The sequence below is a fragment of the Halichoerus grypus genome, chromosome 2 (assembly GCF_964656455.1).
Source record: "Halichoerus grypus chromosome 2, mHalGry1.hap1.1, whole genome shotgun sequence".
Classification (NCBI taxonomy): Eukaryota; Metazoa; Chordata; class Mammalia; order Carnivora; family Phocidae; genus Halichoerus; species Halichoerus grypus.
In genome coordinates, this window is record NC_135713.1 from 145,627,291 (window position 1) to 145,771,469 (window position 144,179).

At 43.6% G+C, this 144,179-nt stretch overlaps 2 protein-coding genes, 4 long non-coding RNA genes and 1 pseudogene across 28 annotated transcripts; 2 read left to right on the forward strand and 5 right to left on the reverse strand.

The window, feature by feature from the left end:
- Nucleotides 1–16,519: 16,519 nt before the first annotated feature.
- LOC118538475 (uncharacterized) lies at nt 16,520–21,009 on the reverse strand. Of its 2 annotated transcripts, none has more exons than XR_013445893.1 (2): nt 20,913–21,009; nt 16,520–17,712 (listed from the first exon to the last, which is right to left on the reverse strand). It is a non-coding gene; the product is annotated as an uncharacterized LOC118538475 (long non-coding RNA). The 2 variants fall into 2 exon arrangements; XR_013445894.1 differs by lacking the exon at nt 20,913–21,009 and adding an exon at nt 19,709–20,249.
- On the forward strand, nt 20,266–60,078 carry ZFP62 (ZFP62 zinc finger protein). 14 transcript variants are annotated; one of them, XR_013445884.1, is made up of 6 exons: nt 20,384–20,404; nt 50,222–50,303; nt 52,291–52,524; nt 55,514–55,633; nt 56,882–57,157; nt 57,993–60,078. XR_013445884.1 is itself a non-coding variant. In XM_078067673.1 (3 exons), the coding sequence occupies exon 3, from the start codon at nt 30,691–30,693 to the stop codon at nt 33,391–33,393; it is 2,703 nt and encodes a 900-aa protein (XP_077923799.1). In that variant the 5' UTR covers nt 20,379–20,404; nt 21,825–21,854; nt 30,614–30,690; the 3' UTR covers nt 33,394–34,480. The 14 variants fall into 14 exon arrangements, 4 of the variants coding, with proteins under 4 accessions (XP_035952336.1, XP_077923799.1, XP_077923800.1 ...); XR_004918619.2 differs by lacking the exon at nt 52,291–52,524 and having other exon boundaries at nt 20,383–20,404; XR_004918620.2 differs by lacking the exons at nt 50,222–50,303; nt 52,291–52,524 and having other exon boundaries at nt 20,266–20,404.
- On the reverse strand, nt 59,802–70,558 carry LOC118538473 (uncharacterized). Its single transcript, XR_004918630.2, has 2 exons — nt 70,012–70,558; nt 59,802–62,021 (listed from the first exon to the last, which is right to left on the reverse strand). It is a non-coding gene; the product is annotated as an uncharacterized LOC118538473 (long non-coding RNA).
- MGAT1 (alpha-1,3-mannosyl-glycoprotein 2-beta-N-acetylglucosaminyltransferase) lies at nt 69,944–97,178 on the forward strand. Of its 8 annotated transcripts, XM_078067678.1 has the most exons (4): nt 70,644–70,788; nt 71,566–71,992; nt 93,942–94,246; nt 94,550–97,178. In XM_078067678.1, exon 4 carries the CDS (start codon nt 94,672–94,674, stop codon nt 96,013–96,015), a length of 1,344 nt encoding a protein of 447 aa, XP_077923804.1. In that variant the 5' UTR covers nt 70,644–70,788; nt 71,566–71,992; nt 93,942–94,246; nt 94,550–94,671; the 3' UTR covers nt 96,016–97,178. The 8 variants fall into 8 exon arrangements, 6 of the variants coding, with proteins under 6 accessions (XP_035952346.2, XP_077923804.1, XP_035952340.2 ...); XM_036096453.2 differs by lacking the exons at nt 70,644–70,788; nt 93,942–94,246 and adding an exon at nt 69,944–70,075; XR_004918627.2 differs by lacking the exons at nt 93,942–94,246; nt 94,550–97,178 and adding an exon at nt 72,647–72,860 and having other exon boundaries at nt 70,645–70,788.
- Nucleotides 74,184–76,808, reverse strand: LOC118538474 (uncharacterized). 2 transcript variants are annotated; one of them, XR_004918633.2, is made up of 3 exons: nt 76,510–76,808; nt 76,192–76,250; nt 74,184–75,392 (listed from the first exon to the last, which is right to left on the reverse strand). It is a non-coding gene; the product is annotated as an uncharacterized LOC118538474 (long non-coding RNA). The 2 variants fall into 2 exon arrangements; XR_013445888.1 differs by having other exon boundaries at nt 76,491–76,808.
- Nucleotides 96,220–98,707, reverse strand: LOC144381161 (uncharacterized). The gene is made up of 2 exons (XR_013445892.1): nt 98,538–98,707; nt 96,220–98,009 (listed from the first exon to the last, which is right to left on the reverse strand). It is a non-coding gene; the product is annotated as an uncharacterized LOC144381161 (long non-coding RNA).
- A 12,954-nt stretch (nt 98,708–111,661) lies between these two features.
- LOC118538472 (U6 snRNA-associated Sm-like protein LSm3 pseudogene) lies at nt 111,662–111,959 on the reverse strand (annotated as a pseudogene).
- Nucleotides 111,960–144,179: the final 32,220 nt, after the last annotated feature.

Below are 144,179 nucleotides of genomic sequence, written 5' to 3' on the forward strand. Positions count from 1 at the left end.
GTATGAAAGAAAGAAAGGAGTTCATGTTTGGTACCTGAGCAACTGGTTCAACAGTAATAGTGCTGTTTACTGAAGACTAGGGGAAAACAAATAGGCAAATATCTAACATGATTTCGGGAGTTGATGTGTGCTAAAGAGACACTAAAGCAGAGTCCCAGGCTGGATTGCGGCAGAGCAGGACTGGGGAGGTGATTTAGATAAGATGCCCATATGGGTAAAGAGATATGAGTAGGTGCCCTATGCAAAAGAGGTTTCCATGGGGAAAAAATGGGAAAATCGTTAAATAAAATTACAGTTACTGCAGGATTCTCAGACTCATGACTAGTCTAATGGCATCATGAATCCGAGAGCAGGTACAAGGCCGCACTTCGTGGCTGTATGTCCCTTCTGGGAACAGGAAGGCTGGTGTAGATTGAAGAATGTTGTTGTTGTGAGGTAGGGAGACTGCAGGGACTCCATTTTTAGAAAGGCTCCCTCTCTGCTGTTTCTATAATAGACCCTATTTACTCATGTTCTGTATTTCACCTTGCATCTGAATTAAACCAAAGAAGCTATGTTCCTACTCCAAAGGGAAAGCAAGAAAGTTAAATCATTCTGAGTTCATCCTAGGCCCCCAAACACCTGATAACATCTGAGAACTGGATCCCAAACATGTTCCCGGACACTAGCTTCGAACAAACCTCAGCTGACAATGGCATCAATACCCACTACCTTCTAGGATTTATAAAATAACACCTGTTGGTTACCTGTCATTTGCCCTTGATCAGAACCTACCCTGGACTCCTGAATGAACATGCACCCTGGACCTCTTTCCAATATAAACTCCTAGCCCCAGGCAACAGAGAGACTTACTCTCCTTTCCTTTCCAAGTCTCCCAAACAGTCCACCTGATATACTCTATCATTTACGCTATTTAATAAACTCTGCTTTTACTTCCTCCTGGTTTGAGTTTGACGTCTCTCCTGAGCAAACCCAAGGACCCTCTTCGCTGGTCCTGTGTGTCCCCCTCTGGGTCCTACGTCAGTTGTTCTAAGGTCCTTGCACCAGGGGCACGGGACTCTGCTCTGGGGACCCCTGTGGCCCCTCAAGCCATCCACCATCTCTCGGTGTCTCTCCTGCGGCAGAGATGTGGCCCCATCTGCCAGCTGGAACCCTGAGCCTGATAAAGGAAAATTTCAAGTTTTAATATTTGTAGTCCCTGCGCCTGGTCTCCCAAGGAAGCTAACACTTTTACCAAGGTCAGAATGTCTTCATCAAACTTCAAAGTACGGGCTCTCTTTCTGCCCTGAGCACACATTGTACCTCTGCTTCGTTAGCCAATGACCTAAAAGAAACATTTCAAACTAAAGATAAGAGTAAAAATCTCCCTATGTTCTGTTCCCATGTCTCCAAAGCCTGCAACCTCGCACCGACTAAAAGCAAAAGATAAAGTTTATATTTTTCTGAAATGTCTTTCATCATGATGATTTGTAACTCTTGATGTAACAAAAAAACATATATAACCCAGGATTAAACATTCCCTCTCTGGAGCACTCTCTTCTTTGTGTATCCGAGCAGCTGTCCTCACTTGCACTTGTGATCACATAAAACTCTCTTCCTTTCTTTTCAGAAATTCTAAAAGGTTTGTTCCTTTTGCATCGACAAGAGCACCCCTTGCTGTGGATTTGAAAAGGACTGTGAGAGCAGAGACCCAGAGGCCTACCCTGGAGGGTGAAGGTGCAGAGTCTGTCTGTGTATCCACCAAATACTTTCACTTCTGTCTTCCTCTTTCCAAAATGTGATTGAGGCTTTTCTCATTTAACACACCCTCTGAAGCTCTTGAACTTGGGAAAGGCCTTCGCCTTCATCCTTCCCTGCTCAGAGTTGAACTGTGTGCAGGGTCCCTTAGCTGAAGAGCAGGGATTGCTGTGACAAGGTTCCTTCCCCTAACCACACCTTCCCTGAGCTGCTTTTTAACTTTTAATTCGGATTGTTTGGATATATAGAAAGGAAAATATAATGAACCCCGATATTCCTATCCATCACTAGCTTCAAAAATCACCAATTCCAAGGGTGCTTGGGGGGCTCAGTCGGTTAAGTGTCTGCCTTCGGCTCAGGTCATGATCCTGGAGTCCTGGGATCGAGCCCCGCATTGACTCTCCCTGCTTGTGCTCTCTCTCTCTCCCTCTCAAATGAATAAATAAAATATATATATTTTTTTTTTTAAATCACCAATTCCTGGTCATCTCCCGTCATCTAAATGCTCGTCTAACCCCTCAACCCTCCACATAATTTTGAAGCAAATTTCAGACATTATTTCACCCATAAATATTTCAGTGTATATCTCTAAAAGTATCACCTTTTGGGGCGCCTGGGTGGCTCAGTTGGTTAAGCGACTGCCTTCGGCTCAGGTCATGATCCTGGAGTCCCTGGATCGAGTCCCGCATCGGGCTCCCTGCTCGGCAGGGAGCCTGCTTCTCCCTCTGACCCTCCCCCCCTCATGTGCTGTCTCTCTTTCTCTCATTCTGTCTCAAGTAAATAAATAAAATCTTTAAAAAAAAAATAAAAAATAAAAATAAATAAAAGTATCACCTTTTAGGGGCGCCTGGGTGGCTCAGTTGTTAAGCGTCCGCCTTTGGCTCAGGTCATGATCCCAGGGTCCTGGGATCGAGCCCCACATCGGGCTCCCTGTTCTGCGGGAAGCCTGCTTCTCCCTCTCCCACTCCCCCTGCTTGTGTTCCCTCTCGCTGTGTCTCTCTCTGTCAAATAAATAAATAAATAAAATCTTAAAAAATAAAAGTATCACCTTTTAGAGATATTACGTGATAGTAGCCATAACTTATCTTTAACAAAGTAATAATACCTCTTTTCTATCATCAAATATCCAGTTATTATTCTCATTTCCCCCACTTTCTTCCACAGACAATATATAGGTATATTTGGTCTGTATGTTTAATTGGCATGCAAATAAATTCCAAATTTATAATAAATTATAATTAGTTGCTACATCTCTTAAGTATCTTGTAATCTGTTAGTTCTCTCTCCTTTTATTTTTCCTTGCAATTTTTTGTGAAAGAAAATGAAATTTTTCTGGTAGTCTGGATGTTGCCGTAGGTCACTGGCTTGATCGCTTTTAACATGTTTCTCTGTCCCTGTATTTCCTGAAAATTGGTAACTGGATCTAGAGGCTTGATAAGATTCAGGGTTTTTCTGTTTGGTTGGTTGTTTTTTGTTGTTTTATCTTGTCTTTTTGTTTTTGTTTGCCCTACATCCATCCATTTTTTAGCAGTGGCAAGGACATCCTGTTAGCTAGGATGCAGTGGGGGGTTACTCAGATCAGAAGGCTATCTGCACAGGGGAGGAGGGAGAAGGGACAGAAACAGAGAAAGAATGTCTCTGTTTTGCAGAACAAGCAGCTCCCGCCAAGGAGACATATGGCTAGGAGTTCTAACGGATACAGCCTTGCATGAGCCTGTTTGGAGCTGAGGACCTGTGCAGAAGACCCTTTTAGCTCCTAATACTAAGATCTCCTATGCGCAGGGTTTTCTGCTATTTATTGAACATCGTGTATGCACTAGCATGTTGACATGCTAAGTTTGCAGAGGTGAACCAAAGTGCCTAACTAACAAAATATTGAGAAGTTCCCTATTGTATCAAGCACCCTGTCCCTGCCCCCTAGCGCAGTGAATAAAATTTTCCTGCACTAACCCCAAAGGGAAACAGTGCTTTCAGAACTATTTCCCTGTCTCCTTACTTGTTGCAAGTAGTAAAAAAGTTTTTTTCTCAAACCGAGAGACTTGGGCTGGTCCACTGGCTGATGTCCTGCAAACAGCGTGCACTTTTTGTTCAGTGACAATCCTAACCTCATCCTTCCCCCACTGATTATCAGGGAAGCGTTTAGAGAAGAAACTTCTGGTTAAGTATTTGGTTATACTCATGTACAGGATAAATGCTTGACTTTTCCTCCCTTTATTTACCAGTTTTCTAAATAATGACGTGGTTCCCTAGCACCAAATGAGGTTTTAGGTATTTTTTTTTAGTGCCATTATGAGGTGGTAGATTTAAACATACTAGATGGGTTTCAGTCCACTGCACTTATAATTCTCGCTGAAGCTCAGATCCGTTCGCCCGAAGGGAGCCGCTTCAGGCCGACCCCAATTCCTCTTGCCTGCAGCAGGGATGTCAGGCTCGCCCCCTCCCCAGTCAGCCATTACTCCTGGAGACCCCTAGTTCCTTTGTGTGCAAAACGGGATTTACATAGTCCTTCTTATCCACAAACCTTTCACTTCTCCACCCCTAGTTACGATACCATTCCTAACAGTATGACAGCCACCCTCCATTTTAGGTTTAACTCTAAGACATCCTAAACTAGACCTCGGACCAGGAACCCTACGCTCTCTGCGTCAGAAGGCAGCAGGGCGGCCAGAACCAGCGAGATGCGGTCCGCCCACCCTCCTAGAGCGGCACCGGAACTGCGCCGGCGGGCCTCGCGAGCGCTGCGCCGCAGCAGCCCCTCTGCCTTGGTTCCGCGTGCGCAAGGCGGGAGCCGGGGCGCCGCGGGTCGTCTGAGGCGCCGGAGGGGCGTCGGGGCTGCGGAGGCCGGGCGCGGGCACACATCTCCCAGGGCGGCTGCACGCTCTGACTGCGCCGAGCGGCGCGCAGGGCTGGGGGAGGCCGGCGCCCCCAACCCCAGCGCGGGGCGGCGGGGAAGCGGCGGGGAAGGGGCGGGGCCTGGCCCGGAAGCTGCCTCTGCCCCGCCCCCGCCTCGTCCCTCCGGGGGGTCCGCAGAGTCGCCTGCGCTGGGGCCGCGCGGGGCGGCCTCGGCGGGGAAAGCGTCCCGCGCGGCGGAGTAGAATTGTGGGCAGAGTTTGAATAAAATTCTATGCCGTTTTCCTCCTGTTTGTCTGTCTTCTGTGAGTTCACGTGCTACTGGCCGCCACGTCTAAGCACAGAGGGAAAGTTTTTGTCCCCTTGACACGTGTGACGCGTAGTCACCAGTCCACAAATTCCTTTTAAGCTCGCGGGCCAAATCCGTCCTTGAGGGTGCTGGAGAGTGCTCTAGTATCTGCAAAGTCTGCGGTGGTTTCCACGGAAAACCTCAGTCTGTTCTCCCAACACTTCGTATTTCGGTAGCTTCCGCATTTCCTCGTGCGTTTTTATCTTTGCACCAATGGAGAATCAGGCTTGCCCCGTGCATTAGAGTTCTCCAGAGAGCCAGGAACAATAGGGGACAGAGACAGAGGCTCAGGCGATTATGGAGGCCAGGAAGTCCCAAAATCTGCAGCCAGCCCCGGTCAGCATCCTTAAGACCCAGAAAAAGCCACCATTTCAGTTCCAAGGCAAAGGCATGGAAAAGGCCAGTGTCCCAGTTTGAAGGCCACCAGGCAGGAAGAATTCTCTCTTACTTGCAGAAGGGTCGGCCTTTTTGTTCAATGTAGGCCTTCAACCGATTGGATGAAATCAGGAAGGGTAATCTGCTTTGCTCAGTCTACCCATTCAAATGTGAATTTCATCCAGAAACACCCTCACAGACATGTGAGTAACGTTTGACCAAATATCTGGGCATCCTGTGGCCTGGTCAGGTGGACACAAAACTAACCATCACACCCCATCCCCAGCGAGTTGCCTTCAGATCGTGCTGTGCTGCCTTATGCTTACAGGGAGGCAGGAGGAGCTCTAGGCATCATTCGGACCCTGAAGCAGGAAGAAGAGGGAATAGGCAGTACCAGCCGGCTCTCTCCTGCGCTGCTTTTCTTTTTTTTCTTTTGTTTTTGTTTTTGTTTTAAGAAAAACCATTCCTGAGGTCCACAGCAGACTTCCTCACACACCCCAATGGCCCCAAATGGTCACCTGGCCTTTGGTTGCAAAAAGGTGGGGTGGGGGGTGGGAAATTGAGTATCAGTTAAAGGAGAGTAAGAATCATTGTATTTGGTCATCTTACACTAATCATGATTGGCTTGGGAGTATTGCTACCCTTTATAATCTGGGGGCTCCATTAGCTGAGAAGGGAGATGGAATGGCTAAGGGAGGGGTGGGGCATACAACAGTATCAGACATAGTTCACAAACAGAAATCCCAGTCTAGCCCTGCGTCTCTGAGACTGCATTCTTAGCATCTTTAGGGTTTGAGATGTTTATAAACTCAATCACATTTGTATAGACAATTTCTTGGCTTATTTCTAAAACTTAATTCTCTTTATTATGTCTGAACTTCAATAGTTTCATTCCCAGATGGCAGCCTTCTTTCTCCTGTTTCTGTGTCTCTTGGGGTTGGGGGAGGGTGTCCTTCTCAAAGGGGAAGATGGGGGTCCTGGCACTGACCATCTGTCTTGGTGGCTCTGTGGATCTGCCCAGATCCCGGGGCAAACCACTCATTTCCAGAGCAGGTCCCTCCCTGTTGCAGTCAGAAGACTCCCACCTTACCCTCCCACGCTGGTCCTGGCAAATGGCCTGGATGTGCTCACAGGTGAAGCCTGAGTCACCTCTCTCCCCCTACCATCCCATCTTCTGACCCGGTGCCCCACGCAGTACCTCGTCTTAGACTGGACCAGGGGCCATTTCTGCGGGATGCAGATGAGATGTTGCTGCTTTCATGATTCAGATCTTTTATGGTGCCCCACACCTGAAGAATGAAGTCCCAGGACCTAAAGTTCAGAATTTCTAACAAAAGATGGAGTCCAACTGCAATTCTTCCTGCCACCTCCCCCATAGTCTGTCTGATCTATCACCAAGTCCTGTATGTGGAGCTTTCCTTCAAAACACACACACACACACACACACACACACACACACACACACCTGGTTTACCTCACCCTGGGCATGATCGCTGCCAGGCCTACTCTAGTTGCTACGCCCTCAAGGATAGTTGGCGTTAACTTTCTCTCTTGGGGAGCCTTTACATTCCACCTCTCCCAATTCCCATCCTACCACTTTATTGTTGCACTCAGTACTGTATATTGCAATAACTTATATGTCTAAAGCCTAGAATACTTGGAATTTGTGGTCTGGGTTAGTTTTAGGACTGCTGCACTAAATAATGCTACTTAAACATGAGACTAGCTAACAGGTCAATGCCTATAGCAGACCCTTTTCTAAATAAGAATTTTTTTAAAAGATTCATTCATTCATTCATTCATTTAAGACAGAGAGAGAGGAAGAGAGCAGGGGAGGGACGGAGGGAGAGAGAGGATCTCCAGCAGACTTGCCACTGACCGTGGCACCCGACAAGGCTTAATCTCATGGCCCTAAGACTATGACCTGAGCCGAAACCAAGAGTCCAATGCTTAACCAACTGAGCCACCCAGGCGCCCCTCTAAATAATAATTTATATGATGAAATAAAGTATTTCAAATCAATAGGGGATACAAAAATGCGGCAATCAGCTCTTCGAAAGGGAAAGAGATTCATATTCTAAAATGAATTCTAGGAAGACTGTTGTGGTTTTGAAATATGTTCACAAGTTCTTTTACATTCTTCCTTTCAAGCAATGGAGCTTAATTCCCTTCTCCTTGAGGGTGGGCTGGACTTAGTGATTTGCTTCTAACAAAGAGCATAGTGCAACTTCAGAAACTAGAGCATAAAAAGCACTATGACTTCTGCCTTGCTCTCTCTCTGATCACATGCTGCCGTTCCAGGGGGACACTCTAGCAGGCCCACGGAGAGACCCAGGGTGAGGAGCGGAGGCTGCCTGCAAACAGCCATGTGAGGAGCCATCCTGGAAGCAGATTCTCCACCCCCAGGCGCACCTCCGAGGGGATGCATCCCCAGTCAACATCTTGACGACAGTCTCATGCGATAACTTGAGTCAGAACCACTCGGTTAAGATGCTTTCAAATCCTGACCCAAAGAGACTGTGAGTTAACAAATGTTAGTGGTTTTAAGCTACCAAGTAGTCTGTTACACAGCCACACACAGCTAATACAAAGAACAAACAGCAAGATATAAAAAAAATAAATGAAAATATAACATAAGTGGGCCTTGGAGGGGAAAGAACCCTCCAAAGTTTAATGAAAGATTCCTGAGTACCTGAATGTAAGTGTCACCATCCCATGTAATGGATGAGGCCTCCTGACCACCTCGTTGGGTGATGCCAGGTCAGGGTGCAAGAGTTCAGTGTGGCCGTAGGGCCTCTCTCTTTCCCCCTTTTTGAGATTCCCTGACCGTGGCAAGATTATTAGTGTTCACCAAACATCCACAAGCTCCGTACCCCCAGCCGCCTTTGCAGTTAGAAGGGAGCTTTATGACTTGGTTCCGGCCCAAGAGACGTGGGCCTCAGGGATATAAGGCACTTCTAGGCCTGTCCCTTAAAAATATCCCAGAGGATCTTCCAGCTTTCTGTCCCCCTACCGTGACAACACTGAAGTTCACATGTTCCAGATTTCATGGCTGCAAGATGGAGAAGGACAGTCTGGTCTGCACAGAACTTTACATTTGTAACAGATAAACCTTGTGTTCAGCCACTGAGATAGAGGGTTTATTTGTTACTGCCACTTAGTCTAGCCCATCCTGATGGAACCATTGCCCCTTTCTAGTACCTGTAACAAGTAGTAGCTGTGGTACTTCTAGGACTAGTACTTTCTAGAGCTTGTCTCTGGGTCACTGGGGTATTCCATATATTCCCCAGGTTGTGCGTGTGTCTACACTGCTGTTCGCTCCAGCTTAGTTACGGTTCTTTGTATAGACAGATTATCACCAGGGTTGTAGGGACCATGCCCATCATGCAGGTACAAATATGGACCTGAGCCTTGACCATGATTGTCCATAGCCCAGGCAAGACCAGGCTATCATGTTTCACAAGACTCAACACCTACAGACCCTGGGCAGTCTTAAGGGCCCCTACAGGGCACCCCCTGCTAGCTCCTGGCCTGCTCCCCTACATGCTTCTCTGGACTCTGAAAGAGCCAGATCCAAGGAGAAGAAGGAGTCAAATTATGACCCAGCATAAAGTCTCTCTTCCAAGTCCTTGGGTCCTATCTCTTCCCCAGTGGATAAAGGGGGATGATCCACTCCCTTCAAGACCCAGTGTCTGTAGGAATGTGACCACAGCAACAATGATAGTTAATACTGATGTAATGCTTATTGTATGGTAGGCCTGTTGTAAGTGCTTTACATATACTAATTTCATTTTCACAACAACCCTACAGAGTAGGTATTGTTCCTACCTATTATCCTCGTGAGGAAGCTGAGACCCAGGGAAGTGAAGTACCAGTATAGGTTTACACAGCTACCTAGCCCCATAAGAAACCCAGAACCCAAACGGAAAGAGCCAAGATGTCCACTGACAGATGAAATGGATAAAGTGGTATATATATATACACACACATACATACACAATGGAATCTTACTCAGCCATCAAAAAGAATGAAATCTTGCCATTTGCAACAACATGGATGGAACTAGAAGGTATTGTGCTAAGTGAAATAAGTCAGAGAAAGACAAATAGCATATGTTTTCACTCATATGTGGAATTTAAGAAACAAAACAGGTGAACATGGGGGAAGGGAAGGAAAAATAAAATAAGATAAAGATAGAGACGGAGACAAGCTATAAGAGACACTGAACTCTAGGAAACAGACCACAGGTTGCTGGAGGGTGGGGGGGGGAGGGATAATTGGGCGATGGGCATTAAGGAGGGCACGTGATGAATGAGCACTGGGTGTTATATGCAACTGATGAATCACTAAATTCTATCTCTGAGACTAATAATATATTATATGTTAGCTAAATTGAATTTAAATAAAGAACTAAAAAAAAAAAAGAAACCCAGAGCCCAACACTGACTCAAGACAAATGCCTTAGAGCAGGATGTCATTTTCCAAGAGCTCACCCTCCGAATTAGGGGAATGAAGTACAATTCCTCTGATTTTCAACTTCTCCAAAGCCTTATATAACTGTGAGTTGGCCCATGTATACAACAGGAAGTTCAATTCTGCCTCTTTTTAAAAAACATTTCCTTCCTCCTGCCAAGTGGCATCTCCATGGCCTCTTGGTATTGGTGCCCTGTGGTCTGTGAGTGACGAATGGAGAAGAATGGCATCTCCAGGAGGAGACCAGGCAGCTGGGCTTGGACCAGCAGGTGCCAAAGATGTTCTCAGGACAGAGCATTTGAAAGATGTTAAAGATTGATTGATTGATTGATTTGAGAGAGAGAGAGAGAAGGGGAGGGGCACAGGGAGAAGGAGAGAATCTCAAGCAGACTGCGCTGAGCGCGGAGCCCGATGTGGGGCTGGATCTCAGAACCCTGAGATCATGACCTGAACCGAAACCGACTCCGACACTTAACCGACTGAGCCACCCAGGTGTCCCCGAAAGATGTTAAAGATCCCAGTGTCAAAACTGCCCAGCTGTGTGTCCTTGGGCAATTGCTTACCTTCTCTGTTTCCTCACCTGTAGAATAGGATTATATAGACAGTACCTTCATCGTAGGGTTGTTAAGAAGTAGTTTACCCATATATGCAGACCACTTAGAACAGAACCTTGCACCAAATAAGCACCCAAAAGTGCTCACTATTGTTAATTATCATTGTAGATGCAGTTTCAGTCAGGACTTCTGCAAAAAAGACACATCCCCTTTTGCACAGGGCCCACAAATGAGAATGGTAGTTGGGCTGCTCTTCCTTCTAGATCTTTTTCCAGGGATTGTGAGTAATCCTTAAGAACCGCTGATAATTCAAGTAACTCCAGGTTCATTCCTATCTCTCTGGCAGCTCAACGGTGTACCTGCCACACACAGATTTTACATATCCCTTTAAATCTTCCATATGTGAAAGGAACTCACTGACATTAAAAACATTAGCAACATTTATGGCAAATTCAAAAGGTGAATTTCTTTGATAACAGAATGTGTTCTTATGTCAGACAAAAAGACTATACTTGATCTAAGGAGGGAAGGTGGTCCCTGGAGGATATCACTGTAAGGGTAAGTAAATTAAACAATCATATATGATTTTTTTTTTTTTTTTTTTGCCTGCAGATTTAGGAAAAAACAAACCTGCTAAAACCCAATCCTGGAGAGTCGAGCATATAAAACACTCTGTACTCATGGTTGGGGGCTTCATAAATTGGTATAATTCTTCTTGAGAATAGTTTAGCAATCTGATTAAATTTATTTTATTATGCATAAATGTATTTTTTAATAAATAGTACATTCTCATGGTCCAAAATGCAAGGAGTATAAAAAAGATATGCACTAAAAATTCTGCTTCATCCTTCTACTCCAGCAACCCGGGTACCTCCCCGCAGACACCCATGTTAGTGATTTCTGGTGCAAACTTTCAGGGATATTTTTATGAACACATACAAATATGTACATGTCCTTTTCATCCTTTCTTACACAAAGTATAGCATAGTGTAATTTGGAATTGATTTCTTTGCATCTTACAGACTTTCCCACCATCTCATAAAGAGCCTCCTGGTTCTTTTTATGGCTGAATATTAGCCCTTTGCATGGTGTTATGGGTTGTATCACGTCCCCCCGAAATTTCACATTTTGAAGTCCTGAGTATCTCAGAGTGTGACCTCATTGGGAAATAGTGTCACTGTAGGCGTCATTATTTAAGATGAGGTCATTTGGGAGTAGTTGGGATCCTAACCCAGTATGATTGGAAACCTGGGCACAGACATGCACACAGGGAGAATTCTGTACGGTGATGAAGGCAAAGATGGGTTGTTACGAACCCGAGCCGAGGAACGCCAAAGATTGCCAGCAACCCACCACGGGCGAGACGCATGGAACAGGTGCTCCCTCCCAGCTCTCAGGAGGAACCAACCCTCTTGACCCCTTGCTTTTGGTCTTCTAGCCTCCAAAATTTTGAGTCAGTATGTTTCTCTTGTTTAAGCCGCCCAGTCTGTGGTGCTCTGTTATGGCAGCCCGAGCAAACTAATACACACAGAACTATAATAATTTCTTTTATCACTTCCTTACCTTGGATGTTCAGAGTTTTTTTCAATCTTTACTTTTAAAAATGCTTCGGTGACAAAAATTTCCACACACGATTTCACAGGTGTATAACTACACCAGCACTGGTGGATTTCTAGAGCAGAACTGATGCAGCAAAAGGTGTGTGTGTGTGTGTGTGTGTGTGTGTGTGTGTGTGGTGACCCATTCTGCCCAGTACCTCCTTGGAGGTTGAGACAGTCTGCACTCCCACCAGCAGGGCAGGGAGAGGGCTTTCCCTCTGTTCTCACGACCACAGTTTGTTATCAAACTTTTGGATATTTGCCATTCTGATAAGAGAAAAAAATGGTATCTCTGTGCTTTTTTGGGTTTGCATTTTTTATTATGAGTCATTTGAATACTTTTCTGTGAATGTATTTTTCTATTGGGTTGTTGGTCTTGCTTATCAGTTTTGGAGGAACTCTTTGTGTATCGGGGACACTTACCCTTTTTTTAAAAGTTTTTATTTTAATTCCAGTTAACATACAGTGTTATATTAGTTTCAGGTGTGTAATTTAGTGATGCAACAATTCCATACACACTTGGTGCTCATCATGACAAGTGCCGTCTTTAATCCCCACCCCCTATCTCCCCCATCCCCCCACCCACCTCCCCTCTGGTGACCATCAGTTTGTTTTCTTTAGTTAAGAGTCTGTTTCTTGATTTATCTCTCTGTCTCTTCCCCCACCCTTTTTCCCTTTGCTTGTTTGCTTTGTTTCTTAAATTCTACATATGAGTGAAATTATATGGCATTTGTCTTTCTCGGACTGACTTATGTCACTTAGCACAGTACTCTCTAGCTTCATCCATGTCATTGCAAATGGCAGGATTTCATTCCTTTTTTATGGCTGAAGAAAATTGCATTCCATATATACATACATATATATGTATATATATACACGCCACTTTTTTTTATCTATTCATCAGTGGGTGGACACTTGGGCTGCCTCCATATCTTGGCTATTGTAAATAATACTGGTATAAACTCAGGGGTGCATGTATCCCTCTGAATTAGTGTTCTTGCACTCTTTGGGTAAATAGACAGCAGTGCGATTATTGGGTCATAAGGTAGTTCTATTTTTTTTTTTTTTTTGAGAGAGAGAACAAGTGGGGGAAGGGCAAAGGGAGAGGGGGAGAGAAAATCCCAAGCAGGTCCCACGCTCAGCAAGGAGCCCAATGCAGGGCTTGATCTCATGACCCTGAGACCATGACCTGAGCTGAAAACAAGAGTCAGACAGCCAACCGAGTCACCCAGGTGCCCCAAGGTAGTTCTATTTTTAATTTTTTGAGGAACCTCCACACTGTTTTCCACAGTGGCTGCACCAGCTTGCATTCCCCCCAACAGTGTGAGAGGGTTCCTCTTTCTCCACATCCTCACCAACACCTGTTCTTTCTTGTGTTATGAACTTTAGCCATTCTGACAAGTGTTAGGTGGTATTGTAGTTTTGATTTGCATCTCCCTGATGAGGAGTGATGCTGAGCATCTTTTCATGTGTGTGTTGGCCATCTGTATGTCTTCTCTTGAAAAAATGTCTATTCATGTTTTCTGCCCATTTTTTTAAAAGATTTTATTTATTTATTAGAGAGAGAGAGCAAGAGAGAGAGCACAAGCAGGGGGAGTGGCAGGCAGAGGGGGAAGCAGGCTCCCTGCTAAGCAGGAGCCCAATGCAGGACTCCATCCCAGGACCCTGGGATCATGACCCGAGCCAAAGGCAGACGCTTAACCATCTGAGCCACCCAGGCGCCCCTTTCTGCCCATTTTTAAAAAAAGATTTATTTATTTAGAGAGAGAGAGCAGGAGTGGGAGGGGCAGCGGGAGAAAGAGAATCCTCAGGCAGACTCCCTGCTGAGCATGAAGCCCCACAGGGGCCTCCATCTCACGACCCTGAGATCACGACCTGAGCTGAAATCAAGTCAGATGCTTAACCAACTTGGCCACCAGGTTCCCCTCTTCCTTCTTCTTTGGGACTCCTATAATACAAATGTTACTATGGTTGATGCAGTCCCTGAGTTCCCTGGGTCTCTTCTCATTTTGCATAACTCTTTTCTCTCTCTCTCGTTCAGCTTCCTTTCTTTCCGTTATTCCGTCTTCTAGATCATTAATTCATTCCTCTGCTTCTTCCAGCCTGCTGTTCATTCCATCAACTGGGTTTTCATTTCGTTTATTGTGCTCTTTATCTCTGCTATGTTTTTTCCTTTTATCTGTGTTAAAGGTCTCTCTCACATCTTCCACTTTTTTTCTCAAGTCCAGTGAGTTCCTTATGCTTTAAATTATCTATCAGGCATGTTATTTATATTTGTTTCACTTAGATTTCTGGCTGTGGCCTTGTCCTATTCTTTCATATGAGATAAATTTCTTTGTCTGCTCATTTTGTCTGCCTCTCTGTTTATGTACGTTAAGAAAGTCAGCTCTATGGGATGCCTGGGGGGCTCAGTCGTTAGGCGTCTGCCTTCGGCTCAGGTCATGATCCCGGGGTCCTGGGATGGAGCCCCGCATCGGGGAGCCTGCTCCACGGGGAGTCTGCTTCTCCCTCTGCCTGTCGCTCCAGCTCCACCTGCTTGTGCTCGCTCTCTTTCTCTCTGTCTCTCTCTCTCTCTGACAAATAAATAAATAAAATCTTAAGAAAAAAAGAAAGAAAGAAAGAAAGTCAGCTGTGTCTTCCACTCTTGAAAGTAATGACTTTATGAAGAAGAGATCCTGGAGTGCCCTGGCATTCGGTGCCCCCTGTTCCCCAGAACCTGGCATTTCAGGAGAGTATCCTGTGTGTGTTGCTTACACTCTGCTGTTGTGTCTGAGACACTTTTCTTTTCAGTGCCCTTGTTGTCTGTGCTGACTGTCTTCCTGTTGTGGGTCGTGCTTGCTCTCTGTGGTGTTAGGAGGACCCAAGCAGGCCAGCTCCGAGGGGGCATGGCTGCTGGGGAATTTGGGAGTGGGGCCGCAGTGTTAGTAAAATTTGAGTTGGGCCACTGGTCCTATGTCAGCTCCCCCAAAGCCCTACAGTGGATGGAGCTGTGTGCCAGGTGACTGGTCTGGATGTTGGCATGGCTTTAAAAAAAAATTCACCCAGAGCTCGGGGCTGAGGCTAGCAGGCTTGGAGCGGGTGAGTCTTTAGGAGAACGGGTGGGGCTTGGTGCACTGCTAGCAAGTTAGGTAGCAGGTGTCTTCAGACTCCCTTAGATGGCTCTGTGTTTATTCTGGGGTTGGAGGGAGGAGAATGGCACCTGCCAGCTCCCTTGTGTTTGGAGAAGGCTCCCAGCACTCTCTGAAATCAGTGTGAACAGATCTGTCTCCTGTTTGCCCCTCGAATTGTGCAAACTGCCATTTTTAGGTTGCCTCTCCACACAGGCTGCTATCTCTTTAAGGGTGGTGACCCCACGGTCACTTACCCTCCCCGCCTGTCCAGTGCGGGGTGAGCTGACTTTCAAAGTTCCAGGTTTTAACTGACTTTTCAAGTCCCACTGTTTTACAAACTCATGGAATTCAGTCCCTCTGGATTTTACAGCCAAACATTATGGGGATTAGTCTAACCCATGTGAGCTCTCTGGTGCCAGGGCCTGTTTCTCTGCCCTCTCCATGTATCCAGCTCCCTCCCCCCTGCAGACAGTCTCCTTCTACCTCACTGACCTTCCCAAACTTTCAACTGCAGCATCTTCTTTGTATTTAGTTGTGGAGTTTGTTCTGCTAGTCTTCAGATTGCTTTCCTGTTTATTGACTTGGATGTGGATGATCTCTAGTTGTAAATGTGGGAGGGGGTGAGCTTAGGGTCCTCCTAGTCTGACATCTTCCCAAGCTCCTTCAATTTATCTTTTTTGATATAAGACCCCAATATTTTTTTTACTTATGGTGGTTTTGTCATACAAAAATATTTTGTTTTTATGTATATGAATTAATTAGTTTTTACTTTTATGATTTCTGGATTTTGTGTTATAGCAGAGAAGAGAACAAAACAAAACCTTCCCCACTCTAAAATGATCAAAGAAATCTCCTGTGTATGTGTGTCTGTGGTTCTTTTTTTCCCTAATACTTTTATGGAGGCGGTAGAAGCAGCAGTATGTTTTTACTTTTATGGATCATTAATGTGGGCACATTTTTTAAAAAAAAAATTTGCTTATTCATTCATGAGAGATTACATGAGCATGTGAGCAGAGGGGAGGAGAAGAGGGAGAGGGAGAAGCAGGCTTCCCTCTGAGCAGGGAGCCCAATGCAGGGCTCGATCCCAGGACCCTGGGATCATGACCTGAGCCAAAGGCAGACGCTTAACGACTGAGCCACCCAGGCGCCCCATAATGTGGGCACATTTTATGTCTTTGATACATCTGGAGTTTATCCTGATATAAAGACTGAGGTTTAAATCCAACCTCATTTTTCCTTAATGCTTCATAGTTGTCCTTACACCATCTATTCCCCACTGATTTGAAATGCTACCTTTATCAAACACTAAAGACCTGACTGGATTTATTTTTAGACTTTGTGTCTTTGAATTACACCAGCTTGTTCATATGCTATAATAACGCCCCATCCTCATCACGTGTATTATTTTTTCAGGCACTTTCTAGATAGAAACAAATGATCTTTTTTTCCACATGAACTTTAGAATCAACTGTGTGTTGCTGAAGATTTCATTGCTATTGTTTATTGGGATCGTTACAGTTATAGATTAACTTAGAAAGAGATGACATCATTCTGATAACAAGTCTTTCCATTCATGCAAATAGTGCATCCAGAATGTTTCCATAAATTTATTTCATCTTTTGTGACTCCTAGAGCATTGCAACTTTTCTTTGCGTAGGTCTTGGATGTGTCTTCTTAATTCTTGGGTATTTGGTCTTTTGCTTGTTGGCTTCTGTTGTTAATGTAATCTTTCCTTCCATTACTTTAATTGTAGTTTGTACATAAAGAAAATATTGATTTCTTCATGTTAATTTTGAAACCACACCCCTTACAGAATTCTTTTATTGTTTATTCTAGAGGTTTTTTGGTTTGTGTTTTTTTGATGAGTCTCATGGGCTTTCCACAAATAAAATCCTCTTATCTACAAATAGGATAATTATACTCCTGCTTTCCATTATTTATATTCTACTTTTTTCCCCCTTATCCATCTGTAGTAGGAAATAATGGTAGTGATGGGTTTCATCCTTGTCTGATTCTCTAATCTTCTTGACAACTGTTCCAAGGAAAGCATGGTAAAAGCTTTTGTATACTATTTATTACAGCACAGATTGATTGATTGATTGATTGATTGAGACCCCGTTGGAAAGCATCTCAAAGATCAACAACAGAAGAGTTAAGGAGATCATAGTTCAATGGAGCATCACAAAGAGTTGTTACATGAAAATGATACTGTATAATATTTGTAAAAACAGTACCTAAAAACTGCAGATGTAGTGCTCTTACAACCATCTGAAAAACATCTGCAAATTGATAGTAGAAAAGGAAGTTTCTTAAGATGTTAACAGTAGTCACTAGGTAACAGGATTAAAAGTGGTGAATGTTTCTAATTTTTCTTTCTTTTCCAAATTTTATATAATGAGCTTGATACATGTTATAGTGGGAGGGGGACTTTTATTTTAATAATTCGTGACCACATTCAATGACTAAAAGTGGAGTTGGTATTAAGTTCCTTTGGGACTTAACATTCATCTGTACTTGAACTACTTCAAAGGAGGTAGATGGGCTCCAGAGCAAGAGCAAACTCAGGACGATGTCATCGCTGTACCTACTGGGCTCCTAGAGCTGCACCATCTAATAGAATGTAATGTGAGCCTTATAAATGACTTCCGATTTTTTGGTAAACACACCTAAAATAAAAAGAAATAGGTGAAATTCATTTGAATGATTTATCATAAAATGATATCATTTTAATGATATGTATTTTTTATATATTTATCAAACCCTATAAAACCAAAATATTATTTCAGCATGTAATCAACATTTAAAAATATTATTTTACATTCTCTTTTTCTACGAAGTCTTACATATCAGATGTGGATTTTATATTTACAGCGCATCTCAATTTAGACTGGACACATTTCAATGTGCTTATTTTTTTTTCATTTCATGTGCTTAGTAGCCATATATAAAAAATGGCTTGCATACTGATCTGGGCAGGGTAGACGTTCTGCTCTGATTTGTAGATATCCAGAAAAGACACGTACTGGAAAAGGCTAGCATGTGTGTGTGTAGACACAAGGCCAAACAAAGGGTGCCTGAAGTATGACAAAGCTCATGGAGGAAAAACTATCACCTAAAATAATATAAATAAATAAAATAATATCACTTTAATTAAGATGACTTATTCAGCTTCCCAGTGATTCCTCCCACACGCATACAATCTTTCATTGAGCAAAACCTCCCAACCTGGGCATAAATATTAGGCACCTTGCTGCCTAAAGAGAAAAACCCAGTCTTCCCTGCCATAGGTGACAGGCCGACTAACACCAGAAGCTTTCATCGTGTGAATTCTTCGGGCAGCATTTCCTGAGGACCGCCTGAAGCAACTTCTAGGGCCGCGCTCTCCAGTATGGAGAACATTAGCTACATGTGCCAATTTATTTATTTATTTATTTAAGATTGATTGATTAAGATTTATTTTAGAGAGAGAGAGAGAGAGAATGCCCCAATGGGGGGGGGGGAGGGAGAAGGAGAGGGGAAGCAGACTCCCTGATGAGCAGGGAGCCCCAGGCAGGGCTTGATCTCACAACCCTGAGATCATGACCCCAACCGAAACCAAGTCCCACGCTTAAGGGACTGAGCCACCCAGGCACCCCTACATGTGCATATTGGAATAAAAGATAATTAAAAACAGATCCTCAGGGGCACCCGGGTGGCTCAGCTGGTTAATCACATGCCTTCTGCTCAGCTCATGACCCCAGTGTCCTGGGATCCAGCTCCACCTCGGGTTGCCTGCTCAGCAGGGAGCCTGCGTCTCCCTCTCCTCCCTGCTCATGCTCTATCTCTGTCCTTCTCTCTTAAATAAAAATAAATAAATAAATAAAATCTAAAAAAAAAAAAACACAAAAAAACAGATCCTCAGCTACACGAGTCCCATGTGAAGGGCTGTGTATGGCTACATACTGGCCAGGGTACCTGTTGGGGTAGCTCTAGGGGAATCCACTCCCAAGCTTCAATCCCTGCATGTGCTTTTGCCTAAAACTGCACGGCTTGAGAAAGGGCCGGGTCTCCGCTCCTTCTTAGGGTCTCCCAGCTGTCTTGGTCTCCTCTAACACAGCACACATCACATTGGCTCAGACTCACTCTGAGAGGCGTGGAGTTCTGGCATGGAGCCAAATGTGATCAAGCACCCATTGCTACAAGGAAACCCCCTCTATTCCCTCTATTTACCTTGCACCTACGTGTATAAAAATTGAAAATTAGACAGAATTGATGCTGAACATGAGCTCACTCCAGCTAGAAGTGACCTTCATCCAAGCACTTTGCCTAACTTGTTTTTTAAAATGTTCCTTATTAAAAGTTTGCTTCCAAACATTTCAACTTTTGTCTAAGAACTGATATTAAAATTTAGCAATATACATAATTTTGCTAATAATCCAGAAAACAATTAACATTTGAGTGAGAAGAAAAAAAGTAAACTTCTAATTTCATTACAGAGATGTATGCTAAACAATAAAATTTAAGGCATTAAACTATTTTACATTAGGTTAACGTTCAGTGAGAATGAAAATATTTCAGGTTAAGACAGAAATCCTGTGAGGGACATAAAATAAAAAAGATAGGTTCAAGGAAAAATCTGAAACGATGTAAAATTTTTCTGTTAAAAGCGAATGAGAGTATTACATCGCCGTGGATTCAGAGTCCGTTGCATACGTCCGAAATCAGCGGTTTTGTTTTTTTAAACGGCAGCATTCCCAGCGAGCCAAAGTACGTCCCTTGCAATTACTCAGACTTCAGAGGAAAAACATCTAGATGTTACTTCATGTAAAGAGGATCAGTTTTAAAGTCCTCCCGGCCGGGGGGTGCAGCCCGGTCCCGGGGCGCTCCCGCCCGCGCGGCGCCCCTGCAGCCCGGGCTCCTCTCCGGCCGCCGCGCCTGCCCCGGGCCGAGCTGTCGGAGGGCCCCCCCCCCGCTCCGCCTCCTCCCGGGGCGCCCCCGCGGCCTCACTCTGTAAGGGGCTCTGTGTTCAGGTACGTAGGTCGTCCGCCGTTTACCCAGCCACTCATTTGCCTTACTCTCAGCCCCACCCCGAATAAACTCCCCGAAAACCTACAGCCTCGCCGCACTCCCCGGCGGCGCCCCACGGCCGACACGAGGCACGGACGGGGCACGCCACACACAAACCAGCCTCGCTGCCCGCCCACGCCCTCCGAGCGCAGCACGGGTCACGTGCCCGGACGGGGAGGGACCAGCGAGTCCGTCCTCCGGCGTCCCAGAGAGGACTCGGAAGTACCCCGGAGCCGGCGCGGGCCCTTCCGGCCGGGCCGTCCGCGCTTTTGTCCGTCCGGCGGCCGGGCTCCCGCGGCGCCGCCACAGCCAGTACGTGAGTCCGCGGCTGCCCGCGCTCCCGCCCCCGGCCCTCGCCTGCCACGCCCTTCCCTAAGCGGCGGGGTCGCGGCTGCCCCTCGGGTCTCGGGCGGGATAAGTGGGGGAAGCGTTCCCGCTGCCCTGCGCCCCCCAGGAGGCACGTCCCCGGGAGTGGAGCGGCGGGAGGACGTCAGGCCGGCCTGGGGGTGCGGGGCGTGCCCCTGCGGCACAGCGGCGTCTCTGGGGCCCGGCTCCGGCCGTCCGAGCGGCCCGGAGGGGAGCCCCGGACCAGAGCGCGCTGCAGGAACGCCGTCGGGGTGCCGCCCGCAGTGCAGTGCGGCCCTAGGCCCTGAGAGTGATTGGGGGCGTCAGAGGGACCCCGGGGTGACCGGTTCGATCCCCCAGCCCCCGCGCCCCTCCCTTCCCCCCACGGGTGGCGGAGGGTGCTGAGAGGCTCCTGCCGCAGGTGCGGGGTAGCCCCGGGCGGCCGCTTCCAGGCCCCCGCCCTGGGGAAGCTCACCCGTGTGCGGACGGGGCGGGAGCGGCGTGCCCGGCTCCCAAAGTCGAGGTGACCGGCCGGGGGTGTCCGCGAGCCCCGGACGCGGGGACGGGGGGGACGCGAAGGGTGGCGGGCGGGGCCGGCGCTCGGTGCGCAGCCTGCTCCCGACGTGTGACCGGGCGGCCACCGGGCTGTTGTCCCTCCGAAGGCGCGAGGGTTTGGTTTTGTTCGTAAGTTTTTAAGCGTGCTCGCTGGCAGTTTAGCGTTCGTGTGGTTCGGGGGTCTAGACTACGAGCGGACGCCGGTGCGCAGGTTGCTCCCCGCCCGGGCCCCTTCCCACGCCCGGAGCGCTGGCGCTCACGTTGGGGGGGGGGGGTGGCCGTCGGCCTCGTGCGGACGCCGGCAGGCGGGGGCGGGCCTGGTTCCCCTTCCCGGGCCGCGAGGCGCGTCCTCCTGCCGGGTGTCGGGGAGCGTCCGCGCACGAGAGCGCCAACAGACGACCGCGCTGTGGCGTCGGCTTGGCTGCCGCTTGGGCGCTTTGAGTGCTCCGTAATTTTTTAGGTCTGTTCAGAGCCGTTTGGGTTGTTTCCCGTCTTCTGTTGCGCAGCAGGGTGCACTCTGACTCTTCTCCCGGGGCGTACGTTAGCGAGTGTCTCTACAGGACCGATCCACCAAAATAATTCTGTCTTACCTTAACTCAGCCGGCGTGTGGTAAATGTTAAATGTGCCAGATCATTGTAACGGCCCCTGCAGCGTGTTTGAAGGACACGTAAAACCAAGTAGTTTTCCCTCCTGGGTTTGCGCCACGATGCCGGCCGGGTGCTAGCCCAATGACCTGATGTTGCCGACGCCCCTCCGGCCGTTGTCTGCCCCTAGCGTCAGAACGCCTCTCGGCCTCCCTTTCAGAGTCTCCTTTGCTTACCTTTCCCCCAGGATGGCTAGCAATCTCTTCACCGCTACCAGGTACGAGAATGTTCCGTTTCATTTTTTACTTTAAGGAAAAACCACCTTTAATCCTTACTTCCGCTTTTAAGGAATAGGACCAACTCATGTTAACCATTTGTAGTTTGTTCATAACTAAACGCAGTAGTAACTAAAGCACACGCCATATTCCCTCTTCTCGCCTGTGTACTCTCTCACTTCTTGGTCCCATCTTTCGTCCGTCTCATTCTCCAACTTCCTGGGTATTCTTTCTTCTGAATTGGTCAGCGTTTTGTGCTCACATGCCTTGTTTCTTCCTCTTTCTCTGGTCATTTCCAGTTAAATACAGTATCCAAGAACTTAGGTACAGAATCCAGGTGTCCCACTCGACGGCCGGTTGACTTGTGGGACGTTGGGTTACGTAAGCTGGAGATCGGAGCAGCTGCAGATGTGTTGCTTGTTGCAGCCTGTTAATGGGCAGGACTCTGGCCGGAGCGAGCCACAGTTCTCTTGTGAGTTGTCCAGGCTCTTGAGAAGTGGCTCCTGACTCCGGGGGCAGGGACAGCAAGAATTAGGGGCAGGTTCTCACTCTGTACACGGGCTTTTTGGGGCATTGGTAGTAGAATATGAGCAACAAGTACAGAGGTGTCCAGAGGTTGTGGGACATGCGTAATTTGGAAGGAGTGGGTCTAAACTTGGCTGTTGGGTCGTGCTTCCTGCTGACAACTAGAGAGGAGTTAGAGGGCAGTTTCCCATCCAGGTTGTAGAACTTTTAAGAGATTAAACCTTTCCAGCCTGCTCTATGCAGGGGTTGTGCTTTTAGAGTGATTATTCTCTTGTGTCGTGGGGGATATATGACTTAGCCAACACATCAGTCTTTTTTTTTTTTTAAGTTATTTGAATTCCAGTTAGTTAACATACAGTGTAATACTAGTTTCAGGTGCGCAATACAGTGATTCAGCGCTTCCGTACAACACCCGGTGCTCATCACGACCAGGGCCCTCCTTAATCTCCATCATCTGTTTCCTCTGTCCCCCGGCCACTTCCCCTCTGGTAGCATCAGTTTGTCCTCTGGAGTTAAGAGTCTGTTTTTTGGTTTGCGTCTCTCTCTCTTTTTTATCCCCTTTACTCATTTGTTTCTTAAATTCCACTTATGAGTGAAATCATACGGCTATTTGTCTTTCTCTGACTTATTTCGCTTAGCATGATACTTTAGCTCTATGTCCTTGCAAATGGCAAGATTTCATTCTTTTTTATGGCTGAGTAATATTTTATTGTACATACATCTACACCACTTCTTTATCTGTTCATCAGTCAACAGACACTTGAGCTGTTTCTATATCTTAGCTGTGGTAAATGATGCTACTATAAACATTGGAGTGCATGTGCCCCTTCAAATCACTGTGCTTTGGTTAAATACCCAGTAGTGCAATTGCTGGGTCGTACGGTAGCTCTATTTTTCACTTTTTGAGGAACCTCCACACTTTTCCAGAGTGGCTGGACCAGCTTGCATTCCCACCAACAGTGCAAGAGGGATCCCCTTTCTCTGCATCCTCACCGACACCTGTTGTTTCTTGTATTGTTAATTTTAGCCATTCTTTTTTTTTTTTTTTTAAGATTTTATTTATTTATTTGATAGAGACACAGCGAGAGAGGGAACACAAGCAGGGGGAGTGGGAGAGGGAGAAGCGGGCTTCCCGCTGAGTAGGGGGGAGCCCGATGCGGGGCTCGATCCCAGGACCCTGGGATCATGACCTGAGCCGAAGGCAGACGCTTAACGACTGAGCCACCCAGGCGCCCCAATTTTAGCCATTCTGACAGGTATGAGGTGGTATCTCCTTGTACTGTTGACTTGTGTTTCCCTGATAATGGGTGATGTTGAGCATTTTTTCATGTGTCTGTTGGACATCTGTATGTCTCCTTTGGAAAAATGTCTGTTTATCTCTTTCCATTTTTTAATTGGATTATTTGTTTTTTGGGTGTTGAGTTTTATAAGTTCTTTATATATTTTGGATACTAACTCTTTATCAAATATGCATTTGCAAACATTTTTCATTCTGTAGGTTGCTTTTTAGTTTTGTTGATTATTTCCGTCCCTGTGCAGAAGCTTTTTATTTTGATGAAGTCCCAATAGTTTCTTTTTGCTTTTGTTTCCCTTGCCTCAGGAGACTATTGAGAGAGAAGTTGCTCTGGCCCATGTCAAAGAAGTTACTTTGTTTGTTCTCATCTAGGACTTTTATGGTTTCGTGTCTCATGTTTAGGTCTTTTATCCATTTTTTAAAAAGATTTATTTATTTTAGAGATCAAGAAAGAGTGCGCATGCAAGTGCAGGGAGGGGCAGAGGGAGAGAGAATCTCAAGCAGACTCCCCGCTGAGTGGGGAGCCTGACACGGGGCTCCATCTCATGACCCTGAGATCATGACCTGAGCCAAAATCAAGAGTCAGATGCTTAACCACCTGAGCCACCCAGGCGCCCCATCCATTTTTAATTTATTTTTGTGTATGGTGTAAGAAAGTGGTCCAGTTTCATTCTTTTGCTTGTTGCTGGCTAGTTTTCCCAGTACCATTTGTTGAAGAGACTGTCTTTTTTCCATTGGATATTCTTTCCTGCTTTGTCAAAGATTAATTGACCATATAATTGTGGGTTCATTTCTGAGTTTTGTATTGTGTTCCCTTGGTCTATGTGTCTGTTTTTGTGCCAATACCATACTGTTTTGTTCATCAGAGCTTTTTAATGTACCTTGAAGTCCGGAACTGTGATGCCTCCAGCTTTGCTTTTCTTTTTCAAGGTTGCTTTGTTTTTTCAGGGTCTTTTCTGGTTCCATACGAATTTTAGGATTGTTTGTTCTAGATCTCTGAAAAATGCTGTTGGTATTTTTGTAGGGCACATCAGTCTTCTTGATTGGCTTATAATAATCTCCTCCAGACTCTGTGACTGAGTTCTCTTCTCCATTCATTAATCCACTGCAACTAGTATGAGTGATCCTTTTTTCTTTTATTTTTTATTATGAAAAAATTTAAACACACGGGAAAGTAAAATAGTACAGTGAACTCCATACGCCCATAGCTCAGGTTCAGTAATTATCATGGTTCTGCTACATTTGTCTCACCTTTCCCTTTTTATTTTTTCTTTATTAAAGTATTTAAAATTTTTTTTAAAGATGTTATTTATTTATTTATTTGACAGAGAGCGTGCCAGGGAACATGAGCCAGGGGGAGAGGCAGAGGGAGAGGGAGAAGAAGACTCCTCGCTGAGCAGGGAGCCTGATGCGGGGTTCGATCCAGGACCCCTGTGATCATGACCCGAGCCGAAGGCAGATGCTTAACTAAGCCACCCAGGCCCCCCTTTATTAAAGTATTTTGAAGGAAATTTCAGACATCATGCCATTTCATCCTAGCATACTTTTGTCTGCCAAAAAAAAAAAAAGACACTTCTAACATAACCATAGTGCCATTATCACACCATCCTAAATTAATTCTGACTCTTGGATATTATCTCTCAAAGGTTGGCAAACTACTGGGCCTGCAGTCTGTTTTTGTATGACCTGCAAGCTAAGAATTGTTTTTACATTTTTAAAAGGACGTTTAGGGGGCCCTGGGTAGCTCAGTTGACTGAGTGACCAACTCTTGATTTCCGCTCAGGTCATGATCTCAGGGTTGTGAGATCGAGCCCCATGTCGGGCTCATGCTGGGAGTGGAGCCTGCTTAAGATTCTCTCCCTCTCCCTCTGCCCCTTGTACTCGCTGTCTCTAAAAAAATAAAAAAAAATAAAAGTAAAAGGATATTTAAAAGCAAACAAAAATTAGTGACAGAGTCATATATGGCCCACAAAGCCTAAAATATTTTGTTTCGCCCTTTGCAGAAAAGGTTACCAACTCCTGATTTAAAAGAATATGTGATCTTCCAAAATGCATATCTGAGTTTGCTATTCCTTTGCCTAAAATGCAGGATCAAGTCTGGACTCCTTAGTGTGAAGGGCAAACCCTGGTGCAGCCCTTACCTTTGCCCACCTGTCCAGCTGGGCCCACCGCCCTCTGCTGCAGAGGGCAGTGCAGACTAGTTCCTTTGCACCTGTTCTTCCCTCTGCTGAAACTACTCTTGTTTCTGAAGCTTCCCTAATCCTTCAAAGCAGAGTCAGTCCCTTCCCTCTCCTCTCTCATCTGTGTCCTGTGTCTGCTATTTTTATCATGTGTTATTTATTTTCTTTTTTTGCCAGATTTTTATTTCCTGCAGATCTATTAGTCTGCCAGCTCCTTGATGACAAGATCTTACCTGTCTCTACATCCGCAGGACCAGCCCAGTGCCTGGGGAAAAAAAAGCAGGATATGGATCATAATCTAAATTCTTTGGGCAACATTAAACCTCAAAGATAACAGATACTAGAATACATGTTATTGTTTGTAAAGATAACTTAATATTTTGTCAGAAACTCTTGGTTGTCTTTATATTTTAGCAGATGTCTTAGTCCATCTGGACTACTATAACAAAATACACACTAGATGGTATATAAATAGCAGAAATTTGTTTCTTATAGTTCTAGAGGCTGGGAAGTCCAAGATCAAGGCACCAAAGAATCTCTGTGATGACTTTTTTATAAGAACACTAATCCCATTCTCGAAGATTCTGCTTTCATGACCTAAGCACCTCTCATAGCCCCACCCCCGCCCCAATACCATAATCTTTGAGGGTTAGGATTGTAACATGACTTTGGGAGGAGGGGACACAAACATTCAGACCATAGCAGCAGCATTTATCCTATTGCTGGCTTTTTATGTCTTGGCACTTCCCTGCCTGTGTTTTGACTGACCTTTTCTTAGACTCAGCATTGATTAATGTGAATCTCATCGCAAACCGTCAATTTTCAGTGAAGAAGCACGTTTATAGTTGCTTTGAGTTCAGTCATTAAGAGGTTGGGTGAGCTACATCGGGTCATAGTACACTGTGCCTCCATCCAAACAAGAAGTTAATTTAAGCACGCCTGAAACAGGGAGACTCCTGGTGTCTGCCTAGGTCAGAGGGGTAAGCAGTGAAATATTTGTGATTTCATGCAGACCAGACCAGTCCGGAGCCACACAAGGAATCCCAGAGAGTGTGAAGTGGATGAAGCATTAGCCTATCAAAGTCAGGGGAAGGGTCCAGCCGGGCCAAGGATCAGTGAATGCAGTAGCAGTGAGGGGTGGGTTAGCATGGCCCATTTGGTGTCCAGCAAGTCACTTGAGGTGGCCAGATGCAGAAGGCTCCAAGTGCCACACTAAGTAGCCTGGGAAGACGATATTGGGGAGTGACCAGGTGTGCATTTTTCAAAACTTAAGGTAGGGAGACTATGGCAGAAGTTCAGAAGGATACTTTAGGAAGGCTTAAACTAAGGCCTTTAGCAGTGGGAATAGAATTAGGGGTAGGGACTTGAGAACTGTTGAGGTAATAGAATCAGCTGGTCTTAGGGCTCTTGTGGATGTGGAAGGGTAAGGAAAGAGAAGAACTCATCTTGTGTGTATCCTGCCACAGCCTAGAATCTGCCATTTCTCTGAGGAGCTCTGTTTCCTTTTAGTAGGCAATGGGAGACCAAGAACAGGGTGCTGGATGTGCTTATTACTACTTAGGTGTTTTTTGCTTCTTAGCTTTTCAGCAGAGAGCTAGGGAATACGTGTACATATACACACATATGAATATACATACATGTGAATGCATAGACATGTGCACGCACACACGTAATTTAGAAATCATGCGATAACCTCTGATTAATTCGCACAGGGTTCTCTCTTGCCTTCCCCTATTCCATATTTATGTTTCTTTCTCCAGGAGAGCCCTGGCTTGCAACTAAATCAACACATTTACTCAGTCCCTCAACACATCTAAAATTCTTTCAAATTACTTTGTCCATACCTCTGCAGAAAACAAAGCTGCTTAAAAATTCTGTTGTTTTCAGGGCTTCCCTACCACCCCTCCAGCCTTGCCAAGACAGAGAATATAGTATATGGTTACATACTCTGTGATATTATATGCCTAAATTACGGGTTAGTTCTTTGTTTCTTTTTGTTCCCTTCCTATGAGTTCATTTGTTTCTGTTTGCTTTGTGGTTTAGCTGCTTTTCCTTTTTCCAATTCTCATTGATTTAATTTTATTCTTCGAATATGCAGAACATTATGCTTCCATAGTAAAAACAATGCAAAAATATATACTTAGAGTGTCTCTCTTCCCTATCCCTTTGCTCTGTTCTCCCCACTCCACCACTTACAGGTAATGGGGCTTTATTGATTTCGGTTTCTCTCATTACTGTAAAGATAAGCAGTTATATGTTTGTTTTCTTATTTTTCTTTCGTACATAAAGCATAGCATATATGCTCTTTTTCTGTTTACATGGTATCCTGGAAATTGCTCCGTCTCAATCAATTGATAGAGATGTTCCTCATTCTTGCTTAGTACTCCATTGCATATATGTGCCGTAGTTTATTTAACCAGTCTTCTATGCTGAGACACTCAGGTAGTTTCCTAGATTCTCTAGTTAGAATGAATGCCACCATGCATAGCTTTGTGCACATATACTTTTTTGTATTGTTGGAAATAGATCTTCAGTATAAATTCCTAGATGGGATTTCTGGATTGAAGTGTAAATGCATACAGTTCACTTAGATATTGGCAGATGCCCCTTAACAGGAGTCACGCCACTCTGCAGTCCCGTTAATGCATGAGAGTGCCTGTTTCTGCCACAGCCTCCCCAACAGAGTGTGTTGTCATTCTTTTAATATGACAGATGAGAAGTGGTATCTTAGTGTAGTTCTTATTTGCATTTCTCTTATGGGTGGAATTGAAAATATGTTTAAGGGACATTTTAATATTTCTTTTTGTGAATTGTCTGTCTCTTGCACATTTTTCTATAGGAGTTTCAGTCTATTTTTTTCAACTTTTGAAAAATGTTTATATAAGGGATATTAGCTCTTATATATGATTCACGTTGCAAATATTTTCTTTCATTTGTCATTTCTCAATTTTGCTTATAGCGTTTTTGCCATGTAATTTATATTTATGCAGTCAAATTTATCCATCCTCTTTTATTGCATGTGTGTCATAGTTTGAAAACTTTTTCTGTACTCAGGAGGCATTCACTCATGTTTTCTTCTAGTATTTGTATGGCAGCACGTTTTTATATTTAGAGCTCTGCTCCATTGGAGTTATATTCTTGAGTGTGGTGTAAAGAATGGCTTTATAGTTGTTTCCGACACTATTCTAAAGACCATCTTTGCCCCAATAATTTGATCTAGCATCTTTATCATATGCTTGATTTCTGTGTGTCATTAGTATTATTTCTGGACTTTCTATTCTGTTCCTTTTGTCTGTACACTGGTACCGTGCTGCTTTAGTTATAGAGGCCTTGTGGTGTATTTCAGTACCCCAATGTGGCTAGTCGCCACTCACAGCCCTTTTATGTTTCTCTCTCTCAATTTTTGTGTTTATTTATTTATTTTTTTAATTTTAAGTTGGCTTCAGGCCCAACATAGGGCTTGAACTCACGACCCTGAGACCGAGAGTCGCATGCTCTACCGACAGCCAGCCAGGTGTCCCTTGTATGTTTATTTTGGAGGATTTGGTTTTATGGCTGTAGAAACTTGAACATCTTTCTCTCCTGAGGGCTGAGGATGAATAGAGGTGGAGGGGCCAAGGCCGAAGGGAATGAATAGAGCATGGGCCCTGATGTGCAGGATTCAGAGCACAGACAAAAGGCGTGTTGCTGTTGATGGTGATGGAATTCTACTGCCTGCCCAGTAGAGCCCTCACATTTAAGCAACATGGACTGCTGTGCCCAGAGTAGTAGAGACAAGTGGATGCTTTCAGGGGGAACAAAGAATCCCCGCCTGAGCCCTAAAATCTGTTTTAGGAAGGAGTTTACCTTTCCTGAGTCCTGTGCTTTATACCTAGGTTCCAACCCTGATCAAATAACCCAGCCTCAAATAATAAACAGTAATTATTATGCATATAGAACTCACCAAGTAGTAGGTGTTATTCATAACACTTTAAATAACTCAGGGTCATGCAGCTGGGTACTTGAACCCTGTCGTAGTATTTCCTTTGCTTGGTGGTTTGTATCTTAGCTTCTTATCTTCAATATGCTCTGACTGCAGTTAGCTTGTTCCTGAAGTGGGAATGGAAGCCTCTTTGCCTGGCATGCTGGGGCATGCTCTTCCATATGGATTACCTCCCTGACTGCCCGCTTCCCAGGAGCAGGTTTTCCTTGGAGGGAACGTCCAGGAGGCCAGACCAACTCCAGGAAGCTGCAGTCTGCTTTCCTTCTCATGTCTGTCATGACTTTCTTCATGCTTTCATTACCATCGCCCCGCTACCACCACTTAGGTACTGATTTCTTCCCTTTTTTAGCTTTGCCTCTTTAGTTCTGCTGATTATGTCTCTTTTGTCTTATTAATTTTTCTGTTTCCTCTTATTCAGAGATTTCTTCTCTTTGTTTTTTCATGACCAGGTGATCGTTTCCAAAAACTGATCAGTGTTGTCCTTGGTTCCGTGCATCATTTCAACCCATTTCAACTTGCCCTCACGCTAAACCGTTATACAAGAGTAGAAAAACTCTTTGTTCCATTGAAAATCCAGGGCTCTAACATTTTAACATTAGCTCCACAGGGGCAGAAATTTTGGCATGTCCCCTCTTGTATCCCCTGCAGTTAAAAATGATACTTAATCACACAGCATGCAGTCAATAAACATTTGTCAAGTGAATGAGTAAATTTGGATGTAATTCTTCCAGTTTCCTCTATTCAAAGTGAACAGGTATCATTTTCATTTTCTTGGTTTAGTGTCACATTTGAAGACGAGGGGCACTGAGGATGAGAAATCAACTGAAAAGTATGAAAATGTTGGAAATGCAGAATCTATGTGGCCAAAAGTGGAAGGTCTTCACAAGGATCGTATACAGGAATATAAGGTTGGTGAAACTTGTGATTGGAATAGCAAGGTAGAGAAGCAACTGGAAAATCCTGAGGGAAAAAGAATGAAGGAAGACAAAAGTGGCATCAGGGAAAAGATTGGCAAAGCCAAGAACACAGCAAATATAAAGACAGAACAGGAAGACGAGGCATCTGAGAAAAGCTTATGTCCAAGTTCAAAACATGTTATACACCAGACTGTCCCTGTAAAACAGATAAGCAGTGAACAAGACAAATGTGTGGAGAACACTAATGGAACCTCTCACCCTGGTCTACAGCAGAAAACCATTGCTGTTAAGAAATCACACAAATGTGATGAGTGTGGGAAATCGTTCAAATATAATTCCCGCCTTGTTCAACATAAAATTATGCACACGGGGGAAAAACGCTATGAGTGTGATGACTGCGGAGGGACTTTCCGGAGCAGCTCGAGCCTTCGAGTCCACAAACGGATCCATACTGGGGAGAAGCCCTATAAGTGTGAGGAATGTGGGAAAGCCTACATGTCCTACTCCAGCCTTATAAACCACAAAAGCACCCATTCTGGGGAGAAGAACTGTAAGTGTGATGAGTGTGGGAAATCCTTCAATTATAGCTCTGTTTTGGACCAGCATAAGAGGATCCACACAGGAGAAAAGCCCTATGAATGTGGTGAGTGTGGGAAGGCTTTCAGGAACAGCTCTGGTCTCAGAGTCCACAAAAGGATTCACACAGGGGAGAAGCCCTACGAATGTGACATCTGTGGGAAAACGTTCAGTAATAGCTCCGGCCTTAGGGTCCATAAGAGGATCCACACAGGCGAGAAACCTTATGAATGCGATGAGTGTGGGAAGGCCTTCATTACTTGCAGAACACTTCTAAACCATAAAAGCATCCACTTTGGGGATAAACCTTACAAGTGTGATGAGTGTGAGAAATCGTTTAATTATAGCTCTCTCCTCATTCAGCATAAAGTGATCCACACTGGAGAGAAACCTTATGAATGTGATGAATGTGGGAAGGCCTTCAGGAACAGCTCAGGCCTTATAGTGCACAAAAGGATCCACACGGGAGAGAAACCTTACAAGTGTGAGGTTTGTGGCAAAGCGTTCAGCTATAGCTCGGGCCTCGCAGTTCATAAAAGCATTCACCCCGGGAAGAAAGCTCATGAGTGTAAGGAGTGTGGAAAATCCTTCAGCTATAACTCACTCCTTCTTCAGCATAAAACCATTCATACTGGAGAGAGACCTTATGTGTGTGATTTGTGTGGGAAAACTTTTAGGAACAATTCAGGCCTAAAGGTCCACAGGAGGCTCCATACTGGGGAAAAACCATATAAGTGTGACGTGTGTGGGAAAGCCTATATCTCACGCTCTAGCCTTAAAAACCACAAAGGAATCCATCTTGGGGAAAAGCCCTATAAATGTACCTATTGTGAGAAATCTTTCAATTACAGCTCTGCCCTTGAACAACATAAAAGGATTCATACAAGGGAGAAACCTTTTGGGTGTGATGAGTGTGGAAAAGCCTTCAGAAATAATTCAGGCCTTAAAGTGCACAAACGGATCCACACTGGGGAGAGACCTTACAAATGTGAAGAATGTGGGAAAGCCTACATCTCACTCTCAAGCCTTATAAATCATAAAAGTGTACACCCTGGGGAAAAGCCCTATAAGTGTGACGAGTGTGAAAAAGCCTTCATCACATATCGAACCCTTATAAACCACAAAAAAATTCATCTTGGGGAGAAGCCCTACAAATGTGATGTATGTGAGAAATCTTTTAATTACACCTCACTCCTTTCTCAACACAAAAGGGTCCACACTAGAGAGAAACCTTATGAATGCGACAGGTGTGAGAAGGTCTTCAGAAACAACTCAAGCCTTAAAGTGCATAAAAGAATCCATACTGGGGAGAAGCCCTACGAATGTGATGTGTGTGGAAAAGCCTACATCTCACACTCAAGCCTTATTAACCATAAAAGTACCCACCCTGGCAAGACACCCTACACATGTGATGAATGTGGAAAAGCTTTTTTCTCAAGCAGAACTCTTATAAGCCATAAGAGAGTCCATCTTGGGGAGAAACCTTTCAAATGTATTGAGTGTGGGAAATCTTTCAATTACAGTTCACTCCTTTCTCAACACAAGAGGATCCACACAGGGGAAAAACCTTATATATGTGATAGGTGTGGAAAGGCTTTCAGGAACAGCTCAGGCCTCACAGTGCATAAAAGGATTCACACAGGCGAGAAACCCTATGAATGTGATGAGTGTGGGAAGGCGTACATCTCCCACTCAAGTCTTATTAACCATAAAAGCGTCCACCGTGGGCAGCAGCCCTATAATTGCGAGTGTGGGAAATCCTTCAATTACAGATCAGTTCTTGACCAACACAAAAGGATCCACACTGGAAAGAAGCCATACCGATGTAATGAGTGTGGGAAGGCTTTTAATATCAGATCAAATCTCACCAAGCATAAAAGAACCCATACTGGAGAGGAATCTTTAAATGTGACAAGTATGGGAAGTCACAGCGACATATCACAGAAGAGAACTCACGAGGGAGGGAATGCTCGGGATGGGACCAAGATGAGCATATCTGTAGGAGGCAGAGCTTACCAAGTCTCAACTCAAATGGAAGAAAAACCTTATGAATGTATGAATATCTGAGCTCTTTGTTCATGGCTTGTAATTGACATAAAGGAAACTATGAGTACTCTTTGGTGTGATCTTCATTATAGCCAGCAAGGAAGCCTCCAATGTCAAGGTAGTTGAGCCTTTATGGAACACAAAATAGTTTATACTGGGGGTAAAACCTATCAAAGTGACAAAGTGATTTAAAAACCTTCAAAATAAGCAGAACTTTCTGGACATAAAACACATGGATGAGGAAGGGATTTCACTTAGAAGTCATGTAGTTACCAACAGAAAGTTCATTACTTGGGTAAATTCTGTGAATAGAAATGGGGGAAATTCAGGTATAGCTTTGAATCCTAATTATACATTGGTCAGTGGGAAAAAATACAAGGAGAGCCTCCCAACAGGCACATTCAGGGAGAGATAGGCTTCAGGGAACATAAATTTATTTAATAGTAGTGATGATGAAGTATAAATTTGATATAATTGAATAATTTGTGAGGGTTGATGATAAATTTTGAAACAAAATTGGATTTTGTTGTAGGAAGAGTAAAAAGTGTAGACATGAATCTAGCAGGAAATGGTCATTTAAAAAAATAAATTGATTGGACTATACGGTTGTAATGTTGTAATACACTGGTTGAATGGGCAAAACTTAAAAAATTTCAAATGAACCTCCTCAATGAATGAAGTGTGATGAGTGAAGACCTCACACATTATGCTACAAATACAAGGTTCTACCGTAGACAGACATTCAGCACATTAAATAACTAATGGAACACATCTTTGACATGAATTTGCACCTACACAAAAATAATTGATTCAGGGATTCCTGTGAATAGGAATGCTAAGAAAGTGATTTTATTGGAAGAGCTAGAAAGCTAAGTAGCTATTGATAATTGAGGGATTGGAGGAAATTCATGCTTCTTAATAGTCTGTTAAATGTTTGATTGTTTTGGAATGTGTTACTGTAAAGATTTCATGCACTACATGTGTGTATTGTCTGTTGTAAAATGTTATGAATACTTTGTTCAGGGCCCACTCTGTCTTGGCCATGAAGAGCCAGATAGTCATGGTGAGGTAAGGCGGAACTCCAATAAAGAAATTCCTCAAAAGTAAACAGGCTCTGACTGACTTTAGATGGAGCAGTACACAGAGAAAACAATTTGCCGTATCTTTGTTGGGTAAGTGAGACCAAAGGCAAAGCAGGGAGTGCAGCAGGGGACTTTCCCGTAGGGCTAGTAGCTCAGGTTTCACAAGAAATTAGGTGGCGTCTCCACCGGGAGAAGTGCGGAATGGATTGATCCTCATACTGGGCCTGGATCATAGCTCCTGGAAGTGGGCAGGCTGTGGGACTGATGTGTCACCTCACGGAAATCGTTCTTTTGGGAACAGAATTTAAGAAAATGTTGTTTATGTGTTAAAGCTGTTAGCTAGGTGACTCACAGGGTAAAAGGAGTCTTCTGAGAGTCAAGTAAGCTGTCCAAGAATACTCCGGATGGCGCCTGTCCTGTCTCTCTGGCTCCAAAATCCACTCTCCTTCCCAGAGAGCAGTCTCTACCTAGATAGTTTCCTGGCTTTCTAGGGTTTGTCTCTAGCCCCGTTCTAGCCTCCCATAGTTTCCATGCCTCTCTCTAGGGGTATAATTCTTCCACTTTGTCTCCAAGCCTCCACCAGTAAGTTTTGATGGAAAGGGAGAGGGAAAGAGCATTTCTGCCACTCAGCTCCCCTTTGGAACGCCACAGCCACGCCTGTTCTGTCCTTCTCGGAACACTGGCCCTCTCCACAGACTTGGATTGATGGATTCAGCAAATACTTGTTGAGGATCTGCTAGGCACGATCCCCTGTGCTAGGAGCTAGGCAGCAGGAGTAAAGGCTAGGTAAGGGAGAAGGTCCACAAGGAAAACCACACTAATGGGTGCTGAACCAAACACTGCAGTGGTGAGAGGACAGTGACCACCACCAATGGGGAAGAGGGAGGCAGCGGTGATATCTGGGTGGGACAGTTGGGTTTTTAAAGAGGGAGGAGTGGGAAATAGGATGGTCTGATGAAAAGCCTCATCAAAAAAGCTCACACGTCCTCAAAAGGGGCTGGTCGTTCCAGGGTTGGTGCATAGTGGGCAGAAAGGAAGGCCATAGAATATCAATTCCAAGGAGTCACCAGGTATTATCCATCTTTCATTTCCTTGAGGCCACCAGTGGCTGGAGCACCACTCCTCCATGCACACACACCCATGTACGTGAGCTCCACCTGGACCTAACGTACCACCTACAATTGGGAGAGAAACCGATGAAATAACGAGAGAGGGTGGCTACCGCTCAAGTGGGGATTCCAAGTGCTCCAGCCTGCTGAGCAGTAGGACACGCTCCTACTGAGGCCTCCCCTGACTGGCCCACAGGAAATGGGCCTCCAGTCCACTAGGGCCAGTAACATGCCACTTAAGCTGCTCTCAGATGGTTTCCACCTGTGCCAGGTGGAGTTTGTGGTACAGATTCAATGAGCTGTCCAGGCTTGCCTCAGGCCTGGAGCGTGTTTCAGGAGCACCATCCCCCACCTCTTCCCAGAGAAAATGCCTGATGCGCAAGAAGAGAATTAAACTTGCCAACGTGTAGGTAAATCAAAACACTTTTTTTAAAAAGGCAGAGTCTAATTCAAAGGACTAAAGGTAGAATTGAAATGTTAGACCATAGTAGGTTAAATTGGAGGCTGGAAGATCTGCATGGAAGTGGCCTAAAGTGCTTGGTATTATTTCTGAGGAGGTCAGGATGCTCTTAGCTCTGGATTTTGTTAACTATGTATGGTAAAATGTCATGGGCAGACCAGAAGGATAGAAGTCAAGCACATAAAGATCTGGACTGGAAAACCTCGAAGTCTGGAAAGGAGAAAAAACAACATTGAAAAGGCAGGACAGTACCTTCTGGTAAAGGTAGGTAGGTTACTTGGGTCAATATCATACCAACAACAATGGAAGACTTCATTTTTAAAAAATGTAGATAGCATTCCACCCCTTCCTCTCAAGAGAGCATTGAAGATAAAAAGACTGTAGTTTAAACAGGACAGTTTAAAAATGAGATGCTGTCATCAGAGAAGGGAACACTAAAGCACCTTCTGTCCTGACCTGTCAGCTGGTGCTGCAGAGCTGGTCCCACTTAACCAGCCACAGGGAGTGACAGAGACAGTCAGGGCCAGGCCCCCTGAGGTGGTGAGTCTTACACGAGAACTTCCCAAAGTGCTACAACCTCAAGAGAAAGCATCCCTCAGTCCCAGGGGGCTGTACAGACCGCGGCCTTGTCACCGAGCAGAGCAGCAGAGAAGGAGAAGAAAATGTCCCTGACACCTCGTGGCCCTTGTGACCCGGGTAAACACAACCTGGGCCCTGGCCAAAGCAACACAAGGCCTCTTGGGAAGAGGCCTTCTTCAATCTAGACCTCAGGGAACTTTAAAGGTAATTTTTCAGGAGCAGCTAGTTAGTAAGACACAAGGGGGAAAAGGCAACGTGACAAAACTAGAACAGAACAGATTGACATAGACGTCACATATTATCAGATACGGGTTTTTTATAATTTTATTTAAAAGTTTTAAACTTTTTAAAATATTTAAAGATGCATTTGGCTACAGATTGTGACAAAATTAAAAATAGAATTGGTGAACTGGAAGATAAAGGTGAAAAAATTATCCAGAATGCAGCATGGGGTTAGAAAAATACGGGAAAATAGAGAAGGGAAGATTTCATTGGGAAGTTTTACATATAAATATATGTGAAGTCACAGTCTCAGAAGGCGAGGACAGAAGAAAAGGGCCAAAGGGACTGGGGCTGAGAATTTTCCAGAGCTGATGAAAAACACAAGTCTACACGTTTTTTTTTTTTTTAAGATTTTATTTATTTATTTGACAGACACAGCGAGAGAGGGAACACAAGCAGGGGAAGTGGGAGAGGGAGAAGCAGGCTTCCCGCTGAGCAGGGAGCCCGATGCAGGGCTCGATCCCAGAACTCTGGGATCATGACCTGAGCCGAAGGCAGATGCTTAACGACTGAGCCACCCAGGCGCCCCAAGTCTACACATTTATTTATTTATTTATTTTTAATTTTATTTATTTGACAGCGAGAGAGGGAACACAAGCAGGGGGAGTGGCAGGCAGAGGGAGAGGGAGAAGCAGACTCCCCGCTGAGCAGGGAGCCCGATGTGGGACTCAATCCCAGGACCCCGGGATCATGACCTGAGCCGAAGGCAGCTGCTTAACCAACTGAGCCACCCAGGCACCCCAAGGCTACACATTTAAAAGCCCAAAGAATGCATTTACAAAAATCACATCTACACACATCATAGTGTAACCGCAGTAACAGCTAAAGACAAATTACCTTCAAAGAACAATAGACTTCTCAGCAACAACAGATGAAAGAGTGGAATGAAAACATGAGTATAAAGATAGAAAATAACTGTCAGCCTGAACATTTATACCCAGTGAAAATAGCTTTCAAGAGTGAGGACAAAATAAATACATTTTAGGACAAAACTTGTTTCGTTTTCCTGTGCTGACCCTCACTAAAGGCAATTCTAAAGAATGCATTTTAATACAGAAAGAGAGTGATCCCAGATGATGTTCTGAGATGCAAGAAGGAAGAGCAAAGAGTTAAGAGATATGTAGGCACATGCAAATGAACATTTTTATACAAAACAATAAGGATTTAGAGTTAAGATAGACTCAAAATATCAGACAACAATAATATCTGTCCAGAGAGTAAAAAAGAATTTAAGTATTATATGAGGTAAAGCTTTGGTTAATCTCATACACATTGTAAAATCTAGGGGAATCATAAAATACAATGTATATTTTTAATACTAGTAGAGGAAAAGTGAATTTTTAAAAATCAAAAAACAAGAAAAAAACGGAGAAGGAAAAACAGTGGTAGATCTTAAGCCAAAAATATCAGTATTTCTTTTTAAATCACAAAGATTGTCAAACGATGTCTTAGTTCAGGCTACAATAACAAAATACGATAGACTGGGTGGCTTATCAACAACAGACCTGTATTTCTCATAGTTCTGGAGGCTGGAAGTTCAAGATCAGAGTGGTTGGAGATCAGCATGTTTGGGTGAGGGCTCTCTTCCAGGTTGCAGATTTCTTTTTTTTTTTTAAAGATTTTATTTATTTATTAGAGAGCGAGAGAGGGAACACAAGCAGGGGGAGTGGGAGAGGGAGAGGCAGGCTTCCCGCGGAGCAGGGAGCCCGATGTGGGGCTCAATCCCAGGACCCTGGGATCATGACCTGAGCTGAAGGCAGATGCTTAACGACTGAGCCACCCAGGGGCCCCCAGGTTGCAGATTTCTAATCGTACCTTTATGTGGTGGAAAGGGCTGGGAAGTTCTTTGGGGTCTCATATAATAGCACTGATCCCATTTATCAGGGCTCCATTCGCATGACTTAATCACTTCCCAAATCCCAACCTCCTAACACTACCACACTGGGCATTAGGATTCCAACATGTGAATTTGTGGGGAATACGAACATTCACACTGTAGCAGACAAAAATATAAAACTCCATTGTATACTGTGTACAAGAGACTCACTTTAAATATGAGAAGACTCAAGATTTGGAAGTGAAAGAATAGAAAAGTTATTTGAAGCAAATAGTAATCAATAGAAACTGGTGTAGCTCTACTAATATTAGATGAAATAGATACTTTAAGTCATAAACTATTCCTACAGATAAAGGGAATCATTTATTACATTAAGACAAAATGTCCAGGGAAGAGAACATACTGGAAAGATATAACAGTTTTGAGTTAGTATCTACCTTATAACATAGCTGAGTTGGCAAATACATGCAGAACTCAAAGAAGAAATATAAAATCCACAATCATGATGGGAGATTTTTTGATACCTCTCAGTAATTAATAGGACAAGAATATTAAAAATTAGTAAAGTTACAGATTTGAACACTGATTTAGTAAGCAATCTAATACATGGAACCCTGCACCATTGTGTTAAGGATACACATTTTTTTTCAAGCACACATGAAACATTTTAAAAAATTGACCTACACAATGTTACATGTCAATTATATCTCAAGTTGGGGCAGAAATTGATCATATGCTGGATCATGAAGTAAACCTTAACAAATTTTAAAGAATTAAAATCATACAGAGTATGTTAGCTTGACTATGCAATTTAGTTAGAAATTAATAATAAAAAGATACTTAGGCCATCCCCATTATATTCAGAAATTTACAAATACTTTTCTTAATCATGGCTCAAGGAAGAAAATATTTTGATCTGACCACTGTAATCAAGACCAGTGGGATATTGCTTAAGCAGTGCTTAGAGAGACATTTATAGTCTAAAAAGATATTTTAGAAAATCAGAAAATCTAGTAATTAATCACCTAAGTACCATCTCCAAAAGTTAGAACAATCAAAATAAATCCCCAAAAAGTTAAAATAAGAAAGTAATAAAAGGTAGACCTTTATGAAATAGGAAAACAAACACAATCTAGAGGATCAACAAAACCAAATGCATGTGTGTGTGTTGGAAAAGACTAATAAAACTGACAGCCCCCTGGTGAGATTGATCAAAGAAAAAAGAAAACCAAAGTCAGGAATAAAAAGGGGGAATAAGGAGAACTGTAAAATTTTCTACTCTCTGAACATGCACTGACCTCTTCACTCCCTGCTACTGAGAGAATAACCCACTCCCTCTAAATTCCTTGAGTCAACAATTCTGAGAACAGGATGTAACATGAGTGAGCCAAATCACAAAGAAACACAATCCGTTTCTGAAAGATTGCCACCTACATAACGAAAGCCCACCCAAACTGCAGTGAACACTGTTGCTTTAGTTTATTTCCCCTATAAAACCCATCTCATTCCTCATGTTTGGAGAGACAGTTCCTTTGAGAACTTTCCTTGTTGCAACCATTTGAATAAATACCCAGGCCCTTGGAGTTGAAGTCTCAGAGAATTTCTAAAGTTTGATGTTACAAATGCTACAGGTATTAAAACACTAAGATTAATTATATTATAATTTTATTACAATAAGTTAGAAATATTGTATGAAATTTTTAAAAAATTCCTAGGAAAATGTAACTTACCAAAACTTACTAAGGGTCTCACATCTTATAGATGTGGAGTGTATGGGAAGGACTATGGAGTGAGTTCAGTCCTTAGGGAACTCGAAGAAGAAGCAAGAGGAGAGAGGAGGGAGAGGGAAAAAAGCAGAAAGGAGAAACCTTAATCAATAGTAAGTATGGAAAAGCCTTCCATAGGCATGCACTCTCTATTAGTGAATTTGAAAGTGAAAACCTGAAAAATAATTTCATCTGTGTTTATGTATGGACACTCTAGGGGTGAAGTGGTACTGAGTACCAGTCATGCAATGCAAGGGAACTTTTCCCTCATGGGATTAAAAAACGAGAGAGGGTCACCTGAGGACCAGTTAGCTGAGGTCAGACGGTGGGGACCTGAAGTCTGCCTCAGGACCTAGAAAAATTGGGCATAACCTCTTCCAGGGGATTACTCGGGCTGGTAGGTTTCTCCATGTCTCTTCTCCAGCCTCAGCTGAGTGCCTCAGCCTGGAGACGTGGAGAAAGAAGTCACAAATTTTAACACAATTCTTTCTACAGGGTGTTCCCATTTAGACCTGGCAGTTCTCTCAGGCTGTGGAGAGTATCGCTTATACTCAGGAAGGAGTTTGTGTGAGTCCCATGTGGAGAGACTACAAAGTATTGTGGCCAGAATGTGGTCTTTCCACCACAAAGCCCAGATGCAAACAAGGGCTCTTTCACTTACCCCAGATGGCTTTAGGCAAGTAAGTCTTCTGTTTTATGTTGTGTGTCCTCAGCTGTCTCTTACTGGAATAATAACAGTAGCGAGTTGGAGAAGTTAGTGTTATTAGAGGCCTTAGAAGTGAGCCTGGAATGAGAAGCTTTAGCATAAAGGTGTGTGAAGTCAGTCTCGCCATGTGGTGGCCCCTGTCCCAGGACTAGCGACCGGACAGTCAGGTAGTGGAAGGCAGCCCCATCTGAAAGCCAGGAAAATATCCCAAGGACCACCCCACACACAGATACAACCTAAGATGAGATTCGAGAAAAATGATTGTTTAGATCTGTTACTCAGCTGTATCTTGCTTCTAAGCAAGCAATCCATTGTTTCTAAGCAATGATGCTTTGCTTTTTCAGGCTGGAAAAGGTCAGCAGAAGAAGCCGCCAGCTCCTCCAGTGACCGAGAGTGTTGGATGGGACCAGGGCTCATTCACACTTGCTTCTCCAGCTTAGGCATCCTGCCCACTCATACTATGTGCATTTTGCTTCTCCCCCGGCCCCCTGTTTTCCTGGCAATAGATGGGCTGGAAATTAATACAGAAAGGGTTGGTGGGAGTCAAGCCTCCACCATCTTAACCATGGCTGTTTGGGGGTGAGTGTCCCTTAAGATCTCAAAGAATAAGAAGAGGTCCAGGGGTTGGCAGGGCAAAGCCCTAGAGGAGAGCAGAAGTTCCTCTGGTCTTGGATATAAACTTTAGGGCCAGCATTCCAGTGAATGCAACAACTATGAATCTCTTTTCCTGTCTATAATTTCCCCATCTGTAAAATGAGGGAAATGATCCAACTCACAAGGTTGCTTTAAGGATTCATGAAAAAGCATTTTGTATTTTGCAAATCTCTATACGAACATCCTTGTTAAATTGACTAGTGATCTGTCTTGTTTTTTAAAGTTAAGGAGATAAAAATAAGAGCAAAGATTAATGAAACAAAACGACACAATAGAAAGGATCAAAAGTTAGGTTGGTGTTTTGGAAAGAGTATTAAAATTGATAAACCTCTGGTGTAATAAAGAAAGAATAAAAATCACAAATAATCACAACAGATCCCATAGAGTAAATGTTTAAAATGTACGTGGCCTTCCTAGTTCTATTCTATTATCACATTGTGGTCAGAAAACATATCTGCACAATTGCTACCCTTTGACATTTGCTGGAATCTGCTTATGGCCCAACACGTGTTTGATCTCAGTGAAGCTTCCATGGTCACTGGAAAAGAATGTGTGTTCTGCGGATGCTGGGTGCACTCGTCTAGATAAAGCATTAGATCAAGTTTGTAATGCATTGTTCAGATCTTCTCTATCCTTAATGGATTTTTATCTGCTTTCTGTCAATTAATGACGCAATTAATTTAATTTAATAATTTGCACTTACAGATCTGTGAAGTTTGCTTTATGTATCTGAGGCCATGTTATTAGATGCATGTAAGTATAGAATTGTCGCATCTTCCTGGTGAATTGAAATTGTAAGAAGAAAGCCTCTCTCTGTAGTAATGCCTTTTCTTATTTAAAGTCTATTTTTTTCTGATATTAATAACATCAAAAAAAATTACTGTTACGTGGCATATCTCTTTCCATTCTTTCACTAGATTTAAAAGCCCAAAGATGTGTTTAGATGTGTCTCTTGGATATGTGTCCTTTGGAAATAGCATGTTGTGCTTTTAATCTAGTCCGATAATTTCTTGTAACAGGAACATTAGGCCTTCCATGTATAATTTCCAGTACTTTTGGGCTTAAATCTTATTCACTGCTTTCCTGACCTAGGTTATGTCATCTCTTTTTTTTTTTTTTTTTAAGATTTTATTCATTTACTTGAGAGAGAGAGAAAGTGAGAGACCGAGCACGAGCAGAGGGGGAGGGGCAGAGGAGAGGGAGAAGCAGGTTCCTTGCTGAGCAGGGAGCCCGATGCGGGGCTCGATCCCGGGACCCTGAGATCATGACCTGAGCCCGAGGCAGACGCTGAACCGACTGAGCCGCCCAGGCGGCCCTGTGATCTCTTCTCTTGACTTCTTTCAGATTGGGTTAGAAATCTTCCGTTAGGATTCTATTACGATTAGTCTATTATTCTACTTTTCCCTCTGTTGGTCTGGAAGTTAGACACTTTTTCTCTTCTTTTACTGGCCAAGGACTTAAAAGATCCATTCTTGATTTATCAAAGCCTCATGTTAATTGGCACTTTTATCTTCATACTAGACGATGAAAGGATCTTAGAATACTTTAACTTCATTTACCTGTCATTTTGTTTGCTATCGTTTTTGTGAACTTTCGTTGTGTACATATACAGGTGTATGGATATGTATTGAAATACAGTATTACTGTTTTCTATACGAAATGTCTGTTGAGATTTATCTTCATATTTACTCCTTAACTTCTCTGCCTCCTCAACTTTCCATATGGGGTCATTTTCCTTCCTTCTGTCTGAAAAACATCCTTTAGGACATTCTGTCCTGTTAGAGGTAACACCTTCCAATTTTTGTTTGCCTAAAAATTACTTTATTCCACCTCATTCTTTTTTTTTTTTTTTTTTTTTTTTTTTTTTTTTTAAAGATTTTTTATTTATTTATTTGAGAGAGAGAGAATGAGAGAGAGCAAGCACATGAGAGGGGGGAGGGTCAGAGGGAGAAGCAGACTCCCTGCCGAGCAGGGAGCCCGATGCGGGACTCGATCCAGGGACTCCAGGATCATGACCTGAGCTGAAGGCAGTCGCTTAACCAACTGAGCCACCCAGGCGCCCTATTCCACCTCATTCTTAAAAGATATTTTTCCCCAGGAATAGAATTCTAGGTTGAGCGCTTCTGTCACAGTAGAGGGCATCAGGCCACCAAGGTCTGACCTCCGTACGGTCCGGTGAGCAGTTGGCTGTTCATCTTTCTGTTTAATGCATGCTTTTAAGTTTGTTTCCTGTGTCTTTGGTTTATTCCAGTTTTACTATGGTATGTTTAGGTGTGGATTTTTTTTTTTTATAGTAATGCTGCTTCAGATCCTTTGGGCTTTTAAATTTGTGGGTCCGTATCTTCAGTTTGGGTAAATTCTCAGCCGTTGGGCGCCCTCATTCTCTTGCTCTTTCCTTCTGTGACTCCGGTGAAGGTATATTGGACCTTCTCACCATAACCCCTGTGGTTAAGTAGTAACCTTAACCTCTCACTTTCATCCCTTTGTCCCCCCCACCCTGCCCAGGCTTCACTCTGGATATAACTTGTATTTCAGTTCACCAAGTCTCTCGTTAGCTGTGTAATCTACCATTAAATAGATACCCTATTTTTCAGTTAGAGACTTTCCATTTGTTTCCTTTTTTATAGTATGCCAAATATGTCTCTTTATTTTGCTTAAACATTATTTTAAAAGCTGTATCTGATGACGTCTGGCAGGGGCTCTCTCTGATGCTGATCTGTGAGTGTGTCACCAATTCCCTGTATTAGATTCCCGCTGCCCAAATACTTAGAGTGGTTTCTGTTTTCCTAGTTGGAATCTGACTGATACACTGCTATCTGCCAAGCTCTCAACCCTGGGCCTTACAACTTTCTACAAATTTTTTTTCACTGCCTAAAGCTCTCCTTTATATTTTGTTAACTTTCAGCAAAAGGGAACTTGATTCAGGAGCTACAAAGTTTGTGGTCTAAAGCTAGGAGTCTAAAGTGAACACAAACTGGAAAAAAGAATCCCTTCTCAAAGACTCCTAGGCTTAGTAAATAATTTTTGGATAATATTTTTTGGGGGGAACACTGCCGTCCTCCCAATTTTGTTTCAGTTGGCCTGTCATCAGGCAAGTTCCCTTTCTCCTTCCACAAAACAATATCTGAGATACATATGTTAGTTATTTACTAATAGTTAAGTCATCTTGAAGCTGTTTCAATTACATATTTAAAAATTTTCAATCAAAGTCACTTATTCAAAAAAAAAATGTTATTTCTTAGAGCCTGTCGTCTGAAGATACAATTAAAACAAAACAAAACAAGACACTTCAGTGAGCACAAACCTTGGAGCTCCTAGGTTCCAGCTTCCTTATCAGGAGGGTTTTTTTCCTCTAAAAATAAAGATAAAAGTATGTTACAACAGAAATACTATAATAGCAATACTCTAACATTTCTTCCTGTGATCTTACTACCCTCCTTCCCATCAAAAAAAAAAAAAACAAAAAACGTTTTTTTAAGCTACTTTTAAGAGGAAGAGTTACATCATTCCCCAGTTCTGCTCTCACTTCCCCCCACATCTAGAATCTTGGATGTTACCTAGTTTATTCTGTCTGGAGAAATGCTGACTAGTGGGGCTTTGAGGAGCAACCTCAGGGCCTTCCTCGCCCCCCAGCCCCTTAGCCCTCTCTGAAGTCGACTGACCCTCTCGTGGCCTGTGCGGAGATCTGCCCTTGGGCACACCAGCCCTCGACTTCGACCACTCTCCAAGACTAACAGTGCCTTAGTGCCTAATCAGTCAGGGGGAGGGGACAGCAGACAAACACCATCCTAGAACTTCTGCACAGAACATAGTCTTGATGACTAAATGGGGCCTCCATCTGGGGATCCCCGCTCACCTCTTTTAGCCAGTCCCGACCTGCAGTATTTCAGGTGGGCTGCAGACTGGCGTGAAGGTACCAGAAACATACACCCATTGTAGGGTTAGAATAAGTTCCTCATTTAGTTAACCAGCTTCAAAATATTTTTTTAAAAGATTTTATTTATTTATTTGTCAGAGAGAGAGAGAGAGCACAAGCAGGGGGAGCGGCAGGCAGAGGGAGAAGCAGACTCCCTGCTGAGCAGGGAGCCCAACATGGGACTCGATCCCAGGACCCTGAGATCATGACCTGAGCCGAAGGCAGATGCTCAACAACTGAGCCACCCAGGCGCCCCAACCAGCTTCAAAATCTTATCAGAAGCAAGATAGCATCTGGGCAGGATTCAGCACATCACAGGGATGTTCACCTTGGTGCCCAGGGTCCCTAAGCAGCTAGGATCTGACCAGATCTGGAGGTGGTTTTGTTTTTTTTTTTTGGTCAGGACACAACCATTTTAAACTCAAGATAACATAACTGTTTTGGAATCCAAACCAATAATCTGTGCAGTTATACTTTCAAGAATTTGAACAGACAAGAGGTTCTCACTGGTCCTGAACCGACCCAGCAGCCCCAGGAGCACATGAAGGGAAGTCTACTTGAGATGGCGCTTCGCACTGTTCAAAGGGGGCACTTTTGCTTCCAAACTTTTGCTTTTGATTTTTCATGCATTAATGTGGTTGCTCTCCTTTCTGCAAAAGGACATAGACATCTTTTGCATTCTTTCTAAGGGCTTCCTAGTAACTTACTGTATAGTTATACCATAACTGAACCAGTTCCCAGTGATAAACGTTTGGGTTGTTTCCAGTTTTTTTGCTAGTATAAGCAGTTTTGCAATAAAATATATTTTCTCACCCTTACAGAAATTTATCTGAAGGATATATTTCTTTTTTTTTCTTTTTTTTAGAATCATAAAAATTAAACTTTTTTTTTGGTTTTTTTAAAAAATTTTTATCTGACTATAGTTGACACACAATGTTACATTAGTCTGAGGAGTACAACATAGTGATTTGACAAGTTTATACCTTATGATATGCTCACCACAAGTATTACCATACAACACTATTACAATATCATTGGCTATATATGAAGGTTACATTTCTAAAGACAGAATTGTTGAGTCAAAATTTGCCTTAAATTTTTGATAGTATAAACTTGCTATCCAAAAATATTGCAACAACTTATACTTCCAACAGTAGTGTATAGAACTTTCTATTTCCCCACACCTTCACCAACACTAGGTATTACCAACATTTTTCATCTTTGACAAGCTGATATTTGAAAAATGGTATATGCTGGGGTTTTTTTAAGATTTTTTATTTATTTATTTGACAGAGAGAGACACAGTGAGAGAGGGAACACAAGCAGGGGGAGTGGGAGAAGGAGAAACAGGCTTCCTGTGGAGCAGGGAGCCCGATGTGGGGCTGGATCCCAGGACCCTGGGACCATGACCTGAGCCGAAGGCAGACACTTAATGACGGAGCCACCCAAGCGCCCTATACTGGTTTTTTAAATCTTGAAACTGTCTCAAAGTAAAATGGAAAGTACAATATAAAACTCCTTTTCTTCCTGAACCATTTGAAAGCTAAGTGGCTGACCAGACACCCCATCACCTTTGAATACTTTTAGTGTATATTTCCTACAAGCAAGGATCTTCTACATCACCACCATAAAATCATCAAAACCAGAAAATTAACATTGACTCAGTACTACCATCCAATGTCCTGACCCCATCCAAGTTTCTTTAATTGTCCCAGTAATGTCCTTTGGAATAAAAATATTCAGTTCAGAATCCTGCATTGTTAACTTAGTATTTGCATCTTTTTGGTCTCCTTCAATCTAGAACAGTGCTCCCATCCTAGAACAGTGGTTCTCAAGCTTGCGCAAGTGTCAGAATCATGTGGTGGGCTTGTTAAAACACAGACTACTGGGTCCTAGAGGTGATTTAGGGAGTGGCTAAGAATTTGCAGAAAATTCTCAGTTGTTTCAGATTCTGTCGGTCCAGGGACCACATTTTGAGAACCGCTGTTCTAGAGCCTCTTTACATTAAAGTCCACCAGCCTGACTGGCCCCTGATTGCTCATGCATCAGTAGGCTTGTGCACAAGGTGGAAGGTGAAGACGTAGTCTTATTTTCTTAGAATTTAAAATAATGCCCAGTGATGGGTATTAAGGAGGGCACGTACTGCATGGAGCACTGGGTTTTGTATGAAAACAATGAATCATGGATCACTACATCAAAAACTGGTGATGTATTGTATGGTGACTAACATAACATAATAAAAAAAAAAAGAATTTAAAATGATGCTTCCTACTACCAGTTGGTCGTGTTTTTAAGAAAGGAAGTACTAAATGTGGTTGTATTAGTTTCCCATTGCCACAATTTGGTGGTTTAAAACAACATACATTTATTATCTTAAGAGTTCTGGAGACCAGAAGTCCAAAATGGGTATCTCAGGCCTAAGATCAAGATGTCAGCAGAAGTTGCATTCTTTCTGGAGGCTGTAGAGGAGAATCCATTCCTTGTCTTTTCTAGCTTCTACGGACTGTCTGCATCCTGCTCATATGGCCCCCTTCCAACTTCAAAGCCAACAATGGCCAGACAAGACTTTCTCATGATGCATCAATTTTGACTCCCTCTTTTACTTACAAGAACCCTCATGATTACATTGGGCCACTGGGATAATCCAGAATAACACCCTCATTTCAAGATCCTAAACATCTGCAAAGTCCCTTTTGCCACGTGAGGCAACGTATTCACAGATTCTGAGGATTAGGACATCTTTGGGGTCCATTACTCTGCCTACCATAGTGAAGACCACTAGCTGTCCACCAAACTCTGTCCTTCCCTTCTAGGGGCACACAGCTAGACTACATTTTCCAGTCTTTTTCTGCAAATGGGTGAGGTCTCTCAAAAGGAAGGTGAGTGTAAGTGTGTGTTTTTTCCATACCAGGTCTGCAAGAACCTCCTTTGCATGCTCCTCCTGTTCTTTCTGCTTCCTCGGGACCTTAGAGGACGGGGGGCCTGGGTAACCACTGACCTGAATACCCATCCTGGACTATTAAGTGAGCAAAAATTAAAATTCTGTAGCACAGACGCTACATTTTAGAGCCTTGCATTTTGGGTCTACTTGTTTTAGTAGTTGACCCTTCAGTAGTCAGTCAATCCTAACTAATACATCAACAAATGAGAATATTTCTTCATAGGCCTTTGACTCCTAATGCCCATATTTTATAAGACCTAAGCCTCCTACTTCTCTAAGAAGACCAGGGTCCTCTGAAATAGGCAACCATAGTTTTTCACCTCCTCCCTTTGAACATTTATTGGACAACAGGTACAGGGCAGGTGATGGAATGAATGCCTGTGGAATGCCTGTGGAATGCCTGCCTCTTTTGTCTTGCTGGGCATACTTTCCTTTCTCTCTTGTTGCCTTTTTAAACCAGGGCTCCTTCTCCAACTCTACTGCCCTCACCAGCTTCTTCAGCTTTCTCCTCTCCACTGGCACTTTAGCTTCCGCTTTCCAACCTGCTGGCCTTGACCCCAGTGTTGAGTCAGCCTTGCCTTCGCTCTGCTGAGCCAGCAAACCACTTCTCTATTCCTCTGCCTCTTTCCACAGTCAGACTCCACATGAGCTGGGGCCTCATTTTGGTAGAAGTCCAGAGATGGGAGGGAGCGGAGATTGACCTGGTCTGGGGGCTCAGGGAAGGACACAATGAAGAAGCAGTGTTCTAGCTGACAGCTGAGGCTGAGGCTGAGGCTGAGGAGGCATTAGCCGAGCCAAGGAGGAGGAAGAAAGTTACAGGCAGACACACTACTAGGAAGAGGCTGCACCACAAATACACGTGGTAACTGGGGTGGGTCAAGGACGTGTGTAAAAGAAGGAAAGTGCTCCAGGGACAGGGCAGGGGTTGGAGCTGGGGTGTGGAGAAGCGTTGGGGAGCGAGGTGTGCTAGGCAGGGGGCTAGAGCTCCAAAGACAGCCTGGATTGTCGCCTCTGCAAAGCTCTGCGGCCTGCCAGGCCCCGCCCCCGGCCGTGCTCTTCAGTCGGAGCTCAAACCCACAACCCAGCCAAAGCAGTCGGGGGCCTCCAGAAGTGTGACCTGGGGTCTGCGCCCTGCTCGGCCGCTCTAGGAAGCTTGGGGAACCGGGTTGTGACTACCAGCCCGTTCTAATTTGTAAAAATGGAAGGACGACCGAGAAGATGGGTGATGGCCACCAAGGCTCCTTGTCTCCCAGCTTGTGTGGGGGTAGATTTCCATCCCAGCGGAGGAGCTTAGGAGAAGGCAGGGATGTGTGGGGCTGCGAGCAGAGAAGCCCTGGGTTGGATTCAGTTTCCCTATTCCAAGGGCCGAGCTGTTCTGGGGCCCACCCACAAAGATCCCAGATATGGCAGTGGGGGGAGGGGGCTGTGAGCCCTGCAGAACAGCTCTTGGCACATAAGCACTTCGTCCAAGCCCTGCATTAGGAGACTGGAGCAGACGCTAGCATAGTTTCCAACAGGTCAAGGCCGTGTCCCCGGGACGTCTCCTCCAGCCCCCTGAAGCTCCTGCGTGGGACAGCTTCCAGCTCTTCTAGCCAACACGTGAGGATGAGGGCCCTGCCTCCCCGGCTCCTTAGGAGGGTAGGAGCCTGGCTTCCGTCAGCAGCAGCTAGCAAACCCAGATGGCCTAAGCCCGCACGTGTATCTTTCCACTCCGATTCTGCTCGCCACCCCTGGTGACCGCACTCAGAGCAGGATGGGATTTCTCAACGTTGGGATTCTTAGTTTCTCCGGAGATGGAGAACTCTTTGGTATGAGTGTGGGAGAGGGATCGGGCGGCAGAGCCGATGAGCTTCATGTGTGAGGAGGTGCGGCCTGGCTCTGGACAGTTATCTGCCCGCTTCCCTCGGGTTCTGCTTGTCAGACGTGGTGGCCAGCCCCGGGGCGTAGCCAGTGCTTCTGGCTAAGTCATTTCATTGATTTGAGCTTCCCTTCCGCCTCGGCACACGGGTCTGTAAAATGTTTGTGTGTAGAAACTTACTTTTTTTTCAGATAGAAATTTAGATAGTGCTCTCAAACAGACGCAAGTAAGGCTTCTTTCTTAGAGTGGGGTGTTGGGGGGTTGCCCGCGGGTCTGACAGGCTCTCCAGGGGGAGCTGAATCACCTCCCAAGAACCAGGTAGGGCAGAAACTACCGACCACTGCCAGGCACCGGGCTCACCTTCTTCGCTGAGCAGGCAGACCCCACCTGGCAGAGCTCGGGCAGGGCACCTGTTCAGCTTCCCTCAGGCCTCTGGCCAACGCCATGTGAGCAGAAGTAAAAAGGCAACTCTCAGGTGATTCCCTGAAAAGAAATCTCGTAGTCCTCTGCTTCCTTTACTTCTTGCCCCTGGCTGGGAAAGGGGACAGCTGGAGTGGCTCTTGAACCCACGGGTAGATACCACGTATTGACGATGTGAAACCAACACGTCAGCATCAGTGACCTTGGAGAGTCGGTGTCGTTAAAGCCAGTGTGTCTGGGTCTTTCTGGAAAGTGGCTCAGCCAGTTGCATAACCAGGAGACCACGGCTCAAAGGACGAGTCTGATAACTTACACGTTCCCTACTCTCAGCCCTCAGCCATGCTCAACGTGTGGAAGGCCATTTCACTTATGTTCACATGTGTTCCCATGTGGCTTTGGCCCACTTTTATTTTGTTATTTATTTTATTTTATTTTATTATGTTATGTTAGTCACCATACAATACATCATTAGTTTTTGATGTGGTGTTCCATGATTCATTGTTTTCATATAACACCCAGTGCTCCATGCAGAACATGCCCTCCTTAATACCCATCACCGGGCTAGCCCATCCCCCTTCCCCCCTCCCCTCTAAAACCCTGTTTGTTTCTCAGAGTCCATAGTCTCTCATGGTTCATCTCTCCCTCCAATTCCCCCCTCATTTTTCCCTTCCTTCTCCTAATGTCCTCCATGCTATTCCTTATGTTCCACAAATAAGTGAAACCATAGGATAATTGACTTTCTCTGCTTGACTTATTTCACTAGCATAATCTCCAGTCCCATCCATGTGGATGTAAAAGTTGGGTATTCATCCTTTCTGATGGCTGAGTAATACTCCATTGTATATATGGACCACATCTTCTTTATCCATTCGTCTGTTGAAGGGCATCTCGGCTCTTTCCACAGTTTGGCTATTGCGGACATTGCTGCTATGAACATTGGGGTGCATATGGCCCTTCTTTTCACTACATCTGTGTCTTTGGGGTAAATACCCAGTGGTGCAATTGCTGGGTCATAGGGTAGCTCTATTTTTAATTTTCTGAGGTACCTCCATACTGTTTTCCAAAGTGGCTGTATTTGGCCCACTTTTAAAACTTCCTCAACACCCCCCCCCCATAAAGAAGTCTGCAGGTTTGTTGAATGAGAGGATCAGAAGAGTTGGTTTATCATCCAATCAGGCATCAATGTAGATGCTAATTTCTGAAATGGTGTAAGAACACAAAGGAAATTAGTAGAAAATCTGATTTCTATTTCCTTTTCTTCTTGCATCATTTCCTGCTAGCTCCCACCTTTCTTTCTTTATTTATAAGGCGAATTTTCCTCACTCCTCTTTCCCCTTGGATTTTCCCTGGAGTGCCTACATAAGTTGTTCAAACATGTGACATCACGTGGGTCCTCAGTGACGGCTCATGGAAAAGTAGGACATAGCTGGCTGATGGTGATTGAGTACCAGGAGATGGTGACACCGCACGAGAGCAGGGACCTTCCTGCTGAGACACTGCTAAATCTCAGGGAAAGCGGAAAATGTCAAGAGTCACCTCCAGGTAAGAAGCAGCTGTAAAAAGAAACGTAAAGTGTTTAGCAGACTTTCTTTTCAAGTTGAAATGTTAATAATTGCCGTCCTTTATGAGTCAGCCATAGGTCTAGGAGTCTCCCATACACAGCATCTAATCTTTACAGGATTACTCAAGGTGAACATTCTTATTCACACTTTACAAATGAGACTGGAGTTCAGAGTAAGATTAGGGATTTGAACCCAGCCCTGACCTTCCTCCCCCCCCCATACCACCCTTCCTTCCACTTCAGACAAGAAATATAAAGTATTAAAAGCTGGCCTTGGAGGATGTGATTGATTTTATGTGTCGTTTTAGCTGGCCATGGTGCCCAGATATGTGGCCAAACATCCTTCTGGATGTTTCTGTGAGGGTGTTTCTGGATAAGAGATTAACGTTTACATTGACAGATGAAAGCAGATTGCCCTCCATAATGGGGGTGGTCCTCATCCGATTAATCGGAGGCATGCGTAGACCAGACAGACTGACCTTCCCTGAGCCAAGAGGAATTCTGCCAGCATTGAGCATTCAGACTTCAACCCCAGCATCAGTGCTATTCCTTGGGTCTCCAGCCTGCAGATTTTGGAGAAAACAGTGTTCTCAGAGATCAGTGCCGGTAGATTACAAACTGAAAGAACCAGAGAGGAAGTGAAGTTGATTTGCTGCTCTAGGCGGTACTAGACTGCTTTCTTGCGTCTTCAGTGGTTTCTCTGTGAATGGCACAGGGGGTAGTGAGCTAGGTAAAGAGGCTGAGGCCAGACTAGTGTCCTCTCTCAGTTTGTAATCGCGCATCCGCAGTGGAGGTCCTCTTCCTGGGCTCGTAGGGGACGGCTTTCCCCAGGCTCCTTTGCAGGTAGGGGTGATGATGTGACCGGTCAATGAAAGGTGGGTGGTATGATGTAAGCTACTTCCTGGCTTGGCCCACAAAATTTTCTGTAGACCTCCAGCTCTCTCTTCGCCTGTTCCCGCCACCTGGGAAGTTCATACTCAAAATGAGTCGACTAGAAGATGGAGGAGGGTCACCTGCACCATATTAGACATTGTATGAGCAAGAAATAAACCTTGAAGCACATCAACTCGCTTCCTAGGCTGGTCTGTGCTGACAAAGGCAGCATCCATTAGCCTCCATTGGTCAGAGGAAGCTAGGCTGCTGGAACAAAGGGAGTCAATGATGCAATGTTGTTAAAACAGAGCAACCGACTGATCTGTTTGCACAAGCTGGGCCAGTGTGATTATTTTTGCAGGTGTCTCAGTTTGGATGATAAATTATAGGGACGCCCTATTTAAGGAAAAAAGAGCTTTAAATCTCTCTCACTTCCCAGTCCAAAGTGAGCACTGTTGCCTGGCAGCTCTGTCCTCTGCAAGCTTCAGGGCACTGCTGTCATCTGGATGGTTGGAGCTGAGCTGCTGCCATGCTGAGGCTGTCATCAGCGATTTTTTTTTTTTTTTTTTGAGAGAGTGAGAGAGAGTGAGTGTGCTCAAGGGGGGGAGGGGCAGAGGGGGAGAGAGAGAGAGAGAGAGAAAATCTCAAGCAAACTTCATGCCCAGTGCGGAGCCTGCCATGGGGCTTGATCTCATCACGCTGGGATCATGACCTAAACCGAAATTAAGAGTTGGATGCTGAACCAACGGAGCCACCCAGGCGCCCTGAGTTTTTGACTTTTTTTTTTTTTAAGATTTTATATATTTATTTGACAGAGAGATAGAGAGGGAGCACAAGTAGGGGGAGCGGCAGGCAGAGGGAGAGGGAGAAGCAGGCTTCCCGCGGAGCAGGGAGCCCGATGCGGGGCTCGATCCCAGGACCCTGGGACCATGACCGGAGCCAAAGGCAGTCGCTTAACGACTGAGCCACCCAGGCACCCCAATGACTTTTTGACTTTTTAATCTTCTGATTCCCATGGTTAAAGAAAGACCAAAGTGGAGGCCACAGTTTGAATATACCCCTAGCCCAAGCACTCTTAGTCATGTAATTGAAACATAAAACTGTCCTGATTTTTCAATAATGCTGATTCTGACCTTAACCAAAATTAAGCTTCCTACTCACCTACACACACTTAAGCTAGAAGGAATATCAGTTTCTAGAAACCAATCACAAGAGAAAACAATGTATTTCCTCATGCTAAGTTGCCCTGGAACAGCTGAGAGGTAGGCGATAACCACTTTCGGTTTGAAGTTGTCTTGTTCACGAATAGTTTGTTTTCTGGCTCAATAAAATATTCATATCAAGTAAGTCTCTCTGGATTTTTCTCTTGACACCATTCTAGACTGTAAGCACAAAGAGACCAGAGTCCAAGGTTTTTTGTTTCTTTTTTATTGTTATGTTAATCACCATACATTACATCATTAGTTTTTGATGCAGTGTTCCATGATTCATTGTTTGTGCATAACACCCACTGCTCCATGCAGAATGTGCCCTCTTTAATACCCATCACCAGCCTAACCCATCCTCCCACCCCCCTCCCCTCTAGAACCCTCAGTTTGTTTCTCAGAGTCCATCGTCTCTCATGGTTCGTCTCCCCCTCTGATTTCCCCCGTTTCATTCTTCCCCTCCTGCTATCTTCTTCTTCTTCTTTTTTCTTTTCTTAACATATATTGCATTATTTGTTTCAGAGGTACAGATTTGTGATTCAACAGTCTTGCACAATTCACAGTGCTCACCATAGCACATACCCTCCCCAGTGTCACTTATTTTGAGATCATTAGATTCATAAGCAGTTGCAAGAACACAGAGATCCTTTATGTAGTTTCTCCATAATCGTAACATCTTGCAAAACTCTAATATAATATCACAACTAGGCTGTCGATAGTGGTACAAGGCCAAGATCTTGTACAGACGTCCTCAATTTTACTTGTACTCACGTGTATGTTATTTAGTTCTGTGCAACTTTATCACATGTGTAGATTTGTGTGACCACCACCACCACCACCGTCAAGATGCAGAAAGGCCAACTTTGCTTCTCTTCACTCTCCCTTCCTCCAGCTGCCAGAGCAACATCTGCCACAAAGAAGACCCTCCGCAAATGCTCGTTGAGTGAATGGATGAATGCTGTGCTAGCTAGGGTTCTCAGAAGCCGCAAAGGAGATGCAAAAAGCCGCCAGTGTAAGTGACATACATCCAACAGTCCAGAGGTAGGACTGCTGGGGACAGCTGTGCCATGTGCCACTGGGCCAGGTGGTTGCTGCAGCCCACCGTGTCCTGGGCTGGTGGGCGGGGAAAGTCAGGACATGCCCAGTCCTTCCAAGTGCAAGGCCTGGAGGTTGCACTCATTGCTTTCCCTCACATCCTTCTGGCCAGAACTGAGTTGCAAGCACATATCAAGCTACAAGGGAGATGGAGGCTGATGGTGTTATGGGGCTGCCATTATTCCTCCCTTCCCTGCGCTTGGCAGGGCTCCCCAAGGCGGGGGGTACTTCCCGACCCCACTGATTTCAGCTCCGGCCAGGGGAATGGGGGCAGAAGTGACAATGTGTCCGTTCTGAGCCGAGGCCTTAAGTGGCCTCTCATGTTCCTCCTCATCCCACTGGCACAGGGGCCACCCTCCATGAGAAGAGCCTGCTGCAGGAAGCTAGGGGTCCAGAGGATAAGACAAGTGGAGCCCCCCTAAATCTGTTCATGGCCTGAAGCAGAGCTGCAAGAAAAATAAACGGCTTTTTTGGTGGGGGGAGGAGAAGCCACTGAGATTTGGGGTTACTTGTCATGCAACATCATTGCGGCAGAACCTTCATGCAGTGGCCATGAGGTCAGCCTTCACTGAGGAGTTCTACTGTTAAAGAAGGCAAGAACATGGGGTGCCCGGGTGGCTCAGTTGTTAAGCGTCTGCCAGTGTCCTGGGATCGAGTCCCACATCAGGCTCCTTGCTCAATGGGGAGTCTGCTTCTCCCTCTCCCTCTGGGTTCTCTCTGTCTCTCTCAAATAAATAAATAAAGTCTTAAAAAGAAGGAGAAGAAGAAGAAGGGAAGAACACACATTAGTGTACCATGAGAATTCCGTGGGGATGAGAGGGGTCCTTCCTGGACAAAGCAGAGACCGCCCAAGCTGTGGAAGGCTCAGTTTGCATGAATATAACGTAAGGGGGAGCACGTTCCTGGAACTCTCTTGTGGCTGGAAGCACTGGAGATGGGCTGACCTGGGCCAACTGGAATGGTGAGAGCACACTGGGAGCCCCTCTGTCTGTGCCTTAACGAATAAAACGGTCATATTAAACAAAGTTTGGGAAGAGTTTTCTCTGCGAGGCAAGAGATGGTGCTAATACTAGAAGCCTGAAATAAATGTGTTCCACTGTATTAATCATTTAATACAGTTCCACTGTATTAATCGTTAATCAGTGTCTGTCTGTTGCCGGTATAGCTGGAGAAAGCTGCCATTCTGGTCTGCATCCTATACAAGATTAGGAATGCACAGAAGACAGCTGCTGCATCTATGGGATCCATCAAACTTTACCTCTAAAGGATCATTTCTCCAAGGTGCCTCGGCTCCTCAGCACTCACAATCTGCATGATAAATGCAGCCTTTTAAAGGAAGCAGTTCTCCGTATTACTTGCTGACTATTCTGCCAAGAATTCGGGTGTACAGACTCGGCATCGAATTTTTTCTACGTGGGAAACTGCTAGAAATATGCAAGAGGTAAAAAGCCTTTGAAAGCACAGCGATTGAGGGGTGAATATCCATTCTGAGGTAGATGAATTCGTCCCTGATAAAGTATTGGCTGCTTATTTGAAACTGAGGAAAATAAAACATAGCTTAAAACATTTCTTCAAATACAAATACAACCTATATTTTATCTAAGTTGTCTTTGCTTGTTTGTTGTTTGTTGTTTTGTTTTTTGGTATTTATCTTCCTACTCTGTTTTGAAAATTTAAAAACACTTAAAAATGTTGAAAGACTAGAACCACAAATGCTTTCCATCTAGATTCAATGGTTGTTAATGTTTTACCCTATTTGCTTTTTCTCCTTCTCTCCCTCCTCCCAACATACCAAAATACACCAGTTTTGAAAATAACTTACTAATATGACATCATGATCTCTAAATACTTCAGCACGAATCTCCTAAAAACAAGGACAATCTCCTATATAACCACAACGCCACCATCACACCCAAGAAAATTAACAATCATTCTACAATCACAACTAATATCCCAGCCATATTTACATTTTCCCAATTGTCTCCTAAAGATTTCTAGGCAATTCCCCCATGATCTGATCAAGGTTTGTAGATTCCATCTGGAGGTTCATCTGGAAACTCTACCCCACTCTAACTTCGGTTTGGTTTTGACCTATGAAGCTGATTTTTCAAGAATCCAGGCCAAGTAACTTAAAGAAAGTCACCCATTCTTCATTTGTCTGATTGTATCTGGATGGTGTTCTTTAACATTTGCTTTTAAGCCTGTATTATCCTTAAAATGGAAGTTAGGTCTGGAGACTCGATTAGGTTTAGGTTAAACATTTTTTTTCTTTGCAGGAATACTTTGCAGGCATCTCAGAAGAATGTTCATGCATCGGGTTTTTCCACTAGTGGAGATGCTGAGGGTGATGACTTGGTTGAGAAAGTGACTGCGAAACCTCCACGGAGAATGGTCTGCCCGGAAACGGAGATTGAGGCCAAGTTCACAGGCTAATGTTCTATGACAGATGCAATCCTATGACTGCAAAAAAGGCAGGGAAAAAGAATTGAAGCAGAAAAGGAGGGAAAATGAATGCAACGTGGTTTGTTGCCAAGCTGGTCATGGTTTTGTAAGCAGCCCCACTTGGTCACGTGGGGCGTCTTTGGAGGTGCTCTATGCACCGTTTCATATGGGAAGAGGTGTTCTCTGGCACAAAGCCCACAGCGTGTAAATGCCCCTGTACTTCTGGATTGTTTCCAGTGCGTCTGGGCAGCCACTGGGAAAGCCAGGACTTCTGTGGGTCCCACTGTGTTTGACTTGGGTATGGAGCTTCTGTAGACCTTTCCGGTGTAACGACAGCCTTGCCAAAGGCACAGATGTCTATCATTGTAGGAGGTGAGGTGACAAGATGGAGCCTGGAGCTTTACATCCATCACGGGGACCTCACCAGGGCAAGCGGGTCCTGAGAGGCAGGCAGGCAGGGCCAGACGCATCTGTGCGAATGGGCATACACTGGATCCAATGCCAAAAGGAACATCTTTCTCTTTGAAACCAGTAATGATCTGTGGAGTGACAATTTGCCCCTATAGGAATATCCTATTATGTACTGGTTTTAGTACCCACCGATTATTCTTGCCTGAACCACTTGTTACATCGGGAGTTGCAAGGTGTGGGGGCTAGTCGTGCCCACTGCGACTGTACTAGGGTGTCGTTTCTTCTAGGCTCCTCCGGAACACAACTAGGAATATATTTATGTATATAGGGATATATATATAGGGATTATTATATAGGGATTATGTATCTATATATATAAATATATACATTTTAATTTCCCCTTCTTTCTTACACAAATGCAGAACATTGTATATTCTTTGTCTCGATTTTTTTCTTTTAATAACATATACACAAGGAATTGTTCCATACTCATTCATAGATTTAAGTTAAATGCTAAAATTCATGAACTATTTACTACATATGTGTGTCCAGTGTATTAGTCAGGGTAGGCCAGGCAATGTTGTAGTAACAAACAAACCCCCAAGTCTTTACAAATAAAGTTTGGCGTCTTGCTCACATAAAGTCCTGTGTGGGGTAGGACACCTCCTGTGTCTTAAAGCCATGTGACTTGGAACAGATGTCCCCCATGGTCACCAGGCTGAGTAGTCATGCCAGAGCCCAGTCCCATGGCCCCAAGCCAACACAAGGGAGGTTGAAAATGTGTCTCATTCTTCATGAAGAGGAAACAGAAATGGCATTTGGTGAATTCTATAGTGTTGTCTCTGCCACACCAGACTTCACGCTCATTCTCTCATGGAAATCCCACCACAGCTCTACAAGGTAGGTACTTTTATTATCCCCATCTTACAGCAAAGGACACTGAGGCTTCAAGCTTCTGTATGCCTTTCAAAATGATAGTGTTCCTGTGTGTCGGGATTAATTTCAGATCCAGGTGTATCTGGTACTGTCCATTAAAAAAAAAAAAAAGACAGCAAACCCGTTTCATCCATGCACAAAAGCAAAATTCACAGAAACGTTGGGAGATCAGAGCGAGTGGTGTAGGACAACAAATATTTAGGCTTAGGATTAAGAAGCTATTTCTTACCAAAAAAGTGCAAAATAAAAATGAAATCCCTGGAACAATAAAGACTAAAACATCACGGGACACAATGTTTCAGTAACATTGGATGATAAAACAGCTTTATTTATAATTTCTGAATCAAAAGCTAATGTTATACACATTTCTTAATGTACAAAGTGGGACTGTAAACATTTTTTTCTTCCTCTTCCTAAGTAAGAGCATTGTATGTTCAGTGCATGAGAGAAATAATCACTTTCAAAACCATTTGGGATAGTTCTGAGGAATTAAGCCAAGTGAGCTCCAGAGATTTTAAAGTTGAAAAATCTTTCTTTTAGAGGAGGAAAAAATAAAATTTAAAGTCTTTTGGACAGTGTGTTTAGTCCCACATTATTTATTATATTTGTATACTATCTATTATTAGATTTATTGCCTAAGATTGGGTGCAACAATGCTGGATCCCAGTGTATGTTTTTAGTAAGTGATTGCGGCAAAATCAACAAAAATCACAAAACTAGGAACTCCACTTTAAATGAAGCATTGGCCATGCATATACGCAAGGGACAGCAGATTCCATGAAAAGGTAAGGTGGTTCCGGAAGGTGACTGTTCTAGAACAAGGCAAAGCTCACCCTTGCCTGTGAGTGTGAAGCAAACTCATCCTGGCTGTTGATCCATCTCAGTTTTCACGATAATGCCCTGCAAGCATCAACCTCTTGTCAGTGGTTTCCAAACATCTTGGACCCTAACTACGGTAAGAAATATTATTAGCCGTGTATTCACACAGCCACTCACAGATGCAGTTTCATGAGACATAATACGAGCAAAACACTCTGACCCTCCCCCCTCAACCTACTCTATGCCCTCCTTTCCCCCAAATGCGGGCATGCTTGCACTCATACCCTGTAAGACCGGCGGTGTGAAGTCCCTAAGCTGTCACTGCTTACTGCTTTGGCTGGCCAATCAAACCAGCCTGTGTCGATCACCTATTTTCTCTCTTTGCTCCACAGCTCCCAGGAGGAGGAGAGGCTCGGTGCTTGGAGAAGGTACGGTCACCCCAGAATCAGGAACCAAACCCTGGAGCCTGGAGGACTCAGTGCTATTTATAGAAGCTGCCACTCCTCCTTTAATTCCATCTTCACAAATGTTCAGGTTCACTTAGCATCTTGACACATCACTAGGGTTGCCAGATTTAGCAGAGCAAAGCAAGCAAACAAAACCAAGACGCCCAGTTACATTTGAATTTCAGATAAACAATAATTCTTTAGTGTATGTCTTCTGCAATAACAATAATTCCTTGTTTATCTGAAGTTCACATTTAACTGGGTGTTTTGTTTTGTATCCGACAACCCAACTGGCTGCACACCCTGTTTCCCTTTGAACATCTTAAATCTTAAGGATAGATCTAGGCTGGACAGGATGCGGGCATTGCTCTTGGGAGGGGGAACATTCTGGCTTAGCCTCCTTCTGCTCCCCTCAGTTTTAATTGCTGGCGACGTGCCCCACAGCCCCCTTCAGGGTCCTCCCGCCCAGCAGTCACCCTTGGATAGGCAAGGTGGCACAAGCCCTGCTCCTGGAGTCTCCATAAGGGATCCTCTCCGTGAGGGACAGCCTACAGGGAGGATAGAGAATTGCGTCCTACTCCACGCCTCCTGAGTCGACCTCCCCAGCCTCCTTCCTGCTTCCAAGTCTATACATCTCGAAGACACATGCTTGCCTTTCCCTCAAAGCCTCTTCATCCCCTCAGGATTAGCACCTTTGGACTTGGTTTTTCTTCTCATTACTGCCCCCCCCCCAACACCACCCCAAGACAACTGGTCATTGCCTGAAATTGCTCACAAATGGATGGTTTAGGGAGGTGCTGGGATCTTCTCTGCCTCTGTGCCTCACATTTGATCAATGGCAAGAATAAATCTCACCTCCCGGTAAAGGCTTTGAGTCTGAGTAGTGAGCTTGGGGGCCTTCCAGGGCCTCCCTCCGTGGCTTGGGTTGGGTTGTGAGGTAGTCACTGTGTTTCTTCGGTGGGCGGTGAGCAGCACAGGGCAGGGGCTCCACATTGGTGGAGTTAGTACATGAAGGAGAGCCTGTTGCAGGTGGACAGAGAGGGGCAGCTGAAAAGTATGGGCCATGATCCTTGCCGTCCCCTCCTTCTGCTTTCTAAGACCTTTTCAGGAAACACACCTTCCTCCTTCTGATTGCCGAGATCCATCAAGACCTGTTGCCCAGGCCACAGTTTCTTCCGGGGCCTTCTCTCCCCTCGTTAACACTTACTTATCCAGACCTTTCTGCCAGGGCCGTCTGGGTTGTCCCAAGTGCTATTAAAAAAAAAAACCACAACAAAACTGATGTCCAAATGGCTGCCACTGGGATAAATCTGCAATTCCCTATTAAAAAACAACAACAACAAAACCCTCATAGACGTTTATGAAGTTCTGCTATTTGGGGCTAGCACTTAGGGTCACCTAAGGTTAAGACACAAGTACCTGCATTCAAGACTCATAGTGGAAGTCAGGATTTGAATACATTGCAAAGCCCTTTCAGGACGACCCTAAAAGACTAGGAGATAATAAGATGCCTTTTACACGGCTTCTAAAGGTCATCTAATGATGTGGAATCAGAGCATTTGATCAGATTTTCCCTAAAGTTTCCCTACTTGTTCCAAAGAGATTGTTCAAATTTTACATAATAAAACAACAAGCTACTGTGTTCACTCTGCGCCAGGCAGGATTGCTGGCAACCCCTCCGGTCTTCGTGAGAACACCACGAGATCTTCGGTTCCCCCTCCGCAGGTAGGGCAGTTTAGGCGTGGGGGCTGACAACTAGCCCACGCACAGCACCCCGCGCTGGAGCTGGTACATAAACCCGAGGCAGCAGGACGTGCACACGACACGCGTCCACCCTGCGTCTCTGCGGGCCTTCGCGCGGGCTTTCCCACGCTTACTTTTCAGGTTGCGCTTCCTTGCGTTGTAAACGGGGAGACCACATACTGTTCTTGGAAAGCCTCTGCTATTTTCCATTACCCCCCAAACTGGGTCCTCTGGGTTCAAACTGGCACAATTTGCAGCCCAGTTTCTAACATTTTAGAAACTATGTATCTATGGAACAATGGCTGTATCTCTTTTTAGGGATTTGGTTTACTGGAATCTGTAAATTTCACTCAGATTTTAAGCCCAAAGTCCTGCCTCATTCACTATGTCATGTTTCTTTCCTCATTTTCTCAAAATTGATCAGGTTAAATCTTCAACATCTCTGTCTCTCTCCTACCCTTCTTTCTCGGTTTTGATTCCACAGCTTCCCAAGCAGGGTTTCCACACCGCGCTTCACTAAAACTTTGGTTTCCTCAGCGGCTGCTCACATCTAGCTACATCTTACAGCCCTTCACAGTCCGCTCCAGTCTCCGCTGGGGGCTGGGTGGAACTGAAGAAGAGGGGAAGGAGTAAGACCAGGGACAGCTGCACCGGACGAATTCCAACACAAGGCAAAGAAGAACCAGTGCTGACAACTACCGTGGTTCCAAGGAGGGAGTGGCATTTGAGCTGGTAATGGAAGACTTCCGAAGATTTTCTGGGGGAAAGAAGCACAAAGTAGAGCCCAGGCTGCGGGAGGGGAGATGAATTCGGAGTCTCCGTGTCCCTCAGACCAAAGATCCCTGGTCTCTTCCCTGGAATGAAGTGCCTAGGTATTGTCAAAGTCCAGAAAAGAGTAAATTATTTTTTTTTCTTGGGATATTCTCCTCACTCTAGGTTGTAGCTGAGTATATCTGATCTATTTAATATATATGTGTATGTATAAAATAGCATACAGACACAACACACACACCCAATTCTCTGCTGAAATTCCAGTTGTTCTTTCCCACTCAAGAAAGCATGTTAAACGCAAGCATGTGGGGCGCCTGGATGGCTCAGTAGGTTAAGTGTCGGATTCCTGGTTTCAGCTCAGGTCACGATCTCAGGGTCAGGGGATCTAGCCCCGTGTCAAGCCCTGCAAAAGGCTCTATGCTCAGTGCAGAGGCTGCTTGAGATGCTCTCTCCCTCTCCCTCTGCGCCTCCTACTCGTGTGCATGCTCTCTCTCTCCCAAATAAATAAATAAATCTTAAAAAAAAAAGAATGCAAGCATGCAAGCATGCAATCCTGGTATTTCCACAGACATGATCTCACATGGGTCTGATTATTCAGCAGGGTCAATCATCTGAAAAGGTCAGCCCTTTAACAGGTACTAGGAATCAATCAGTGTGTGACACAACACAGAGGTGACTGCCACGCTGCAGTGAGACATTTGGGAGGCGCAGGAAAGGATTATTAACTCCCAGAAGCCTGTGGCTTTCTTTTTTTCCTTAAACAGCTTCCAGATGATTCCTGATGAGTGTTTGCAGGGGTGCTGGGCTGCCTTTAACTTACATTCTTCCAATATTCCAAAGTAGCCTATGGTGGGGGTGTGGTGGGGTGGGGGGAAATGGGGGGACACATGTGGACACCTTGTCCCAGAGTAAGATGGAAAACAGTGAATCACACATCTAGCAAAAGATCAGAGATGGTACTTTGAAAGATTTATGTATGTCCTTTCCTTTTTATGACTAATAAAGATCATTACTAAAAGTTATTTAAAATGTTTCCAATAATTAGAAATGGTTATTCTGGTTTAAAACCCATTTCAAAAAAGATAAGGGAATTATGATAAGGTTATAATGATAGTTTGGGGGTAATAGTTGTAATCGTCTTCTCCCAAGTACTTTGAACGGCTCCTGTATGAGGAGCTTTGAAGGATTTGGTTGGGGTGTGTGAGAGCTGGTCGCTGCAGTCAGGACCTTTAGAGTCCAAGAACCCCGACACAAAAACCAGCGTAGATTACAAGGAGTAGGAATATTCCTGTTTGAACTTGGCTCTGCTTGAAGTAAAGCATGCATGACCCCAAACCAGGAGTTACTCTCTCCTTCCCTTTAAGACCTTGCTGGTGACCCACTGAACCCCTGGAGATATTCCGGATTAATTTTTTTTGTCCCTCTAAACACTTCTTCAGTACTTCAGTTTTTTACTTGTAAATTTCTTTGTTCTTTTTGAGAATAAGTCTCCTCTTTCCCTGTGACTGACACATCCTGAAGGCGAAAGGTACTTCTGGTTTGGACAGTGCTCCCTTGACTGCTCCCCCGCCCTCCCCTCCGCTCTCCCAGCTACACCCACCGCCTGTGCAGGCTCAGTACAGGGAAACAGCCTCCTGGCATCAGGAGTCAAGGTTTCTTACTCACTAGGTAACTGGACAACCCTCACTAATGGAGATGGTCTATGGAAATGCTGGCCCAAGCTGCTCTTGGTTTAAATGCAAATTCACAGATTTAAAAACAACCCAGTGGTAGTCAGAACTTATAATTGTTAAAGAAAGGTGTTTAAAGGCAGACCAGCTTTCACTATGGCCTAATCATACTTTGAGAGCCCTGAAAAAGGGACAGGCCGGATGAGAAACAGGAGTAGCTTGCTAAGGGGGCAAGGGGGAAGGTGGGCCTCAGGGCTTTCTCTCTTCTCAGATAGAGAGGGCATTAAGTGATCTCCCACGAAAACTCAATGTGACCACCACCCTGGCACTTTCCGATTGCTACCTGTAAACTTCTAAACCCCATAGATATTTACATTGCTGTCTGCAGTTTTAAAAGAGTTCTCACAGCCTTGGTTTCATTTGATCCTCATGAATACCTTGCCGGGGGTGAAGGATACATTTCATTATCTGCACCTTGGAAAAGGTAACCAAATCTTCCACCACAAAAATCAGAGGAGCCAGGAGCCGAGCTGGCATTAAACAAATTACAAATTTGTTTTAACTGAATTAAACAAATACAGAAATATATGAGTGTTTTAAGGTAAACAGGTCTCTGCCCTAAAGAAACTCATAGTCCATTTGGGGAGAAATGCTCAAAATTAAAAGAATTAAAATAACAATACAATTTAATAAGGAAAGACCAGATACAAGAGGGTCAGTGCATCCTTCACTGTGAAATGAAATGAAGAAAGTGCTATGATTCTAAGTGTACTTAAGCAGCTTTCATCCCATAACTGAATTGAAATCCCCAGTGTACGTCACCTGCCACCTAACCTTCATCTCAAGTCTCTGCTTAATATTCCGGGTTTTACTAGGATTCCTTACGTGTCTATCAGAAGTCCAGCTTTACACTTAGCTATGGTGATGTCTGAGCTTGTCACATCCTCTTCAGTCCTGTATTTGCAGTGCAACCTCTGGTGCTCCGCACCCTCCTGCCGTTTTTTTTTTTTTTTAAGCCACAAGGAACATGAAAAAGGGAGTGGGGGATATCTGTGTTCAGTGTTCCAGAAAAGCCCACCCTCACCTCCTGGATTTGCTGAAGGGAGTAGAGTTTAGAGAATGGTGTGGTGACTCATGAAATCAGATACTAAGAAAGACATTTAGGAGGAGGGTGTTTTAGGAAAGAATACCGACCTGGCCAAAGAGAGAGTGAGAGACTACAAAGCCAGAACATGCCCACGGTCAGGACTATCTTCACCTGACAGAAGAATCATGGTGTGATAATGTGTGTATGGAGAGGGATAACTAATAGGGATGACAGATCATTTAAAATTGAGACTTCCAAAAATCTAGGATGGCACTGGGTATCAATGCTCTCCAGAAAACACAAATTGTCCCCAAATGCCTCCTCCTCCATCTGGGGATTCTGTGGCCTTTTCTGTGGAGACTATGGTCTTGTCTCCTTATTCACTCCTTATATCACATTGGCAAAAACAGATACAAAAGTCTCTAGTCTACTCCTAAGTACTAATGTATTCTGAAGGCAGAGCATGGGCAGCAAGACCAGACTTCTGGCCTAACACCTGCAATGTGTCAAATGAGCACAAAGACAGACTTAAAAGGCAAATAACAAACTGGGAAAATATTGGCAACATAACTAACAATATTTTATTTTATAGTCTTTTTTTTTTTTTTAAGATTTTATTTATTTATTTGAGAGAGAGCATGAGAGGGGGGAGGGTCAGAGGGAGAAGCAGACTCCTTGCTGAGCAGGGAGCCTGATGTGGGACTCGATCCCGGGACTCCAGGATCATGACCTGAGCTGAAGGCAGTCGCTTAACCAACTGAGCCACCCAGGTGCCCCTTATATTATATTCTATAAAGAGTTCTAGCAAATGAGTGACATGAATATAAAAGATAAAAGTAGGCAATTCACAGAAGTGACATAAAAACAGGTTCCATGCGGGACGCGTGGGTGGCTCAGTGGTTAAGCATCATGATCCCAGGGTCCTCGGATCGACTCCCACATCGGGCTCCCTGCTCAGCGGGGAGCCTGCTTCTCCCTCTGCCTGCAGCTTCCCTTGCTTATGCTCTCCCTCCCTCTCTCTCTGACAAACAAGTAAATAAAATGCTTTTTTTTAAAGATTTGATTAGATTAAGATTTAAGATTTTAAGATTTGACTATCACTGGGTTGTTTTGTTTTTTAAGATTTGATTATTTCTGGATGTTTTAATTTTTTCATTTTGCTTATTTATGGTTTACTGTTTTTTTGTAATGAATGTCCATTTCTTTTATAATAATTTTAAAAACCGGGTAATTACATGAAAATAAAAGAAGTAAAGGCATTAATAAATTCTGAATTCACTGGAATTAAACTGTAACTGATCATTAATAAATAAACAAATCATAAAGTGCTAGCATTTACCTTGAATTAATTAGATTTAGTTTTTCTGCCATCAGAAGTAATAAGGCCTAGAATAAAAAGTGACTTGAGTTATAGAAAAAAGTCACAATTCAGGCATTACCTGTCTTTGAACTGTGAAATCTGTACCTGTTATGTGTTTATATGTGTGGGGCCTAGAAGACATTTGGAAGGATATCCACTGAATTTAAAAGCGGTCCCCTTCAGCAGGTGGGATTAGAGGAGGAAGGAAGGTAAGTTTTTCTTGACCCTACTCTGTATTGTTTATTAGAACAAGCATGCAAAAATCTAAGTATCTTTACAAAGCATATTATGAATATTCAGAAATATGAACAGTATCTATGGTATGTTGGGAAAAAAAATCAGAATGCAAAATATACTAGATCATGTATCTACATGTGAGAAAGGCCTGGGTGGGAATACTCTATCATGAAAATAGTTGTTCATTTATTAGCTCATTTATTCCACAAATATTTGTTGAGCACCTACTAAGGGTCAGGCACTTGGGATATAGCAAGGAATCAAGTAGCCAAATATGGCTCCTCTCGTGGAATTTATATTCTAGCAGGAGTAAATACGTTAGTTGGTGAGTGAGTGCTACGGAAAAACTGGAGCTGATTAACATAGACTAGCACTGCCGTGAGTGAGGAGGAGGGTCACACGGGTTGGTCAGGGAAGGCCTGACTGAGGTGACATTTGAGAAAAGGTCTGAAAGAGGTGAGGGAGTGAATTAGGCCAATATCCAGAAGAGCTTTATAAGCAGAGCGGACAGCCAGTGCTAAGGCCCTGAAACGGGTTCAAGGAAAACCAACGAAGGCAGTGAGGCTGAGTCAGAGATAAGCAGGGCAGTTAGCTGGTGTTGGGCTCCGTAAGGAGTTTGGCTTTTTACTCCAAGTAAACTGGGCAACCACTGCGTGGTTTTAAGTGGAGAAATGCCGGGATCCCTTTGGCTGCTGTATGGACATTAGGCTTTGGGGGGAGGGGCAGCATACCAGAGACCTGGTTGTTGGGTGAGGGATGCAGGGTGCTGTGGGGATGCTGAGGTGTTGGATACTAGATATAGTTTGAATGCAGAGTCAACAACATTTCCCAATTGGGTATAGGATGTGAGAGAAGGGTATGAGGATGGCTCTTAAGGTTTAGGCCTGAGTGAAGGAAGTGGAGTTGCCATCAACTCAGATGAGAAGGACAGCTAGACGGAGGTTTGAGCTGGGGAAAGAACTTATCTGTGGACCTGTTATGTTTGAGTGTAAGAGCAATATAAACTCTGTTTGAAGAATGTTTCTAATATTATGATGACATCTTTCCAAATAAATCATTTCAAGACTCCTGATTCAGCAATTATTACGTTCCCAGTACTGAAGATATGCGTTAGTCACTGCCAGTAATCTGGAGAAATCATGGGAACAGAAGATATGCCAGAAGACTGGAGCCTAGATTCCAGTTTTCAGAAACGGGGAAAAAACCTGCAAATCCGTCCACAGTCCTGGCAATATTCTGGAACATGTGAACTCCGAAAATCAGTTATAGCTCCTCTTGGATTCAGCCTGGAGTTGAGCAAGTCAGACCAATATATGTAGTAGGAAAAACCCAGGCTTTCCTTCCATGTCTTCTTTCCTATTCTATAGAACTCTTCACTTCTGATAACTTCTGACACCAAATATATGGGGGTTTTCCCCCCCAACCTAGCAATTTTCTCTGACACCAGCTGGTTGTCTCACAATTTAACTCAATTCTGACACTATCCACCTGGAGAGAGCTAGCATCAGATCCCCCAGTCCCATGAGACTGACCACACTTCAGGTACCGATCACATGTAGCGGGTCCCCAAGTTACCCACAACTTCTGACTTGGCTCCTCCCCTTGGATTTGATTATTTGCTAGAGCAGCTCACAGAACTCAGGAAAGCACTTATTTACAGTCACCAATTTATTAAAGGACATAATAAAGGATACAGACGAACAGCCAGATGAAGAGATACAAGAGGGTGGGGTGCGGGAGGGTGCCAAGTACAGGAGCTTGGAACCAATGCAACCACAGCCAACGACCAAGTATTAGAACAGAAGATGCTCCTAGTGCTCTTATCACTCGGGAAATTCCGAGGGTTTTAGGAACTTTGCGCCAGGAATGAAATGAAGACCAAATATGCAAATTCCTTCTTATAAATCGTAACATCTCGTAAGGTAGGCCAGAAGACTGAAGCCTAGGTTACCGTTTTCAGAAAGGAGGTAAAAACAGAGGCTGCCAGTCCGTTCACAGTCTAGGACGTGTCATTAAGGGGAGGACACATGAACTCCAAAAATGAGCAGTAGCTCCTCTTGGATTCAAGTTGCACTCAAGAGCAAGTCAGGCCAAAATATTTAGGAAAAAAAAAGGGGGGGGGCCGGGGCCATTTTGGGCCTTGCAAGTCCGCCGCAGGAGTGGGAGGGTTTCTTCGGACAGGTCTCGGGCGGGCTGCAGGCCGCGGGCTGGGGGCCGCTGCACCGCCCTCCGTCCCCTACGGGCAGGCTGCCTGCTCCTCAGGGCTGCTGACCAGGCATTGGGGCCGCGCGCGCGGACACTCGGGGGGCGCTTGGCACGGCGGGTACAACGTGCACAGAAGGCGGGGGGGCGTTCATTCTGGAGCGCTCTTACCCTGTCCCTTCTCTTTCCTCACCCAAGGAAACGTCCTGCCCGACGAGGGAAGCCGCGAGGAAAAGTAAGCGATGAACACAGTGAAACTTCCCTCCGCTTCCGCGACGGAGCTGCCGGCACAGGAACGGTTAACGCACGCCTCGCCGGGAGGACCCACAGCCGCAGGGCCGAGCTGCCTGGACCTCGGGCAGCACCGGGTCCGCCGGCGGTTGCTAGGCGACCGGAGGCGGGCCGGGGGCCAAGCTTCCCTGCCCCCTCCCGCCCCAGTCCCACCCCGCCGGGCCGGCCGGGCGTCAACACCCGCGACCGGCGAGGCGCCGCGGCGCATGCGCTCCTCCTACGGCGCGGCGCGGAGTGACGCGCTCCCCTCGCCGCCGCGCTCTGTGCCCCGCCCCCTCTTGTGCTGTCGCCCCGAGCTCAGTTCTCTTCCAGACCCGGGCCTGTCCACACCGCGTCTCCAGTCTTGTGGACAGTGCAGACCCGCGTCCCGCGCTCCCGCGGTGGCGGTGGTGATGGGCCGGGGGGGCGAGCGGGGGGGGCTGGAAGAATGAGGCGGCACGAAGGGAGGGGGCAGCTGCCGCGGACTCACTTCCGGAGCACGGGCGGAAGTGGCTGCGGTGGATGGGGGCGGGGGAGGGAAGGAGCGCGAGGGGAGGGCCCGGCCGCCGGGGGTCGAGGGGGTGGGGCCTGGGCCGCTGGTCGGGACCCGGCCTGGGGCCTGGACTCCGACCTGGGAGGGCCACGGCTTCCAGCTGAGACCAGGCGGGCGGGATCCAGGTAACGACCCAGCGCAGATGGGGTGAGGGTCGTCCGGGCGGTAGAGGGGTGGGGGTCAGAGTCTAGGAGGGTCGCAGTGTCACTCTCTTACCCCGTGAACACGGAGCGCGGGGCTCGGAGGAGAAGAGTGGGAGGAGTTAAACTGGGGGGGGGGGTCATGTGAACGCCACGCCCCTACAGGAAGGAAGGGTGTGTGTGTGTGTGTGTGTGTTTAGGAATAAATTTAGAAGGGAGGGGGCGACGGTGTGTGTGTGTGTGTGAATAAACTTAGAAGAGAGGGGGCGACCGGGGTGGGCTTCCCAACTGAGAAACTGGAACAGTCCGCAGCTGTTGCCGGCAGGACTCGGGCCTCTCTTCAGGAGAGCGCGCTCAGTGGCCCTGGGAAGGAGTTTGAGATTAGGAATTCCATCCCTGGCACAGTTTTGGGAGCAGAGGGGGAGGCGAGGGTGAAGGGACAGGAGCAAAGAATGCATGTGGAAGGTGCCAGCGTCTGGGTCTGGAATGGATTTAGTTCGCTCCGGGAGAGCTGACCCTGCGATTAAAACACTGAACACTCTAAGAAGCTTGGGAGATGGAGGAGATTAGTGTGTGGCAGTAACAAGACAAGAGGGAGGCGGAAGAAGGATGTTCTTTTCTGTGTTTCTTAGAAGACAGTCTGCATTGATGGTAGAGCAGGGTAAAGGAATCTAATTTTTTTTTGGTAAGGGATCTGGTCTTAGGAATCCATTTGGGTATGTAATAGATTAGAAAGTGTCGTAATGTTTAAATATTCCACAGGTTAACACTGAAATCAGCCTTCTGGCCATGCCGGTTCTATGGCCTGTTTCTTCTCATGAACCCCAGCAGAAGACGGACCGGCCAGTCCTCACAGTGGATGACTGCCCTTCCCTGAGCAAGAGATGGGATAGAACCTGGGATCTGCCCAACACCAGACTCTGGGCTTAATAAGCCAGCTGAATGAAGGAATGTAACAGACCCCTGGGAGGGACACTGAACCCTGCAGTGGGGGGGGAGGGGCGTGGACATACCCCTTCCCCCCCAAACTCCTCCCCCTCAGAGTCCACTCAGCCATGGACTTTGGACCTGGATAAGAGGAGAGAAGCTGCACTTTGGCTGGTGTATCTGATTTGGGATTCTAAGTTTTGGAAATGGAGTGCTGGAAGGGGGTTTGATGATCTCCAGGGGAGCAGCTGAGAGAAGAAAGGTAAGGTTCCTGCCTCACTTCCCACGGGGTGTCTGGCTGCTGTTGTGCAGAGAATGTTGAGTGGGGCAAACCTGGGGACGCTGCCATTTAGGACGTGCCTGATGAGAACCCCACCCTGATGGGTACGCAGGAAGCTTCACCTCTGTTCCACTCTCTCAGGGTGCAGACTGTTCCCAGCCTGTCTTTACCCAGGCAGAAGGAGTACCTTGTAAGGGGTTGTGTGCCATGCAGTTGTGAAGTTAGGCCTAGGAGAACATGAAAAGGATTCAGGCTTCTGAGGAGAGGTTAGATTAGAGATTGGATTATTTATAAGGGCCAACACTGAGTCCACACATTTTGGGCTAAGTAATACTCTAGGATGGATTACCTAGGCAGAGGCAGGCTGCTGTGTGTGGGGGAACTAACTAATAGAACTGCCTTGGGGGAGGGTAGAAGATGGTCTAGATAACTTCCTAAATTGTCTCTCTTCCTCCTGCCTCTAAAGGGGGTTTAGGCCATGAAACCTTATGCAGATAGCGGAGGGACAGAATACAGGTTTGAGATCAGTTGAATTTTTGTTCTAGCTCTGACTTTCTTAGTGTGCAACCCTAGATATATGGGTTAAGCTCTGCCATGTTCTGTTCACCTGTGAGATGGGGATAACTAACTTTACAGGTCCCTCACAGGTTGTTACAGGAAGCAAATGAAATGACAGATTTTGAAAAGTATCCAGGGCCGTGTCCATGGAAAACAGTACCATTGACGTTGCTTCATGATGCTTGTATAATTAGTACATCCAAAAAAACTCTGAATTAGGAGTCCTGTTCTTTTATTGAATTAGTGTATTGGCAAAACCCTTGGATGTCCTCAATTAAAAGCCTGGCCTGAATTTGTCTCATCTTGTTCCTGTTAAACAATACCTGGGACCATCAAATGGTGGAAAAGGTGTACGGGTCCTAGGAGAACTTAGATGGAGGGATTCTGGTCCTCAGGGCTCTCCACACTTGTGATAAGTGTCCCTCTTTGGGGTAGCAGATTAAAGAGGGGTGGAGGAAAGTCCAAGTCTCAAGGGCCAAGTGTGTGGTTAGGAGACAGAGCTCCATTTCTTGGAGTAAATGCTGGGCCTTTTCTTCCTGTGCCATATCCTGGTATTCTCTCCTGCTCTTGAAGATGACAGTTTTTTTTGGACTGCCATCTCTTAGCCTTTATATTTTTGCAGGCTCTCTTTCCAAAGACCTGTTCATAGTTACCTTCTCACCTCCTTCCTGCTCCTTCCTTGAACTCCAGTTTACCTACACCAAGATACCTGCTTTTCTCAGTGACAACAAACAGAAAGGAGATGTGTTGGGAATTTTGATAGACAGTGGGGTACGGTGGCCTGGGGGCACAGGGCAGGAAGCTTGGCTTCTAGCATCTCCTTGCTTCTTACTAGCTGTGTAACACCTAGAGCTCACATTCATTGGGGTTGGCAGCAATAACTAAGGTCATTTGCAAGCTGAAAATCATATATTTATGACTTGGTTTCTTTTTTCCCCCTCCTTCACCAGCCCAGTGGTGAGCTGTTCCTTCTCTGATCTGAGGCTGGCTTGGGGCAGTACCTTTCAGCCCAGGCTTCTACTTTAGAAGGTACAGATTTCAGGGTGGCATGTCACTTCCCCCAACTTGGCCCAGCAAATTCCTGGTGCCAGTCCTTGCAAGGGGTATCTGGTCCCAGAATGCGTCTGCAGCCCTCATCTTACCTGGAAGGCCTGTGAGTGCACAGAGTTGTGCTATATTTATATGGCACTTATGTTACGTGAAGTGTCCAGGCTGCTGGGTCACTTTTCTGTCACCACACTGTTGTAAGGAAGAGAGAGCAGGGATTATTTCCCCAGTTTGATATGTAAGGGGAAGCTACAGAAGCCTTGAGCACAAAGGGCTTGCCTAAGTGTGGACAGGCAGATACTGTAATCGCCTGCCCAGACCTGATGAGGGCCATCTGCATTCTGCTGCAAACCTTCAGGGAGGGGAATTCAGTGCCCTGTCAGACAGCCTCTCTGGTAAGACCTTTCCTCCCTAGACTGAACCGGAATTCCTCTCCCCTGTCATTTTCACCGAAAGTACTAGTCCTGTGCTCTGCCTGACCCTGTCACAAGATAGCCTTCTCACAGGGGTACCAGGATCGCAGACCACTCAGCCAGGACCGATGATAGACTTAACCAAAAGCTGTGGATGTGTTTTAACTGAATTTATTCATACCAGTCTGTCATACAAGAGGAATTGTATGTGGCTATAACCAGAAGTCTCATCTCACAGACATTGCTCACTGGTCCTTGTATTAATCTTTTCTCTTTTCTTTGATCTTGATGAGCTGTGTTTCTGGGTCTCCAAGGGGAGTGGGGATGTTGGGAGAATGGGAGAGGGGAAAATAGACACAACGCTGATTTAAAACTTTGATTTTACTTCTTCCAGCCAAGATCTGTCTTTTAAGTTCAGAGCATGAATTCGTTCCAAATTGTAAAAAAATTCAGGGTATCTTAGGTATGGTTTATGGGAAGGCAATTGAAACAATTTTCACTTCCTTCTCTTTATCTTTCCAGTCCTCTTTTGGAGGTAGTGGGGGTGGGCAGGATACAGTATTTTCGCTTCTAATTCTCTCTTATCTTGTGATCAGATCTTCCTGTTTCTTCCATTTTCATATATTCCAATTTCAGTTTCATTCCCAGAATTCAGGTACTTAGCTGCTTGTTTCTGTCCTTCTTCCCCCTTCTCCCCTCCATTACACCTCCTCATGAAATCTCCATCAGAAGCCCAGGGCCTCTTTTCCCAGGTCAATGTGGCACCTATCACCCTGGCTTCTTGCCTCTCAGACCAAATGTTTTCTCTTGTTTCCATCCAAGAATTCAGCCCAAACCAGTTCTCTAACCAGGCTCTTTCTGCTTGGGACAGTCCTTTTGCAGCTGGAGAATTTCTACCCTTAGATCTTCCTGTGAGCCTTGGAATTTCAACAAAGGATTGTTGAACATCCAACATCATTGGATGTTGAGTTCTGGTGCACAAACAGTTCCCCATTTTGTCCCCATTGAACTGCCTTCGATAGAGGATTATTATTAGAGGTGGGAATGTGACATCTCATGGGCTGGTTGGTCTGCCCCACTTTTCAGCATCCTACCATGTCCTTTGTCCTGGAGGGTGATTTTAGCTCCTGAGATCTTGTATCTACAAACCAGTATTTCCCAGCTTTTTACACTTTTAGGAATTATCATTTTCCTTCTTACTTTGACATGGAGTGTGAGTGTGTAAGCCTCCCGTATCCCCCAACTCCCTTCGTAAGGAAAGCATAAAGAGAGGGCAGAGATGCAGAGACAGCGGCTACTGGCTGGCACATGGGCGTGGGCTTGCATTTCCTGCCATGGTCCATGAAGTCAGCTCAGCTGGAAACCTTGGGGAGAGAGAGAGAGAGAGAGAGAGACACACACACACACACACACACACACACACACACACACAGCCTCAGTGAGGTGTCAGCTCTCTTCTCACTCTGCTTCTTCAGGGCTAGGCTCCAGCTGCTTCTGCCAGAACTTCCCTGCTGCCCCACTGTGCACCTGTCATGCTGGACACACAGCCATCTGAGAGCATTTGCACTCAAGGGTGTTTTAGTGGCAGGAATGAGTGTAGAAATGCCTGGGTCTAAAATCTGGCCACACCCCTCACTAAGTCTTGGGACCTTCAGCCAGTTGACACTTACTCTGAGATTCACACCTCCGATCTGTAGAATGGGGTGATAATGCACACTGCAGAGCTGCTGGGAGGGTTCTGCATGCGGAGGCCTCTGTGCACTTGGTTTATTTCCTTAGCCCCAGGCCCGGGGGGCCTTTAGGGCATGCTCTGCCTTTTTGTGTCTCTAGAACCCTTCATAATTCCTGGTTTCATGTAGAAACAAGTTAGCGGAATCAGCCAGTAACCACACACTGCTAAGTTCCTGCCTGCTGTGTCGAACACAGGAGGGAAGTGGGTTGGGGGGAGGGCCTGGTGCCTGTAGAACGAGTCCTCGTCACTTTGGTAGGGCTGGCCCTAGGCTGGGTGTGCATGAGTAGCCCGTAGTTCTCAGTTCCCCACCCCCACTTCCCAGGATCAGACACAGACAAGGCTTTTCCTGGGGGCTCCCTCAGCCCCTTTCACAGGGCTACCACATCATCCTGCGATTAAGTCCTTTATTCCTTAGGTCTCATGGATCTTACCCCAAGGACAAGTCTGTCCTCTGCTCCTGTACTCAGAGTGGACAGCTCTCATTACCCACCTCGAAAGAAAAAAAAACAAAAAAAGAAAGTAAAAAACAAAAATAACAACAGCTGTCCCCCTTCTGCTTTTGGCAGCAGGTGTTTCCTCTCCGGCTTCTTTTTTGGCGCCCTGGTTCTGTTCTCATATCCCTGCACCCCGCGGCCCCTCTGTTGCCCCAAGTCCTCCCTCCCGGAAGCTAGAGTTCAGCAGGTTGATGAGCGCTGCCCCCAGACCCTGGCCTTGGATTTGGTGGACGCACCATCTGGCTGCCCGCCTACCTCAGGCAGGGCTCTCCCGGTCAGCTCTGTGAGGCTCGGGGCTCGGGGGCTGCGGAGGGCGGGACTCCCGAAGTCTCGACCGGACCGGGTGGAGGGGCCGGGACTGTGAGCAGGGAAGGGCCCAGTGTAGCAGCTGTCAACACAGCGCCTCCGGAAGTGCAGGAGCCCGCACAACTTGGGGTGTCCGGACGGCGGGTAACCGCCGCGGCGGGCGGAGGAGGCGGGCCGGGCGAGCAGGGCCCCCGGCGCGTGCGGGCGGCCGGTCCCGCCCCTCGGCCTCCGCGCCCCGCCCGTCCCGGGGAAGGGCCACGTTGCTCGGCTGGCGGGCCGGCCCGGCGCGTGTAGGAAGGGCCGGCCGGGAGGAAGGCGCCGGCGTCCGCGCGAGCGCTGCAACGCGCCGGGGCACCGGGCTCGTTCCCCGCGCCCCGGGGCCGCCCAAGCGCAGTCCGGGAGGTTGGGAGGCCCTGGTGAGTAGGGGCCCGAAACGCCGGCGTCCGTCCGCGCTGAGGCTTGTCCCGGGAGGGGATGCAGGTCCGACCGAAGGAGGCCCCGCGGGAGCGGAGAGGGCGCCCCCGGGGCTCGGGTCTCCGAGCGCCGCGTGTCCCCCGACAGCCCGCGTGCCCGGGAGCCCCAGCGAGAGGGACCCGGCCCGGCCCGGGCTTCGGCCGCGCACCCCTCCCGAGCCGGGAAGTCCAACTCCGCGTTCCGTTCTCGGAATCCCGGGCCTCCAGCTGCTGGAGGAGGGCGGGCTCGGCGGGGAGCGAGGCGGGTGTGCCGCTCGGCGGTAGGGCGCGCGGGTGCGGGCCGGCGGAGGTGGGGTTACCGCGGGGGGTTGGGGAGCGGGAGGGGCGGTGGCGGCCTTTGCCAAACCCCACCCGGCGTCCTTCCCACCAGTTACTGGGGTTCTTTCTCCGCCGCAGGGAAGAATTGACTCAGTATGAAAATACGTAAACTGGAAAGAAAACTTTTTCCTACCTGTTAGCTGGCGTGTGTGGAGTCGGGGGCTTCTGAGTACAGAGCCCCCGTCTCACAGACTGGGGCAGGGGGGCTGTGTGGGGTCGGGGGCTTCTGAGACGTGCAGAGCCCCCGTCTCACAGACTGGGGCAGGGGGGCTGTGTGGGGTCGGGGGCTTCTGAGACGTGCAGAGCCCCCGTCTCACAGACTGGGGCAGGGGGGCTGTGTGGGGTCGGGGGCTTCTGAGACGTGCAGAGCCCCCGTCTCACAGACTGGGGCAGGGGGGCTGTGTGGGGTCGGGGGCTTCTGAGACGTGCAGAGCCCCCGTCTCACAGACTGGGGCAGGGGGGCTGTGGCTGGTCGGAGTTGGTGCTGAACGGCGAGCCTCAGGCTGAGGCTCCACCTCGGTTAACCCTTGCCCCTGTGGCCTGCTTAATCACTCTTTGCTTTAGGTCATCGCTGGCTGAGAGAGCCAGCTTTGTTTTCTGTCGTTTGTAACAGTTTTCAGACCATGGAGCCTTTTCTCTTAGATGCTTACATCCCCTGAGTCCGCCTCCCGTGGTGGATCACTCCTGTCTGACCCCACTCCCGGAGACCATGCAGCTCGTCTGGATTCCTGCTTCTGTGTCCTCTTCTGAGTTAGAAAGCACCGTAGTTATGTTTAACCTCAGGGGCATTGTGACACCCTAAACTCACTTCCGGTTTGGGACATGGGGGGAAATTGTCCTATCCTTTTCATCATCAGAAACCAGGGAACCTGGGGAGGATCCAGATCACCTCTTTTTCAGTTCAACTAAGGGAACCAAGGCACAAGTGGGTCAGGTGACTTGCCCAAGGTTACCTGGTTTCCCAGGCTTTCATACTTTTTGCTGCACTAACATCATGCTTCCTTTTAGCCTTTTCTTTTTCAGGATGAGTAACCTGCATCCCTTCCTCCTAGGTCTTACTCTCTAAGCTCTTGAATTATTTAGTGTATCTTCCCTGACTTCTTTTCATTTCTTCCGTCCTTGTGAAAGTATGGAGCCTGATACATGGTGTAGGAGACTAGCACAGGTCTAATCATGAACGAGAAAGTAATTCAATTAGGTCTCCATTATCTGAGGTGTATTCTGTACTTTGGATTTTTTACGCAATGCTTTTTAACATGGTAAGCAAGACAAAGATAGAAGGGAAAGCCTGCAATATTACTTTAACTCCCATACTTTTTTTGAAGCTAAGTATGACTTCTCCATTATTGCTCATGAAGGGAAGTTAACTATCTGGTGTTCTCTTGCTGTTTAAGATACAGTTTTGCCAGAGGGTGGGGACTGGCTGCAGAATACCATGGAATCAGGGTGTTGGAAAGGGATCACAGCTTCTAGGCGGTCCTTCAGAGGAAAAAAACTGAGACCCACGGGAGTTGGGACCTGCTCAGAGCCTCCTGGGTTTGGGCTAAGGGTTTTACACACTAAAAATGCTCACTTATCTTCCACCACGGTGCAGATGTCTTTGTACTTGGTGGTGTGGATCAACTGTGTCACTTCCCTAAAGGAGTGTGAAAACTCTAGCAAATCAGAACTTTTTTTTTTTTTTTTTAATTTTAAAGTCAGAACTAGTTTTGAATTTGCACCTTGCAGGCAAATGTCATTAATAACAGAACATCAGGAGCTCAGGTTAGGGTTAAGGACTCTCTGTTCTATTTTAGAAAAGGAGGGTGTGGCAGGTTGTATTTTCCCAAAATGGTCACCCCATAGATATCCCATTCCACTTGTTGTTACAATTGGACATTGTTCTCCACCCACCAGTGGTGGGATCTGTGGTTTTCTCCCTTTGAGTGTGGGCAGGATTCATGATTCCTCTGACCTACGAGTAAAAGGCAGAAGTGATCCAAGGCTGGATCGTGGTAAGGATACAGTGTCACCTGGTTTACTCTGTTTCTTGGGACACTCATCTTTGGAACCCAGCCATCAAGTTCAAGTTCAGAGGAAGCCCAGGCCACGAAGAGGCCCCGTGGAGGTGGCACCTCATCAAAGCATGCTAACATCAACCTGCAGACGTGTGACCGAGTAAGCCTTTGAGGGAGAGTCCACCCCCCAGCTTCTGAGTCTTCCAGCTGAGGTCCCAGATGTCATGGAGCAGAGACAGGTCATCCACTCTGCCCCACTGTCCAAATTCCTGACCTGTTGAAACTGTGAGAGAGAATAAATGATAGCTATTGAACATTAGATGTTTTTATTGTTCAGTAATAGCTATTGATAAGGAAGGGAATATGAGTAGAGGCAGACCCTCAGATTTTGGACTTGGGGCTTTGAGCACAGAGGACAGGAGGAGCATTGCTGTGCTTATCAGGGGTACTTAGATTCTGTTTTACTCATTATTTCAGGTACTTACTGCTATATCACACATCACCTCAAAACTTAATGGCTTGAAACAACAGAATCATTTTATTCCTATCTTAGCTCTGTGGTTCTTGCTCGTGGTCGTTCACGTGGTTGCAGTCGGATGTGGCCATGGCTGGGATCATCTGAAAGGCTTCCTCCCATGTCCAGTTGTTGATGCTTGCTGTTGGCTAGAACCTTAGCTTGGGTTGTGAACTGGAATACCTGTGGGTGGCCTGTCCTTGTGGCTTGGGCTTCCTCCGACCTTTGTGGCCGCATTCAAAGAGCATGCATCTCAGGAGCAACTGGTGGAAACCGTATTGCCTTCCGTGGACTAGTTTTGCAAATCATGCGTGGTCACATAGCCACAGATCAAAGAGGGAGCATAGACCTCGCATTGCCCGCCTCTAGTGGGAAGAATGGCATTACGTTTTTGTAAGAAGAACGTGTGGGGTGGGATATGTGGTGATCGTCTTTGGAAAACGTAATCCTTCACTCTCGTGCTGCTGGTTTGGTTTCTCCCTGATTCAGCTAATAATGCAAGCAGTCCACCAGCTAGCCACTTGAACTTCATATGTGTGTCAAGCACTGTAATAGGGTTAAAGGTCATAGAGCTTTTTCCCTCAGGAGTAAAGTGAGAACCACATAAGCACAGCCACAGATTCTGTTACAGCGTGAAGGGGAGAAACAGGAGGTGTGGGGAGCGTGTGGTGTGAGGGTAGTTGTGGGAAGGCCTGGCTCTACCTGGGATGTTATGGAAGGATTTGCTGAACCGGGCTCGAAAGGGTGTGCGAGTTCCTACAGTGGGTCCATGGGTGATGTTTCAGGATGAAGGAACAGCTGGAGCAAAGACTGCAGCATGTAAGTGTACTCGTTGGGGGAAATAAGTAGCTTGCTGAAGCCAGAGAATGGGATTCAGAGGTTAATGGCTGGGGGTGAGCTTGAAAAAGGATGTTGGAGTTAATTTGTTCTGAAGGAACAATGAATTTGAGTTTAATTCTGTGAGCAGTGGTAGCCCCTGCCGGTTTTTAAGGCAGGTTAGTGTTGTGACCAGCTGGGCACTCTAGGAAAGAAGGATGCTCTGGTGCTGTTGGGAAGGTTGCTTAGGGGAGAGCAAGATTGGCGTTAGGTGGACTAGCTGAGAAGCTACATCAAGAGTTCAGGCTTAAAACAGTATCGCATAAGGAAAGAGAGTTCAGGTTCAAGGGCTTGAAATGGGACTGTGGCAGTGAATGAGTAACTGTCTCTTCGATTTTCATAATTCTGAAATGCTTGGGCTGGATAGGTTTCAGAATTTAGAATTTTTTGGATTTTAAAAAGATGATCTGGTGCATTTATGATATAGTATGAAGTGTGGAACAGCACACCATAATCTAGCATCTTGATTTCTGTGGCAAATGTATAAATAGTCACACTAAATGGATAATAAATACTATAAATAGCCTTACATTAGATCACATCAGATTTCACCAAAGGTTTTGCTGCCAAATGAGTGTAGAAAACTTCTCTTTTTCTGTGCTTTTTGGGCTTGGAATTGCAGTTAAGGGATTGTGGGTGAGTGGCATCTGCACAGAAGTCACTTTGTAGGTCATTGGTAAATCTCTCTTGATGGTCAAAGATCTAGCACAACAGCTTGGCTGCACTGGGGGAGCTGGTCCCCGTCCTTGAATAGCTTGTAGCTGAGGGGGTTTAACAGATCTTGAGCAAGAAGTTGCACTGATATCAATGATTGTGATTGTGAAGCGGGGGGGTAGACTTCACATTGTCTGACATCTTCCCTGGCAGAGACATGAGTGAGAGCACAAGTGAAGGAGGGAGGGAGGAACAGACCAGTCATTCAGGCACATGCAGAGCCCTTGAGGCAGGCTCAGAAAGATCTAGTAGAATGGAGCAGAGAGAGCCAGCTGGAGAGGGGACGGAGGAATGACTGACTAACATTTATGTCACAGCTGGGCACTATTCTAAACACCTGATGCACATTATCTCACCCAATCTTTATAGCAGTCCAGTGAGGTATTCTATTATGATTTCCGTATTAGAGGTGAGAAGATTGAGTTTCAGAGATGTGAAAAAACGTGGGGTGGTGCCAAGCAAACTCCTGATGGTAGGACTGAGAGCAGCACTTCCTCGATGAATGTGTTGGCTTGCTGGCTTTATCATCCCTTGGGCACAGCACGTGTGCTTGTGTATGCACACACCATTCATTAACTTCCACACACACAGGACGAGCCTGTCCTGGAGAGTATGTGAAGAAGCAGTAGGAAACGGCACTGGCTCTGGAGGACTCTGTGTAGAGAAGCAGTGGGGCTTGGGAATAGACATGTTGCGTTCTCTCTGGAAAGAGGACCAAGTTCTGTTTCACAATTTAGAAAAAAATGGTCATGGTCTGGAGAACGAGGGCCTGAGCCCTTAGGTAGAGGCCTCGGCTGGACTGGGACAGCTGTTTCCTGTGGGCCGTCTGGCCACGCTTGATGCTTACAAACATGCTTAGAGTCCAGTCCTCTGAGGGATTGAGAAGATTGCTTTGATCTGCATGGCTTAGAAGGATGGGAGACGGGAGGGCTTCTCGGCTTCTGGAAGTGGATGTGGGCCACCTAGTTCCTAATGTCTGGAGAAGAGTGAAGGCTTTTACATGTCATCTGCAGGGTAGAGAATGTGTGGTCCCTTGGGGTTTTGCCACCAGTCTGAGAACTTGCTGGTCTGAGGTGGCTCATCAATAAGTCAGAGACAGGTCTGTTCCTCCAACCTTGAGGTAGCATTTCACATGATGGAGTTCAGTCTCTTTTTTCCTCCTCCATCCCTTCCTGCCCAGTCAGTTAGGAGGCAGGAATTCAGGGGATTGGGAACCCTGGACAGGAGATTGGAGGGAAAGATCCAACAATGACCACATCCTGAGGGGGAGTGAGGAAGTTAACTGGAAATCTGTTGTCTCTCTCTTCTTCTAGGAAACTCTGATTTGTATAAGAGCACTGATAACATGGGAATTTAATGACACAGTAGAGTGGAAATGGGCTTGACTTTTCCTGTTTTTTTTTTTCTCTCCTTTTTTTTATGTTAATCACCATACATTACATCATTAGTTTTTGATGTAGTGTTCCATGATTCCTTGTTTGCGTATGACACCCAGTGCTCCATTCAGTACGTGCCCTCTTTAATACCCATCACCAGGCTAACCCATCCCCCCCACCCCCCTCCCCTCTAGAACCCTCAAGTTTGTTTCTCAGAGTCTGTATCTCTCATGATTCATCTCCCCCCTCCAATTCCCCCCCTTCATTTTTCCCTTCCTACTATCTTCTTGTTCTTCTTCTTTTTTTTTTTTTAAACATATAATGTATTATTTGTTTCACAGGTACAGGACTGTGATTCAACAGTCTTAAACAATTCACAGTGCTCACCATAGCACATACCCTCCCCAATGTCTATCACCCTGCCACCCCATCCCTCCCACCCCCCACCACTCCAGCAACCCTCAGTTTGTTTCCTGAGATTAAGAATTCCTCATATAGGGGCGCCTGGGTGGCTCAGTCGTTAAGCGTCTGCCTTCGGCTCAGGTCATGATCCCAGGGTCCTGGGATCGAGCCCCGCATCGGGCTCCCTGCTCGGCGGAAGGCCTGCTTCTCCCTCTTCCACTCCCCCTGCTTGTATTCCCTCTCTCGCTGTGTCTCTCTCTGTCAAATAAATAAAAAATCTTTAAAAAAAAAAAAAAAAAGAATTCCTCATATCAGTGAGGTGATATGATACATGTCTTTCTCTGATTGACTTATTTCACTCAGCATAATACCCTCCAGTTCCATCCACGTCATTGCAAATGACAAGATTTCATTCCTTTTGATGGCTGCATAATATTCCATTATATAGGGGCGCCTGGGTGGCTTAGTCGGTTAAGTGGCTGCCTTCGGATCAGGTCATGATCCCAGGGGTCCTGGGATGGAAGCCCCGCATCGGGCTCCCTGCTCAGCAGAGAGCCTGCTTCTCCCTTTCCCTCTGCCTGCCGCTCTGCCTACTTGTGCTATCTCTCTGTCAAATAAATAAATTAAAAAAATCTTAAAAAAAAAAAAATTCCATTGTATATATATATACCACATCTTCTTTATCCATTCATCTGTCGATGGATATCTTGGCTCTTTCCATAGTTTGGCTATTGTGGACATTGATGCTATAAACATCGGGGTGCACGTACCCCTTCGGATCCCTACTTTTGTATCTTTGGGGTAAATACCCAGTAGTGCAATTGCTGGATCGTATGGTAGCTCTATTTTCAACTTTTTGAGGAACCTCCATACTGTTTTCCAGAGTGGCTGCACCAGCTTGCATGCCCAACAGTGTAGGAGGGTTCCCCTTTCTCCGCATCCCCACCAACATCTGTCATTTCCTGACTTGTTAATTTTAGCCATTCTGACTGGTGTGAGGTGGTATCTCATTGAGGTTTTGATTTGGATTTCCCTGATGCCAAGCGATGTTGAGCACTTTTTCATGTGTCTGTTGGCCATTTGGATGTCTTCTTTGGGAAAATGTCTGTTCATGTCTTCTGCCCATTTCTTGATTGCATCATTTGTTCTTTGGGTGTTGAGTTTGATAAGTTCTTTATAGATTTTGGATACTAACCCTTTATCTGATATGTCACATTTGCAAATATCTTCTCCCATTCTGTCGGTTGTCTTTTGGTTTTGTTGACTGTTTCCTTTGCTGTGCAAAAGCTTTTTATCTTGATGAAGTCCCAAGAGTTCATTTTTGCCCTTGCTTCCCTTGCTTTGGCGATGTTTCTAGGAAGAAGTTGCTGCAGCTGAGGTCAAAGAGGTTGCTGCCTGTGTTCTCCTTTAGGATTTTGATGGACTCCTGTCTCACATTTATGTCTTTCAACCATTTTGAGTCTATTTTTGTGTGTGGCATAAAGAAATGGTCCAGTTTCATTCTTCTGCATGTGGCTGTCCAATTTTCCCAACACCATTTGTTGAAGAGGCTGTCTTTTTTCCATTGGACATTCTTTCCTGCTTTGTCGAAGATTAGTTGACCATAGAGTTGAGGGTCCATTTCTGGGCTCTCTATTCTGTTTCATTGATCTGTGTGTCTGTTTTTGTGCCAGTACCATACTGTCTTGATAATGACAGCTTTGTAATAGAGCTTGAAGTCCAGAATTGAGATACCACCGGCTTTGCTTTTCTTTTTCAAAATTCCTATGAGACCCCTATTAGGGGTCTTTTCTGGTTCCATACAAATTTTACGATTATTTGTTCCATTTCTTTGAAAAAAGTGGGTGGTATTTTGATAGGGATTGTATTAAATGTGTAGATTGCTCTAGGTAGCATTGACATCTTCACAATATTTGTTCTTCCAATCCATGAGCATGGAACGTTTTTCCATTTCTTTGTGTCTTCCTCAATTTCTTTAATGAGTATTTTATAGTTTTCTGAGTACAGATTCGTTGCCTCTTTGGTTAGATTTATTCCTGGGTATCTTATGGTTTTGGGTGCAATTGTAAATGGGATCAACTCCTTAATTTCTCTTTCTTCTGTCTTGTTGTTGGTGTATAGGAATGCCACTGATTTCTGTGCATTGATTTTATATCCTGCCACTTGTTCTACCAGTTTTGGGGTGGAGTCTTTTGGGTTTTCCACATAAAGTATCGTATCATCTGCAAAGAGTGAGAGTTTGACTTCTTCTTTGTTGATTTGGATGCCTTTTATTTCTTTTTGTTGTCTAATTGCTGTGGCTAGGACTTCTAATGCTATGTTGAATAACAGTGGTGATAGTGGACATCCCTGCCGCGTTCCTGACCTTAGGGGGAAGGCTCTCAGTTTTTCCCCATTGAGAATGATATTCGCTGTGGGTTTTTCATAGATGGCTTTTATGATATTGAGGTATATACCCTCTATCCCTATACTCTGAAGAGTTTTGATCAAGAAAGGATGCTGTATTTTGTCAAATGCTTTTTCTGCCCATGGAGAGCATCATACGGTTCTTGTTCTTTTTTTTATTAATGTATTGTATCACAGTGTTTGATTTGGGAGTGTTGAACCAACCTTGCAGCCCAGGGATAAATCCCACTTGGTCGTGGTGAATAATCCTTTTAATGTACTGTTGGATCCTATTGGCTAGTATTTTGGTGAGAATTTTTGCATCCATGTTCATCAAGGATATTGGTCTGTAATTCTCCTTTTTGATGGGGTCTTTGTCTGGTTTTGGGATCAAGGTAGTGGTGGCCTCATCAAACGGATTTGGAAGTTTTCCTTCCATTTCTATTTTTTGGAACAGTTTCAGAAGAATAGGTATTAATTCTTCTTTAAATGTTTGGTAGAATTCCCCTGGGAAGCCATCTGGCCCTGGGCTTTTGTTTGTTGGGAGATTTGTGATGACTGCTTCAATTTTCTTAGTGGTTATAGGTCTGTTCAGGTTTTCTATTTCTTCCTGGTTCAGTTTTGGTAGTTGATACATCTCTAGGAATGCATCCATTTCTTCCAGATTATCTAATTTGCTGGCATAGAGTTGCTCATAATATGTTCTTAGAATTGTTTGTATTTCTTTGGTGTTGGTTGTGATCTCTCCTCTTTCATTCATGATTTTATTTATTTGGGTCATTTCTCTTTTCTTTTTGATAAGTCTGGCCAGGGGTTTATCAGTCTTGTTAATTCTTTCAAAGAACTAGCTCCTAGTTTCTTTGATCTGTTCTGCTGTTCTTTTGGTTTCTGTTTCATTGAATTCTGCTCTGATCTTTATTATTTCTCTTCTCCTGCTGGATTTAGGCTTTATTTGCTCTTCTTTCCCCAGCTCCTTTGGGTGTAGGGTTAGGTTGTGTATTTGAGACCTTTCTGGTTTCTAGAGAAAGGCTTGTATTGCTATATACTTTCCTCTTAGGATTGCCTTTGCTGCATCCCAAAGATTTTGAACAGTTGTGTTTTCATTTTCATTGGTTTCCATGAATGTTTTTAATTCTTCTTTAGTTTCCTGGTTGACCCATTCATTCTTTAGTAGGATGCTCTTTAGCCTCCATGTATTTGAGTTCTTTCTGACTTTCCTCTTGTGACTGAGTTCTAGTTTCAAAGCATTCTGGTCTGAAAATATGCAGGGAGTGATCACAATCTTTTGGTACCAGTTGAGACCTGCTTTGTGATGTAAGATGTGATCTATTCTGGAGAATGTTCCATGGGCACTAGAGAAGAATGTGTATTCTGTTGCTTTGGGATGGAATGTTCTGAATAGATCTGTGAAGTCCATTTGGTCCAGTGTGTCATTTAAAGTCTTCATTTCCTTGTTGATCTTTTGCTTAGATGATCTGTCCATTTCAGTGAGGGGGGTGTTAAAGTCCCCCACTATTATTGTATTGTTGTCAATGTGTTTCTTTGCTTTTGTTATTAATTGGCTTATATAATTGGCCACTCCCATGTTAGGGGCATAGGTATTTACAATTGTTAGATCTTCTTGTTGGATAGACCCTTTAAGTAGGATATAGTGTCCTTCCTCTTCTCTTATTACAGTGTTTGGTTTAAAATCTAATTTGTCTGATATAAGGATTGCCACCTCAGCTTTCTTTTGGTGTCCATTAGCATGGTAAATGGTTTTCCACCCCCTCACTTTCATCTGGGGGTGTCTTTGGGTCTAAAATGAGTCTCTTGCAGACAGCATATCGATGAGTCTTGTTTTTTAATCCAATCTGATAGCCTTTGTCTTTTGATTGGGGCATTTAGCCCATTTACATTCAGGGTAACTATTGAAAGATGAATTTAGTGCCATTGTATTGCCTGTAAGGTGACTGTTACTGTATATTGTCTGTGTTCCTTTCTGGTCTATGTTGCTTTTAGGCTCTCTCTTTGCTTAGAGGACCCCTTTCAAGATTTCTTGTAGGCCTGGTTCCGTGTTTGCAAATTCCTTTAGTGTTTGTTTGTCCTGGGAGTTTTTTATCTCTCCTTCTATTGTCAATGACAGCCTAGCTGGATATAGTAATCTTGGCTGCATATTTTTCTCGTTGAGTGCTCTGAATATATCATGCTAGTCCTTTCTGGCCTGCCAGGTCTCTGTGGATAGGTCTGTTGCCAGTCTAATGTTTCTACCATTGTAGGTCAAAGATCTCTTCTCCAGAGCTGCTTTCAGTATTTTCTCTTTGTCTCTGAGACTCGTAAATTTTACTATTAGATGTCAGGGTGTTGACCTATTTTTATTGATTTTGAGGGGGCTTCTCTGTGCCTCCTGGATTTTGATGCCTGTTTCCTTCCCCAGGTTGGGGAAATTGTCTGCTATAATTTGCTCCAATATACCTTCTGTCCCTCTCTCTCTTTCTTCTTCTTCTGGGATCCCAATTATTCTAATGTTGTTTCGTCTTATGGTATCACTTATCTCTCAAATTCTGCCCTTGTGATCCAGTAGTTGTTTATCTCTTTTTCTCAGCTCCTTTATTTTCCATCATTTGGTCTTCTATATCACTAATTCTTTCTTCTGCCTCATTTGTCCTAGCAGTTAGAGCCTCCATTTTTTATTGCACCTCATTTTGGATTTCGACTTGGTTAGATTTTAGTTCTTTTATTTCTCCAGAAAGGGTTTCTCTAATATCTTCCATGCTTTTTTCAATCCAAGCTGGTATCTTTATAATCGTCATTCTGAACTCTAGTTCCGACATCTTACTAATGTCCGTTATTGATTAGGTCCCTGGCAGTTGGTACTGCCTCTCGTTCTTTTTTTTTGAGGTGATTTTTTCCGTCTTGTCATTTTGTCCAGAGGAGAATAGATGAATGAGAGAACAAAATGCTAACAGGGTAACAACGAACCCAGAAAAATATACACTAAACAAATCAGAAGAGACCTGAAACCGGGGGAAAAGAAAGGGAAAGAAAGAAAAAAGAAAAAGATAAAAAAAAAAGAATATGATCAAATATGATCAAGCTGGTGCATAGATCAGTGCCACACACTAGATTTTGGGTGTATTTTGGTCTGTTAGAAGAAAGTGTCTCTCAAAATTTTAAAGAAAGAAAAACTTATATATGTACAAAAATAAGGGTAAATATGAAGGGATGGAATATGACTGTAAAGATGAAAATTATAAAAGATTTTATAAAAGGAATTGATAAGTTTGTTGAAAAAAGAAAGAAGAGGATTTAAAAAAAAATGGAGAGAATGTGATCAGGCAGGAGACTAGAACAAAGCCATACACTAAAGATTTAGGGTGTATTTTGGTCTGTTAAAAGAAACTGTATCCCAAAATTTTAAAGAGAGAACTATATATATATATATATATATATGGAAAATAAGGTTAACTACTATGAAGGGATAGAATATGATTCTAAAAATGAAAAGTAAAAATTTTTTTAAAAAAAGGGATTGATAGGATGTTGGTTGAAAAAGGGAAAAAGAAAAATTCAAAAAAAAAGAAAAAGAAAGTTAAAAAAATTAACTTTGAAAGACTAAAGAATCATGGTAAAAAAGCCATGAATTCCATGTGCAGTATTCCCCTAGCGCTGGAGGTCTGCCGTTCTCACTGATCGGTAAACCTGGTCTTGGCTGGCTGTTCTCGCTGATCTTCTGGGGGAGGGGCCTGTTGCCGTGGTTCCCAAATGTCTTTGCCGGAGGCGGAATTGCCCCGCCCTTGCCGGTCTGGGCTAAGTAATCTGCTCGGGTTTGCTCTCGGGAGCTTTTGTTCCCTGCAAGCTTTCGGTACAGCTTTGGAGGCGGAGAGTGAAAATGGCGGCCTCCCAGTCTCCGCCCCGGAGGAGCCGAGAACTCGGGGTCCTGCTCCTCAAGGAGCCCCCAGAGAAAAGACGTCAGTCACTCCCGACTCCCCGGTCTCTGGCTGCACTCCGTGCTCCCCCGGCCTGTGACCGCGCGTTTCTATCTCTGGCACCCGACCCCGGGTGGAGTCTCCAAACCCAGCAGATCCCTGCGGTGTGCTCCCGTGCCGCTCCTCCCAGGGGAGGAAGGGGAGTCTCCCCGGATCTGCCGCTTGTTGGGTCCCTGCTGGAGGAGCAGTGGCCCGACTGCCGCGGATCACGGTTTATGGCAACCCCGGGCTGAGAGCCCGCGCCTGGGCTCCGTCTCTGCAGCCGGCTTCCCTGCTCCGATCCCTGGGAGCTCTGCCGCACTCAGGCACCCCCGGTCTTTCTGTGACCCCGAGGGTCCTGAGACCACACTGTCCCACGAGGGTTCCACCCCCCGCTTAGCCACTGGAGCGACGTCCCTCAGCGAAGCCGACTTCTAAAAGTTCCGATTTTGTGCTCCGTGGCTCTATCACTTGCCAGAAGCGGCCGACGGAGGCCCCTCCCCCGCCATCTATCCTCCCAAATATCGCCTCGGATTCACTTCTCCAAACGTCCTACCTTCCAGAAAGTGGTCGCTTTTCTGTTCAGAGAGTTGTTGCTATTCTTTTCTTCGATCTCCTGTTGAGTTCGTAGGTGTTCAGAATGGTTTGATCCCTATCCAGCTGAATTCCTGAGACCAGACGAAATCCAGGTCTCCTACTCCTCCACCATCTGCTCCGCCCCCTCCCGGACTTGAGTTTTCTGAGGGACTGGTGCTCTGGAGTTGATGTGGATGGTTTCTCAGAAGAAGACAGGTGGGGGTGCTGCTAGCAGGGGCTTGGGGAGTCTCCCCAGGAGGGAGACAGAACCAGGTTCCTTTAGAGATCCTTCAGGATCAACACTTTGATCCTTTGACACTGGATCTGCGTGCTCAAGAGCCCAGAAGTGCAGAGATGAGATCTGGAACCTGAGATTTTGGCGGCCGTGAGGCAGAGGGTAACTGGCAGAGCAGCGGGCACAACACGGCTCATACCTGAAGCTTCAGGGTGTGAAGAGTGGAGACGAAGTAGGAAAGCCAGGGAGAAGTTGCATCGTCCGTAATGTCAACTGTCTGGAAATTGGAGGGTGTGGTAGATCCTTTCAAGTAGGGAGTTCTGGTAGGGGAAGAGGGTTGGTAGGGCCATGCCTTTCTCTAGTAAGATGCTGTCCCAGTCCCTTCCCAGAGCCTGGCCGTCAGCAGGTGTGTGACGAGTGATTAAGGAGTTGAGGACAAATGGATTGCTTCAGTTGCCCCTACTGACGTGCCTAGCTGGGGCCATACTGGACAAAGCTAGTCAGAACTGTGGGCCACGTCCCCATACTGATTTTATGAAACTTTATTTGGAAATAACTTCAATTTACAAAAAAGATGCAACAATTAAAATAGTATAAGGACACTCATTCCTTTACTCAGATTCACCTATTAGCATTTTGCCACATGTGCACACTCTATGTATACATGATACTTTTTTCTGAACCATTTGAGAAGTTGCATCTGTCATGATTCTCTACTCCTAATTACTTCAGTCTGAATTGGCGAAGAATTGGGATATTATTTTCCATAACCACAGTATGGCTATTTGTCAGTCAACATGGATACTTTAATTGACTACCTACATTCCAATTTTGTCATTTGACCCAGTATATGCCTTTTCTTAAAGGAAAAGTTTTATTGAGGTATAGTTGACATAAAGTGCACATACTTAAAATGTACAATTTGATAAGTTGTATGTATGAATACACCCATGAAACTGTTACCCCAACAAGGTAACAGCACAGTTTCCTACTGTCCCTTTGTAATACCTCCCCTCACTGTCCTCACTGCCTCCATGCCTAGGCAACCACTGATCTGCTTTCTGTCACGATAGATTACTTTGTATTTTCTGGAGATTTACATAAGTGGAATCAGTGTATGTGCTCTTCTTTCGGTCACTCGCAAATCACATATTTTGAGATTCATCCATGTGTTGTATGTGTCAGAAGTTTATTCCTTTGAATGTTATTCCGTTTTATAGGTAAGCCACAGTTTGTTTATCCGTATTCCTCTGTTGATGGGCGTTGGGTTTTTCCCAGTTTTTGGTGATTATGAAGAAAGCTGCTATAAACATTCCAGATAGTTTTTGTATGGATGCATGTTTTTATTTCTCTTGGCTATATATCTAAGAGTGGACTTGGTAACTCTCTGGCATTTTGACAAACTACCAAACTGCTGTAAAAGGACATTAATTCCATACCTCACACCATATACAAAAATTAACTCAAAATGAACCATAAACCTAAATGTAAAACCTAAAACTGTAAAACCTAAAACAGAAAACATAGGGAAAGATATGTGTGATTTTGGCAGATTCCTTAGATCCAATGCAAAAAGCATGATCCACAAAAGATGAAACCCTTGATAATTGAATACCATTAAAATTAAGATCTTCTGGGGCTCCTGGGTGGCTCAGATGGTTAAGTATCTGCCTTCAGTTCAGGTCATGATCCCAGGGTCCTGGGATCGAGCCCCAAGTCGTCAGGCTCCTAGCTCAGTGGGGAGTCTGCTTCTCCCTCTCTCCCTGCCTCTCCCCCTGCTTGTGCTCTGTCTCTCTCTTTCAAATGAATCAGTAAAATATTTAAAAAAAAATAAAGATAAAATTAAGAACTTCTGTTTTTCATTTGACACTCTTAAGAGGACAACTGTTTGGATTTTTGCATCTGATGGGTGAGAAATTTTATCTTAGTAGAATTTAATTTGCATTTTTCTTGTAGGTGAAGTGAGTATCTTTTCATATGTCTAAGGACCATTTCAATATCTTTTTGTGAGTTGCCCTTGTCTAAAGATGAGGAGTTTTGGCTTTTTACCCCCTCAGTTTAAAAGTTCTTTGTCTCTTAGCTTTTTATTTGTATGTATATTGCAACATTCTCTCCCAGTTTGTACTTAAACTTGGCTAATGGTGTTCATAACATGCAAAAGTGTTTTACTTATTACTGCATCTAGATTTTGAATCAAACTTAGAAAGCCTTTATCTGTACTCAGGTTATAGAGGAATTGACCCGTATTTTCTTCTAGCACTTGTATAGTTATATTTTTTATATTTATATCTCTAATCCACTTGGAAGTTATTTTTCTGTACAGATCTAATTTTGTTTTTCCAAATAGCTATATAGTTGTTATAACAACTAATAAGACCATTTTTTTTGCCCTAGTGATTTTAAATATCACCTGTATCATATATTAGGTTTCTACATGTATTTGGGTCTATTTTCTGTAGTTTAAATTGTATTCCTTTGGATGATCTGTTTATTTACCTACTAGCATCACATAGTTTTAATTATAGAAGCTTTGTAATGTGTAGTATTTTAATGGCCGGTAGGGTTAGTCCCTCTTTCACACGTTGTTTTCATTATTTTCCTAGATGGCCTTGTATGTTTTTTTTTTCTTTCATTTTTTAATTTATGTTCAATTAGCCAACATTTAGTACATCATTAGTTTTTGATATAATGTTCAGTGATTCATTAGTTGCATATAACACCCAGTGCTCATCACATTAGTGTTGGTTTGTCTAGCTCCCAAAAAACGTATTTTTATTTGAGATTTCTGATGATGGTGAGATGTCCTAACCAAGAATAAGGATATGTAAGTCCTCCTTTATGTCTTTAGGAACTATAGTCTTGTTCATGTAGGTTTTGAATATTTCTTGTTAAGTTTATTCTTACATAGTTTGTCATTTTTATGGCTGTCGTAAATAGGGTTTTCTCATCCATTATGACTTGTAATGAATTATTACTTGTGAATATGAAGGCTATTGATTTGTGCATATTAATTTTTTATTTATTTATTTATTTTTATTTTAAAGATTTTATTTATTTATTTGACAGAGAGACACAGCGAGAGGGAACACAAGCAGGGGGGAGTGGGAGAGGGAGAAGCAGGCTTCCCGAGGAGCAGGGAGCCCAATGTGGGGCTCGATCCCAGGACCCTGGGATCATGACCTGAGCTGAAGACATACGCTTAACCAACTGAGCCACCCAGGCGCCCCTGTGCATATTAATTTTTATATCCTGCTACTTTGCTCAATTCTTCAGTTGTTTGAGTTTGTTTTATCATTGATTCTCTTAGAGTTTCCCAGGCATATTCTTATAGTATCAACAAATAGAGATAGTCATGCTTCTTTTTCTACTTCTGCCTTTGTCTTCTGTAGTCCATTCACACTGGCTGATGCCTCCAACGGGATGTTAAATAGTCATGTAGATGGTGGGCAGCTTGGCTTTGCCCCTGACCTTTGTGGGAAGGCCTCTAGTGCTTCCTTACTAGGTAAGATCTGGCTTTCGCCTAAATGTGTGATTATATTAGAGTTTTTATTTTTATTTTTTTTTAAAGATTTTATTTATTTGAGAGAGAGAGAGAGAACATGGACGCATGAGCTGGCAGGAGGGGCAGAGGGAGAGAAACTGCAGCAGACTCCCCGGTGAGCCCGGAGCCGGAGTCTCAGGACCCAGAGATCTTGACCTGAGCTGATACCAAGAGTCGACACTTAATTGCCTGAGCCACCCAGGCGCCCCTGATACTAGGGTTTTTAAATCAGTAATCTTTGAGCAGTTTGATTTGAGGAATGGGAGACAGATGGGCTCACCTCCACCCCTGCCCCCAAACTCTGGATGGAGGATGGAACTGAAGTCTGCCAGGTATGGAAGGGAAAATAGGATTCCCTTGCTTCCTCCTTTGCAACATCACTCTCTACTTCCCCCTCAAACTATACTGCTTTTCTGAGGACTCATGGACTCACTGTGGAGTGGGGGACGTACGTTGTCCTATCCTGTTCATCCCGGATTAGGAGATAGGCAGCTCTTTTCTAAGAGGGCTCTGGGGTGAGCCTCCCGGCCTCGCTCGTCCCCCACTGTTGCTCCTATTCTCCGGTGCCCCTCGGGCCCCCCAGCGCAGCCCCCTGTCTTTGTGATGAAGGTCGGTTTTCTCTGTCCTCGCTGCAGGTGCATGGCTGCTTCCTGACCCCGAAGGCCGGAGAGCGCGTCCCTCGGGCGGTGGAAGCCCCCTAGGCAAGCGAGGGCAGCCTCGAGCCCCACCCTTGCCGGCCTCCCCCGTGGGGGCCAGGATGCTGAAGAAGCAGTCCGCAGGGCTCGTGCTGTGGGGCGCCATCCTCTTCGTGGCCTGGAACGCCCTGCTGCTGCTCTTCTTCTGGACGCGCCCGGCGCCCGGCCGGCTGCCCTCGGACGGCGCCCTCGATGACGACCCCGCCGGCCTCACGCGCGAGGTGATCCGCCTGGCCGAGGACGCCGAGCTGGAGCTGGAGCGCCAGAGGGGGCTGCTGCAGCAGATCCGCGAGCACCATGCGCGCTGGGGCCGGCGGGGGCGGGCGCCCACGGCCGCGCCCCCCGGGCCCCCGCGCGCGCCCGCGTCCGCGCCGCCGGCCGCCATCGCCGTGCTGGTGATCGCGTGCGACCGCAGCACGGTGCGGCGCTGCCTGGACAAGCTGCTGCGCTACCGGCCGTCGGCCGAGCACTTCCCCATCATCGTGAGCCAGGACTGCGGCCACGAGGAGACGGCGCGCGTCATCGCATCGTACGGCGGCGCCGTGACGCACCTGCGGCAGCCGGACCTGAGCAGCATCGCCGTGCCGCCCGAGCACCGCAAGTTCCAGGGCTACTACCGCATCGCGCGGCACTACCGCTGGGCGCTCGGCCAGGTGTTCCGGCGCTTCGGCTTCCCGGCCGCCGTGGTCGTGGAGGACGACCTGGAGGTGGCGCCCGACTTCTTCGAGTACTTCGAGGCCACCTACCCGCTGCTGCGCGCCGACCCGACGCTGTGGTGCGTGTCGGCCTGGAACGACAACGGCAAGGAGCAGATGGTGGACGCGGGCCGGCCCGAGCTGCTCTACCGCACCGACTTCTTCCCGGGCCTCGGCTGGCTGCTGCTGGCCGAGCTGTGGGCCGAGCTGGAGCCCAAGTGGCCCCGGGCCTTCTGGGACGACTGGATGCGCAGGCCCGAGCAGCGGCAGGGCCGGGCCTGCGTGCGCCCCGAGGTCTCCAGAACCATGACCTTCGGCCGCAAGGGCGTCAGCCACGGGCAGTTCTTCGACCAGCACCTCAAGTTCATCAAGCTGAACCAGCACTTCGTGCCCTTCACGCGCCTGGACCTGTCCTACCTGCAGCGCGAGGCCTACGACAGGGCCTTCCTGGCGCGCGTCTACGGGGCCCCGCTCCTGCAGGTGGAGAAGGTGAGGACCAGTGAGCGCGGCGAGCTGGGGGAGGTGCGCGTGCAGTACACCGGCCGGGACAGCTTCAAGGCCTTCGCCAAGGCGCTGGGGGTCATGGACGACCTCAAGTCCGGGGTCCCCAGGGCCGGCTACCGGGGCATCGTCAGCTTCCTGTTCCGCGGCCGCCGCGTGCACCTGGCCCCGCCGCAGACCTGGGACGGCTACGACCCGAGCTGGAATTAGGCGCGCCGCCCGCCGCCCGCCGCGGCCGGGCCCCTGCTTGCAGTTGCAGGGGCTGCGATGGGGCCGGGGCCCTGGGCCGCCTCGTCCTCTCCGTGTGTCTCTCTTGGGTACATTGACCTTTCCTTTTCTTTTTTTCTTTCTTTTCTTTTCTTTTTTCGAATGGCATTCAAGAGCACAGAGGATGAGGTGACGGTTATTCTCCTGTTCTCCAGGGGGTCAGATCAGGGGAAGCTTCTGGGCTGTGTTGGGCGGTGTCAGGCAGGAAACCACCGTGTGGTCGGGAGGGACTCGGGCAGTGGGGCCGCAGACTCCCGGGGTCCAGGTTTTCTCCTAGAGCCCCTGCAGAGAGCTGGGCAGCTTGAGCTCTCTCCCTTGTCCTGGCTCCTCCAGCCGGGGTGTGAGCTCACCTCCTGCATCTGCTCCCCATCCTCACCTCCCCCCAGTTTGCGGGGTTGTTGGGTTATTTGAAAAGGGGACTTAATCTGTGGCCAAAATGAGACTAACCAAAGGGGTGTCATCATCAGAGTCTGGGTGGAGCTCTTGGGCTTTCGGGGTTTACCGCCACCCACCCCTGTTTCTCTGCTACCCCTCTCCTTATCCCTGACCTCCTCTCTGCTCTTCTTTCCTTGCAGCTTAGCAGTTTGTGATTCTAAGATGAAAAGTTGAAGGGGAAAAGCAAGACTTCTCGTCAGCTTATCCCCAGAAGCGGGAAGGGGCGGGGGGAGGCATCGTAGGGAGAAAGACTTGGTGTGCGGGGACGTGCATCCCTCATCCTGCCTCAAAGAAACAGACTCTGTTCCCGGGCCCTGGCCTTTCTAAAAATTGATCCCTTCCCTGTTGCTGTAGGAGGTTTCATGCTGGCCTCGTGGGAGAGCAGTTAGCTCCTTGTGTCCCTGCTCCCCTGGGGTTTGGTGCAAAGGCTCAGCCCGGAAGGTTGAGGCTTCTGGTGGCCCTCGCAGGGTAGGTGGGCAGCCGAGACAGGATGGCTCCTGCCTCCCTCCCCCGTCCCCCAGGCATTCCCCCGTCTGCTCAGATCAGGATGAGGATGGCAGGTTGGGGAGCAATGTGTGTGTTTTTGCTTCTGGCCTGACCTCAGTTCATGGAAGAAAGTTGAAGCTACAGAATTATTTTCAAAAATAAAGGCTGAATTGTCTGAAAAACTGTGTATGTGTGTGTGTGTGTTTATGTATCCTGGAACAGGACGAGGGGGTGGAGAAGGAGGTGAAGGGTAGAGGAAGAAGGAAAAGGAAGGGAGAACAAGGGCTGAGGGAGAGGCCTGGATGGCAAGAGGAAGTGGATCAGCTAAAGGAAGGAAAGCAGATGACCGGAAGATGGGTGCTGGGAGGGGCTGGGTGTGAAAGAAAGGCCAGGCGTGGAGGTGGGGGAGAGGGGTGGTCCACGGCTGCAGTCCCCTGCTGCTAATCTCTGGAGCTGGGCTGTGAACCCTCGGTGGACTTGAGCTTGCTGTAAGCCTGAAGGCCTGGTCGGAGGGGACCCAGGCAGTCCCTGACAAAGTGGGTGCTCTGTGCTGGGTGCCGCATTTCCTGGGCCTCTTGGGCCTGCCCCTGAGCTCCAGGGTGCAGAGCTGATAGCAGCGTAAGCTCTGTCAGGGGGTGGCACCCAGAGTGCTGACCACGACCCACGGCCGCCTGGGACACACGCAGCGCGGCAAGCGTCCTCTGAGATGTACAGCACGTGAAACGCGCGGAGAGTCTCTGTTCTCTATTCTCTTTTTTTTTGATGATTCATTAGTGGGTTTGAAAACCCTGGGTAGGTGACTTTGTTCACAGATACCGTTCTGGAGCTTCACACGTGTGAGCTGGGGAGGAGTGGGGTCACCTGATCCCAAAGGGAGTAGCTCCGGCCTCCCTTCTCCTGGGCTTAGGAATGCTGGGTGTGCTACGGGCAGCGGGGCCAGACGTTCAGTTTAGTCTTTCAGGTTTCTGTACAGCTCGTTTTGTCTTGCCATGTGCTCCTCGATGGATCGTTTAACCCTGTTTGGGGGTAGGGAGGTGGTCGTTACCCAGGATTTGCAGGCAGGGGAAGGCCCAGTGACACACTGGGCGGGACTACTTTGGCTGCCAAACTCCATGTTCTTCACACTCGGTGCACTAAAGGATTGCTCACCAAGCACATTGGTCTGAGTGCTCCGTGGTTAACATGAACTCATTTAATCCTCAGAGCAATGGTGGGTGGCAAGGACTCCTGTTTTAGAGGTGAGGAGACGGGCACATAGAGGTTCCTTTGCCTGAGGTCACACACCTAGTTGGGTGGACTGGTGGATTTGAAAGGGGCCCATGCTGTTAACTGCCACCTGATACTGGACCGTTCACTTTCTGTCCTTTACTGCCTTCCTCCAGGGAGGCCTCCTCAGTCTCTGGTCTCCCCTCCATCAAGCCCCAGGGTCGTGGATGGGGCCTGACTTCCTGGCCAAGCAGCACATGGTCTGCCTGAGGTGGTGGGCTGGGCAGGGGCAGCCCCCCGGGAGAGATTTGAGAGGAGATGCCACCCTTAGAAGATACCTGCTGGTTTCTCAGTTCTCCTGAAGCAAGGAGAACTTTCAGGGGTCTCTGGGTCCCGTTTCTCTTCCTTCCCATGTAGGTCCTCAGGCCACATTTGCCCTGTCATCTTCAGGTGTGGTTCATGTGCACTCGGCTCCTCTCCCTTAAGAACCATGATCCTCCTGTGGATGCAAAGCATGTACAAACACCAAATGCAAAAGCACCACGTACTAAAGATTTCAGGATGAACCTTGAGTTCAGAGATTTAAAGGTGAATCCAAATAGTTCACCCAGCTCCCTGCAGCTCCCCTGCCAGGTGGGCCTTCCCCGAAATAGCTGGTGACCGACTGGCATGGCTGATGCCCGTTGCAAGTTCCCATAGGTGGAGGGTCTCAGCTGCCTACGGAAGGCCTTGCAGGGATGCCGTGTGGTTGTGGGTCCAGCAGCTGCTCAGGCCAGGCCACCACTTGTCTGGCTTGGCCTTGGCACTTCTGCCCCTACCTGTGTCCCCCAGCCCCTCCTTCACTTCCTGCCAGCCCCCTTCTTCTCCTGGTTCCCAAGAACCTCTGTGTCTGCCGTCCCTCGTGAGTCTTCCCTCCACCAGTCTCTTGTCCTTTGCCGTGGTTAACAAATTCTCAAGTAAATTTTAAAGGTCTGATTGGCCTTATTGAACGACTCATGATCAGGCAGCATCCCATCTGGCAAGCAGGAAGGAGTTCTAAAGCGCTACAGGAAGGTAAGGTTTTTGAAGGCAGGACAAGGAAGTCGTAAACAAACAAAAAAGTTATTTTGGGCAAGGTCCCCTCCCTTCGGGGAACAAAAGGGTCTTAGGTGGATTACCTCGTCAGTGCTGACAAGGAAATTCCAAACCGGTTAAAACTATATTCCTGGGGAAGATTGAAACTGCAATCAGGTTAGGTATGAAGCCCTGTTCAGTGGCGTGGGTTTAGCACAAGGGACTCCATTTTGGATCTCTTGTTTCTTTTTAACAGTCTTCTCTCTTTTCTGGGTCATCTTGGTGGAATCTCATTTGTGAGGTGAGTCACCTTCGGTGTGGACACATGGGTGGAGTCCCTGACCGTGCTGTCCCTGAGCTGACCCCCCTGGGTGTGTTCAGAATCCCACCAGGGCTGAGGGGCCAGGGCTAGGAGTGGGACGGGGGACCGAGGATGGGAGCAGGGGCTGAGGCTGGAGGGGTCTGCGTTTAATGTTAGATACAATGCCCTTTTAAAATGAAAAGTAGGGGCACCTGGGTGGCTCAGTCAGTTGGGCGGCTGCCTTTGGCTCAGGTCATGATCCCAGAGTCCTGGGATCGAGTCCCATATTGGGCTCCTTGCTCTGCAGGGAGCCTGCTTCTCCCTCTTCCTGCCGCTCCCCCTGCTTGTGCTCTCTCCCTCTCTCTGTTTCTCTCTCTGTGAAATAAATAAATAAAATCTTAAAAAAAATAATAAAAAAATGAAAAGTGTAACTTACTTTTTTCTTATTACAAAAGCAATACATGTTCATTGTAGAAAATCAGGAAGTGGATAATAATAAAAACATTCACACTTCCACATTCCCCCTCATCTCTGTTTATACCTACCAGGTTTCTTTCTTGCGTAAATAAATAAAACATCTATTCATCAATAAAACCCACGAAGTTACAGAAATATTTATTTGGCTTTAGATGAGTTGAACACTTACATATACCCTATACATTGTTTCCTAACCATGTCAAATATTTACCTGCCCCATAATTTTCCTCATTTACCCTCTTTCTTGATAATCTTCAACAAATGCTGGATTTCAGGCTTCCTGACAGGATTTCTGTAGAGATCAGTGGTTTGCCTCCAGTGGGGCCCTTGAATCTGCAAGGCCCTTGAACCTTGTCCCATCCACCTTCTGGGCTCACCTGGGCAAGTCACAGAGAATTTATACCTGGAGCAGAGCAGAGGGGAGGGGAGGAGCACCCCCTCTTTCGTTCTGAGGCACGGAGACCAGGCCCGGTGGTTAAGTCCCATCATGTGAAGGAACCATTCGAGACCCAGCTCTAGCTCACTGCCTGTCTGAATGTCTGACCCTGGACCAGCCGTCTGTCCTGCCAGAACCTCTTCCTGCGAGGCAGGGACAGTAGTGCCTCCCTTTGGGGTGATTGCGAAGATTAGTATGTGTGTGTGCGTCCTCGAGAAATCTCTGTCTCTGGTGCTGTCTTTCCCGTTTCATTTTTGATCCCACCTTATGGTGGGAGGGAGCAGAGTGGGTAAGGCTTAGCTGTTGAGAGGAAGGGGCCTGGGTGGTCCTGAGGCTGCTACTCTCTCTCCCACTGTCCCTTCAGCTTACTTGAAATCTGGCTCTTTATACTAAAATGCTAAGACATGTTGTTGGATTAGGTTCAGCCGCACACAGCAGAAACGGCTCATCACGGTGTCTTTGTAAGTGACAGTCAGGTGGGAGAGGGCTGCGTAACAACTCCTGTGTCCCAGGGGCCCAGCTGTCTTCTGTCTCTGTCTCACCCCTTAGCAGGAGCTTTCCATCCTAGGTGTCACTCTGGCTGTGGGAGCCCTGGCCATCATGCTCACGTTTTAGGCAGGAAGAAAGAGGAAGGAAGGAGGGCAAAAGGTGAATCCCTGCAGCCAGTGCCCCTTTCTTGGAAGCCAGCAAACAGCCCGATTACAGCTCCTGGGCCGGAACCGGATCACAGACATACCAGTCTGCTGCAAAAAGTAACTGTTCAGCAGAATCAGATTATGATTCCTCTTGCTAAGGAAGAAGGCAGTGATTGTGTGGGAAGTTTCGGGACTTCTGGCACGCACTGGCCTGGGAGGCTGAACTTGGGACAATGACAGGATTTGAGAGGGCAGGATGGTGGGGAGATTTTGAGGAGTGTGTTAGGAACCTTGACCTGGAGAGGGGCCGACTTTAAGCCTCCTATGGCCCTAATCCTAGTGGACTGTGTGAGAAGCATGGCCAATGTGCTTACGGGGGCAAGGCTTTCCCAGGGTCACACATGACAACTGAAATTCTTAAAGGCCACTAAGCCCCAGAAATGCTTATTGACAAGGGAGCAGATTATTTTCCCTTAGGTGTTTTTTTTTAAAAGACTTATTTGAGAGAGAGAGAGCACAAACGGGGGGTGGGGGAGAGAGGGGCAGAGGGAGAGAGAGAATCCACAAGCATATCCCCCCACTGAGCATGGAGCCCAATGTGGGGCTCGATCCCAGGACCCTGAGATCATGACCTGAGCTGAAACCAAGAGTCAGCTGCCTGACCCCTGACCGACTGAGCCACCCAGGCGCCCCTCCTTATACCCCACATCCTTCCTGGACCTTCTGCCTGCAGGTGCACTATTGTGGGAAAACTTCCAGGAAAAGTCAGGGCCTGGCACCTTCTGACTGATGCCCATGTTTGATGTTTTTATTCCTTTTTTTTTTTTTTTTTTGATGTTATTATTCCTACTGCTCTTTCTTTCTAAGGGAAGAAGAAGGGATTTACATTCTTGTGACCATTGCCCAAGCCATGTACCCACGGAGCTGTGTGCCTTTTCCCAGGAGATGCCCTGCACAGCTGTATTAAAAAGCAGAGGACCTTTATCTGATAGGGGGTCAGTCTGGCAGCTGGAATAGAGACCCAGCATGATCCTGGCCTAAATAAGATGGTCTGTTTCTCACTTGCTCAAGGATCCACGTGGGTGGTGTTTCTGGGCTGCTACAGCGCATCCACACCCACCAGAGCTGTCTTTCATTTGTCATCCTAGTATCTTTAACACATGGATCCCAGACCCCAGTCAAAGATGGTGTCCTGGCTCCCGTCAGGAAAGAGGAGAAAAGGAGAGGACAAGCCTCTTTTGTTTTAGAACAGAACCCAGAATTTGTACAGAAGACCTTCCCTCACCTCCCACTCACAAGAACTTGTTCTTGCTCCCCAACTTTCAGGGGAGACTAAGGAAATGGAGTGTCAGCCATATGTTCAGCTAAAACTTCTCTCACCCCGTAAGATAGGTCAGCCTTCTCTGGGTACAAGCAATATGGCAAAACCTGTCAAAAAAACCTCTCCTTGAATTTGCAAACACGAAACCAGCCCTACAAGAAATATTGAAAGGCGTCCTCTAAGCAAAGAGAGAGCCTAGAAGTAACATAGACCACAAAGGAACAGAGACAATACACAGTAACAATCACCTCACTGGCAATACAATGGCACTAAATTCATATCTTTCAGTAGTTACCCTGAATGTAAATGGGCTAAATGCCCCAATCAAAAGACACAGGGTATCAGATTGGATAAAAAAACAAGACCCATCGATATGCTGTCTGCAAGAGACTCATGTTAGACCCAAAGACACCCCCAGATTGCGAGTGAGGGGGTGGAAAACCATTTACCATGCTAATGGACACCAAAAGAAAGCTGGGGTGGCAATCCTTATATCAGACAAATTAGATTTTATTTTATTTTATTTTATTTTATTTTATTTATTTTTTTTTTAAAGATTTTATTTATTTGAGAGAGAGAATGAGATAGAGAGAGAGCATGAGAAGGGGAGGGTCAGAGGGAGAAGCAGACTCCCTGCTGAGCAGGGAGCCCGATGCGGGACTCGATCCTGGGACTCCAGGATCATGACCTGAGCCGAAGGCAGTTGCTTAACCAACTGAGCCACCCAGGCGCCCCTCAGACAAATTAGATTTTAAACCAAAGACTGTAATAAGAGATGAGGAAGGACACTATATCCTACTTAAAGGGTCCATCCAACAAGAAGATCTAACAATTGTAAATATCTATGCCCCTAACATGGGAGAAGCCAATTAATAACAAAAGCAAAGAAACACATCAACAACAATACAATAATAGTGGGGGACTTTAACACCCCCCTCACTGAAATGGACAGATCATCTAAGCAAAAGATCAACAAGGAAATAAAGACTTTAAATGACACACTGGAGCAAATGGACTTCACAGATCTATTCAGAACATTCCATCTCAAAGCAATGGAATACACATTCTTGTCTAGTGCCCATGGAACATTCTCCAGAATAGATCACATCTTACGTCACAAAGCAGGTCTCAACTGGTACCAAAAGATTGGGATCACTCCCTGCATATTTTCAGACCACAATGCTTTGAAACTAGAGCTCAATCACAAGAGGAAAGTCAGAAAGAACTCAAATACATGGAGGCTAAAGAGTATCCTACTAAAGAATGAATGGGTCAACCAGAAAATTAAAGAAGAATTAAAAACATTCATGGAAACCAATGGAAATGAAAACACAACTGTTCAAAATCTTTGGGATGCAGCAAAGGCAGTCCTAAGAGGAAAGTATATAGCAATACAAATCTTTCTCTAGAAACCAGAAAGGTCTCAAATACACAACCTCACCCTACACCTAAAGGAGCTGGAGAAAGAACAGCAAATAAAGCCTAAATCCAGCAGGAGAAGAGAAATAATAAAGATCAGAGCAGAATTCAATGAAATAGAAACCAAAAGAACAGCAGAACAGATCAACGAAACTAGGAGCTGGTTCTTTGAAAGAATTAACAAGACTGATAAACCCCTAGCCACACTTATCAAAAAGAAAAGAGAAATGACCCAAATAAATAAAATCATGAATGAAAGAGGAGAGATCACAACCAACACCAAAGAAATACAAACATTCTAAGAACATATTATAAGCAACTCTATGCCAGCAAATTAGATAATCTGGAAGAAATGGATGCATTCCTAGAGATGTATCAACTACCAAAACTGAACCAGGAAGAAATAGAAAACCTGAACAGACCTATAACCACTAAGAAAATTGAAGCAGTCATCAAAAATCTCCCAACAAACAAAAGCCCAGGGCCAGATGGCTTCCCAAGGGAATTCTACCAAACATTTCCAGAAGACTTAATACCTATTCTTCTGAAACTATTCCAAAAATTAGAAATGGAAGGAAAACTTCCAAACTCATTTTACGAGGTCAGCATTACCTTGATCCCAAAACCAGACAAAGACCCCATCAAAAAGGAGAATTACAGACCAATATCCTTGATGAACATGGATGCAAAACTTCTCACCAAAATACTAGCCAATAGGATCTAACAGTACATTAAAAGGATTATTCACCATGACAAAGTGGGATTTATCCCTGGCCTGCAAGGTTGGTTCAACATCCACAAATCAATCACTGTGATACAATACATTAATAAAAGAAAGAACAAGAACCATATGAGCCTTTCAATAGATGCAGAAAAAGCCTTTGACAAAGTACAGCATCCTTTCTTGATCAAAACTCTTCAGAGTATAGGGATAGAGGGTACATACCTCAATATCATAAAAGCCATCTATGAAAAACCCACAGCGAATATCATTCTCAATGGGGAAAAACCGAGAGCTTTCCCCCTAAGGTCAGGAATGTGGCAGGGATGTCCACTATCACCACTGCTATTCAATATAGTATTAAAAATCCTAGCCACAGCAATCAGACAACAAAAAGAAATAAAAGGCATCCGAATCGGCAAAGAAGAATTCAAACCCTCACTCTTTACAGATGATATGATACTTTATGTGGAAAACCCAAAAGACTCCACCCCAAAACTGCTAGAACTCAGACAGGAATTCAGTCAAGTGGCAGGATATAAAATCAATGCACAGAAATCAGTGGCATTCCTATACACCAACAACATGCCAGAAGAAAGAGAAATTAAAGAGTCAATCCCATTTACAACTGCACCCAAAACCATAAGATACCTAGGAATAAATCTAACCAAAAGGGCAACGAATCTGTATTCAGAAAACTATAAAATACTCATGAAAGAAATTTGAGGAAGACACAAAGAAATGGAAAAACATTCCATGCTCATGGATTGGAAGAACAAATATTGTGAAGATGTCAATGCTACCTAGAGCAATCTACACATTCAATGCAATCCCAATCAAAACACCATCCACTTTTTTCAAAGAAATGGAACGAATAATCCTAAAATTTGTATGGAACTGGAAAAGACCTGAATAGCCAGAGGAATGTTGAAAATAGAGAAGCAAAGCTGGCGGCATCACAATTCTGGACTTGCAGCTCTATTACAAAGTTGTCATCATCAAGACAGCATGGTACTGGCACAAAAACAGACACATAGATCAATGGAACAGAACAGAGAGCCCAGAAATGGACCCTCAACTCTATGGTCAACTAATCTTCGACAAAGCAGGAAAGAATGTCCAGTGGAAAAAAGACAGCCGCTTCAGCAGATGGTGCTGGGAAAATTGGACAGCCACATGCAGAGGAATGAAACTGTCATTCTTACACCACACACACCTTACACCACACACAAAAATAGACTCCAAATGGCTGAAAGACCTAAATGTGAGACAGGAGTCCATCAAAATCCTAAAGGAGAACACAGGCAGCAACCTCTTCAACCTCAGCCGCAGCAACTTCTTCCTAGAGACATCGCCAAAGGCAAGGGAAGCAAGGGCAAAAATGAACTCTTGGGACTTCATCAAGATAAAAAGCTTTTGCACAGCAAAGGAAACAGTCAACAAAACCAAAAGACAACCTACAGAATGGAGAAGATATTTGCAAATGACATATCAGATAAAGGGCTAGTATCCAAAATCTATAAAGAACTTATCAAACTCAATACCTAAAGAACAAATGATGCAATCAAGAAATGGGCAGAAGACATGAACAGACATTTTCCCAAAGAAGACATCCAAATGGCCAACAGACACATGAAAAGGTGCTCAACATCGCTTGGCATCAGGGAAATTCAAATCAAAACCGCAGTGAAATATCACCTCACACCAGTCAGAATGGCTAAAATTAGTAAGTCAGGAAATGACAGATGTTGGCGAGGATGCGGAGAAAGGGGAACCCTCCTACTGTTGGTGGGAATGCAAGCTGGTGCAGCCACTCTGGAAAACAGTATGGAGGTTCCTCAAAAAGTTGAAAATAGAGCTACCATACGATCCAGCAATTGCACTACTGGGTTTTACCCCAAGGATACAAATGTAGGAATCCGAAGGGGTACATACACCCCGATGTTTATAGCATCAATGTCCATAATAGTCAAACTATGGAAAGAGCCAAGATGTCCATCGACAGATGAATGGATAAAGAAGACGTGGTATATATACACAATGGAATATTATACAACCATCAAAAGGAATGGAATCTTGCATTTGGAACGACGTGGATGGAACTGGAGGGTATTATGCTGAGCGAAATAAGTCAATCAGAGAAAGACATGTATCATATGACCTCACTGATATGTGGAATTCTTAATCTCAGGAAACAAACTGAGAGTTGCTGGAGTGGTGGGGGGTGGGAGTGATGGGGTGGCTGGGTGATAGACATTGGGGAAGGTATGTGGTATGGTGAGCGCTGTGAATTATGTAAGACTGATGAATCACAGACCTGATAGCAAAAAAAAGAAGAAGATAGCAGGAGGGGAAGAATGAAGGGGGGTGGAAATCGGAGGGGGAGACGAACCATGAGAGACTGGACTCTGAGAAACAAACTGAGGGTTCTAGAGGGGAGGGTGGCGGGGGATGGGTTAGCCTGGTGATGGGTATTAAGGAGGGCACGTACTGCATGGAGCACTGGGTGTTATGCACAAAAAATGGATCGTGGACCACCACATCAAAAACTAATGATGTAATGTATGGTGATTAACATAACATAATAATTTAAAAAATTAATTAAAAAAAAATCTCTCCTTGAAGATCGCATTTGCTTATTTTTTTTTTTTTAAGCTTCTATTTAGGAAAAGGGAGCAGCCCCTCAGCCCCAAATGGCTAGGTAAGTGGTGATCAGCCCCAAATGGGGTAGGTGAGTGGTGATCAGCCCCAAATGGGGTAGGTGAGTGGTGATCAGCCCCAAATGGGGTAGGTGAGTGGTGGTCAGGCCTCACCAGAGCGCTCGATGCCCTCCTGATGAAGACAACAGAAGCAACACACCGTGGGACCAACCAGCTCAGCCAGCTCCATGAAGCCATGCAGCGGGACTGAGGTTAGATCATGAAAAGGGACCCAGCTTCTGCCTGGTTTGCTGGGCTGCTCCAGCTCGGCGTCTTGTGCAGAGCTGCCATGTCCGAAGTCTCATGACCTTGGGACTGTCTTGCTGGAGAGACCACAGCCATGTGAGCGAGCCGTCTTGCATCTGCAGCTGGCCACATCTGAGTGCACCTGCATGGGACATCCGAAGGGACAACTGCCCAGGCAAGCCCCTCCTGAATTAACGACCCACAAACAATGAGCAAACTCAAATGGTTGTTTTATGATGCTAAGTTTTGGGGTAATTTGTTAAGTGACAATAGTACCTGGTAGTCTATGTTCTGTTATGGAAATGTTAGAAGATTTTAGTAATCAGAAGGGAATGTTTGAACAAATACTTTGAGAATAAGAATTTTTCAACATTTACTCATCAATACTTAGGAGTGAGGGTATCTAAGAGACTGGTTTTAATATGTAGGTAGAAGTGGTCCTTGAATTCATAGACGCGAATCTCTTTTTTTCTCCCAAAACTTTTCTCAATTTTATATTCAAGATATTCCCCAGAGTTTTATTACAAAACGTCTCAAACCCACAGAGAAGTTGAAAGACTAGTTGCCAAGAAGACTCATATTTCTTCTACTGAGATGACACAACAATTAATATTTGCCATATGCCAAATACCTATGAGTTTTTGTACTATTTGACTAGAAAGTTGAAGAATGAATTTTATTTTCAAATAACCTTTTTTCCCCCTGATCATTTAAGTCATATATGCTCATAGTATAGCTCTTGTAAAATGTAGAAAGATAAATAGAAAATAAAACAGTCCTTCTCCAAAATAAACTCTTCTAGATCTGAAAAAGAAAGAAAAAAGGAAAGAAAATAGTTTACCCATAATCCAGCTGACTTGATTTCTTGGTTTGCCGGACAAGTTGAGCATCTGAATTCGGTCTTCCTTGGGCAAGGGTGCCCTCTACCGACAGCAGGGTGAATTGTCAAGTGGTGGGATTTTCACTCACAGTCTCTTGCGAGTTTTGCTTGAATTGATTCCTCAGATTCCTAATTCGTGGATGAATCAAGAAAGTTGAGTTTTTGAAACCACAGAACAGATCCTTAGGGACCCCTATCTGGGGATTTTACCAGGGTCTTGGGCGAGGCCTGACCTCAAACAGCTAGTCGGACTTGCTTGATCTGGTTATGTTGCTCCTGTGAATGAATGATGGACACAGGCTCCAATCCGGGTCCTGGCAGTTCTCCAGCTCAGGATGACACAGACGTGCGGCTCCAAACACCCATCTTCCCCCACTGAAGTAATGACCCTGATTTTTCTCGGATTCTTTTTCCGTTTCTTCCTTTGGTTCATCCTTCTCATCCCTTTTTCTCCAAACACGTCTTGTTTACACTTCCCACCTTTTGGGACCACTGGCATGAATTCATTTCACTTTTCTTCTTTTTTCCACCAACTTATGCCTCATTGAAAATTAGCACATTCAAGTATTCACATTTACATAACAAGGTCTCTATCAGATTTATAAAAAGAATATGATCTCACTCCATCTAACCCCCCTTTGATATGATAGGCAATTCTGAAAAGAGGAAAAGATTTTAGCCTATAAATATATGAAGCGATCCCTAATTTCTATTAATCAGGGAAATGAAAACGAAAACCACATTAAGATAATTTTATAGACACTTCATTGATCAAAATTAAGATATTTGACATTACCAAACACAGAAGTGGATCCATTGTTGGGGGTCAAGGGAATGTGATTTAGAGCGACTACTTGGAAAACAATTTGAGATGACTTTGGATGGTTGAATACTTGCATACTTTAACACTTATGAATAGAGCCTAGAAGATTCTTGCACATGAGCCTCAGGAGATGTGTGCAAGGATGTCAATTTTTTGCTACCTGTTCATGGTAGCAAAAAATTGAAAACACTGCGATGCCCACTTGTGGGAGCAGATAACATACATTATGGTGTAGCTGCACCATGAAATGGTAGTGCCAATGAAAGGAAGTGCCCCACAATTAACGGTGGCAACCTTGCTGAGTCTTTGTAACAATGGTGAGTGAAAAAAAACAAGTCCTAGAAAAATATGTACAGTATAATACCATTTGTAGAAGGACTATATACAAGCAAAGCTAAACAATGTTGATTAGGCATACATCTCCGTGTACCTCCCTCCCTACTTATCTGTGATGCAAAGGAATTAAAAACACAAATGTAGAATAGCACTTACCACCAGTGGGGTGGTATGGGGACAGAATGGTGCAGAAAATAGGAACAGGGTGCAATAGAGAGATATAAATTATTAGAAATATGTAGTTCTTGTGTTCGTTATATTATAAATAAACTAATTCATGCATAAATAAAACATGATGTGGGATTCTATTGTTAAAGATGAAGAGGAGAATGGATATAGGAGGTGAACCTGGAGGTGACTCTTGGATTTCTTGCAGGAGTAACAGAACAGAAGGAGGTGCCATTTAGAGTTACAGAAATAAATTGAGAAATGAACTGTGAGTGTGAGGATAATGAATTCACCTTTGAACACTTTTATTTTGAGTTGTCCATGTGACATCCAGTGAGTAATCTAATCTGTGGGTCAAGATCTTAGAGGAGAGGTCTAGGATGGAAAAATAAATTTATAGGTCAAAACCATGAGAGGTGGGGGTTCTGGTTGCAATGTTTAGAACTCAGACATGGATGAAGCCAGGCAAGCTTTTTCATACAATGATTGGCCATTTGGATATCCTCTTTTGGAAATTGTTCTCAAGTATTTGCCCATTTTAAGAAATGGGGTGTTTGTCTTTTGATTTGTAAATCTTTAAAAAACATATTCTGGGTATAACATCTTTTTGTTTATATCTACTACACATATATTTTTCTCAGTCTGTGCCTTCCTTTTTATTCTCTCAGTGGTGTTTTTGATAAGCAAATGTTCTTTTTTTTCTCTTCAAGTTTTTCTTTAAATTCTAGGAAGGTAACATATAGTGCATTATTGGTTTCAAGAGTAGAATTCAGTGGTTCATCACTTACATACAACACCCAGTGCTCATCACAAGTTCCCCCCTTGCCCATCTAGCCGATCCCTCACTTATCTTGCTCCATCAACCCTCAGATTGTTCTCTATTGTTGAGTCACTTACGGTTTGTTTTCCCCTCTCTTTTTTCTTTTTCCCATTTCCCATATGTTCATCTGTTTTCTTTCTTAAATTCCACATATTAGTGAAGTCATATGGTATTTGTCTTTCTCTGACTGACTTATTTTGCTTAGCATAATACTCTCTAGCTCCATCCATGTCATTGAAAATGGAAAGATTTCATTCTTTCTGATGGCTGAGTAATATTCCATTGTATATATCTACCACATTTTCTTTATCCATTCATCCACTGAGGGACATCTGGACTCTTTCCATAATTTGGCTATTATTAATAATGTTGCTGTAAACATCGGGGTGCATGTACTCCTTCAAATCTGTATTTTTGTATCCTTTGGGTAAATACCTAGTAGTGCAATTTCTGGGTCATAGTGTAGCTCTATTTTTAACTTTGTGAGGAACCTCCATACTGTTTTCCAGAGTGGCTACACCAGCTTGCATTCCCACCAACACTGCAAGAGGATTCCCCTTTCTCAGCATCCTCGCCAACACCTGTTGTTTCCTGTGTTGTTAATTTTAGTCATTCTGACTGGTGTGAGATGCTATCTCATCGTGGTTTTGATTTGTATTCCCCTCATGATGAGTGATGTTGAGCACCTTTTCATGTGTCTGTCAGCCACCTGGATGTGTTCTTTGAAAAACGTCTATTCATGACTTCTGCCCATTTCTTAACTGGATTCTTTGTTTTTTGGGTATTGAGTTTGTTTTTTTTTTTTTCAAAAAAGGAAACATTGAATTTAATTTAAAGGAAAAAAAATCAGAAGTTGTCTGAGAAAACAACAGAGCAAATCAATTCCTGAAAAAAGAGTTCTGCATCTTGGTGATCACATTTATTGAAACAGTTGGAAAAAAATTAAAAAGCCCTTTAGATTAAGAATTTTTGAGTTATCTGCGAATTAACTCATTTCAGTAGTTAGAAGAATCCTTGATCATTTCTTATATCAAAATTTACACAGGTTTCTATTTTGAATGTCTTCTACATTTAAAGAGGCAGTCATACAAAGTCTTCTATACTCTATACACAATAAATTCTTTGTTTCAGCCAACTCTTAATGGTGGGACAACTAGTACAACGCCATGTCCCCAGACAACAAGCATCAGAATAGTCCATTTTGTTGATTTCTATATCTCTTCGTATGTTTCCTCATCAATTTCTATAGTGGTCACCGTTTCCTCCACATCATATTTAAATGCTGATCATAACACATAATCTGCTTTGAAGCTCTCGGTCATTTCTCATTTTCACATAAATTTGCTCATCCAGGTTGAGCACGATGAGATCCAGGGACTCTTCTGCAGTGTTGGTAGATTGTTGCCAGTCCATGTCATCCACCATGTTTTAAACCCTGCGTCCTTTCCCCTGGTGTTGAATTTGATAAGTTCTTCACAGATTTTGGTTGCTAACCCTTTATCAGATATGTCATTTGCAAATATCTTCTCCCATTCCATTATCTGCCTTTTAGTTTTGTTGATAGTTTCCTTCACTGTGCAGAAGCTTTTTATCTTGATGAAGGCCCAATAGTGCATTTTTGCTTTTCTTTCCCTTGCCTTTGGAGATGTGTCTAGTAAGAAGTTGTACCGGTGAAGGTCAAAGAGGTTGCTTCCTGTGTTCTCCTTTAGGATTTTGATGGTTTCCTGTCTCACATTTAGGTCTTTCATCCATTTTGATTTTATTTTTGTGTATGGTGTAGGAAAGTGGTCCAGTTTCATTCTTCTGCAGGTGGCTGTCCAGTTTTCCCAACAGCATTTGTTAAAGAGACTGTCTTTTTTCCATTGGATATTCTTTCCTGCTTTGTCGAAGATTAGTTGACCATAGAGTTGAGGCTCCATTTCTGGGCTCTCTATTCTGTTCCATTGATCTATGTGTCTGTTTTTGTGTCAGTACCATGCTGTCTTGATCATTACAGCTTTGTAGTATAGCTTGAAGTCCAGAATTGTGATGCCTCCAGCTTTGCTTTTCTTTTTCAAGATTGCGTTGGCTTTTCAGTGTTGTTTATGGTTCTATACCAATTTTAGGATTGTTCTAGCTCTGTGAAAAATGCTGGTGGTATTTTGATAGGGATTGCCTTAAATGTGTAGATTGCTTTGAGTATTATAGACATTTTAACAATGTTTGTTCTTCCAATCCATGAGCATGGAATTTTTTTCCATTTCTTTGTGTCCTCTTCAATTTCCTTCATAAATTTTTTATTGTTTTCAGAGTATAGATCTTTTACTTTTTTGGTTAGGTTTATTCCTAGGTATCTTACGGTTTTTGTTGGAATTGTAAATGGGATCAATCCATGATTTCTCTTTCTGTACTATTCCTTATATTCCACATATGAGTGAAACCATATAATAATTGCCTTTCTCTGATTACCTTATTTCATTTAGCAAAATACCCTCCAGTTCCATCCATGTCGATACAAATGGTAGGTATTCATCCTTTCTGATGGCTGAGTAATATTCCGTTGTATATATGAACCACAGCTTCTTTATCCATTCGTCTGTTGAAGGGCATCTCAGCTCCATCCACAGTTTGGCTATTGTGGACATTGCTGCTATGAACATTGGGGTGCATGTGTCCCTTCTTTTCACTACATCTGTTATCTTTGGGGTAAATACCTAGTAGTGCAATTGCTGGGTTGTAAGGTAGCTCTGTTTTTAACATCTTGAGGAACCTCCATATTGTTTTGTAATATAGCTTGAAGTCAGGCACTGTGATGCCCCCAGCTTTAGTTTTCTTTTTCAACATTCCCCTGGTGATTTGGGGTCTTTTCTGGTTCCATACAGATTTTAGGATTGTTTGTTCCAGCTCTGTGAAAAATATCAATGGTATATTGATAGGGATTACCTTGAATGTGTAGATTGCTCTGGGCAGCATAGACATTTTCACAATGTTTATTCTTCCAATCCATGAGCATGGAATATTTTTCAATCTCTTCGTGTCTTCCTCAATTTCTTTCATAAGTGTTCTGTAGTTTCTAGAGTACAGATCCCTTACCTCTTTAGTTAGGCTTCTTCCTAGGTATCTTATGGCTTTTGGTGCTATTGTAAATGGGATTGATTCCTTAATTTCTCTTAGTTCTGTCACATTGTTAGTGTATAGAAATGCAACTGATTTCTGTGCATCGATTTGGTATACTGCCATGTTGCTGAATTGCTGTATGAGTTCTAGTAATTTGGGGGTGGAGTCTTTTGGGGTTTCCACATAAAGTATCATGTCATCTGCAAAGAGAGAGTTTGACTTCTTCTTTGCCAATTTGAATGCCTTTTATTTCTTATTGTTGTCTGATTGCTGAGGCTAGGACTTCTAGAACTATGTTGAACAAAAGTGGTGAGAGTGGGCATCCCTGTCGTGTTCCTGATCTTAAGGGAAAAGCTCTCAGTTTTTCCCCATTGAGAATGCTATTTGCTGTGGGCTTCTCATAGATGGCTTTTATGATATCAAGGTATGTTCCGTCTATCCCTGTACTTTGAAGAGTTTTAACCAGGAAAGGATGCTGTATTTTGTCAAATGCTTTTTCTGCATCAATTGAGAGGATCATATGGTTCTTGTCTTTTCTTTTATTAATGTGCTCTATTACATTGATTGATATGCAAATGTTGAACCACCTTTGCATCCCAGGAGTAAATCCCACCGGGTCATGGTGAATAATCCTTTCAATGTGCTGTTGGATCCTATTGGCTAGGATCTTGATGGGTATTTTGGAACCCATGTTCATCAGGGATGTTGGTCTGTAATTCTCCTTTTTGATGGGGTCTTTGTCTGGTTTGGGGATCAAAGTAATGCTGGCCTCATAGAACGAGTTTGGAAGTTTTCCTTCCATTTCAATTTTTTGAAAGAGCTTCAGAAGAATAGGTATTATTTCTTCTTCAAATGTGTGGTAGAATTCCCCTGGGAAGCCATCTGGTTTTTTGGGAGGTTTTTGATGACTGCTTCAATTCTTTACTGGTTATTGGTCTGTTGGATTTCTATTTCTTCCTGTTTCAGTCTTGGTAGTTTATAAGTTTCCAGAAATGCATCCCTGTCTTCCAGATTGCTTAATTTGTTGCCATATAGCTGCTGGTAATAATTTCTAAGAATTGTGTCTATTTTCTTGGTGTTAGTCATGATTTCTCCCCTTTCATTCATAATTTTATTAATTTGGGTCCTTTCTCTTTTCTTTTGGGTAAGTCTGGCCAGAGGTTTATTGATCTTATTAATTCTTTTTAAAAACCAGCTCAAAATGAGTCTCTTGTAGACAGCATATGGATGAGTCCTTTTTTTGTCCAATTTGATACCCTGTGTCTTTTGATGGGAGCATTCAGCCCGTTTACATTTCGAGTAACTATTGAAAGACATGAATTTAGTGCCACTGTATTGCCAGTAAAGTCCCTGTTTCTGTGGATTGTCTCTGTTACTTTCTGGTCTATATTACTCTTGGGGTCTCTCTTCGCTTACAGAATCCCCCTTAATTTTTCTTGTAGGGTTGTGTTGGTGGTCACATATTCTTTCAGTTTCTGCCTGTCCTGGAAGCTCTTTGTCTCTTCATCCATTCTGAATGACAGCTTTGCTGGATAAAGTATTCTTGGCTGCATGTTCTTCCCATTTAGTACCCTGAATATGTCTTGCCAGCCCTTTCTGGCCTGCCAGGTTTCTGTGGACAGGTCTGATGTTATTCTGATGTTCCTCCCTCCATACATAAGGAACCTCCTCTCCCTAGCTACTCTCAGGATAGTTTTTTTGTCTCTAAGATTTGCAGGCTTCACTATTATATGCTGGGGTGTTGGTCTATTTTTATTGATTTTGGGAGGGGTCCTCTCTGCCTCTTGGACAGAAATGCTTGTTTCCTTTACCAGATTAGGGAAGTTCTCAGCTATGATTTTCTCAAATACACCTTCTAGTCCTCTCTCTCTCTCCATCCCCTCAGGGATCCCAATAATTCTGACATTGGAATGTTTCATGGCATCATTAATCTCTCCAGGCCTTTTTTATGGGCTATTAGTTGACTATCTCTGTTTTTCTCCAATTCCTTCTTTTCCATCAGCCTATCCTATAGATCACTTATTCTCTCTTCTGCCTCATTTACCCTGGCTGTTAGAGTATCCAGTTTCGACTGCATCTCATTCATAGCATTTTTAAGAGTGGCCTGACTAGATCTCATTTCTGCCCTTAGAGATTCCTTATTGTCACTTATGCTTTTTTCATGCCTAGCTATTAACTTTATGATTGCTATCTTGAATTCTCTCTCTGACATCTTACTTATATCCATATCAATTAGCTCTGTGGTAGAGAACACTGCCTCTGGTTCTTTTTATTTGTGAGTTCCTCCTTCTAGTCAGTCTGCCCAGAGAATGATGGGTGGGCAAATGAACAGAGTCCAAAATATCAATAGAACCCAAGCAAGATGCACCCTAGAAAAATCCGGAATGGTCAGAAGCTACCACAGAAAAACAAAGCCAAAAGGAAACACAAGAATAAAATTGAGAAAAGGGGCAGGGGAAGAGAGACTATAATCTCGCAATGTGGACAAATCACAGTGATCCACTTGTTCCTGGGTGAATTATGGTCTGTGTTTTAGAAGACACTACATCCCAAAATTGGAGGAAAGCAAAACTTTACATACACACACACACACACACACACACACACACACACACACACATATAATTGAATAGAGTGAAAAAAGAAGTAAAATGAAGCATATATCTGGGTGCCTGGGTGGCTCAGTTGGTTAGGCGACTGCCTTCGGCTCAGGTCATGATCCTGGAGTCCCGGGATCGAGTCCCGCATCGGGCTCCCTGCTCAGCGGGGAGTCTGCTTCTCCCTCTGACCCTCCCCCGTCTCATGTGCTCTCTCTCTCCTCTCATCCTCTCTCAAATAAATAAATAAAATCTTTAAAAAAAAAAAATGAAGCATATATCTATAAAACGTAGATGTGAAAAAATACAAGTTAAAAAGCGACTATGAAATATTAAGTTGGTATAATAAACATCTAGTTGAAATGGGAAAAAGGTAAAAAGATAAAAAAGAGAAAAATCATAAGAAAAAGAAAAAAGAAAAGGAGAATTTTATCTGAAAAATAAATGAGACATGAGGCAACACCTGGAGCTCAATATACTATTTTCCCCAGGCAGGTAATAAGCACTGGGTATTGTATGTAAGTGATGAATCACTGAATTCTACTCCAGAAACCAGTATTGCACTGTATGTTAACTACTTAAAATTTAAATTAAAAATAAAAAAAACATAGAACAAAGGGTAAAGAAATAAACTGCTCTCTGCACTAATTTCAGTTGCCACAGAATAATAGATGCTTTTCAGTTATTCAGTGGTATCTAATACTTAACATACTTATTCTTTAGGCATTTGTACCTTTTACAAAAATATTTTTGTGCAACTGATCTATGTAAAAAGTGTTTTATTCCTTCTTGAAATTGCCAGCTCTATTTCTCATGGTATCACTATTGCCACTGAACCAACAAACTTACCTGGACCTTGTCACTTGAAATTCTCATAATGACTTTATGCTGTCAATGACTAATCATAGGTTTTACAATGTTTTTATAGAATATGGTAAAATTAATGAAGAATATAATGTTATCGAGTAACATAATAAAACAGAAAAGAAGATGTGATTTTGCCATATAGATTATGCTTTTTATATATTTACAATAATATAAATATTATATATTATATATGTGTGTGTGACAGTCTGCGAACAACTGTGTAACTATTATATAACTTATTAAAAATACAACTCTAAATGCAAGATTTTTTCTAAAGATGAGGAAATAATTTTATCAAACTATATTTTCTCCAGTAAAACATAGTCTAATGAGAAATATTACTTGAGTTCTTGTGAATGACTTCTTCCTTTCATTACACCTCATTATTTTGGACATTTAATGTCAGTCCAAAGAATTTATGATGAGTGTTTCATCCCAGGTTTGTTTATTGGTGATATTTACCCACCTTTATCTATGATTATGTATATAATTTGGGCTTAAAATATTGAGAATAGCTTCAAGTGAAGGTATAGTAATGAGAAGGAACTTCAACTGCATTATTTGTCTTCTGGGACTGCTCATGGGCTTCACCCTTGACCCCAGGAAAAACTAGCTGTCTCTTCTCAGAGTGAGTGCTGAGATGTGCATTTAGATTTTTAATTTTTCAAGATTTGAGCTAGTACCAAGTTCCCCTTTACATTCTCATCAGCCTATCAATTTTATAGATTTTTAAAATATTTCATTTCTACAGATATACCCTATGTTTTCCAAATCCTATGATTTTTTCCATGGTAGGGTTGCCAGATTTACTGAATATAAACACAAGGTGCAGATCAGTTTGAAATTCAGAAAGACAACAATGACTTTTTTGTACCACTATGCAATATTTACTTACTTGCATATAATATGTTTAAGCAATAGTTAGAACATAAAAATACTAAAATGATTTTTTATTATTTGCCTTATAATTAAATTTAATTGAGTGTTTTACATTTTATTGTTCAACTTGAATCCTATGAGAAACATGGTGCTTTTCTGTCCAGGCTCAGCACCCTCAAGACTGACATTGGAAAATTTTTTTTATATATCCAGCAGGAATACACTTTTTCAGTATGTGATAGCTATTTACAGAAAGCAGGCATGAATTAGAGGTGGCCAGCCATACAGCTCATGAACTGATAAAATAAAATATTAAAATTTTTATCTATGTCATTTTATTTAATACATTTTATTATCTCTTTTTGGGATATGGCTTGTGATACATGCTTTATATCTTTAAAATGATTCTATCCAGCAAGGCTATCATTCAGAATAGGAGAGAAAAAGCGTTTCCCAGGCAAACAAAAACTAAAGGAGTTCATGACCACTCAACCAGTCCTGCAAGAAATATTAAGGGGACACTCTGAGTGATCAAGAGACCAAGAGTGACAAAGACAAGAAAGGATCAGAGAAAATCTACAAAAACACTGACAAAATAGGTAATAAAATGGCAATAAATACATATCTATCAAAAATTACTTCGAATATAAATGGACTTAAGGCTCCAATGAAAGATATAGGGTGTCAGAGTGAATAAAAAAACAAGACCCACATATATTCTGCCTACAAGAGATTCATTTTAGCCTTAAGTTCACCTGCATATTGAAAGTGAGGAGATGGAAAAATAATTATCAAACAAAGGAATGTCACAAGAAAGCCAGAGTAGTGACACATATCTGACAAACAACTTTATTATTTTTGGTTTTTTATTATTTTACTTAAATTCAATTAATTAACTTATAGTGTACTGTTAGTTTCAGAGGTAGAGTTTAGTGATTCATCAGTTGCATATAACATCCAGTGCTGATTACATCAAGTGCCCTCCTGAATGCCCATCACCCAGTTACCCCATCCCCCAACCTACCTCCCTTCCTGAAACCCTCAGTGACAAACTAGATTTTAAACCAAATACTCTGGGCGCCTGGGTGGCTCAGTTGGTTAAGCGACTGCCTTCGGCTCAGGTCATGGTCCCGGAGTCCTGGGATCGAGTCCCACATTGGGCTCCCGGCTCAGCGGGGAGCCTGCTTCTCCCTCTGACCCTCTCCCCTGTCATGCTGTTTCTCTCTCTCTTTCTCTCTCAAATAAATTAAAAAAAAAAAAATCTAAACCAAATACTCTAACAAGATGAAGAAGAGCACTATAAAATAATAAAAGGGACAAACCAGGAAGAAGATACAATTGTAAATATGTACACAAAAGGGGAACAACCAAATATATAAAACAATTAATAACAAACATAAAGGAACTAATTGATTATAAAACAATAATAGTAGAAGAATTTAACACCCCAATTACATCAATGAACACATCTTCTAAGCAGAAAATATATAAAGAAACAATAGCTTTGAATGACACACTGGACCTGATGGACGTAACAAATTCAGAACATTCATCTGAAAACAGCAGAATACACATTCTTTTCAAGTACACAAGGAACAGTTTCCAGAATAGATCACATATTAAGTCACAAAATAGGCCTCAACAAAGAAAAAATGTTTGCATTCATACCATGCATATATTCTTTTTAAATTAAATTTTACTGTACTTTATTTAAATTCAATTAGGCAATATATAGTATATCATTAGTTTTTGGTACAGAGTTCAATGATTGATTACTTGTGTCTAACACTCAGTGCTCATCACATCACATGCCCTTAATGCCCATCACCCAGTTACCCTATCTCCCCACCAACCTCCCTTTCCACAACCCTCAGTTTTTTTTCCCAGAGTCAAGAGTCTCTCATGGTTTGTCTCCCCCTTTGATTTCTTCCCATTCAGTTTTCCCTCCCGTCCCCAATGATCCTCAGCACTATTCCTTATAATCCACATATGAGTGAAACCATATGATAAATGTCTTTCTCTGATTGACTTATTTCACTTAGCAAAATATTTTTCCATCCATGTTGATGTAAATAATAGGTATTCATCCTTTCAGATGGCTGAGTAATATTCCATTGCATATATGAACCACATCTTCTTTATCCATTCATCTGTTGAAGGGCATCTTGGCTCCTTTCACAGTTTGGCTATTGTCGACATTGCTGCTATAAACATTGGGGTGTAGGTGACCCTTTGGATCACTACATCTGTGTCTTTGGGGTAAATACCCAGCCGTGCAATTTGCTGGGTTGTAGGGTAGCTCTATTTTTAACTTCTTGAGGAACCTCCATAACCATATGGCCTCAACCAATACCAAAAGACTGAGAATATTCCTTACATATTTTCAGACCACAGTGCATTGAAACTGAAACTCTTGGAGCCCAAGAATAAATCCCACCTGGTTTAATGTACTGCTGGATCCTATTGGCTAGGATCTTAGTGAGAATTTTGGCATCCATGTTCATCAGGGATATTGGTCTATAATTCTCCTTTTTGATGGGGTCTTTGTCTGCTTTTGGGATCAGGGTAATGCTGGCCTCATAGAATGAGTTTGGGAGTTTTCCTTCTCTTTCTATTTTTTGGAACAGCTTCAGTAGAGTAAGTATGATGTCTTCTTTAAGTGTGTGTTAGAATTCCCCCCGGGAAACCATCTGGCCCTGAACTCTTGTTTTTTGGGAGGTTTTTGATTACTGCTTCAATTTCCTTGCTGGTTATTGGTCTGTTCAGATTTTCTACCTCTTCCTGTTTCAGTCTTGGTAGTTTATAAGTTTCCAGGAATGTATCCATTTCTTCCAGATTCCCTGGTTTGTTGGTATATAGTTGCTGATAATAATTTCTAACAATTGTTTCTATTTCTTTGGTATTGGTCATGATTTCTCCCCTTTCATTCATGATTTTATTAATTTGGGTCCTTTCTCTTTTCTTTTGGATAAGTCTGGCCAGAGGTTTATTGATCTTAATAATTCTTTCAATGAACCAGCTTCTGGTTTTGTTGATCTGTTCTACTGTTCTTCTGGTTTCTATTTCCTTGATTTCTGCTCTAATCTTTATGAATTCTCTTCTCCTGCTTGGTTTAGGCTTTATTTGCTGTTCTTTCTCCAGCTCCTTTAGGTGTAAAGTTAGCTTGTGCATTTGGGATTTTTCTGATCTTTTGAGAGAGGCTTGTATTACGTTGTACTCCCCTCTAAGGATGGCCTTTGCAGTATCCCATAGGTTCTGAACCAATGTGTTTTCATTTTCATTGGTTTGCATGAACTGTTTAAGTTCCTCTTTAATTTCCTGGTTGACCCATTCATCCTTTAGCAGGATGCTCTTTAACCTCCAAGTGTTTGTGTTCCTTCCAAATTTCTTCTTGTGATTGAATTCCAGTTTCAATGCAATGTGGTCTGAAAATATGTAGGGAATATTCTCAGTCTTTTGGTATTGGTTGAGACCTGATTTGTGACCCAGTATGTGATCTATTCTGGAGAAAGTTCCATGTACACTGGAGAAGAGTGAATGTCCTGTTGTTTTAGGATGGAATGTTCTGTATATATCTCTGAAGTCCATCTGGTCCAATGTGTCATTCTAAGCTCTTGTTTCTTTGTTGATCTCTGCTTAGATGATCTGTGTATTGCCGTGAGTGGAGTGTTGAAGTCTCCTACAATTAATGTATTATTTTCAATATGTTTCTTTACTTTGGTTATGAATTGGTTTACATAATTGGCTGCTCCCATGTTGGGGGCATAGATATTTACAGTTGTTAGATCTTATTGGATAGACCCTTTATGTATGATATAGTGTTCCTTTACATCTCTTACTACAGCCTTTGGTTTAAAATCTAATTTTTCTGATATGAGGATTGCTACCCCAGTTTTCTTTTGAGGTCCATTTAATCATAAATGGTTCTCCATCCCTTCACTTTCAATCTGGAGGTGCCTTTAGGTTCAAAATGAGTCTCTTATAGATAGCATATGGATGGGTCCTGCTTTTTTATCCAGTCTGATACCCTGTGTCTTTTGATAGGAGCATTCAGCCCATTTACTTTCAGAGGAACTATTAAAAGATATAAATATAGTGCCATTGTATTGGCTGCATTGTGGTTTTGATTTGTATTTCCCTGATGACAAGTGATGTGGATCATTTTTCATGTGTGTGTTGACCATTTGTATGTCTTCCCTTTGTAGAAATGTCTGTTCATGTCTTCTGCCCATTTCTTGACTGGATTGTTTTGTTCTGGGGTGTTGAATTTGATAAGCTCTTTGTAGATCTTGGATACTAGTCCTTTATCTGATACGTCACTTGCAATATCTTCTCCCATTCTGTAGATTGCCATTTAGTTTTGTTGACTGTTTCCTTTGCTTGCACTCATTACTTTTAATGGTTTTATAGTATCATGGCATCTGCAAATAGTGACAGTTTGACCACTTCCTTTCCAATATGGGTGCCTTTTATTTCTTTTAATTGTGTTATTGCTGTGGCTAGAACTTTCTGTACTATGTTGAATAAAAATGGTGAGAGTAGACCTCCCTAGTCTTATTCCTGACCTTACAGAGAAAGGTCTCTATTTTTCCCCATTGAGGACCATGTTTGCTGTGGGTTTTTTGTATATGGCCTTTATTATTTTGAAGTATGTTCCCTCCAAGCCTACGTTGTTGAGAGTTTCTTTTTATCATAAACAGATGTTGAATTTCATCAAATGCTTTTCTTGCATCTATTGAAATGACCATATGATTTTTATGCTTTGTTTTGTTAATATGCTCTATTACAGTGATTGATTTGTGAATGTTGTGTCACCTTGGATCTGTGGAATAAATCCCACTTGATCATGGTGAGGGATCTTTTTAATGGAAACAGCCCAAGTGTCCATCAATAGAAGAGTGAATAAAGAAGATGTAATATGTATCTTCATATCACGTCAAATACAAATCACTCTGTCTTAAAAAAAAGGATGAAATTTTTCCATTTGTGACAACATGGATGGACCAAGATGGTATTATGCTAGTGTAATAAGTCAGACAAAGACAAATACCATATAATTTCATTTATATGGGGAATCTATAAAGCAACAAATAAATAACCATCAAAAAGTAGAAGCACACCTATAAATACACAGAAAAAAGTGATAGTTGCCAGTAGGGAGATGGTTGAGGGATGGGCAAAATGGGTGAAGGGGAGTGGGAGAAATTAACTCCTAGTTACAAAATTAATGTCATGAGAATAAAATTTACAGCATAAGGAATATAGTCAATTGTATTTTAATAGTGTTGTATGGTGACAGATGGTATCTACATTTGCGGTGAGCATAGCATAATAACATATAGTTGTTGAATCACTATATTATACACCTGAAAATAATGTAACATTGTCTGTTAACTAAATTCAAATAAAAAAACTTAAAAAAAAAATAATAAAATACCTGTTTACTCATGATTAAATATTATAATAGCTCTGTGTTTTTTAGATGTGTTTTGGTAGATCCAAAAGGTTCCCTTATAAATTTAGTTATCTGAGGGTTTTTAAATTATCAGGTCTTAGGGTGTTGTTTGTAAATTATGAATCACCAAATTATACACCTGAAACTAAAATTACACTTTATGTTAACTTACTGGAATTTAAAAAAAAAACTTGGGGAAAATATGAAATAAAAATAAAATCAGTGGGTCTTTGTTTTGTCAAATGCTTTTTATATTTATTGAAATAATTATTTCTAGTCCTATAACTTCCTAATATGATGCATTACATTGATTTTTGGATGTTAAGCCAAGTTTGCATCTGAAAGATAATTCTACTTATTCATAATGTGTAATTCTTTTCATACACTGAGAAGTTTGCACTTTTTTTTAAATGTATGTATCTATATTCATGAGACACATGGTCTATAGATTCCTTGTGATGGTGTTGCTGATTCTGTTATCTGGATAATAACATCCCTCATAAAATAAATTGGTAAATGAATTGGTAAATTTCCTAGTTCTTCCCCAATTTTGGAAGTGTTTCTGAAGGACTGGTAATTATTCTTTATTATATGCTTGATAACTTTGTCAGTGAACCCATAGGGGTCTGGGCTTTTCTTTGTAGGAAAATACTTCTTTAATCTCTTTACTTGCTATAGGACTATTCATGTATTCTATCCCTTCTTGAGTTTACTTAGATTATTTGTACCTATCTAGGAATTTAATTCTAATAGTTAGTATTCCATGTTTCTAAATTTCCATGCAAATTGAGGTGGAAAAATAAGGAATAAATAATGTAGGAGAATGAGAATTTGGGGGCAATTTATGAGTACCACTGTCACAAGTTATTCTATTGTAGGATGAAGAATATACCTATCACTGCTATAATTACTACTCACCTTTATTGTTTGGAACAAAGAAAGTACAGAATCAAAACAAATAGGGAAATGTATGATTTGATTTTGGATTTTATAAAGACTGTGGACTAACTCCACCTACTCTTTTGCATCAATATTTAGGGCACAAAATTATTTGAATACAATTATATAAAAATGACATAGTAAATAAAGAATGGCATTGTGGGAGGAGGAGCAAGATGGCTGAGGAGTCGGAGACCTAAATTTCATCTGGTCCCAAGAATTCAGCTGGATAGGGATCAAACCATTCTGAACACCTATGAACACAACAAGAGATCAAAGAAAAGAATAGCAGCAACTCTCTGAACAGAAAAGCAACCACGTTCTGGGGGGTAGGACGTGCGGAGAAGTGAATCCGAGGCGATATTCGGGAGGATAGACGCGGGGGAGGGGGCCTCCGTCGGCCACTTCGGGCAAGTGATAGAGCAGCAGAGCACAAAATCGGAATTTAGAAGTCGGCTCTGCTGAGAGACGTCGCTCCAGTGGCTAAGCTGGGGGTGGAACCCTCACGGGACAGTGTGGTCTCAGGACCCTTGGGGTCACAGAAAGACCAGGGGTGCCTGAGTGTGGCAGAGCTCCCAGGTATCGGAGCAGGGAAGCCGGCTGCAGAGACGGAGCCCAGGCGCGGGCTCTCAGCTCGGGGTTGCCATAAACCGTGATCCGCGGCACAGTCGGCCCACTGCTCCTCCAGCAGGGACCCAACAAGCGGTAGATCCAGGGAGACTCCCCTTCCTCCCCCGGGAGGAGAGGTGCGGGAGTGCACCGCGGGGATCTGCTGGGTTTGGAGACTCCACCCGGGGTCGGGTGCCAGAGAGAGAAATGCTCGGTCACAGGCCAGGTGAGCACGGAGTGCGGCCGGAGACCGGGGAGACGGGAGTGACTGACTGCTTTTCTCTGGGGGCGCACTGAGGAGCGGGGCCCCGAGTTCTCGGCTCCTCCGGGGCGGAGATTGGGAGGCCGCCATTTACACTCTCGGCCTCCAAAGCTGTATGGAAAGCTTGCAGGGAACAAAAGCTCCCGAGAGCAAACCCAAGCGGATTACTTAGCCCGGCCCCTGGCAACAGTGGGCCAATTCCACCTCCGGCAAAGATATCTGAGAACCACAGCAACAGGCCCCGCCCCCAGAAGATCAGCAAGAACAGCCAGCCAAGACCAAGTTTACCGATCAGTGAGAACGGCAGAAGTCCAGCACTAGGGGAATACAGCACATAGAATTCATGGCTTTTTTCCCCATGATTCTTTAGTCTTTCAAAGTTAATTTTAATTTTTTTTTCTTTTTCTATTTTTTTTGAATTTTTCTTTTTCCCTTTTTCAACCAACATCGTATCAATCCTTTTTTTTTAAATCTTTTTTATCTTTCATTTTTAGAGTCATATTCTATCCCTTCACTGTAGTTAACCTTATTTTTCGTATATATATATATAAGTTGTTCTCTCTTTAAAATTTTGGGATACAGTTTCTTCTAACAGACCAAAATATACCCTAAATCTCTAGTGTATGGCTTTGTTCTAGTCTCCTGCCTGATCACTTTCTCTCCATTTTTTTAAAATTCCTCTTCTTTCTTTTTTCAACCAACTTCTTATCTTATCAATTCCTTTTATAAAATCTTTTATAATTTTCACCTTTACAGTCATATTCCATCCCTTCATCGTATTAACCCTTATTTTTGTACATACATAAGTTTTTCTTTCCTTAAAATTTTGGGAGGCACTTTCTTCTAACAGACCAAAATACACCCAAAATCTAGTGTGTGGCATTGATCTATTCACCACTCTGATCATATTTGATCATATTCTTTTCTTTTTTTTTCTTTCCCTTTCTTTTCCCTCCAGTTTCAGGTCTCTTCTAATTTGTTTAGTGTATATTGTTCTGGGGTCATTGTTACCCTGTTGGCATTTTGTTCTCTCATTCATCTATTCTCCTCTGGACAAAATGACAAGATGGAAAAATTCACCTCAAAAAAAAAAAAAGAAAGAAAAAAAAGAACAAGAGGCAGTACTGACTGCCAGGGACCTAATCAATATGGACATTAGTAAGATGTCAGAAATAGAATTCAGAATGACTATTACAAAGATATTAGCTGGGCTTGAAAAAAGCATGGAGATACTAGAGAAACCCTTTCTGGAGAAATAAAAGAACTAAAATATAACCAAGTTGAAATAAAAAAAGCTATTAATGAGGTGCAATGAAAAATGGAGGCTCTAACTGCTAGGATAAATGAGGCAGAAGAAAGAATTAGTGATATAGAAGACCAAATGATGGAAAATAAAGAAGCTGAGAAAAAGAGAGATAAACAACTACTGGACCACAAGTGCAGAATTCGAGAGATAAGTGATACCATAAGATGAAACAATATTAGAATAATTGGGATCCCAGAAGAAGAAGAAAGAGAGAGAGGGGCAGAAGGTGTATTGGAGCAAATTATAGCAGAGAACTTCCCTAATTTGGGGAAGAAACAGACATCAAAATCCAGGAGGCACAAAGAACCCCCCTCAAAATCAATAAAAATAGGTCAACAACCCAACATCTAAGAGTAAAACTTACGAGTCTCAGACAAAGAGAAAATCCTGAAAGCAGCTCGGGAGAAGAGGTCTGTAACCTACAATGGTAGAAACATTATGTGGCAGCAGAACTATCCACAGAGACCTGGCAGGCCAGAAAGGACTGGCATGAAATATTCAGAGCACTAAACAAGAAAAATATGCAGCCAAGAATACTCTATCCAGCTCGGCTGCATTGAAAATAGAAGGAGAGATAAAAAGCTTCCAGGACAAACAAAAACTAAAAGAATTTGCAAACACGAAACCAGCCCTACAACAAATATTGAAAGGGGTCCTCTAAGCAAAGAGAGAGCCTAAAAGCAACATAGACCAGAAAGGAACACAGACAATATACAGTAACAGTCACCTTACAGGCAATACAGTTACACTAAATTCATATCTTTCAATAGTTACCCTGAATGTAAATGGGCTAAATGCCCCAATCAAAAGACACAGGGTATCAGATTGGATTAAAAAACAAGACCCAATGATATGCTGTCTGCAAGAGACTCATTTTAGACCCAAAGACACTCCCAGATTGAAAGAGGGGATGGAAAACCATTTACCATGCTAATGGACACCAAAAGAAAGCTGGGGTGGCAATCCTTATATCACACAAATTAGATTTTAAACCAAAGACCATAATAGGAGATGAGGAAGGACACTATATACTACTTAAAGGGTCTATCCAACAAGAAGATCTAACAATTGTAAATATCTATGCCCCTAACACGGGAGCGGCCAATTATATAAGCCAATTAATAACAAAAGCAAAGAAACACATCGACAACAATACAATAAGAGTAGGGGATATTAACACCCACCCACCCCCCCCACTGAAATGGACAGACCATCTAAGCAAAAGATCAACAAGGAAATAAAGACTTTAAATGACACACTGGACCAAATGGACTTCACAGATCTATTCAGAACAGTCCATCCCAAAGCAACAGAATACACATTCTTCTCTAGTGCCCCTGGAACATTCTCCAGAATAGATCATATCCTGGGTCACAAATCGGGTCTCAACCACTACCAAAAGATTGGGATCATCTCTGCATATTTTTGGACCACAGTGCAAACTAGAACTCAATCACAAGAGGAAAGTCAGAAAGAACTCAAATACATGGAGGCTAAAGAGCATCCTGCTAATGAATGAATGGGTCAACCAGGAAATTAAAGAAGAATTTAAAAAATTCATGGAAACAAATGAAAATGAAAACACCTGTTCAAAATCTTTGGGATGCAGCAACAGCAGTCCTAAGAGGAAAGTATATAGCAATACAAGCCTTTCTCAAGAAACAAGAAAGGTCTCAAATACACAACCTAACCCTACACCTAAAGGAGCTGGAGAAAGAACAGCAAATAAAGCCTAAACCCAGCAGGAGAAGAGAAATAATAAAGATCAGAGCAAAATTCAATGAAATAGAAACCAAAAGAACAGCAGAACAGATCAACGAAACTAGGAGCTGGTTCTTTGAAAGAATTAACAAGATTGAAAAACCCCTGGCCAGACTTATCAAAAAGAAAAGAGAAATGACCCAAATAAATAAAATCATGAATGAAACAGGAGAGATCACAACCAACATCAAAGAAGTACAATTCTAAGAACATATTATGAGCAACTCTATGCCAGCAAATTAGATAATCTGGAAGAAATGGATGCATTCCTAGAGATGTATCAACTACCAAAACTGAACCAGGAAGAAATAGAAAACCTGAACAGACCCATAACCAGTAAGGAAATTGAAGTAGTAATCAGAAGTCTCCCAACGAACAAGAGCCCAGGGCCAGATGGCTTCCCAGGGGAATTCTACCAAACATTTAAAGAAGAATTAATACCTATTCTTCTGAAACTATTCCAAAAAAAAAAAAAAAAAAAAAAAGGAAGGAAAACTTCTAAACTCATTGTATGAGGCCAGCATTACCTTGATCCCAAAATCAGACAAAGACCCCATCAAAAAGGAGAATTACAGACCAGTATCTCTGATGAACAGGGATGCAAAAATTCTCACCAAAATACTAGCCAATAGGATCCAACAGTACATTAAAAGGATTATTCACCATGACCAAGTGGGATTTATTCCAGGGCTGCAAGATTGGTTCAACATCTGCAAATCAATCAGTGTGATACAATACATTAATAAAAGAAAGAACAAGAACCATATGATCCTCTCAATAGACACAGAAAAAACATATGACAAAGTACAGCATCCTTTCTTGATTAAAGCTCTTCAGAGTGTAGGGATACAAAGTACAGCATCCTTTCTTGATTAAAGCTCTTCAGAGTGTAGGGATAGAGAGTACATACCTCAATATCATAAAAGCCATCTATGAAAAACCCACAGCAAATATCATTCTCAATGGGGAAAAACTGAGAGCTTTCCCCCTAAGGTCAGGAACACGGCAGGGATGTCCACTATCACCACTGCTATTCAACATAGTATTAAAAGTCCTAGCCACAGCAATCAGACAACAAAAAGAAATAAAAGGCATCCGAATCGACAAAGAAGAAGTCAAACTCTCACTCTTTGCAGATGATATGATACTTTATGTGGAAAACCCAAAAGACTCCACCTCAAAACTGCTAGAACTCATACAGGAATTCAGTCAAGTGGCAGGATATAAAATCAATGCACAGAAATCAGTGGCATTCCTATACACCAACAACAAGATAGAAGAAAGAGAAAGTAAGGAGTCGATCCCGTTTACAATTGCACCCAAAACCATAAGATACGTAGGAATAAATCTAACCAAAGAGGCAAAGGATCTGTACTCAGAAAACTATAAAATACTCATGAAAGAAATTGAGGAAGACACAAAGAAATGGAAAAACGTTCCATGCTCATGGATTGGAAGAACAAATATTGTGAAGATGTCAATGCTACCTAGAGCAATCTACACATTCAATGCAATCCCTATCAAAATACCACCCACTTTTTTCAAAGAAATGGAACAAATAATCCTAAAATTTCTATGGATCCAGAAAAGACCCCAAATAGCCAGAGGAATGTTGAAAAAGAAAAGCAAAGCTGGCGGCATCACAATTCCGGACTTCCAGCTCTATTACAAAGCTGTCATCATCAAGACAGTATGGTACTGGCACAAAAACAGACACATATATCAATGGAACAGAATAGAAAGCCCAGACAAAGCAGGAAAGAATGTCCAATGGAAAAAAGACAGTCTCTTCAACAAATGGTGCTGGGAAAATTGGACAGCCACATGTAGAAGAAGGAAACTGGACCATTTCCTTACACCACACACAAAAATAGACTCAAAGTGGATGAAAGACCTAAATGTGAGACAGGAATCCATCAAAATCCTAGAGGAGAACACAGGCAGCATCCTCTTCGACCTCAGTCGCAGCAACTTCTTCCTAGAAACATCGCCAAAGGCAAGGGAAGCAAGGGCAAAAATGAACTCTTGGGACTTCATCAAGATAAAAAGCTTTTGCACAGCAAAGGAAACAGTCAACAAAACCAAAAGACAACCGACAGAATGGGAGAAGATATTTGCAAATGACATATTAGATAAGGGCTAGTATTCAAAATCTATAAAGAACTTATCCAACTCAACACCCAAAGAACAAATGATGCAATCAAGAAATGGGCAGAAGACATGAACAGAGATTTTTCCAAAGAAGACATCCAAATGGCCAGCAAACACATGAAAAAGTGCTCAACATTGTTCAGCATCAGAGAAATACAAATCAAAACCTCAATGAGATACCACTTCACACCAGTCAGAATGGCTAAAATTAACAAGTCAGGAAACGACAGATGTTGGCGAGGATACGGAGAAAGGGGAACCCTCCTACACTGTTAGTGGGAATGCAAGCTGGTGCAGCCACTCTGGAAAACAGTATGGAGGTTCCTCAAAAAGTTGAAAATAGAGCTACCATACAACCCAGCAATTGCACTACTGGGTATTTACCCCAAAGATACAAATGTAGTGATCTGAAGGGGCACGTGTACCCCAATGTTTATAGCATCAATGTCCACAATAGCCAAACTATGGAAAGAACCAAATATCCATCAACAGATGAATGGATAAAGAAGAAGTGGTATATATATACACAATGGAATATTATGCAGCCATCAGAAAACCCGAAATCTTGCCATTTGCCAGGACGTGGATGGAACTAGAGGGTATTATGCTAAGCGAAATAAGTCAATCAGAGAAAGACATGTATCATATGATCTCATTGATATGAGGAATTCTTAATCTCAGGAAACAAATTGAGGGTTGCTGGAGTGGTGGGGGTGGGAGGGATGCGGTGGCTGGGTGATGGATCTTGGGAAGGGTATGTGTTATGGTGAGTGCTGTGAATTGTGTAAGACTGTTGAATCACAGACCTGTACCTCTGAAACAAATAATACATTATTTGTTAAAAAAAAAAAAAAGAAGAAGATAGCAGGAAGGGAAAAATGAAGGGGGGGAAATCGGAGGAGGAGACAAACCATGAGAGACTGTGGACTCTGAAAAACAAACTGAGGGTTCTAGAGGGGAGGGGGTGGGGGGGATAGGTTAGCCTGGTGATGGGTATTAAAGAGGGCACGTACTGAATGGAGCACTGGGTGTTATATGCAAACAATGAATCATGGAACACTACATCAAAAACTAATGATGTAATGTATGGTGATTAACATATCATAATAAAATTTAAAAAAAGAGAGCAGCTCTCAATTTTCAAGAAGACAAATACACAATTCACTTTATGACATCCACAAAGTTGTATCAAAATGTTCATATGGTGATCTTTCTCATGTGACTTTAATACAAGGATACCTTTCCATGCCATTAAAAATGCTTATGTCTCCAATAAAAAATATACTTCTCCTCAGGTCTGATCAGGATATTTCTAATATCAGAATGCTTTGTAAAATGTCATGGAATAATTTCACAATTATTTTACCATGTTATTTGTTCTGTATGCAGGCATAGTTATTTTATCCAACTAATTCAATACAGGCCTTAGAAAAATTTTTCTTTCATATTTATTACTGTATTTATCCTCCTGAACAGAAAGAGTGTTCACTTTTTTATGTGAAGAAATTTTGACAGGTCATGTTCTTGGCTCAAACTCAGAATGTTATTGCTGAGTTTACTCTATAATCACCTGATATATGTGATTTTATAGAGGAGACATTGTATATTAGATTAAATGAACTGTGACTATTTTTCCATGTGTTTAATCTATTATGTGTCAAGTTTCTCTCCAGTGCCAGAACCAAAGAGATAATCGTTGCCACCAACATATAGCGGTACCCACAGCACATCTGGGTCCTGCTATCATGTTGGACTCTAGAGAAATACTAAAATAATATTGGCTTAAAGGCACAATGCTATTCAAATTTGAGAATCACAGCCCAGTACCAGTAAAGCAACATGTGGGTGTTGGCCACTAGTATATGTGTAATTATTTAAAGATTTTATATGTAAATCATTAAAAAAATAAGACATGGGGGTGCCTGGGTGGCTCAGTTGGTTGGGCGACTGCCTTTGGCTCAGGTCGTGATCCTGGAGTCCCAGGATCGAGTCCCGCATCAGGCTCCCTGCTCAGCAAGGAGTCTGCTTCTCCCTCTGACCCTCCCCCCTCTCATGTGCTCGCTCTCTCATTCTCTCTCTCTCTCTCAAATAAATAAAATCTTTTTTTTTTTTTTTTTGTAGGAGTGGTTTATTTAGTCCATTCAAATTGCCTAAGTACCAGGAGTGGGCATGGAGCCAAACCCTAAGATTCCCAGAGCATGTCTTAGGGAGATCCACAGGTTGCCTTAGGGGAGTGCTTCTCAAAATATGGTCCCCCACCCCAGCAACATCAGCATCACCTGGGAACTTGTTTGAAATGCAATTTCTTGGGCTTCACCTCAGATATACTGATGAGAAACTCAAGGGCTGTTTCATCAAAACCTCTAGGTGATTCTGATGCACGCTCTATCTGAGAACAACAGCCTGGCAGCATCTCTTATATGTTGGCCAACAGGACCTTAATTTGTTGTTTCCTGAAATATTGGTTGCTAGAATAATTTAAGACAACACATACTTATATAAAAACTAAAAAGAGCTCTATGACCAGATTCTAGAGAGTCCCTCATCCTGGAATACCCATCCCTCAGACACCTTACACTCTCTCTCACTTCCTTCAGATCTGGGCTGAAATATTACCTCTCCAGTGAGGCCTTTCCTGTCCATTCAAATTAAAATCATGACCTCATCCTCTGTGGTGTTTATCATCTTCTAATACATTTTTTTTCAAATTTTTATTTAAATTCTATTTAGTTAACATATAGTGGAATACTGGTTTTGGGAGTAGAATTTAGTGATTCATCATTTACATAGTGCTCATCACAAGAGCCCTCCTTAATGCCCATCACCCATTTAGCCCATCCCCCACCACCTCCTTCCATCAACCCTCAGTTTGCTCTCTATCGTTAAGAGGAAGAGCCGAGATGCCCTTCAACAGATGAATGGATAAAGAAGATGTGGTCCATATATACAATGGAATATTACTCAGCCATCAAAAAGGATGAATACCCAACTTTTACATCAACATGGATGGGACTGGAGGAGATTATGCTAAGTGAAATAAGTCAAGCAGAGAAAGTCAATTATCATATGGTTTCACTTATTTGTGGAACATAAGGAATAGAACGGAGATCATTAGGAGAAGGAAGGGAAAAATGGGGGGGGGGATTGGAGGGAGAGATGAACCATGAGAGACTATGGACTCTGAGAAACAAACAGGGTTTTAGAGGGGAGGGGGGAGGGGGGATTGGTTAGCCCGGTGATGGGTATTAAGGAGGGCACGTACTGCATGGAGCACTGGGTGTTATACGAAAACAATGGATCGTGGATCACCACATCAAAAACTAATGATGTATTGTATGGTGACTAACATAACATAATAAAATTAAAAAAAAAAAGAATAAAAATAGCAATCTGGAAAAAAAAAAGTCTTTTATGGTTTGCTTCCCTCTCTCTTTTTTCCCTCTTTCCCCTATATAAATAAATAAAATCTTAAAAAAATAAGACATGAATCATAGGCTGTCTCCCAAAGAAATAAATTCAAATACATTCAATAAAACAACAGAGATAACAATTTTAATATTTTCTTTTACCTTCCTATGGGATAGATGGTTGACCACCTCTAATTCATGCCCACTCTCTCTAAATGACAATCACATACTGAAGAAGCATTTCTGCTGGATTGACAAATAATGTCTTTTTCCAATGACAATCTTGAGGACATTGTACTGAGCCTGGACATGAGAGCACCATATTTCCCATAGATTCAAGTTGAGAAATTAAGTGGAAGAAATAAACTCAATTAAATTTTAATTTCAGGCAAATAATGAATAGTTATTTTAGCATATGTATGTCCCAACTATCACATACACATATTACATGCAAGTATGCAAAAAAAATGTTATGTTATTTTCTGAATTTAAACTTCTCTCCATCCTGTATTCATATTTAGTGAATCTGGCAACCCTATCATGGAAAAATCATGGGATTTTGAAAACATGGTGCATATCTGGAAAAATGGAATATAAAAAAAAATCCAGAGACATCATATAGGCTAATAAGAATGTAGAGGAGAATTTGATCCTAGGTGAAATTCTAAAAACTTGTAAATCTGAATGTCCATCTCAGCACTTACTCTGAGAAGAGACAACCAGGTTGTCCTGGGGCTGAAGTTGAAGCTCCTGAGCAGTCTCAGAAGACATATAATGCAGATAAAGTTTCTTATTATTATGCCCTACTTGAGGTCATTCTGAGTATGTAAGCCCAATTTATGTACAATATCACAAATAATGGTGGAAAAATATCACCATTAAAATAATGGAGTGGGCGCCTGGGTGGCTCAGTTGGTTAAGCGACTGCCTTCGGCTCGGGTCATGGTCCTGGAGTGGGCGCCTGGGTGGCTCAGTTGGTTAAGCGACTGCCTTCGGCTCGGGTCATGGTCCTGGAGTCCCGGGATCGAGTCCCGCATCGGGCTCCCTGCTCGGCAGGGAGTCTGCTTCGTCCTCTGATCCTATCCCCTCTCATGTGTTCTCTCTCTCTCAAATAAATAAATAAAATCTTTAAAAAAAAAATAAATAAAATAAAATAAACCTAGGAGAAAACACATATCATAAAGTCTGTGGACTTACATAAAATGCCTAAAACAATGAGAAGGTGTAATGAAAGGAAGAAGTCATTTGCAATAACTCAAGTGATAGTTCTCATTAGATAATATGTTATTTGGGAGAAAATAAAGCTTGGCAAAATGTATTTCCTCATCTTTATAAACATACTTTTAGAGTATTATTTAATAAATTATGTAATTTTCATCAGTTCTTTGCACACTGCCTGATGTATATATTTAATGGTATAATCTATATGACAAAATGATATCCTGTCTTCTGTATTATTAATGTATTACTCAATAACATTATATTCCTCATTAATTTTACCATATTCTATAAAAATCCTTGTAATACATGACTAGTTAATAGCACAAAGTCATTGTATGAATGTCAAGTGACAAGGTGCTGGTAAGTTGCTTGGGTTCAGTGCCAATAGTGTCATCATAAGAAACACAGCTGGCAATTTCAAGAAGGAAAAAAGTCTTTCTAACTAGATCAGTTCCATGAAAATGCCTTTGAAAAAGGTACAAACACCAAAAGAATAAGTGTGTTAAGCATTAGATCCCATTGAACAACTGAAAAGTATCTACTGTGCTTTGGCAATTCTACAGTGCTGATGAAAGCACAACGCCGTGCGGCAAAAGAGAGCATACTTCTAAGGCATTTAATTCTCAGCAATCCAGGGCAAAGACATATGCAGGGAAAGTGTCCCTGCACAAGTAAGAAATGGAAAAACACTGGAGGGGCTTGGCACAAACTGTGGCTTAGGAATTTTGAGTAACCCTTGAAAATCTGTCTTGCAGTATTTTCAATAAACACAACCAGAAAGATATCTGCAAAGTATAACATTCTTTTTTCAAAGAGTTTGTTACATGTCTTATCACATATTTATGCATCACAGTAATAAGAACATGAGAATCATGCCAAGTGTCTCACTTACAAATTTAGAAGAAAATAACATACCCTCTATGCTTCAGGAACTCTGTTTAGGGTCAGTCAACCCCATATCTCAGAACTTCTCCTTCCTAAATGCAGGAAAGTCAAGGGCTTTTAACATGAATTATTTTAAGACATACTTAAAATCCTCTAATGTTGAGGCACATAGTGATTAGTTACTGACAAAGTTGCTTAAGATCTTAATGTCTTCATGGGACAAAAATAGAAAATCCATGCCATTATCATTTCGTTGCTTTCTGTTTTCTACCTATACTGAGCATCAAGGAATTAGACACTAGAAAACACCATTCTTACTGAATGTAGAAAACACTGATTTCTGAATTTCAACACCCAAATTGAAATATACTTGTCACTCGTTGTGAATATATGTTTTATGGAACAAATTTCAATTGCAACCTTAAAAAAAGCAAGGATACTAAATTTAGAAGATTTGTTTTATAGTAAGAGATTACTGTGCTTTCAAATTTTGCAAATTATTATTCTATTATCACAAAACAACTTCATCCAAACTAAAATGCACCCAACAATTTAAAGTTTCAATTTACTTAGAAAATATAAAATATGAAAGCTGAATTTAAGAAAATACTTCAAACATGCTGAATATTTCCAACCCCATTCATGTAAACTAGTCAATAACTATGCAGAGATTTAATAAATAGCAAAAGGTTTTATTGCCAGGTCATTGGGGTAGCATGAAAATAGCACTACTATAAAGAATAAAATAATTACTTCTTTTTATCTACTAAAATTTAATTATTATAAAATGTTTCACAGATGTAATGCCTTCTGACATCCTAATTTTAAACAGTAAAAGCTAGAAATATATAAAAATATATCAAAATTAAAAGAATAAGGAAGTATGACTAAATCATTCTGTATTAGTTCATATTCATTATGATTTTAAAAAGAAAATTTCAGAGAAATGTATAAAGTAAGTTCTAGCTCAGTTAATTTGTTAACAAAAGCATTCATAAAAGTAAAAAAAATTCAAATTAAAATAGAATATCACAAAAACACAAATATCATTCCACGAATTTATGAATGTATATCTTTATAACATTAATTAAACCTACATTTAATCTGGAAACATCAACTGAAGGTAGTTATAATTCAAAGACATGACTGAAACTATGAAAAGAGAATTCTAATACTTCAACAAAAACATCTTGCCTTATCCCACCTCCCATCAGACTCTTGAGTACTCTTTGTTAATGAATCTGAGAAACAGTCACTTACACAACTGAGGCATTAGAGTGAGTCTGTGTGTGGGAGATGGGACTACAAGAAGTGGTTATAGGGAAGGGATGTCCTCAGCTCATCCCCCCAAGCCCGTAAGTGTCATGTCACCTGTAGAAGCAGGACAGCTTTAGCTTTGGGATATGTTACCGAGGAGAGACACCACAGGGAAAACTGAAATTACCTAATTCCTGGATAACAATAGATGAGGAATACCTGGGTCCCAAACTTTTCTATATGTAAGATCATTAACATCTCTAGTAAGTTGTATGGTCTTAGTACCTGTCAAAAAACCAAAAGTCTCCCAATAACCCTAACTTCAAATGCATAGAACACCATGTCAGATTGCCCAATGTATCTCTGATGGTTCAAGAGCTTATTGACAGCCTTCACACATGTTCTAAATTAGTCTCAGGGTCATAGCTAGATGATACAGCACATTTGTGGAAATGAAAAAGAAAATGTCTCCTCCACTTCACTTCTGTGAATCTTTCTTATAGGGAACTCAACACTGGGCCAGGGCACCTCCATGGTGAGAAAAATGCAGGCTGCATTCCAACACCTAATCCTCCACCTGTGTGGCCAGGTGCATTTAGGAAAGGAAAAAACAACAACAACAACAAAAAAAAACACAAACAAAAAAACGAATCTCCAAGCAGCACTTAGGTTTGAGACATACATTCTTCTCACTAAGGTATCTTATTTGGCATGGACTTATAGGATCTTTTGGTGGGGTGATGTATCACCCCAAACCCTCAGTCTACTCTTTTTTTTTCTTCTCATAGTGCAGTTGTACTTCACACACTCAGCAACAGGGAAACAACTCTTTAGAATCTTACATATTGTTTGCTTTTTTGACTCCCATCAAGAAAAACTTTCTTATAACCACCTTTAACCTTCATCCTTATAACTGCATGTATGTTTCTTTATCAAATATCATCTGTTATTTGACCAGTGACTTTTTTCCCTGAAAACCAATGAAAAGGCTACATCTGTATGATTTCAACTATGATACCGTTGGAAAAATAAAAGTTATAGAGAAAAAAGTGTTGATTGCCACAGCTTACGAGAGAGGGATGAATATTTGGAATACAGAGGACTTTTAGGACAATGGGTACACCCTGTATGATTCTATAATAGTGAATACAAGCAAGTATACATTTCTCCAAACCAACAAAATGTGTAACACCATGAGGGAACAAAATTTAAACTCTGGACTTTGGAGTGATTATGATGTGCCAATGTATGTTCATCGATTGTAACAGATGTACTACCCCAGTAGAGGATGCTGATACTGGAAGAGGCTATGCATGTGTGGAAACAAAAAGTATATCTGTAGCTTTATCTCAATTTTTCTGTAAATAAATGTTTTTAAATTTTAAGATGTTTACAAAACATAAGATTTACTACATAGACATAGTGAAGAGGGGTCTCTCTATCTGTAACACCTGACACCTGATCATGCACCAGGCCATCAAATACAGTCTCAGCACTTTCTGATTGTACAGTTTAAACAAAAATCCACCATCTAGAGGAGAGAGGCAAGATGGCAGAGGAGTAGGGGACCCCATTTCAACTGGTCTCCTGAATTTAGCTGGATATCTACCAAACCATTCTCAACACCCAAGAAATCAGCCTGAGATGTAAGAATATATATCTGGATCTCTACAAGCAGAAAAGTGACTGCTTTTTGCAAGGTAGGAACTGCGGAGTTGTGAATCTGAGGGGGGATATCAGAAAATAAACAGAAGGCGGAGGGAGCATCCATAAGCTGGCTCCTGGAAAGTGATGTAACACCAGAGTGCAAAAGCATCCTGCACCTGGGACCAGGCAAAAACTTGCAGAGCAGTAGTGGCTGGGAAAAGGCTTTTAGAGCAGTGCTCAGACAGGATCCAGGAGCTGCAGGTGCGGGCATGCAAGCCCATGGCTGCTCCTGGTTTTAGAAGCACAAAGGGCAGGGATACATTCAGGTTCATGGAACCACTTCTGAGAGAGTCGCTATGGGTGCGCACCACGGGAGGCTGCGGTTTTCAGTGGTGCATACGGAAATGGACTATGTGTCCTGGAGGGTTTAGTGAAGAGAACGGGCTGCGATTTCTCTGCTCTGGGACAGAGGTTTGGGTGAGGCCATTTTCGCTCTAACCCTTGGAAGAGGTGCAGAAAAACACCAGAGAACAAAAGCTCAAAAAATCGGTTTCCACAGAGTGCAGCCGCCCCCCACCACAGAGGGCAGGCCAACTCTGCCCAAGCAGGGTTGCCTGAGAAACAGCTCCGCAGGCCCCTCCCCCAGAAGACAGAGTGGAAGAACAAGAGGATGACAACAGTATGGTCCCCAAAAAACTGTAAAACCCCAACACCGGGGGAAAATGGTATATTGAGGTCCAGGCCTTGCCTCACAGCTTGTTTATTTTTCAGATACAACTCCCTTTTTCTTTTTATTCTTTTTCTTATGCTTCTTCTCTGTTTTTTCTTCTTCCTTTTTCTCATTTCAATTAGATGTTTAATATATCAACTTCTATTTCATAGTAGCTTTTTAACATGTACTTTTTCACATCATATTTTTTATAGGTATATGCTTCAATGTAGTCCTTTTTTCCCTATTCAATATTACCTTTATATACAAGTTTTACTTCCCTGTAATTTTGGGAAGTAGTGTCCTCTAACAAACAGAACAAAATACACCCAGAAACAACAGAAACACCCTACTTTGTCCACACTGAGAGATTACAGCCCACTTCCCTGCACCCACTTTTTTTTTTGGCAATTTTTAATTTTTTTAAATATTTATTTTAATTTTATGAATTTTCTTCTCTGCTTCACTTTGGCATTGTTTTTTCAGCAGGGGCTTCTGACCACTCCGGATATTCCTAGGGTGCATTGTGCTCCGGTCATGGTTGATATATTGGACTCTGTACATTCCCTCAACCATTCCTCAACAGAATGACAAGGAGGAGGAACACCCAACAAAGAAAAGAACCAGAGGCAATGGCCTCTGTCACAGACCTAATGGATGGATATAAGCAAGATGTCAGAGATAGACTTCAGGGTAGCAATTATAAAGTCAATAGCTAGGCTTGAGAAAATCATTAGCCACAATATAGAATCTCTGAGGGCAGAAATGAGATCTAATCAGGCTGAACTTAAAAATGCTATGAATGAGGTGCAGTCTAAACTGGATACTCTAACAGCCAGGGTAAATGAGGCAGAAGAACAAATTAGTGACCTAGAAGATAAGCTGATAGAAAGGAAGGAAGCCTAGGACAATAGGAATAAACAGCTAGAAGCACATGAGATCAGACTTAGAGAGATCATTGACACCATGAAACGTTCCAATGTCAGAATTATTGGGATCTCTGAGGGGGTGGAGAGAGAGAGGTCTAGAAGGTATATTTGAGCAAATCATAGCTGAGAACTTCCCTAATCTGGGGAAGGAACAAGCATTCATGTCCTAGGGGCAGAGAGGACCCCTCCTGAGATCAATAAAAACAGACCAACACCCTGGCATATAATAGTAAAACTTGCAAATCTTAGAGCCAAGGAAACTATCCTGAGAGCAGCTAGAGGGAAGAAATTTCTCACATACAGAGGGAGGAATATCAGAATAACATCAGACCTGTCCACAGAGACCTGGCAAGCCAGAAAGGGCTGGTAAGACATATTCAGGGTACTAAATGAGAAGAACATGCAGCCAAGAATACTTTATCCAGCATGGCTGTCATTCAGAACAGACAGAAAGACAAAGAGCTTCCAGGCCTGGCAGAAAATAAAAGAATATGTGACCATCAAGCCAGTCCTGCAAGAAATATTAAGGGGAATTCTAAAAAAGAAGAAAAACCCCAAGAGTAATACAGACCAGAAATTTACAGACACAATCTATAGAAACAGGGATTTTACAGGCAATATGATGGCACTAAATTCATCTTTCAATAGTTACTCTCAGTGTGAACGGCCTAAATGCTCCCATGAAATGGCACAGGGTTTCAGGTTGGATAAAAGGACAGGACTCATCCATATTCTGCCTATAAGAGACTCATTTTGAACCTAAAGACACCTCCAGACTGAAAGTGAGGGGATGGAGAATGATTTATCATGCCAACGGACCTCAAAAGAAAGCTGAGGTAGCAATTCTCTTTTAAGACAAATTGCATTACCAAAGACTGTAGTAAGAGATGTAAAGGAACACTATATCACACTTAAAGGGTCTATCCAACAAGAAAGTCTAAAAATTGTAAATATCTATGCCCCCAACATGGGAGCAGCCAACTACATAAGCCAACTATTAACCTAAATAAAGAATCATATTGATAATAATACATTAATAGTAGGAGACTTCAACACTCCACTCTCAGCAATGGACAGGTCATCTAAGCAGAACATCAACAAAGAAACAAAAGCTTTGAATGACTCATTGGGCCAGATGGACTTCATAGATATATACAGAACATTCCACCCTAAAACAACAGAATGCTCATTCTTCTCGAATGCACACTGAACTTTCTCCAGAATAGATCACGTACTTGGTCACAAATGAGGTCTCAACAAATACAAAAGATTGAGATTATTCCCTGCATATATTCAGACCACAATGCTTTGAAACTGGAACTCAATCACAAGAAGAAATTTAGAAGGCACTCAAATACTTGGAAGCTAAAGAGCATCCTGCTAAAGAATGAATGGGTCAACCAAGAAATTAAAGAAAAACTTAAACAACTCATTGAAACTAATGAGAATGAAAACACATGGGTTCAAAACCTATGGGATACTGCACAGGTGTCCTAAGAGGGAAGTACATAGCCATCCAAGCCTCTCTCAAAAAATTAGAAAAATCACAAATGCACAAGCTAACCTTACATCTAAAAGAGCTGGAGAAAGAACAGCAAATAAAGCCTAAACCAAGCAGGAGAAGAGAATTCATAAAGATTAGAGCAGAAATCAATGAAATAAAAACCAGAAGAGCAGTAGAACAGATCAACAAAACCAGAAGCTGGTTCACCGAAAGAATTAATAAGATCAATACCTCTGGCCAGACTTATCCAAAAGAAAAGAGAAAGGACTCAAATTAATAAAATCATGAGTGAAAGGGAAGAGATCACAACCAAAATCAAGGAAATAGAGACAATTGTTTGAACATATAATGAGCAGCTATATGCCAACAAATTAAGCAACCTGGAAGAAATGGATGCCCTCCTGGAAACTTATAAACTACCGAGACTGAAACAGGAAGAAATAGACAATCTGAACAGACCAATAATCAGGAAGGAAATTGAAGCAGTCATCAAAAACCTCCCAAAAAACAAGAGTCCAGGGCCAGATGGCTTCCCAGGGGAATTCTAACAAACATTTAAAGAAGACATCATACGTATTCTACTGAAGCTGTTCCAAAAAATAGAAATGGAAGGAAAATTTCCAAACTCATTCTATGAAGTCAGCATTACCCTGATCCCAAAAGCAGACAAAGACATCATCAAAAAAGAGAATTACAGACCAATATCCCTGATGAACATGGATGCCAAAATTCTCATCAAGATCCTAGCCAATAGGATCCAACAGTACATTAAAAGGATTATTCACCAGGACCAGGTGGGATTTATTTCTGGGATGCAAGGGTGGTTCAACATTTGCAAATCAATCAACATGATAGAGCACATTAATAAAAGAAAAGATCATATGATCCCCTCAATTGATGCAGAAAAAGCATTTGACAAAATACAGCATCCTTTCCTGGTAAAACTCTTCAAAGAATAGGGATAGAGGGAACATACCTCAATATCATAAAAGCCATCTATGAAAAGCCCACAGTGAATATCATTTTCAATGGGGAAAAAGTGAGAGCTTTTCCCTTAAGGTCAGGAACACGACAGGGATGCCCACTCTCACCATTATTGTTTATCATAGTACTAGAAGTCCTAGCCTCAGCAATCAGAAAACAAAGAGAAATAAAAGCATTCATATTGGTAAAGAAGTCAAACACTCTCTCTTCGCAGATGACATGATACTTTATCTGGAAAACCCAAAAGACTCCACCCCAAAACTGCTAGAACTCATACAACAATTCAGCTCATGGCAGGATACAAAATCAAGGTACAGCAATCACTTGCATTTCTATACACTAACAACATGACTGAAGAAAGAGAAATTAAGGAATCGATCCCATTTACGATTGCACCAAAAACTGTAAGATATCTAGGAAGAAAGTTAACCAAAGAGGTAAAGGATCTATACTCTAGAAACTACAGAACACTTATGAAAGAAATTGAGAAAGACACGAAGAGATGGAAAAACATTCCGTGCTCATGGGTTAGAAGAATAAACCTTGTGAAAATGTCTCTGATGACCAGAGCAATCTACACATTCAGTGCAATCCCTAACAAAATACCATCGGCATTTTTCACAGAGCTGTAACAAACAACCCTAAAATTTGTATGGAACTGGAAAAGTCCCTGAATCATCAGGGGAATGTTGAAAAAGAAAACCAAAGCTGGGGGCATCACAATGCCTGACGTCATGCTATATTACAAAGCTGTGATCATCAAAACAGCATGGTACTGGCAAAAAAAAACAGACACATAAGTCAATGGAACAGGCTACAGACCCCAGAAATGGACCCTCAACTCTATGGTCAACTAATCTTTAACAATCAGGAAAGAATATCCAATGGAAAAAATACAGTCCCTTCAATAAATGGTGCTGGGAAAATTGGGACAACCACATGTAGAAGAATGAAACTGGACCATTCTCTTACATCATACAGAAAGATAAACTCACAATGGTTGAAAGACCTAAATGTGAGTGAGGAATCCATCAAAATCCTAGAGCAGAACACAGTCAGGAACCTTTTGACCTTGGACACAGCAACTTCTTGCAAAACACATCTTCAAAGGCAAGGGAAACAAAAGCCAAAATGAACTTTTGGGACTTCATCAAGATAAAAAGTTTTTGCACAGCAAAGG

Excerpts from the sequence above, each read along its gene's own strand:
- MGAT1 (XM_036096453.2), top strand. The coding sequence starts at position 94,672 with ATGCTGAAGAAGCAGTCCGCAGGGCTCGTGCTGTGGGGCGCCATCCTC.